This window comes from Adiantum capillus-veneris, chromosome 25 (assembly GCF_014529385.1).
Source record: "Adiantum capillus-veneris isolate H3 chromosome 25, ASM1452938v2, whole genome shotgun sequence".
Taxonomy (NCBI): Eukaryota; Viridiplantae; Streptophyta; class Polypodiopsida; order Polypodiales; family Pteridaceae; genus Adiantum; species Adiantum capillus-veneris.
Genome location: NC_140955.1, coordinates 105,506,026 through 105,650,204, shown reverse-complemented (window position 1 = coordinate 105,650,204; position 144,179 = coordinate 105,506,026). Strand labels below are relative to the sequence as shown.

Sequence of the window (144,179 nt, the reverse complement as noted above, 5' to 3'; positions counted from 1 at the left end):
GTTTGACTTGGTTATATCATGCAATGGATTTAGGAACATCCATGCTCTGGATTTGGTGTAGTTTGCTCTTCCAGCATTTACTTTTAAATTTGTAAGATTGGAAATCGATGATGGCATGTGTTGTCAATAATGTCTGACATTGTGTGCTTTCTCAAGATCTCTCTCTCTCTCTCTCTCTCTCTCTCTCTCTCTCTCTCTCTCTCTCTCTCTCTCTCTCTCTCTCTCTCATGATTGTGCCATAACTAAGAATGTGTTTCTATTAGGATATGTCTACAAAAATTGCCACATATATGAGCGTAATTGAAGACCTTGAAAAGGATCAATTGACCAATGGAAAGCTTGCAATTGCACACAATCAATGCCCCCACCATAAGCGCCATAGAGTGATAGCAAAACGTGATTTTCCAAAACATCCGAAACTTCCTCAGAAGAGCACAAGGGTCTTTCTTCCTCGAAAGGCAAAGGAGTTGCTTGAAGATATCTATGTTGGGTATAAATATACTTTGGGGCATTGTTAGCATAAAAGGTTAGCGATGTCTTTAAATTAGTGGTTCAAGAAGGAATAGTATAGCACTTTTAGACTAGATAGAGAGCATTCATAATTTTCAATGATACTTGCAAGTACGTTGCATTGTATATGTTTACATACCAAAAAACAAAGTGAAATGCTTCATATAAAAGTATCCACCCCCCCTCCCCCCCGCTCTCTCTTTATCTTTGTCCCTCCCTCAATGTGTATATGTGAAGTGTTTCAAATTTGTATTGGGTTTATACACTTTCTTAACTCTTTTGGGTATATAGAATCAATGCACATTTGTTCTTGCTCTCATATGTCTTCTATTATCTCCCTGTCTATCCTTAAGTGAAACTCTCTCTCTCTCTCTTATCTCTCTCTCTCTCTCTCTCCCCCCCCCCCCCCCCCCCCCCCAAGATCCTAATAACCAATTTGTAAATTTTTTCATCGTGCAGCAGTAATTGAGATTAACAATAGCACGTCTTTGGTTATTGGCAATGACCAGTCAGCCACTACCAACTTAGATAATAGCCCATCTCTTGTGCTACCAATGTTGGAAAGTGCAATAACACCTAAAAACGTTCGAGTGGCAAAGGGACTTGCGAGGAAGCTTCCTGCAACGCTTACTACATGTAGGGTGGAAAAGCATTGCAACAAAAATCCATCAAGCTCATCTCGAATAGTGAAGTCAACCAAGATAGGGACTACCATTGTAGGAACTTCTATGAATCATGTAACAATGACACGTAGACACACTGCTAAGCGTCGTGGAAAAATTCTTCCCTTCATGGCTCCAAGTAAACGCATCATTAAGTCCTTACAGGAAATATAGTCTTCTTGTATTAGATTTGAAGATAAGCATGATGCTTCTATGGACACTATTTCTGACTTGATAGGCTCCATGGAAGCCGAAGGCGGATATTTGTGCAAGGTCCGAGAAGAGATAAGTCAAATAAAGAGCAATGCAATGAGAAACCATAACCACTTGCAAGCACAGATAATTCGCGTACAGAAGACACAAGACCAAATTCTAAAACGTCTTGATGATCTTTATAGTAAAACAAATGAAGATCATGTGAATGTATTGGATAGCATTGTTCCTCAAATAAGGAGTACTACAAATAAGCTAAATGCTGTAGCAAATAGATATATCGCATGTGCAGGTGAGATAAGAGAAACCACAAACAAGCTGAATGCCATAATCAAGAGTAATATTGAGAAAACAAGTACCTCTTAGGTTGCTCTTAGAAGCTTTCAAGGCATACGTCTTGGATGTAATTGAGATCTTTCTTATTCAATAAACTATTTTGTGTGATCTTTTATTGTATTGATGTGAATTTACGTAAATAAATTGCTATGTTTGTTTTCTCTTATTATCGACATGTGTATTGCCATTGTATTACACAAATATTCAAGCTTTAAAGAATGACATGTGCATAGATTCCTTTTTACTTGTGCAGATATTGTGTTTGAACCACGAATATTATCTCCTAGACGTGCAAAACGCGTTCGAATGTTTGATGAGACACGTAGGGCTAGACCAGAGAATGCAAGAAGTAGGGTTCAACAGCCTTTGCAAGAAATTCAAAACACTTTGCAAAGTGACCGACCAATGCTTCCTACTACTCACCAATTTGACCGTAATAGTTTGGACCACGAGTGTCTTTTGAAACATGGAAATGATCATGCTACTTTAGAATGCATGGGAAATGAAATTGGTGATAGTGATGAGAAAATTGTAATGGTGAATGATGACAACGAAGATGATGTGGTGGTAGATACATTGTACATAATGTGACATTTACTGCATATAATTAAGGTAACTTTAACAAGGTTGAAAAGGGGTGCTTGTCCATATGCTATGTGTATCCTTAACAAGGGGCCAATACTATCTCCTCTTTGTTGCCTCTCCAATATGGCAAGTGCTTGCTACACAATCTTGGTGGACTTGTCTATTCCTGCAACAAATGCCAAGCAATGTGCTGGAAAAGCGAAGGGAAAACATTTCAAAATTTTGTTGGAAAGTACTGTTGTGGCGATGGTGAAGTGAAGCTTCTTCCATTATTGCCTCCACCAAATGAATTGGTGCATCTCATGCACGACAGGACATTAGCAAGTAGAGAATTTTTGCAAAACATACGTGCCTATAATAGTGTATTGGCTTTTGCATCTTTGGGTGCACATACAGATGATAGGTTTATGAGAGGTAGAGGAGTTTACACATTTAGAGTACATGGTCAAACATATCATAGCATTGGTCCCTTGATGCCCAATCAAGAAGCTAACATAGCACCATGCTTTGCACAACTTTACTTCTATGACACAGAGCACGAGCTGCAAAATAGATTACGCCAGGTAAAAGATCTAAATGAGTGCACCTTGCATATTCTGCAGAATATGATGCATTGTTACAATCCGTATGCACAAGCCTTTCGTTCTATCGGTGCAATGATGCAAACCCCACAAGCTTCTAATATCTCTATGGTGATAAAAAACCGAGCGAGCGGTTGGCAGTATGTAGCACCACGTGGTAGAGAGATTGCAGCTATTATGCCGGATCATGGGGACGAAATGATCGTCGACCATCGTGACATCTTAATCGACTTAGTACACGGAGGACTGAAAAGAGTGTCTAACACACACAGAGCATATATGTCATTGTTGTATGTACTCCTATTTCCACGGGGTGAAGATGGATGGCATATTTCTATGGGGCCAAGTCAAAAAGATTATTATGCGTATCGGCTTCAAGTAAGGGATGACAGTATACAGTGCCTCCTACGAGGGAGTAGACTCCTCCAACAATACATTGTAGATGCATATAGCTCAATGGAAGAGTCTAGGTTATTGTGGGTGAGAAATCACCAAGACACACTTCGGGCTGAATCATATGCAGGTTTGGTGTATATGGTTGGAACAAGAGATGGAGTCGAGGGAGTCATTGGTAGGCAAAGCGGCCGACGGATAGTCTTACCATCTTCATTCATAGGAGGGCCAAGATATATGCATCAATTATATCAGGACTCTATGGCTATAGTGCGAAAGAAAGGAAAACCTGATTTATTCATAACATTCACTTGTAATCCACACTGGGGAGAGATACAAGATGCGTTATTGCATGGACAAGATACTTCAGATCATCCAGATTTGGTGAGCAGAGTATTCTACCAAAAGTTTAGGGATATTATGTCTCTATTGATTAAGAGGTCAGTGTTTGGAGATGTAGTAGGTCACGTGTCCGTAATCGAGTTTCAAAAGAGAGGTCTACCACATGCACATATTTTGTTGATTCTTGCAAGCAGATTTAAGCCTGTGGAATTAGCTGACTATGATAGGTTGGTTTGTGCAGAACTTCCTGATAAGCAATCCTTCCCTGAGCTATATGAGATAATTTGTCGCTCTAATGTACATGGCCCTTGTGGTATTGAGTATCCCTAATGTCCATGTATGAGAGAAGGAAAGTGTAGGTTCAAGTACCCTCGAAAGTTTTGTGTTTCCACGACGCTTGATAGCAATGGGTATCCCACATACATGAGAAGGGATGATGGAAAGTATGTGATTGTAAAGGTGTGCTCTACAATTAGTGCTGTGAAGTATTTGTACAAGTACTTATATAAAGGGCATGATCGAGCAACCACTGTGATGCAAGGTGGGGAAGGTATTGTTGACAAGATAAAAAGCTACCTTGATGCACGCTATGTGTCCTCATCTGAAGCAATATGGAGAATCTTTGGTTTTGACATGCACTGTGAAAAGCCATCGGTACAAAGATTGCATGTCCACCTTCCCATGCAAAACACTGTGACCTTTCAAGACACGACCGACATAAGAGAACTTTTGAGGAATGATGGTAACAAAAGAACAACAGTAACAGAATGGTTTTCCATAAATCAAATTGAACCTACTGCACACAATCTTCGTTACATAGACTTCCCAGAAAGATGGGTTTAGAATAAAGATAAAAAATGTTGGACTGCACGTAAGAAAGGTGACTGCATTGGTCGAATATACAATGTAGTCCCATCTGTTGGAGACTTGTACTACTTACGAATGCTACTTACTGTATGCAAGGGTAGCACTTCATTTAAAGATCTCCAGACTGTTGATGGTTGCACTTATCCCACCTTCAAGGATGCTTGCAATGCTAGAGGGATGCTACAAAGTGATGAGGAATGGATGATGTGCTTGGAAGAGGCAAGTTTTATCCGAAGCGGACAACAGTTGTGTGAGCTTTTTGCAATCATACTTGTGTATTGTGCACCAGTCTCTCCCGAGCTATTATGGACAAAGTTCTCCGTACAATTTTCTGAGGACTATTTTCATGTGCTAACAACTCATGGTCATGATGATGATTTGTCCAATCAGGCAATGATACAGGCTTTGAAAATCTTGGATAATTTGTTGAGGGTACATGGAAAGATCTTGGGTGACTTTCCTAGCATGCCTCAAATTGATAGATCACAATTACAGATGCTTGAGAATAGTTTGCTTCGAGAGGAGAGAATGTTTGATGTACACAAGCAATCAAACTTAGCCTCAGAGATGGAGAGATTATTAAATGTAGGTCAATTCCATGCTTATCATACAGTTCTAGAAGGTGTTGAATAAAATAGGGGATGTACATTCTTCTTGGATGGGCCTGGGGGGTCAGGAAAACTTTTGTATATAATGCCTTGCTCTCTCGATTACGAGGCCAACAAAAAATTGCACTAGCTTGTGCATCGTCTGGAATTGTTGCATTGCTTCTCACTAATGGAAGAACCACTCATTCACGATTCAAAATACCTATAGAGCTTAATAGCCACTTTACATGTAATGTGAAGGTCACTAGCAATCTTGTAGAACTACTAAAGCAAACCGCTTTGATTGTATGGGACGAGGCCCCCATGATCCATAGACATTCTTTTGAGGCTTTTGATAGAACGTTGCGAGACATCATGCAGAAAGATGTTTTGTTTGGAGGCAAGACACTATTGTTGGGAGGTGACTTTAGACAAATTTTGCCACTTGTTCCAAAGGGGCGATGTGAGGACATAGTGGGGGCGTCGTTGTGCAATTCAAACATATGGAAACAAATAGAGGTTTTGAAATTGACAGAAAACATGCGTTTGGTGGACTCCGCCACAATTCAGACAGAAAGAGTCTTTGCAACATGGGTATTTGACATTGGCAATGGTGATGTGCATGCAGATGCTGACAATGATGATGTCATCATTCCCGCTAACATGCTTTTGGAAGGGAATTCTATTGAAAATTTGATTGATCACATATATGGGAGCATGTCTTATGTTGATAATTTTGCTAACTTCTTCAAAGAGCGAGACATTCTTGTGCCAAAAAATAAAGAAATTGTTATGATAAACAGTCTTGCTTTGAGATGGCTACCAGGTGTAAGCAAAGAGTACTTGAGTGCAGACTCCCTTTGTTCAAATGAGGACCAAATTCACCACTTATATACACTTGAGTTTCTAAATAACTTAGATCTTGGGGGTGGATATCCACCGCATGTACTAAAATTAAAAGAAAATTCCCCAATCATGTTGTTGCGTAATTTGGATGTGAGGCGTGGTTTGTGCAATGGTACAAGGCTTATATGTAGACAACTCTATGGTAGAGTTTTAGAAGCAAAGATAATCACAGGCAAGAATGCTGGGGATATTGTGCTGATACCACGGATTGATTTTGTCACCACAAGTTCTTTGGGTCTTCCTTTTGAAATGAGACGACGATAATCCCTGTCAAGCTTGCATTTGGAATGACTATCAACAAGGCACAGGGGCAAACACTTGGAATCTTGGGACTATATTTGGCATCACCTGTTTTTAGCCATGGACAGTTGTATGTGGCTATGTCTCGTGTAAGATCTTCAAATGCCATCAAGGTTGTGGTTGACAATAGAAAGTTACAAAGTAATGATTGGGTTTTATCAGCTTCTGCAAGGACTCCAAATATTGTTTAGAAAGAGGTGTTGCAATTGACAACCAGATGATCTTTGTATGTTGCTGTCTCCTTGGAATAGTGAATTGTTTGTATTCATTTCATAGATTAACAATTTCTCACAAATAATGACATTTCCATGATCTTATTGCCTTTTCTTTCTTGTGATGGCAGATGGATCCTCAACGTGCCATTTCATATGTTGTAGGTCGTGCACCTCAAATGGTTCAAAGTAAGTTTTTGCTTGTGTGCATATTTTGACATTGGTTCTTACTCTCATCATCGCCATATACATTTTGCTTTGTCATTTTTTAGATCCCCTTCGTTGGCGTGGACACGCATCTACAAATACAATGGTTCATGTTTTGGAGAACTCTGGTGTTTTAGGATAATATATAGTCTTTGTGACTGTAGCATTAGCCGTAGAATTGTTTCAATAAGTGTGCCAACTAACAATTTTTATTTTTAATGCACGCAATGTTGCACATTTTCACATGTACTTATTGGCCTTTACGAGTTATCATTATACCTTGGGCAATTGTCATCTTTTACACTTGGATATTACCATGTTGCATTCGAACACAATGAGAATGGTGACCAAATAGTTGCCACAATTTGGTTTGTTGGCTTCCAGCTTCCTATCAATGCAACTCTCCGCTTTATAGGCTTTGATGAGCAGTACCGACTTAGGGTTTTTACTCAAGTCGATACACCACGCCAAATACGTCATCATTTGGTAGAATTTGGACCTTGGATGTTTAGAGCACGTACTAGAATTTGTAGGAGACTACGATTTTGAGTTATTAATATAAGGTTATGGTATTTGAAGAATGTAGTAGCAAGGATGCTTGGTGCAAATGCTTCTATTGCACCTTCATTTTTAGTTGAAACAAATAATTGATATTTGATTGTCCGTGGTCATGCCGATTGTTGTTTGAAATAGATTTTGAGTCAAATTGTGTTTATTGATTGTAGTGATGAATCTCTCAAGTGTGATAGGTAGTCCCGAACTATACTGACTGTGAAGCGGCCCATAGAAAAATATGCAAACTTCTTCCATATTAAAAAGGCAGGTCAACCTTTATAAGGAGGCATTCAATTGGGAAATGAGTAAGATGTATATCGAAAAGCCATCTTGACTTCGCGATTAGTTTTTGATTCATCTTGCTCTCTCTCTCTCTCTCTCTCTCTCTCTCTCTCTCTCTCTCTCTCTCTCTCTCTCTCTCTCTCTCTCTCTCTCTCTCTCTCTCTACAATAAAGAGAGAGATAGAGGGGGGTTGCATAATGAAAAGAGGACATGTATTTTGTATTAAAACCAGGATTCTTCTATGGGCGTAAAGCACCCATGTGCCCATGAGAGAGTGAGAGAGAGTTGGATAATGAAAAGAGGACATATATTTTATATTAAAATCAAGATTCTTCTATGGATGTAACGGACCTATGTGTCCCTGAGAGAGAGAGAGAGAGAGAGAGAGAGAGAGAGAGAGAGAGAGAGAGAGAGAGAGAGAGAGAGAGAGAGAGAGAGAGAGAGCTACTATACCCCCAAGAAAAAGCTCGAGAGCAAGACATTACGATTCAAAATCGCAATGAAAGAGTCGCAATGAGTTGCAAATGAGGTCACAAACAACTATCATTTGAGAAATAATTCTTATTTTACCGCAAAGCGGCCAAAGAAAAGTGGGACAGACCGGCCGGGAGGCCGGTCTGTAACACTAGTGAGAAGAAAGGTGCTTGACTATAGACGAGAGAGAGAGAGAGAGAGAGAGAGAGAGAGAGAGAGAGAGAGAGATTACTTGCGGCCTTTATTGGTGTGACACGAAAATGAGAAGAAAGGTGCTTGACTATAGACGTGAGAGAGAGAGACAGAGAGAGAGCAAGTTGAAGTGGTTTTGGGACGCGCGATTGGGATGGGGAGAGTAAGCTGTGCTGCTAAATGCATAGCGAGCAGTGCATGCTAAGAAATGATGGGGATTGAGAGAGGAAAGAGGGGGGAAAAATAATCGATTGAAAGTGCAGTGTACATGGTCCGCCAAAAGGCTAGCCAAATGCAGACCATCTAAACTAAACCCAATAGACAAGACAGGAACATGCAAACAATAGTTGCTCTCATTCGGCGATAGGGAATTGCAGACGAAGTAGGTGATGGAAGTAGTGAATGTTAAGCCATGTAGCTGGTGGTCTCTTTTGGTTGCCGCCCCTCCTACCATGCACGGTGTTGAGTGTGTGTTGGCGGCTGGGCGATGGCATGTAAAGTGTGCTCTATCCAAAAAGGTGGCACCACTTAGCTCTCATTCGGCGATAGGGAATTGCAGACGAAGTAGGTGATGGAAGTAGTGAATGTTAAGCCATGTAGCTGGTGGTCTCTTTTGGTTGCCGCCCCTCCTACCATGCACGGTGTTGAGTGTGTGTTGGCGGCTGGGCGATGGCATGTAAAGTGTGCTCTATCCAAAAAGGTGGCACCACTTAGCTGGAAAGCATTCAAAAGGTTGGTTGTGTCTGAGGGAGCTAGAGAGAGAGACACACATAAATTGTGTCTGTGTGGCCGCCAATTCGCTAGAGAGAGAGAGAGAGAGAGAGTCTTTGGACAGCATCTGTATATATATATATAGATAGATAGAGAGAGAGAGAGAGAGTTGAACGACTGTGAGGTTGATAGACGATGGCAACTACAAGTTGAGAAGGGTGGTTGGTTGGTAGGTGTGCACGTTGGTGCAGCCAAACTTGGTCCGCCCACGGATACAAGCAGGTGCACGGAGGTTTGCAAGCAGATGGCACGATGCTTGAGCAGTTGCTTGATGCAGGGTTCAGCAAGTCCTAAGTTGATGTGTATGTCACATGTGGCATTTAGCATGGCAAGGAGTGGTGGCTTGAATCAATCGATGCTCGTGGCAATTGTGCTATTCTCGGCGAGGTTTTCTTCATCCAAAAAACGTTTTTTTGTGGAGGTAGACTATGATCATTTGTGGCCATGAGCCGTCAACACGAGGAAGGGTTCTTTTTTTATAAGGTTATGCGATGCGGATCACGACGCCATCCGCCAACGACCATGGCCATTTCTTCAATTCAAAAGGCAAGGGGAGGCCATAATTTTGCGGCTCAAAGACTATTGACATGAAGTGCCAGGGCAGCGCTTTTTTGGGCATCTGCAATTGGAGGTTGCAAGCGTGTGTGAAAGGGGGTTACGCCAAAGATTTTTTTAGTAAAGATAAAGGTTAACCTAAAAAAAGAAACCAAATATAGCTGGCAGCTTTTCTGCAGTTTGCATTGGAAAAGGGCCACGCCACCACATATGGGAAAGGGCGGGATAAGGAGCCATCTGGGACGTGAGCATACCAGGGGCTGCATGATGATATGGAGATAAGAAGGTTCCACGCCAAGCGGGAGCAGGAGAGGGACCTCGATGAGCAGGAGAAGGGCCACTGGGCTAAGAAGGTAAGGGGAGGCCGCCATCAGAGGGGAACTGCCTGTTGTACAAGGAAGCGCTGCTAAGGAGGGGCCCATGATCAGAAGGGCTTGATGGCACAGGACTAAGGGCCGGGACTGAGGGCCGGTAGTGGCGACGTGACACAGGGGCCAAGAAGCATAAGGAAAGGTGAGGATGCCAGCTGTAGGGGACGACTCCCTCATGGGCTAAGAGCCGTCAGAGGGTGTTGAGAGCCGTGACCTGAGGATCCACCTGCACTGAAGGGAGAAAATTGAGACCTTGTAGGTCGCCAAGGAACCAAGGATCGGACGCTATTGCAGGGTGAGAAGAGACCATGGGTAATTAAAGTAGCCAAGAGCCACCAATTAGGATTGGCCTTGGAGTAGAGTGACCACCTGCAAATCATAAGGGGAAGTATAGTAGAAGAAGCCGCCAGGCGGGAGCAAGGAAGAAAGGTTGGAGGCTGTTCGTGTTCGGGAGGAAGGAAGCAGTTATGCTCCAAAACACTTGTGTTATGGGCTCCATCATTGCCCAACTTTTTAACAGGACATTGCCATGATATGGGGTTCTTTCACTTGCAAACCAATGATTATCTTCGCTCCTCCTCATGTCTCGTCATGGATCAACCATATGTGTGTTTTCGGGGTGTGTCAAGTGCGTGAGTTTACCTTATGGAGAAACATTATAGGCTGCCAAGCGGGTTCTTTTTTGCATAGGAATTTGAGAATGTCAAAAGTTTTATAAGTGTTGAATGGTGTGAAATCTGGATGTCGAGGTTGTGTTGTTTGGTATAATTTGCTTTGAAAGGGGTAGAAGCTTAAGCTAAGATTGCTTGCTTTGTGGTCGGGTGTTTGCAGTTAGGGATGGTTGGGTACGGGCTTGGGCAGTAATTGTCAGTATAGAGTGGGTCTTTGTGTGTGTTTTAAATAGGGGATAGGGATATTGTGAAATCACTAGGCTATATAGAGGCATTCAGATTGTGTGCTTGTTGTTTTCTCATTTCCCCCTTTCCATCTTGTGGTGCCCCCACTGAAGATCACACTGATCGCTCAAGTGATGGCGTGGTGCAATAACATGGTGCAAGATTGTGAATTAGTGTTCTCAAATGAGCAAGATGTTGAAGATTGGATGTCAGATGTGGAGCTCTGGATGTTGTCAATGCGAATGGTGGCCGATGAAGCCAAGTCAAGGGCTATGCCTTTGGTGATGCAAGGGAAGGCCAAAGCTTGGTTCGAGGGGTTAGAAGATCCCGATCAGCAGTCATGGAAGGTGGTTCGAGCTTGGTTTATCCAAGACTTCAAGCAGAGAATTTTGCCTGCAGAATTGGACGCAAAATTGAAGGTTTTGAAGCAAGATGTAATTGGTGAGTTTGCAATTTTTATAAAGCAATTTGAAGATATTTGGCAGCAATAAGAAGCTGCTACCATCAGTCCCGAGGCAACGACTACTGGAAGTTAGAGAGGTTTTTGGAGTGCTTACATCCCAAGATTAGAGAGAAGGTTGAGCTTGCCGAAGTGGAAAGTTATACAAATGTTGTCTGCTTAGCCAAGGCAAAGAGCAAGAAAGCAAAAAAGAAGCTGGAAACGGGCTTGTTAAAGCCCACAGATTATGGTCTTGTTTCAACGGCAGCGGTGCAACATACAATGAAGCCACATGCTGCTTCAAGCATCCAAGAAGCATTCATTTTGCCATGGGTAAGCCATAATGATCCATTTATTCCTTTGGTTCCTCTTGTTTGTCATGCATTTATACAAGAAGCAGATAACCTCATCAACAAAGGTGAGAGATTTGTCAAACAGGATATACATGAAGAAAAGATGGTTGATGGACAAGCTTTTGTGGAGCAACATGAAGATGAAGATGAGCTTACAAAATCGGTTTATGGCGAGGAGGATCCAGATTCAAGCTTTTGGGAGTCGAGCATTGGTGACAACTGGAGGATGAGTCCACATCCATAGATAGGCAAGCCGACACAGGTCATGTGAACAAAGGTGCAAAGCAAAGCAAGGGAGTTGGGCAGCCTTGCCCTGTCAAGCATGCTGAAGAGTCTCATATTGTTCCAATTGTCGAGGTGGCTTGTGAAGTAGAAACTCTTGAATCATGCATTGCAGAGCCAGATGTTGAAGCTTGGACAACAGCAGGGATTGAAGAACAAGGCAATGGTATGTATGAAGAGCATGTAGGCTTGGCAATACAGCACGTAGACATAGGTGACAAGGTATTACAAGGTTATGCTATGATATTGGTTGATATGCTATTGAAGATTGCTTTGCAAGGCGTTATGCATTGGCTTTGTTACCGACATGAGGTGGATTGTGCTATGGAGTTCTCTTTAGCAAGTCGCAAAGCAAGTACCTATGATACAGGTGCTTCAAGTGATGCTATACTTGCTTATGATGTATATGAAATCTTATGGGTACATGATGCTAAAGATCTGTGCTATCAAAGGCACGGGTGGCCTACATATGGCTTTGTAGGTGGAAGCAAAGGATGGGATATGTCTTATTTACAGGTTAAGGGTTATGGCCAATGCCATCAGTTTGACCCAGGTGGTGATTGCCATGGTTTATGTGGGACAAGGTGCTTTGCTTTTTATCAAGGTGGAGTTCACATTTTGCTTGATGGAATTCTTCGCTTTCCATTTGACCCGGAGGGTTGTGCAGACGAAGTCTTCTTTCTATATCTCTACCTTAGATATGCCATTGCTATATATCCACTTTTTTTCTGTCATCTCATTATATAGATATTGTCTATACCATCTTATCTCATGCAATCATATTTTACCTAAATAATGTAAGGGTTGAGCATGAATGCGCAACTAGGGGGTAGGCAACCAAACTTGGTCCGCCCACGGATAAGTCAGAAGCAGTTGCACGGAGGTTTGCAAGCAAATGGTACAATGCTTGAGCAGTTGCTTGATGCGGGATTCAGCAAGTCCTAAGTTGATGTGTATGTCACATGGGGCATTTAGCATGGCAAGGAGTGGCGGCTTGAATTATTCGATGCTCGTGGCAGTTGTGCTATTCTCGGTGAGGTTTTCTTTATCCAAAAAACGTTTTTGTGGACGTTTTTGTGGAGGTGGACTATGATTATTTGTGGCCATGAGCGTCGACACGAGGAAGGGTTCTTTTTTTTTGAAGGTTATGCAATGCAAATCACGAGGCCTTCTGCCAATGACCATGTCCATTCTTTCAATTCAATGGGCAAGGGGAGGCCATAATTTTGCGGCTCAAAGACTATTGACATGAAGTGCCAGGGCAGCGTTTTTTTGGGCATCGGCAATTGGAGGCTGCAAGGGTGTGTGAAAGGGGTTACGCCAAATATTTTTTAGGAAAGACAAAGGTTAACCTAAAAAAGGAAACCAAAGATGGCTGGCAGTTTTTCTACAGTTTGCATTGGAAAAGGGCCGTGCCACCACAAATGGGAAAATCATCGGCTTGCATGGAGGTGGTGTAGCGCTACAGTTGCATGGCAAGCAAGGCCGTCAGTAAGGCAGGATAAGGAGCCATCTGGGACGTGAGCATACCAGGGGTTGCATGGCGATATGAATATAAGAAGGTTCCACGCCAGGCGGGAGCAGGAGAGGGACCTCGACGAGCAGGAGAAGGGCCACTGGGCTAAGAAGATAAGGGGAGGCCGCCATTAGAGGGGAGCTACTTGTTGTACAAGGAAGTGTTGTTAAGGAGGGGCCCATGATCAGAAGGAATTGATGGTGCAAGACGGAGGGCCACCAGCAGTGGCGACGTGACATAGGGGCCAAGAAGCATAAGGAAAGGTGAGGATGCCAGTTGTAGGGGATGACTCCCTCATGGGCTAAGAGCCATCAGAGGGTGTTGAGAGCCGTGACCTAAGGAGCCACCTGCACTAAAGGAAGAAAATTAAGATCTTGTAGGTCGCCAAGGAACCAAGGATCAAACGCTATTGCAGAGAAAGAAGAGACCATGGGTAATTAAAGTAGCCAAGAGCCACCAATTAGGATTGGCCTTGGAGTAGAGTGACCACCTGCAAATCATAAGGGGAAGTATAGTAGAAGAAGCCTTGGCTAAGATAAGACAAGTTTTGTAAGCTATTTTCAAGTTTTTGGATAATAGAACAGAGAATGAGCTAATGGCACTCACTTCTCTCCTTCTCGCCCTTCCTACTCCCTCCCCAGTTGTCACATTGCAGTGTCGTCTATTGCCTTGCAACCGCAGGTAAGAGCTCTACGTGTTGACGTAAAAATTTCATGGTAATCCGTAGCCTTTGGCGTCACCTACCAGTGGCCTAATTTCACCATAAGTAAGAATTTAAGCTAGAAAATCATAAAATAAGCATAGGTGCGGTATTGGGGCATCCTTGTTAAGCATTTAGATGCATTCTGGGTCAAAAATGACTAAGCCAAAAACTCACTGCTGTTACTAATCGTGATTTTTTCACTTGACCTAAAGTGAGATTTGAAACCATAAGCAAGAGAACTTTAAACATGTCCTAGAAGTTTCATAATGTTTGGATGTCGTTTGATGCTATAACGATTATGATTTTTTTGTCGATTAGTGACTAGCTTTTGGTGATTTTTGTCATTTGAATGTAGACTGAGTTAGATACGAGTTGTATGTTGTTTTCCACGAGATTGACAACCTCTTGTAGACTCTATGTACTAGTCGAGTCAGCTTCATCCCATGGTTTGACAATTATGTTCGTGGTTCTCGCTATGTCTGCAATAAGATAGGAGTGAGGTTAAAAACCCGACCCACATTTGGCACCGCTGCCGGGGATCGAAGAGACCTAAACTAGGGAAAACACAAGCATCTTGTATAGTTGTCCTTTAACTTTCTCTAGGATCACCTAGAGTCAAAATTTTCTCTTTAAAACCGCATAGCTTTCTTTTACTGTGTAGAGGTAGCTTGGAAGTAATTGTACTTGCTAAGTATCTTTTAGGATTGTAGGATTAGATTAGGATTTTGAGAATGATTGATGGACGAGAAAAGTCTTAACATCAAGGCTCAAAAAACCATAATAAAAAAAAACGAGTGTTTATGGACACTTTCCACAACCCCATTGCAATAGAACCTAGGATTAGGGTAAGTAGAATCTAAAATGGGATCTCAGAACATTGCTCTCTCAAGAAGAATCAATTGTGAGTTGTTTATGTGAAGTTGCAAAATTTTAGGTCTACGGTTTGAAACAGCACTAAAAGACTGTCAACCACTGAATCTGGTTGGAGATTATACTTTAAAAGTTGTATGAACTAGTGGGTAAGCTTAAGGACACATTTGAAGTAAATTTTCAAGAGTTTGCAAAAACTCAGATTATTTACGTTTTCTTGACATTTTAGGCCAAATTAAGTTTTGACTTGATTCAGAGGCTTAAAATAGATCATAAAAAGATTGTCCACTGAAAAAGTTAAAAAAATTTGTTCATTTTGGGCCAAAAGTAAACAATCACGATTATTTACTTTCAGCTCAAAATGAACCAAGGTTGATGTCAAAGACTCTATGCATGTGTACAAACATCTTTTGTAAAGGCCCATAGAATTTGGATCACCGAACTGACCAAAACCTTGATAAAAACTGGAATTTGTATTGATTGTCAAGAACTTAAATCTGACTTGGGAAAATCTTGTTCAAACTTAGTGAAACTTGACTCGGAGGCTTATATTGAAGTGTTAAACAAGTGTACATGCTCTGTTGACCAAAAAGATGCAAAACTTTGCCAGAAGTAAATAATCGTGATTATTTACTTTTGTCCCATTTCTCAACTTTTTTTACCAACCCAGCATACCACTAGTTTTAGCATGTTATATTAAGCCCACAAATCAAGTTTGGTAAGATTTGGATCATTGAAGTGAAAATTGTGGCCAAATTTGTAAAGTCAATCTAAAGGCACAAAACTGTTGATCAACTGAACAGGGATTATCCAAACTTGATGAAACTTGGCTAGGGGCCTTAAGTTGAGCTACTTAACCATTCTGCGTCAACATCGTGGCAAAAAGTTGCACAAAAATACGAGAAGTAAATTATTGCGATTATTTACATCTGCTATAAAATTCGACATTTTTGCATATTTGAGCATACCTCAAGGACAAGCATATCAAGTAGAGTCCACAAATCAAATTTGGTGAAATTTGAATCACAAAAGTGAGACTTAAGCCAGATCCTCAAAAACTGAGTCTACAGACACGAAACAGTTGATAACTTGGATAAATTTTGTTCAAACTCAGTGAAACTTGTCCAGAGACCATAACAAGTTGAATACCTGGCAAAACAAGAGTGCAAAAATTTGAGAAAAGTAAATAATCGCGATTATTTACTAATGAGACACAGAGAGAGAATTTTGAACCTTTGAGCTTGTACAGTATTAGAACAACATAATACAAGGCCACTGGTAAACTTTGGGTTCAATCGGATCCAAATTAATACATGTTCACTCAATTTCCAGGTTGCAGATTAGTCCTTTGGCTTTTTGCAAAAGTAGAATTTGAAAGTCTCAATTGCTGACTCACTTAGCTCAAATTGAAGTAATATACATAGACCAGTCACAATAGTTAGCAAAAAAAATTGTACAGTCTTTGTGAAAGAATAGCTAACTTGATTAAAATTGATACAAGAATCAGGTTGCAGACAAGGAATTTAAAGCTTGACAAGAGTTGCACTAGAGTCAAGTGGAAGAAACTGATAACAAGTCAATCCAATGGTAAGTACTCTATCCAGGGCTTCACAAGTCTATACGAACCTTAGATCTGGTCGTCTACTAGCAAACCAAGGCATATTTGGAGAGACTGCTAGTAGAGTATCTACCGAAGAGAGTGTGAATCAAGGCAATCACTTGGGACACTATCGAAGAAGTCAAACACTTTTTTAGAATCAACATCTGAAATGTTTTCCTATTCAACTCATTCAGGAACCTGAACGACAATGCGTTATAAGCACATACTCACATTTCATAAGACGAATGACCATGGACAGGTTTACCTGGATCCTAATGAAGAGTATGCCATTTGCATTGATGACCATGACATGGAGTTTGAAGAGGAAATAAGGGCAAATAACCAAGGAAAAATGTATATAGATAGAAACGGGACTCGATATTTAAAAGTTGAAAACCCTGATGTGATAGACAAACGGGGATTAAGGGTGAATATACTCATTCCAGATATGGAAACAAAAGAAGGACCACCGACTTTAGAATTCAAGGGAGACGATCAAGTTGATTTGAAGCCTTTGAAAGTAGGATCGGAGTCTACTGCTGGGAGGATAGAAACGTCAAGGATCTTCTATGGACTTCTCATGCCAAATCAGGACAGTTAACACCCATGAAGATCATCTATATCTTCAAAATCAAAGACAAGGGTTCAGCAGATCTACCAACATACCTATTTAAAAATTGTTATAACAATAACTTTGTAATGATGAGTCCTGAGGAGGTAGAACATACCAAATACCAAGGGTACTCTATAAGCGATAGGCCAATGACCAAAAACTATTCCAAAAGAGGAATTCCGTGAGAGATCTTTTGGGAGCAATGCTAAAAACCCAAACCTACCTCATCACAAAGAAACCCGCGTGACATAAAGCTAGTCCAGGGCTACATGAGTCACTATTCCAACAGATTGGTTTGAAGGACTCGGGACAGGACCAACTGCCAGGAGACCTGGAGTTGAACCAAATAGACGTGTCAGACCAGCTGATTTTCTAATATGGGTCAAAAAATACAGTGGATCTGGGGATCCATCTGACCATTTAGCAAGCTTTAAGCAAGTGCTAAGAGCAGAAAACATATTTGATATACTCAATTTGAGGGATTTGGAATGACATTAGAAGGAAAGCATTGACATGGTTCCAAAACATTCCACCGAGGTCAATCATGGATTTAAATACTTTAGCTCAAGGATTTGTAGCTGCATGCTCCAAAGTAGGGATCAAACATAATACGGTAGCTCAAGTCTATAGCTTCAAACAGAAACAAGGTGAGTCTGTTAGGGATTGTGCAACTGCAATGAAGGAATACATTGCGAGGTGCCTAGAACTAGAAATACCTGCAAAAGAAAGATTAGTATCATTATGTCTAGAGGTACTTCTAAACAAAGAATTTCATGCTATATTGTATAGCAAGAAACATATGGCCCTAGAAGAGTGTGTATCGGATGCCATTGACTTGGGCGACAATTGTGATATATTCAATAAAGAAGATGTCGCTAAGGATACTCAAAGTGATAAAACAGCATCCACCAAACCAACACAAGTGGGAACGGCTGCTACAACACCGCTTACAGCCATTGAAGACATGCTCAAAAGGATGAATGAAATGATGAATAACATGCAAAAAGCACCTATGAGGGGACCAGGGCAAGGGATACCTCAACAGGGACAACCAATTAGGCCACAACAATGGTGTGCAATCGAGGGTAAATGGACCAACCATGAGACCAACGAGTGCTATTACCGACCAAGGTATAATGAAAATGTTCAATATGTGGCCATGAGGCCACAAGAACAACCCATGTACAGGTATCAGCCTAATATGGCCCCAGCTCAAAGACCACCAATGGCTATGGAAAGACCTCAACCAATGTTGAGTCAAAAACCTCCATATCCTGGACATAATGCAATGGCTGTAAAGTACATGCATTCAGAGGGAGTCATAGATGAACAAGCACTAGTGCTTGTTACACCCTATGTTGAGCCTAGTCCATCTACAGTAATGGTAGAAGGAGAGTGGTATAATTCACATCCACCACCAATGGAAGAACCTGTGACTTATGCTACACCAGAGCTTGCACCGATGTATTATGTAGCTAATCAAGGTATTAGACCACCTATGGTAAGACCCATGATTAAGCCAAGAACTGAAAACTGCCATAACTATGGTGCAGATGATCACTGGAAAAATGAATGCCCAGAGCCAGACAAGAACATTAAGCCAGATGAATCTTTTTATATACAATGTTGCAAAAAGGGAGGACACTTCCCTGAAGATTGTCCAAAAAATCCTTTAAACAAGGGTAAAGCAGTAGTGAACGTAGTCCAAGTGATGCCTAGTAGCTCATTGGAGAGTGAACCTATTGTTCCAATCAAAGTAATCACTAGAGCCTAGGCTAAAAAAAAGAAACATAACTCCTCTTATGACTTGGAGAATACTAAAATTTTCTCTCAAAAGACCAAGAGAAGAAGAAGCCAGAGGTATGAAATAAGAAAACAAAAACAAAGGGCTGAAATCGAGGAGAAAGCCAAGAAACTATTCCAAGAAAAAGTGAAAGAAACTGGAAGTGAAATCAAGGAAACCACGGTGAAATCTACAGGATCAATTTTGCTAGACAAGATTTTTGAGCCAATCAATACATCCTTGGAAGCTTACCAAGCGGGACTTCAAGCAGGCCAAAACATGGAAAACAAATGGAAAAACTATCCTTCTCTAGATATGGAAGCAACTAAGCTTGAAGCTTATCAAAATCTGGTAAGAATTACTCAAGAGATGATAGAAAAACAAAAACCCAAGCTCGAGAGTATAGCAAAATCTGAGGATCTTGTGGTCGTAACCCGTAAAGAGAAATCCGAAGCGGTGGAATCACCACACCTTGAAACTAAAGAGCCAGAACTCATAGTGCCTGACAATAAAGACGCCTTAGATGGAATTCCGTTCATAGAAGAAGACTGGCCAAGACATTTATGGAAAAAAGTGAGAGAGATTAATGATGGGAGCCTAACTTTGAAGCCAGCTCCTATAGAGGAAGTTTGGTTAGACAATCTACCTCCTGATATGGACATGGATGTACAATTCTTGTAAGGGGATTGTGGCTCTGAAGCTTCAGGAATGTCTAAACCAATGACTCTGAAAACATTACCCTCTTACTTGGGAGATAACGAAGACGAATTCATAGTGTGTAAAACCACTCAGATAAAAAGAGCGGAACAGACCCTAAAGGTAGACAACATCCATTCAATCATGTCTACACTCATTCAATGCACTCTTACTTTAGAAGAACTGTTAAAAATCAAACCATATTTATGGAATGATCTATAGAAAACTCTAGAGAAGGTGGGGATAACATGGCTAATCGCAAAAAAATTGAGAAAATTGAAACACGCATTGGATAACAAAGAGATTAGATCCATCCCAATGAACAAAGTCGGAGAATACTACAAAGGGGAAGAAGGAAACACAACCCTTCCAATGAGATATAATGATATAGAAACCATGGCAATACTGGATAGTGGGGCAGGCATAGCCATAGCCACGAAAGTAGTATGGGAATCATGGGGAAACCAGCCATTAGACAAACTCAAATGAAATTGCAATTGGATTATGGACACATCAAAAGACCCTTAGGACTGCTTGAAAAAGTGATAGTGAGTTCCTGTGGAATTGATTATCAACATCCTTTTGCAATGGTGGACTTTGGAAAGAAACTCAATTATGAAATCATCTTGGGAAGACCTTTCATGCGACAAGTGCAACTTATTCAAGATTGGGAATACAATAACCTGAACTTGAAGCAAGTGGGATTAATCACAAGGGTTAAGCTAAAAGTCACACTTATAGAGATGTCATGAAAACGCCCATACAAGAATTTGACTCAGTCTCTTTGGCTAAAACAAAGCTTCCATCTTGGTTAAACAAAGACACACTTGTTTGGATGTGTGGAGCCTCAAAAAACGGGAGCTTAAAATGAGAAGAATGTATCTTAGAAAGGGATTGCACAGATGAAGCCTATATACCTGAACCCTTTCCGGAGCATTTGTTTGAGCCATTTGAGTGAACTCAAATTTTGGCAACAATGGATGTCTGTGTGAATACATCTGTGCCTACTCAATTTTGCAATGAGGATGGCTATGACATAATTCCCATACAAATGATTTCAACCCTTCACATTGAAGACGAAATTCAAGAACCCAAGGACTTAATGAAAGCTCAACAAGTCTTTTCAGACCTCTCTTATGATGCAACAGACGAGTTAGAAGAACATTCAGCTACCTCTGATGATTGGGGTCAGAAAAAGAACATGTGAGAGCTAAACTACTATGAAAGGAGGAGAGGAAAAGTTTTTTGATTTTCCAAACCAGAAACCGAGAAGACAGAAATGGTATAGAAGAAAAAGAGACACCATAAGCCTGAAATATAAACCCATGCCATCAGTCTCTAGTAGAACACAGTTTCTGATGCAGATAGATGCACATGATTTTGTCAAAGACAAAATCACGGGTAGATATCTTTTTCAGACGAAAAGCAAGAAATATCAAAAACATTGAGAAAAACGAGAAAGGGAACCCAAGAAAAACCTAATTACGAGGACAAGGATTCAACCATGACATGAGTTGAACGAAAAAAGAAGTATCAAAAGTTGAAGAAAGCTCTAAAGGAGATGTATAACATTGAAATGGAAATGACAGAAGAAGAAAGTAAAGATGTAATGAGTGTTCCATCCCATTACAAGAAATATACTCTCCAAGACAGAAAGATCATAGTCGAACAACCTGTCAGAGAACTAAGAAAACAGGGTGAGTCCTATGAAGGACCTGAAAATGCAAAGAAGATAGATCTAGCCGAACCAAGGGAAGAGCCTAGACATGCTTACATTGAAAATGACTTGACTATAGAAGAAGAAGAACTTTTGCTAAGCTTACTAAATGAATACCGAGATATCATTACTTGGTCTTATAAAGATCTCAAGGATGTTGATCCAAAAATCTGTCAACATACCATACCTATATGAGATGATGCAATCAGACAAAGGCCATATACTTATAATGAAACATTTTCCAGAAAGATCAAAGAAGAGATAGGAAAGCTAAAGGAAGCCGAATTCATTTATGAAATTGAACACATAGATTGGGTGTCTCCAATTGTGGTAGTACCCAAGAAAAATGGAAAATTAAGAGTGTGTGTCAATCTCAAGAAAGTGAATGCAGCTACCATTACAGACAACTTTCCTCTTCCAATCATTGAGCATGTTTTAGAACAAGTTGCAGAAAAAAGAGCTTACAACTTTTTAGATGGCTTTTCGGAATACAATCGACTTTTGGTTGACCCCAAAGATCAACATAAAACTGCCTTTGCACCTGAATGGGGTGTTTTTGCCTATCGGGTTATGCCTTTTGTGTTAACTAATGCTCTTGCCACCTTTCAAAGATTGATGAGCCATGCTTTTAAAGAATATATTTGAAATTTCTTTTGTAAGTATATATGGATGATCTATGTGTACATTCATCAATCTGAGCGAATCATTTTTAACACCTCAAAAAGGTATTCGAAAAATGTAGACTCTATAGAATTTGCTTAAATCCTGAAAAGTGCACATTTATGGGCAAACAAAGAAAAATTCTTGGACATATAGTGTCTAAAAATGACATAGCAATAGATATGGATAAAATTCATGTTATTGCTAAATTGCCTAGATCGACAACACCAAAAGGGGTTCAAGATTTCATGGGACATTGTGGATATTACAGACGATTCATTTACATGTATACTATAATTGCAAAACCCATGTACAGCTTGATTACACTCTTTGAATGGACTGACGAGTGTGAAGAATTCTTCATGAAGCTTAGGCAAGCTCTCACTTCAGTCCCAATATTAAAAGCACTAGATTGGAATAAGATGTTCCACATACATGTAGATGCTTCCAATTTTGCCATTGGGTGTATTCTAGCTCAACCAGGAGACGAAAAAATTGATTTTCCCATTTCTTATGCTAGTAGACAGTTGAATGTGGCAAAGAAAAAGTATATAATCATTAAAAGGGAAGGATTAGGAATGATCTATGCCGTAAAAAAGTATAGACGTTACCTATTAGCCAACAAATTTGTGTTCTTTGTGGACCACCAAGCCTTATTGTACTTGGTCAAGAAGCCATGCAACACAGGAAGAATAGTAAGATGGTTCATCATTCTTTTGGAATTTAATTTCACTGTAGTTGTAAAAATGGGCACCACACACCAAAGAACAGATCATTTATTGAGGATTATTTCAGGAGAACCACCAAAAGGAGTAGACGATGATCTATCAGATGCATATCTATTCTTCGTAGAGATGATACCCTGTTGGTCTGAAGATATGGTTTCATTGATGACCATAGCTCAAGTGGATTCGCAAATACCACTTCCTATTACATTCGGATTAATTGAGCAATCGTCTATGTATCAATTACTAGCTGGAAGGCTATACAAAATAAATCAAGATGGAATATTGCTTTTGTGTATTAATCATGAGGAGAAAACCCAAGACCTAAGTCAAGCACATATTACCATAGTAGGACTTCACTTTGCGGAAGACCAAACTATGCAGCGGATCTTGAGACTTGGAGTATTTTGGCCAACCATGAGGAGTGATGTTCACTCATTTATAAAAAAATGTCCTCAGTGCGAGAAACAAGCACCCATACCTCATGTGACATTGTTCCAAATATCACTCGTTCCTAAGTGGAGTAGCTATCTAGTTACTTACTTATCAAGCCGAACATTTCCTGAGGATATGAGTAAACGCCGCCAAAGAGCAATTGAAACTGAAGCAAGAGACTATGCTCTTATTGGAAACCAGTTGTATCGAAGAGGAAAGGATCAACATTTGTGTCTTTGTGAAAATGAAGATGAATATATACCCAATCTAGAACAAGCACATGCTAGATTAGTTGGAGGTCACTTTTCAAGTGAAACCACCACTAGAGCAATCTTAATGGCAGGCATATGGTGGCCAACACTTTTTGCAGATACCAAAGAATATGTTCGAAGGTGTGATGCATGTCAACAAGCAAAAATGCCAACCCATGTAGATAGCATGCCTTTAAGACGGACGCTAGACTTGTGCAAAATGGGATATAGATTTTGTCAAGCCAATACAACCACCGGCTTATAGAACTCAAGCTCAATATATCGTTGTAGCTATAGACTATTTGACCAAGTGGGCAGAGTCTAAGGCAACCCAAAGGAATGATTCTAGAACCACAGCTGGATTCTTGTATGAGAATGTATTCACAAGATATCGACTACCAATAGAAATTTTCAGCGATAGGGGAACTCATTTCCTCGATGAGGTAATTGAGTATCTACTGAATAAGTTTATGGTTATCCATAACAAATCGGCTCCCTATCACCCACAAGAAAATGGACAAGTTGAGTACACGAATAAAATTCTTAGCTCAGTATTGACTAAAGTGGTTAGTTCATGACGAACTGATTGGAAAATGAATCTACATGCCACTCTATGGGCTTATAGAGTTTCATTCAAGAGAGCTTTAAATGCTACACCCTTTAACCTTGTTTATGGTCTTGATACCATATTGCCGATAGAATTTCTATTGCCGACACTAAGGGTAGCTAAGGATCTTGCAATGGCCAATTGGATTAGTGGATGCCGCCTTGAAGAAATACAATTTGCAACCAATGATTTGCTAGAAAAGATGCATGCAGCAAAGCAAAGAAAGATGAAACGATAGCAGGTCATTGATGAAGCCCAAGAGGAAGCTCGGCTTCGAGTACTCAAAAGGAAAGCTGCTCTCAAAAATCAACAAATATTTATTCCCATAAACACTCTGGAACTAGATGAATGACTATGGGAATTACAGAAGGATGCAATGTCAACAGATGATAAATGGTTAGATGGAATGGACCTTTGCATCAAAGTACAACTGAGCAATTATAACACAAATGCATTGGTCGATACAGGAGCTCAAGTAAATACAGTCAGTTATTCCACGTACAAGAAAGCAACGAATCAGTCTTTAACATCTGAAATATCGGCTATCAAAGGATGCAACAAGAACCCAACACCGGCATTGGGAGTAGTCAACTTAAGTGTGATAGTACATGGATGTTCATGCCCTCATCAATTTTTATGCTTACCAGATGAACAAATGAATGAAACAATGATTCTTGGAATTTCATGGATGTGGACGTACAAGGCAGTACCAGATTGGGATACCAATCAACTCAAGCTATCACCTAAAGAGGACAACTCATCATTCCAATTGCACCAAGCAAAGAGGAATGGAAAAGAGGTTACCAACAAAGAAACCACGAAACAATCAGTCGTCTTCATCCTCTAGACAAGCAAATGCTACAAGTAGCATGCAAGGAGTCAGGCATATCTTGGTACCAAAAGCACAACTCAAAGACAAAAGCCATCTCAAATTTGGGTGCCCAAGACATCATATACCGCACCGAAGAAGGTTCCAAAGTTAAAGACACAAAGAGGGGCATCTTCGAGCAGGGAACCTAACACAAAATGGATTTGGAGGAAAAAGGAGCACTTATACAGTTCATCAATCAAAAACCAAGATACCAGTGGCGAGTTAAAGCTCAACAACCGTCATCATTGATACTGACAGCTCAGGAATTCAATGTACCAAAGCATCCTGACAGTACAATAAAGCAAAGATCACACAAGCTATAAGATTTGCTCTTTGGGAAACAACAACAGGAAATCTCGACCACAGAAACCCTTGAGTTAATTACTCAAGACCCAACTCTTGCACAACATAATGGTTTGAATTGCATTGATCTTAGAAGCATGGTAGAGCCAACCAAGGTTATGCTTAGACACGATTGTTCAACCCATGCACACAGTCGTCTCGGAGTACGCCATCTAGGAGGGGTGGAAGGGATCTAAGTAATTAAGGGTAATGTTTGAAGAGGGAGGAAAAAGTTGGATGTTAATGTGTGATTTTTTGCAAAATTACCTAATAATGCTCTTTAAAAAATCATCAACAAGAAAATTTAACTGATAGCATCTCCCCAATGAGTGTAAATAGTGTATATACTAACAAAATATACTAAAAAATAGCCTTTTTCTTATTTTTTATCATTTTTCTTGATATTGGGACTTATAAATGGAGAAATCCACCAAAAAACAATAAAGTTTCTCAATGGATTTTCTTAATTGTTGATTTTTCACTTTGCTTTTTTAGTGCATTTTATTATTTTCTTTGATTTTTTCAATAAACATATCAAAAATTAATAATAAATAGCAAATGAGCTCAGATGGAGAAACTGAAGATGCATTGAGATCAGAAGGATAAGGAAGATAGGCACAAAAATTTCAATCAAATCGACAGATGGAAGCGGGAAGCCTAAATTAGGCCGCCAAGGGCTACTTTTGCAAATTCTTGCAGAATGAGCTAACGGAATCCTATTGAAGAAATTTTTGAGTCTAGCATAGATTTCATGGCCTAGTAGGACTAACAGGGAATCTAGGGAAAAATAGTTTGGGAAGTCCGACTATAGATATCCAAGGTAGCCCAAAATCACCTCATTTCCACTAGTCACTCTGGAGGAGAGAGCTTTCTGCCTTCTTCCCGTGCGATTTTCGGAGTCTACAGTCGTCCATTTATAGTGCCATCTCACACGAGACATGAGGGGAGCAATGCAAGTGGCTGAGAAGGCAAGGGAAAGGGTGTCCCAGAAAGATAAGCTGCAAGATCTTCCACAGTACCAGTTAGATCCAAGTTTAGTAAAAACGGCAAAGGCAACCTACTTGTCTAAAGAGCAGCTCGAAGAACACAACACAACGGTCTTCACTGGCAGATTCAAGAGTGAACAAGGACACCAGGTAGAATTACAAATGCTACCCAAGGAGGTTTATGATGTAGCTACAAAGCCAGACACCAAACAAGCCAACAAAAGGAATGACAATGAGGGCCAGGGATAGAAAGACAGCAGGTACTTTTACCAAGGATACTGCTGCTGCCACATTTTTTTATCTCATCCAAAGGCAAGTGGAGGATCCAGCTCGCCTCTACCATCAACATTTCCACTTCCTCTCAAAGAGACCACCACGATACACAACTCCAAACCATGCAGTTGCGACTACTTTCACTTAAGTATTGAAGTCAACAACCAGGCAAGCAATAGATCACGTGCAATACGTGCTTACACATTGAAGGGCACAAAGAAATAAGCAAATATCACATATCTGGGCACTCCAAAAGTGCTAGCAAGAATAGCATATCATGCTATTGGAATGCCCGACAACTTGCCGCCAGCCCCAGATTAGAACAAATGGATCATTCTAGCTCAACCTTCTCCACAGACCACTAGATCAACAAAAAGAGTATATAAATCAGATGAGAAATTTGTAGAAAGTTCCCATGAAGCCCACATCAGTGAAAGCTCTGACAACAAAGAAACCAGGGCAAGGAGGGAAGCAATGAAAAAGAAAGCAATGGCAGCTCACAAAGAGGAACCGCAACAAAAAAGGGCTAGATTTGAAAGAGAAAAGAAAACATATGAAACACACCCCGAAAAATGGAGTCCAAGGGAGGTAAAGGGACCAAGAACCAAGAATCCTGCAAAGAAGGTTCCATAGTATCCCAAAGATTTACTCGAGTGGATGTATGCGGAAGTTGAAGCTTTAAAGATTAAAGAAGCTCTAGAAGCTCAAAGAAAAGCAACGGAAGAAGTGGCTGAGCAGCAAAGACAAGTGGAAGCTGCACAACAAAGCGATCACATCCTGATCAAGGAGAGATGTCTCCAAGACCCTATTCACCAACTACGAAACAAGAAGATCAGTCCATGCCAAGTCCAAGGCCTTCATCAACAGATAAATCTAAGAAGACGACGTAGCAAAGGAAAAAGAACCTCAGCAACAAGAAGAAGCTAGTTTTGCACAACCCAAGGAAGCCGAAACAACTGAAGAAGACCTTCCTCTACAACAGCTCAAGTAGAAACATTTGAGGCATCCATGAATCCTCAAGAAGAAGAAGCGGTTACAATTGCAAAGCCTCAAGAAGAAGTAGTAGAACCACCTCCACGGCCACAAGTAGAAACCGCTGCACCAATAAACGAGACACAACCAAAACGACAAAAACTTCTAAACAATCCCAGGTAGAACCTGAATACTGGGAAACCAATGATGAAGTCATCATGTAGGTAAATGAGTATGCAAAGCAAATGCAGCTGATGACAGACAAGATGAGAACAACAGCACTTAGCTGCAATGCCAAGGCTAAAGAGCTGGAACAAGTCATTGATGCTATACAAGGAGAGCTAGACAACCAAATGAACATCATTGAAAATCTTCAAAGGCAGATTAAAGAGCTGAAAAATGAAGCAAAACAACACCAGATTGTCAAGGAGAAAAGCAGAAAGAAATGGAAGAGCTCATGATAAAGTTATCTGATGCATGCAAAAGTAAAGATCAACAACTAACAGAAGTAACCAATGAACTTTTAACCACTACTATGTCAGTACGAAAGATCCAAGTGCAGCTAGATGTAGCTAATGCCTCCTTGTAGTTCTCCGAGCAATGAATCAATGATCAAGCGGCATTTCTAAGACAGAACCCCCATGTAGCCTCAATCAAGGGAACAGACGAAGTCTATAAGACTTTACAAAAGAGGAACAAAGACCTTGAACTTGAGCTAAAGCTAGAAAAAACACAAGACGAGACCTTGCATTGATGCGGGTACAAAGAGAAGAGAAATTGCTCAAGTAAATAGAAGAATTGAAGAGAGCCAATCAGCTGCTAAGAGAGAGACATACAGAAACTCTAGAGGAGGCAGGAACCTCTGAACAGCCAACCATAGACATACCATCAGTCTGTTTTGTTGATATGGAAACACAGTTGTCAAAAGGGCTAGTAGGAGAATCAGAGTTTCAAGTACCAATCACTAAAGCCAAGCAAATGCCAATAGTCCAGCTTTCTAAAGCTAAGGAAGATGCACTGAAAGAGCAGATTGTCCAAGAAGCCATACCATCAGTCTGTTTTGCTGATATGGAAACACAGTTGTCAAAAGGGCTAGCAGGAGAATCAGAGTTTCAAGTACCAATCACTAAAGCCAAGCAAATGCCAATAGTCCAGCTTTCTAAAGCTGAGGAAGATGCACTGAAAGAGCAGATTGTCCAAGAAGCAGATGCTGAATGCAAAGCAGAATGGATTGGGAGTTGAGAGTTCTTCACTCAGCAAATGTAACTTAGCTTACTCCCAACCAAATCAATGCTCAATGGCATCAGCAGTCGCTGCCCTACCCATTGATAAAGGTGGAGGTAATGTAGGTTAAGAAAAGACTTTACAAGGATATGCAGGTAGAAGGCTCAGATGATATCACCCCAAATGGAGAAAGAACTGGTTGAACAAGAACTCTAGATACCTAATTCTGCTCACAAGAGCACCTGCAGCCTTACAGAAGGACCCTACATTCTGTCATGTACCAAGGGTAAGGACATGGCAGGCACACAATGCATTGAAGAAGAAGAGGCCAACATGGCTAAATTACCCAAGACTACCAGCTCCAGAGCAGGGACCAGCAACTGAAAAATACATACATGGTGAAAACCCTACCGAGCGCCATGAACTTCTTGAAGAGGCTCCCTGACCTCTCATGTGCAATGCTTTGTAAAATCTGCAGAATGCTGCTTACATGCATTCAAACATTTCATGAGCCTGAACAAGCCGATGCACCATGGATGTCTTTCCTCGGAGTTAACAAAGGTCTATGCTACGATTTAAGTGGACAGCCTTCAGAAGAAGTCCTCTACGGCTTCTACGCCAGATGTATGTTTCTGCCATCAAGCAATATGTTGGCATTTGAAGAGGCATTCTATATAGGTTTCTTTACATGGAGGACGAAGATATTTGGGCCATTGATCAGCAATCTTATGTCAGGGTTTCTTAACAACAACGGTAAATTCAAACTCAAGTAGAATGGTGAACCATCTCGCAATTCTTCATGTGTTACAACGCTTGTTCATTGGATAAAGGAGGGCTTGGTGGTCCACAAAAAATGTGAATTTGTTTGTGAGAAGATAATGCCTAAATTTCTTTGTGGCATATATCATGCCCAATCCTTCCCTTTTTGTGGTCATATAATTCTTTTTTGTTGTATTGAGCTATCTACTAGCATAGTAAATAGAAAAATCCATGGTTCTCTCACCTTGTTATGCTAATATGCATCCAATGGCAAAATTTAAAGCATCTACATGAATCTGGAAGATTTTGTTTCAATTTTGTGCCTTCAAAATAGGTACAAAGACTAAATCATCCTCTAGTTTTTGAAATGATGATCTCACACTCATCCGTCAATTGAAATTGGTGATCAATGTATCAAGAGGTTTTGTAACAATTGCATACATGTATATGAATCAATGATAATACCCAAAATATCCCATGCTTGTACTTTCCTTACTGTAGTTGGTCAAGACAATCCTATAATGGCCTTGATTGTCTCCATATCCATGGATATCTCATCTTTTGACACTATATGCCCCAATATTTCCCCTTGTTGTACCATAAAGACACATTCTTCTAGATTTAAGTAGATCCTATACAAACGGCACTTCTTAAAGATTTTCCTGAGGTGATCAAGGATATTCGTAAATATTCTCTAAAGGAGTGACTCATCAATGTTTAGAAAGAGCCTAGGGCATTATTCAATTCAAATAGCATGACATAATAAGCAAAAATTCCCCATTCTATAGAAAATGTTGTCTTCTCATGATCATGAGGTTGTATAGTCAATTGATTATATCCTAAAAATCCATCCAGGAAACTATAAACCTCTTTTCCTACTACTCCCTCTATTACATGTTTTAATATAGGTAAGGAATAGTTGTCTCTTATGGTAGATGCATTTATTTTTTTTAGATTCACACACACTCTTAACTTTACATTCTTCTTGGGTACTACCAAATTCATTAATGCCCAATTTGTGTGTTCAGTTTCATAAATGAACCCGGCTTTCCCAAGTTTATTTATCTCTTCCTTAATATCTCTTAGAAAGGTTTGATTGTATGTGTATAGTCTTTGTTTCATCAGTTTTGCATCCTTTCTCATGGGTATAGTATGTTGGAAAATCTCAGGTTCTACCTCCTTCAAATGCTTGTATGACCAAGCAAACACATCTATGTATTGTTATGACAAGAATATCCTCTTCCTCTTGGGTTAGTTTAGTGGGTTGTATGCTAGTTTTGGTTCTTCTTCTAAAAGAAATAGGTCAATTTGCTTTGCATTTTTGGGTCCATCATAGGATTTTCCTAGCTCTTGTATCTTTTGCTTAGGCTATGGTATCATGATTCTCCTATCTTGGAGGGTGTAAGTTTTGTATTATAGTGGAACATTAACAACATCATTCCCTTTTTCATTTTCTGATTCCATCTTCATTCTCCAGACCTCTTGGAGCATTTGTTTTAGCTCGCTATACTTTTCTTTTCTCTCCGTTAATTTCATTTCCTCTTTTTCACATTTTGGTTTTGACTTTGGTTCACCTATTTGCTTTTTCTTTGGTTGTTTTGTGCTCACTATTCATGTCAGATAATAATTGGTTATCTTGTCCTTGATGCAATATGGCTACTACCAATGTAAGGTATTGATCCTTGTTTGCAAAGATTGGCATGGTTTGTTTTCCTACCTATTCTATCTTTCTTCACGTCCATCTGTGAATTGTAGTTTCATAAGAGTTTTCTTGATTGCTAGTTTTTCCCATGCTTCCCAGACTTGTTTTGTAGCAATGAAAAACATCACTTCATTGTCTAGTATAGCAAGAGATTTGACTCTAGCATATTTGACAGGCACCATAGTATTACCTTCTTCCCCTTCACAATAATCCCCTACTTTTTTTGCAAGTACAAGTTTGACTATCTTCCCTGTTTCATTTTCTTGTTCAAATTTTGAATATAATCCATTGCCAACCCTTTGACTCCCATTTTCTCAAGATTGTTTTGCAGATCAGTTCACGAGTGTGCTTTGATCGTGAGCAATTATCCCATAGTGGGTATACATTTAATGGGTGTGGACAAAACAGAATGCAAGTTGTTCATGTCCAAGGTCTTTTTTGTTGTGTGTAGTCTTGTAGTCTTGCATACTATTGACTTTCCTTCATGTTCTCCTAATTACGAGGGTAGGGTTATTAGTGTGTTTTCTTTGAAATCCTTTGAAGGTTTCATTCCCTGATCCCCATACAAATATTATATATCTACCTCTAATGGAAGTTTATTCGAGAAGGTCTCCTCACATGGATCTGATTTTTTATCCAAATTTCCATGATTTGCTCCCCTTACTCTTTCCCACACTTGTGCTAGCCAATCTTCATCTAGAAGTGGAATTCCTTCCATCTCTCTTAGAATCTAGCTCTATTTGAACAATTTTCTTTAATGGCTCAAGAGGTTTACAATGAATGATCTCCTTCGTGTTTGACTCCCTGGTTTCTTTCCCATCTATTTTTTTTTAAAGTTGTTCCTGAGGTTCCATGAGTTCTTGGATTATTTTGATCAATCTCTCAAAATCTTTAAATTTGGCAACTTCAAGCTTCAAGTATGGATAGTTTTTCCATCTATTTTTCAAGTTTTACCCCGCTTATAAGCTCACTTGATATGCTTCTTGGGCTATGTTTATGGGTTCATAGATCTTGTCTACCAAGATAGATCCTCTTGATTTATGTAAGGTCTCCATCACCCTTGGAGAGGGATCTCCATGTAAAATACAATTATTAGGGCAATTCAATCATATGTAGAAATTTTCTATTTATAGCAGCTTTTCCACCTTTGATGAGCTACTGATGTATATATTGATGTAGGCCTTTAAAAAATAAAATTTCAACTTCTTTGTTGCTTTTGTCCAAAAGCAGTAAGTTTTGAGGTGCTTGCTCCTATCTAGAGGCGATCGTATCATCTAAATTACCCTGCCCTAAATTTCCATAAAAATAGTTGTCTGCTACAAAAATTATAAAATATAACATGTGTCTGCATCTGATGCATTAGCTCGTTATCCTCAAGCTCTTCTTTTGAAAGAAATTTTTAGAATTGAATATTGATAAGCTAAGCTCACCCTAGTCAATTAATCCTTATCCTGAAGCTAATAGGTTTAATTCATAATTCAAAGGTATGTATGTGTATGCATGTGTATGCATGTCCATGGATGCCAATAGGATGACCCATAGCCATGGACCCATTTGTTTTGGAAAGAATGGCTCTAAGCATGGGGTTACATAAGGTGTAGTACCCAAAGTTGGCATGGAAGGCCTAGGGAATGGGCACTTTTGACCTTTCTTGGCAAGCATGTGAGTCTAGAACATCTCTACATTGTAGAATAGCAATAGTGGGTGCACTTGGAAGCTAGGGGCTAGCTTAGAAGCAAGGGGGAAGCTTAAGCTCAGCCCCAACTTGCTAGAAACTATAAAAACGACCCTTCTCTCACTCATTTTGGACACATTCTTGGGAGAAGGAGACTCTACTATTGTTGCTTGTAACCTTGGAGATTACATCTGTAAAGATTTGAGAGATCAATTTTCATAAAATCTAATATCTAACCAACCCAAATGATTTTATGATATTAAACTGATCATTTAATCTAGGAGAATAAACGAGAACAAGGGTTAGAATATAGACATGTGCTTATGGATCTATCTCAACACGGGGCCAAAGTTAAGGGTCCAAATGAGAGATGTCCTACAAAAGAGCAATGCTAGAATGGAGTTTAAAGACCTTAGGGTTAGCTTCATTAAAGACCTCCAAAGGTTAGTGTAAGGACATGGGTCCTACGAGCAAGGCCACCGGCACGGCCGGATAGTGTGTACGCTAGGGGAGGCTATAAGATAGCACAGTTGGGTGGAGACTAGCACACGCATTACCACCGCTCTTTCACTTGTATCTGAGCTGTTTTTGGAGGAAGGGAAAAGCGGGTTGCATGTACACACGACGCGCTGCTTCTCTCCCACGTTCCGCATAGCACGGTTGGGTGGAGACTAGCACATGCATTACCACCGCTCTTTCACTGGTATCCGATCTATTTTTTAAGGAGGGGAAAAGCGGGTTGCATGTGCATGCGACGTACTGCTTCTCTCCCACGTTCCGCATTGTAGACAACGACATCTCCGTTGTGCAGCAAAAAGGTGCGGACAGACAACAAGAACCGACCGCGGCCGCCCCACAGCGAGCGACCAAGGCAAACTAGACCGACAACTCTACGACACCGAGGCTCCGAAGACTTTCGTTGGTTGCACGCGTAGGAAGGCCTGCTTAACCCTTGCATGAAGGAGGGTTGAACCCACCCCATGAGGGTAAGAGGTCAACACTTTACCATCAAGTTATTGACCCTTATTGTGTATAACAAGGAAAGGTAGCATACTTGTGTTAAAATGAAAGCTTAAAGGAAAGGCAAAGCTTCTAACTTCAAGGAAGTAGTTTCACCCTTCCTTTTCACTTCTAGATGGAAGACAAGTTTTCCTCCAAAAATTCTTTTTTCCTCAAGGAGGTAGCTTCAAAGTGAACAAAAGCCTTCACAAAAACGACGATTTTTTGTGAAGATTCAACAAAGGTGTTCTTACGATGAACGACACATGAAGCGTTACAATTTCCACAAGGCAAGGTTCACATGCAACACAAATCACGGAGCATACAAAACACAAAGACTTCAATTTCACAAGGTACAAGTTGACGTTTTTTCTCTCTTTACATTAGTGTGTGTTTACCATGGCAACTGAGGATATCCCACCTACACACACTTTTGATTTTGAGCACGTAGATTAAAATTAAGGCACCACGGGTGCTACTGACACTAATATGCATGACAGTGATGATCTAGGAGATCATGGGCTTGTAGATATGGCTGCTTTCAAGACTTTGAAACATCGCCAAAGCGTACTTGAACGCAACCTCTCTGCACTCAATGCAAATGTTACCAATTTTATGGAGTTACTTGTGAAATTTATAAATTCACACATGGCTCAAGGAGCCACAAGTGGCACGGTTCAAGGGAACCAAGCTTGCACGACTCAAGGAGTCCAAGAGACAAGTGCTTCAGAAGATGCAGAAGGTAGCAATGCATTACTTAAAAATATCACCATTCTTGAGTTTCACAGGGAAGAGCGTGATCACAACAAGGAAGTGGTCATTACGTTCTTACACAAATGGAGTGATATTCATAGATTGAGACACACCTCGGATATAAAGACGGCTGTGGAAACAAGTCTATCTCTTAAAGGCAAGGCCTATAAGTGGTGGATGACATTTCCAATAGATCCTCGTCCTCCATCTTGGGCTACGTTTCAAGCTTCTTTCTTCAAAGAGTTTTTGGACTCCAATGAAGAAGATAAGAATTGGTTAGCATGGGATGCATGCCACATGTCTGGCCTCTCTCTCACATAGTACCTTTCAAAGTATCGAGAAATCATATTAAAACTAGAAGGTCTAGGTGAATTCCAAAAGATACGGGGTTTCAATAGGGGTCTTGACAAAGACTATCGTCTTCATGTCAAGACCAAACATCCAAAAAACTTTGGAAGAAGCCATCAGTCATGCCCAAAGATATGATGATGACCAAGAGAGGAAAGGAAATGTTTCCTACTCTAAGAATAATTTTCTTAAGAGCAATGTGGCTAAGATCCAACGGCGAGGTAGATCTCTCACATGTTCCAAGAGGAATAAGAGACAATCTACCTCTCCACGCCCACAAGAGGTCTAAGCAATCACGAGATACTCCATCTGGATCTCTCAGCACTGCTGATTTTGAGCGTGCAAAGAAACACAATTTGTGTTTTAAATGTCTTGCGGACCAACATAGCAAGAAAGATTGTCCTCTTTTGCAAGGCAAAGAAAAATCCATGCACATGGTGCAACACCTCACAGATAAAAACTCCAACATACAGAGCTCTACCCCTACTCAGGAAGAGCTTACGCGATGGAAGAATTTTTCCATTGATGATGGCTACTTACTCCACAAGGGTAGAGTATGTGTGCCAAAGGATGCAGACACTAGGCACCAAATCTTATTTGAATGTCACGATAGTCCAAGTGCTGGTCATCCAGGTATTCGTAAGATGTATGCCTTAGTTTGACGGCAATTTTATTGGTCGGGCTTACATCATGATGTTCAAGAGTACGTACTAAACTGCCAACAGTGCCAAGTTAATAAGGCAGAGCGCCTCAAGGTAGGTGGCCTTTTACATCCTTTAGATATTCCACAAGGTAAGTGGGAGAGTATCTCGATGGATTTTGTAGTAGGACTACCTACTCCAAATCGTGGTCATGATGTCATATGGGTAATTGTAGACCGTCTCACAAAGATGGGTCGATTCATTCCCACTAAGACTACGGTTAAGACACCGGAATTAGCATGGCTATTTGTAGAGCATATATATAAACTCTACGGTCTTCCAGCTAGTATCATTAGTGACAGAGATCAAAAGTTCGATAATCACTTCTGGAAAGCTATGTTTCAAAATTTGAAAACTAAACTTAATCTAAGTACAGCTGATCATCCAGAAACAGATGGTCAAACCGAAAGAGTTAATTAAGTGCTAGAGAATAAGCTACAAGCGTACGTTAGCAAGAAGCAAACCAATTGGGAAGACTGCTTACCTATATTGGAATTTGCTTATAATAGTTCAAAGCATTTGACTACAGGGTTCAGTCCATTTATGTTTTTATATGGACTTCAACCTAGATCACCCGTTTCGGTGGGGTTGGCTAAGGAGAAGATACAACAAGCGAAGGATTTTCTCCAAGACCATTTTGACATGCTTCGAGTTGCTCGACAAAATGTTAAGAAATCTCAAGATTGATATAAGAAGTACGCAGATGAGCATTGTCGTCTTGCTACTTTCGAAGAAGAAGACAAGGTTTTCCTCAAAGTTTTGGAGCATTCAGAAAGTCTGAAGACGGAAAAAGTTGCTAAACTTTCGCCACGCTATTGTGGATCGTTTACCATTCTCAAACGTATAGGTCATGTGGCCTATAAGTTAGCTCTTCTAGAGCACTCACGAGTTCATCCTATTTTTCATGTTAGCCGTTTGCGAAAACAGCTAGGATAGAATGATAATGTCATTGACACGCATATGTTAGTTGACCTTATCAAACCGCCAAGCATCCCTCATGAGCCAAAAAAGATTTTGGATTCTCATGAGCTTCGCACCAGACATCATGTCAAACGACAAGTGTTGGTAAAATGGCTAGATAGACCTGAAGAAGGTTCTACATGGGAGAATGTGTCCTCACGTAAAAAACGTTTTCCTATGTTCGTTTTCAAGGACGAAAATGATTCTCCAAAGGGGGGGGGGGGGGGTAATGTAAGGACATGGGTCCTACGGGCAAGGCCACCGGTATGGCCGAACAGTGTGTACGCTAGAGGGAGGCTATAAGATAGCACAGTTGGGTCAAGACTAGCACACCATTACCATCGCTCTTTTAGTTAGTGTTAAAAGTCCTTAAGCAAGAGCTTGGGGTGGGAATCTGACCCAAGCTTGAGGTGCTTGTCGTGCTTGCTGACTAAGGTGCTGAGGTGCTCCATGACTAAGGTGCTTGAGGGGCTTAAGGTGTTCCAAAAGTCAACAAGGATCCCTACTCATGGGAGGGCGAGCCCTAATTGTAGGGTCATGAGAGAGAACACACACACCCTCACACAAGGGAAGCCTAGTCTAAAGAAGCAACAAGGACACATGTCAAGTTCCTCTCCATGTTGCCCTCATAAGGGGGCCTGAAGCCTGTTGGTTGGCCTCTAAAGGGGTCGAATGCTAATTTAGCTAATTAAATTAGTTGTTTATGCATTTATCAAGTCCTCTCTATCAAAGGGGAAAGGGGGACACTTGTCCTAAGGCTAGCATGGTTGCTTGATATGCACTATGCATGTGATTGGCTAAGCTTGTAGGGGTCCAATCAAATTGTTGCTTGATATGCACTATGCATGTGATTGGCTAAGCTTGTAGGAGTCGACCAAGGAAGTTGGGGGTGTGCTTGGGGGGTATACTCTCTCACACACACACTCACACACTCACAAGATCATTCTGACTTGGTGAAAGTGCAAGAACTCCATCTCCTTCTCCAAGATTGTTGAGAAGTTGAGAGCTTACACCAACACTCTTGGTTATGAAATGCAAATCCAACCAAGAGCCATGATTCAATGCTTAAGCTTGCCATCTTGTCCATCTTCATTACTATGCTATTATGATATGCTAAGCAAGAAGAGTCATGATAAGTGAGGAACTATTTATTTCTCATATGAATGTTTCTTCTTCCTCTTCCCTGCCCTCACTCCCCGCTAACTCTCTCCACCTTTGAAGGTGTTTGAGGCCTTGGGACTGAGGCCGGGGATGGTTAATGCTTTTACAAAGGTTATGTTATGCTTGTGATGCATGAAGTTTTCCATCTTCATTGCATCACCTAGGTCTCAATGAAACCAACGATTGTATTGTATCAAGTCTCTCTTTATGGGAGAATCTATAATACAAAAGCCTATTGGAGGAGGGACCGGCTCCACATAAATCCGGTCCTCAACTATTGTCAAGTTCTCTAATTCTCTCTCTTGCAAAAATATTGTTCATGCCAAGTTGATTAAGTATAATGGTTATGTTGCTACCGCTAATTAAGTTCACCCTCTATGTTCTCAAAGTAGTCTCATAAAAATGCTCACTCTAATTCTCTTAATTCCGCTATTCTCAAATTTCATAGGCCATTTCCATTACATCAATAACTCCAAAGCACAATTTTCTTACATAAGTTCAACTTAACTAAGTAGTGGTGAAGATGGCCCCAAAAAGGACCCGTGTTAGCGAGACTCACTTTGATAAGGCTGACACTAGTTAGGAAGTTGATAAGGGAAAAAGAATTAGAACGGAATATGTGCCATCAAACTTGCCAGGCATCGGTCATGCAATAGATAAGGTTAGAAAAATTTGATTGAGTATTGCATGCATTTCATGACGATAGAGTAGGAAAGGAAAAGGAAAAACAATTCTCAAATGGGACTAAATCCATTCTTTTTTTTTTTTTGAAGGAAAGTATTGTTTGCAAAATAGACTCTTTGATTGTAGGAAAGATTTGTTTTCCTAGAAGGGAAACTCTCAAACCTTCTTCATTCAAAATCCTACACTAATGTAAGCAAAACTCCCTTTGATATCCACGGAGGAGGGCTTAGCGGAGTGAACACTACATCATTGCATATGGGTGCACATATCTTGCGGGTTTGTGCCCTGATTGCAAAACAATTTGGTTTTATAGGCAACCAAAGACATCGGGTGTAATAAAGTCTTGCCAAGAGGAGTGAACTGTTGGGGTTGGGAATTGGGATTTTTTAATGAAGAAGGATTGTATGTTGTTTTTCTTTTAGGAAAGAATGTTTTGGTGTCGATTTGATAATGTTTAAAAGACTGTTTTAACGAACCTGTGACATAAAATATAAGAAAGGAACTTTATGTTATGAACAACTATGTGGTAGTATTTAGGAAACAAAATTAAAGTGTGAGTGCGGGGGTGGAAAGTGGGGGGGATTGGCTCAGGTTGCCATGTCTATGGATGGGTGGTCTTGATTAGTCAAGAAACTCTCTGCTCCCTTTTGTTTAGGAAAAGAGAAATTAGAACCTCATTGCGCCAAGAGCCAAGAAAGTCTTAAATGTTTGTGCCTTTGAAAGCTATGGGGAAAATGGCATTTGAGTTTCTCTGTTTTGGAAGGTGAGATCTAGAACGTTTAGATGTTTGTGCTAGACGGGGCTAGGAAACCTATCTAATGGCTCAGACTCGAGTTACCATGTGACAAGAGCCCGTGCCTTCGAATCGAATCTATCTTGATTATGTTTTTTTCCCAACGATTAGGACCTAGTGATGTGTCAGATTCCCTCCTATTGCTGAGTAGTTACGGTGAAGGGTGGGGACCTCACAATTTAGATGAAGACTCCACTATCTTTTTGTACTCATATTTGGTTCATTTTTCTACAATCGTTTGGGCCTTAGCCGCTACATAAGCATTAAGTTTCCATTTTCTCTCTTCATACCGTCTTCTAGCATTTTGAATTTTTTATGAAGACTTGACACTAACACCCGAATGCTTCGTTCTTTCCTAGTCTTGCAATTTTGCTTTTGCTATTATGATATCTATATTTTCCTATGTCATAGATGTAAATCCATTGTTGTATTTGTTTCAAAACCTAAAAACGAGCATCATTTCATCGTCCTTCCTAAAGATATACAATATCTTGCTATCTATGAGGGTTGCTTGTCTAGCATTTTTCACCCATAACATTTCATTAGATTCCACATTTTCCTAATAGTAGACTCCCAAGCTTACATTCTCTGTTTTCAAGTGTCTCATAGTCCTCGTGTTAATTAGTTTATAATCTAACACCCCTATGGAAGGTGGTCCTTTCATAATATCTTCACTAGGAGCCTATGTTCCGGCTGTATCTCCCCATTTGTCCACAATATATGGGTTTTCTACTACGACATACATTGCTCCCTTAGTTTCCATGAAGGATCCTCTTTGCTTATTGGTTCGAGAATCCTATTCACACTCTATCTCATGGTCATCTATTCTCACACAAGGTTTATCTTTTGCATCCAAGTAGATATATGCTCTATGCTAATTTAGATTCAAAAAAATCAAGGTATAATGATACCTTAGGGGTGGGTTTGGGTCCCCAATCCCCAAAGCTATTCCCATAGACATCAAAGACATTTGTGAGCTAGTTACAACTCTCAAGGACCATCCACCATCTTTTCTCTAACTAATGGCTACCAAGGTCCTTGGCAAGTCTCCCCACTCCCAAGTACCCTACCGTCAGTAAGCTACCTTCTAACCATGTGAATAAAAAAGATGATTACTCTAGAGGATTCTACAAGACATGATAGATTTTACTCATGATTGCGTTCGGTTTTTCTCTAGTCTAGGTTGCCTTGTCCATAGAAATGGCACTGAAATGTCAGCCGTCTATCAAGCCTCACCATATCAATGGTAGCAAAGCGAGAACCACAAACACAAGTATGTCAATCCATGGGATGTAGCTAACTTGATTAGTGCATGGAGGGTACAAGGGGTAGCTAACCTCTCAAAAAATCCCAATCTACCTTGCTAATATGAAGTGCAAATCTCAAGTGTGCATTAAACACCAAACGCCAATCTATTTTTCTATAATCTCCAAGCGATGATTTGAGATAGCTACAATACTCCAAATGCACTCAAACGTACTACATGAATAGGTCATGCCATAATAGATATCCCTATGACGTCAAATCCTTGTTAACACCTTCATAAAATCACACCAATTTTTAGCATCTTATTTTTAGCAAGTCAGTCGAAACACTTGAAGCACTCAATAACATCCTTTAAGCAAGCTCTACCTACTCCTATGCTCAAAACTTGATTTGGATATGTGGTTTGTGCAATGTGAGGGGAAAAAAAATTGTAGACACATGTACTTGGAATCACAAAATATCACAAGAGGCTTACATCAAATGGAAGATACAAAATTGGCTTTTATACCTTAGCCAAGGTTTAAAGTGAAGACTTTGACTCAAACTCAGGGTAGGACTGAGGATCACATCTAAGAAAAAGATAACTACAATTTGGAAGCTCTGGGTCCCATTTACCTATCATATATTTCCAAATGAATAGATTCAATTGCAAAATGTTGGACTCAACGAGAATTTTGTTCAATTATCATGGTGATATTACAATGGTTTGGTGCAAGTGATAAAAATTGGTATGCCTAGTAGCTTGGCTGCTAACATCCTTATTAGACTTTGCCTCTACTTGAAGATTTGTGATAGAAAATAATATTATTCTAAAATATGTTCTGCTCATAATTCTTATGAATGGTAATCAAAGATCACAAAATGCATAATTAATGACATATATCCAAATGGCACCCCCTTCATCCTCATGGCGCCTTAGTGGCTTGCACCTACATCCCCTCCATGACCAATCGTAGCCCCCCATCCCCCATCCCATCTCCTTCCTCAAGGTGAAAGAGAGGGAGACCTCTCACTCTGATACCACTGTGAGGATCGGGACTGAGGCATGCTATTCTCCATCCAACCACCTCCACTTATAGGCCTTCTACCTATCTTTAGGAGTTTTTGAACCGTTCATGCCTAGCTAGCCGTCCCCCCACCCTTGGTCCTACTTTTGTTCTAACATGAGATTACATAACCTGAGCTTCTAACCTTTCACATTTTTAAATATTATCTCCGTCATGTAGGTGGTTGGAAGGCAACTTCCAACTAGTAGCCAGATTCTTCTATGTGCTCCTCGTCAACTTCAAGCTGCTAGGTTGCAATCTCCATCTTGTGTGTCCCCTTCTTGTTACTAGTTAATTACATGATGCCGGTCTTCACACGAATCAAGGAGGAAGATGAAGGAGATGGGAAGAGAGGGGTGAGCCTTTAAAAGAACTGCTATCTTGTCCTCTTCATCTACCGGTGACTCGATATAGACCAACTGAGGGAAAATGCTCTTTATAAAGCCTATTGATGAGGCAAGATAGATCCTCTCCTTCTTTCATCATTAAACCATATAATTGCATTTTGAGTGAGATTTTAGCGTGTTTTGCTTTGGCACCTAACATACATTCCAATGTTTGAGTGGAGTGCTAGATTCATCTAAGTAATGAACAAAATTATTATCAATTGCTGTGAGAATCACCCCAATTGCTTACTCATCCTTGCTTTGTAATTGTGTTGTGGATGCTCTAGTTTTTAAGGTTCTCTCCTTGCCCTAGAGGTTTCACTACACTCCGAAGCTATTTCTTCATGAGATATCCTTTCAACTTTACTTGCCATGTGTGAAAACCCATGCCATCAAACTTGCTAGGCTTTCTTTTCCCATTTTGTGCACCCCTGTGTGTGAGGAAGGTCTTACCCAAAACCGAGCAATGTCTAATCCTTGTTTCACGATAAGTATGCCAAAGTATGCGTGCCCTTTTGCAATTTTAAGATGCAAAATAAGGGAGCCTACTAGCCCAAATATGGTGACATATACATTATGTGGTTACAACCAATGAGAGTGTAGGAGTGTTGGTGCCTTTATGTGCTAGGGAAGTTTTTATCCCTTGCTGTTGCTGATATGCTATTGTGGGAACAGAGGCTATTGTAATCGATGGAGTTTGCAAGGACAAATGCCACAGGAAGAGGGGCTAAAGGCTAAATTCCGAACAAGGCAAACATTGGTAATGAGCCAAAAAAGCTTATAGTAGGTGGCAATGCACATGTAATGGCAAGCACATGTATCATGGTAGGAGCACTTGAGACCGGCAAGGCATGTACAAATGAGCACCAAGAGTGCGTGATATGAAGTTAAGAACATTTGATGATGATGGCGAGGGTAGCATAGGGCCACGTGGGTGGCTTCAACAAGGCAGGGCAATCAGCTGATGATGTGATACTACAACTTGCAAGGTAATGGGTGGCTACATACATATGAGATCTATGGCGAGCTCTGTTGGCATGGGCATGCAATGGCTATGGTGGGGCTAGGGTTGTACAACTAACTGATTACAAGGCAGCACACTGATGAGAATATCTTTAGGCAGGCTCGTTTGCAAAACAAGTCAAAAATAATAATTTGACAAGCTGTGGTTTCCACCTTAAAGGCACACACAAACACAAAAACTTACACACAATGCAAACAAAAACAAGGATTAAGAGTAACTTGGATTTTAGAACTTAAGAGCTCATAATGAAGCTGAAATCAAAGGGATTTTGAACAGTCAATTGATGTCTTGAACTTCTTGCAAATCACAACTTCTTGCAAATCACAGGCTTAAGGGCTCTATGAAAAGGTCTAAATAAGTACTTCACACATACACAATTTTCACAAAGCAATGCGGGCTATGATGAAAGCTATGTTGGTGTGAAATTGGCTAAAAATAAAACAAAATGGGGTGAAGAATATTGTACACATAGAAAATAATGGAATGCCGGTAATCATGATGCTATCAATCAAGAAGGGTAGTGGCTCATTGGTATTGCTAAGAGCACGCCCAAGCTTAATTAAAGACTCTAGTGATGAGAGAGAGAGAGAGAGAGAGAGAGAGAGAGAGAGAGAGAGAGAGAGAGAGAGAGAGAGAGAGAGAGAGAGAGAGAGAGACGATTAATGGAGAGCGTCACCTAGGCGCTAAAACCAATTGTTGAGTTATTGCAGAAATTCAAATGAACCTTTTATGGATAGGAAATAACATAGTAGATCTTGATTATTAAACTTGAAAATGGATACAAAAGTGCCTCTCATATAGGCATAGGCTAGAGCTTATTGCTAACATCATGGATGAGCTGTGAGAGAGCTCAACAATAGTCCAAATGGAGAGAGAGAGAGAGAGAGAGAGAGAGAGAGAGAGAGAGAGAGATTGCAATCAATCATCCATTGCCTTGGAAAATGCACAAATGCTTCTCCATGGTTTTCACTAGAGATGGGGGGAAGTCAGGTCCTTTAAATTATGAGAATTGCGTGGTTGACATACAAAAGGACCCGAAACGGCACACAACGACAAGCAATGGATTCTCCAAGTGCCTAATGTTTTGTTAGTGCTAATGGATCAAGTGGTGGAGACCTCCAGGAGGGTGGTCATGGGCCTCTTCATGAACCTATCAGCCAACAATGAGGAGTACGAGGTGCATGTGCGCACCTTAAGAGGGGGAGAGAGAGGTGGGGATAGTGAAGGAGGGCAATATGAAAGAGATAGAGAGAATGTGATGTGGGACTGGTGTGTATATGTATATGTATGTGTGTGTGTGTGTGTATATATATATATATATATATATATATATATACATACACACTTAGGTACATACACACATCCTCATGAGTAAACTTGAGAAACTATATAAGATTGGCCCATTGGTAAGAGCGAGCAAAACCCACTCTACGTGAGCTCGTGTTACTCTTCAAGAGGATATATTTACTTCTCCCAGCTTTTGGTATCTAGGGCTTGTTCCCACGCCCCACACCCCCCAAAAAAAACAAACAAACACAGCACACGCACACACACGCGCGCGCGCGCGCGCGTACACACGCAGTCTCTCTCTCTCTCTCTCTCTCTCTCTCTCTGTGGAGTTGTAATGGCGCGGAGGTTGGCTCAACGCGTCGTTCATTTGGTGAACCTTCCCCTGCGCTTAAACTTACCCTCCAGAAGGGAGAATATTACTGAGTTTTCTCTGCGGACTGTCCCAAACGCAACCAAGGTAGGTGTTGGGGAGAGAGAGAGAGAGAGAGAGAGAGAGAAAGAGAGAGAGAGAGAGATAATTGTCGCTAGGCTGAAATGAAGGCCTCCTCCTCTTGCATAGCAACACAGTAGCGGATGTCACTGTGTGCCACCATTTTCTTTTTCACAGTAGCTGAAATGAGAAACATCACAAATGTATTCTGAAATTCTATGTGCGTGTGTGATCTTTAGCTCATGCTGCATCACTCTCTTGTGATATATGTTGTTTTGGGCTCAGATTGAATTTGAATAGAGCTGAACTTTGCAAAAATATTAGTGAGTGTTTTGCTTGCGGGAGAAACTGACTACTGACTGGCTCAATGTTAGAGAAGGCTTTTGAGCTATCTATCGACTGAGGTCGCTTTGTGGGTAGCGGAGGTGTTTTACCATGGTTGAACTCAGTGGGATCATCATTGGCATCCATAACTGTATGATACCTCGTTGCCATCAAAGATAAAGTTTTGTTGTTCACAGTTCAGTCTCCAACATGTACAAACTGAAGATATTAGGGCAGCAAACTATTGTGATGGGTGAAAGCCGTATGTTTTTAAATGGAACTGGCTATGCTGTGATGGCTTGGTTAGAGTGTATATGCCCAGAAGAGGGTCACCTAGCGTGATCAAGGGAAACAAAGAGAGCACATGCCATATACAAGCTGACAGGGAAAGAGTGCTTTGAATCTGTCTATGAGAGGGGCCTACCTGTTAGAGTTCCACCTTCAAGATGCTTTTCCTCCTGTTTACAAGCTTCCCATCACTTGTGCACTGGCCCTTTGTTGTGGGTTGGCTAGCCGTACAATTCCTAAACAGGGATCTCAGGCACATTCAGGGTTTGCACCAGTATTTTTGGCCATTTTTCAGTTTTAGGATGAGGGTTTCATATTTGGTCGTGGTATGTGATAGAGATATTTGCGTAACCTTACCCTGATTCAATATATATGTGGCTTAGGGGGCTCTCTGTTCTTTGTCTTGTATTGCTCGCAGAGTTCGCCATTTGGGGACTTGCAAGCCTTTCGTCCACACCTCCCCCCCCCCCTCTCTCTCTCTCTCTCTCTCTCTCTCTCTCTCTCTCTCTCTCTCTCTCTCTCTCTCTCTCTCTTTCTCTTGGCGAGAAAAGGAGCCATATTTTGTGTAGAAAAGAGACCTCTGGAGATGCTCAATGGCCTATCACCCAGAGGAAGTACAAAAGCGAGGTAACCATTTGTAGACCATGCAAACTTCAAGGTGGACCGTCGCATGTATGATGAGTGTAAAATGAACCATTGGGGAGGTGCATAATGCCATGTGATGTGGGCATGATCTCGATTTAAAGGATATGCCGATCTCACCCATGTGTGAAGAAAGGCGCATCTACACTGCTCCTCGACCCTTGAGAAGCCGGCTGAAGTATCCCATTGACTGCAAAGAGTATGCAGTAGCTCAGTCTAAATGGCTGTTAAAATGGTGGATGTAGGGGAGGACTCTGAGCCCAAAATCTGAGCACATCAAGCCTTTCACATGGTCCAAAGCGTGATGATGCATATTGTAGTGAAAGCGCCAATTGGTGACGTGCTTTTGGGATCATCTGTAAAGTGCCTGGTCTATACCCTAAGGAAGTAAGCATGAAGACTGGATATGTCGGCAAGCCTTGAAAAAAGGGGTGTGACCTTGTAAATTGCAAAATCCATGCAATTGGCCCCATGTCCCATCATGGATGCCCACTCTAATCAACAAACAACAAATTGCCATCCACACTGGCTGTGCATATCCTGTGTGTGCTATCATCCACATGCAAAAACATATCGTGCGGCTGATCGAGAGGGTCCAAATGCATGACCAAAATTGTCGCTGCAAAGCTTAGGGGATGTGATGATCCTGCCATACCTCTGAATGCGTGGATGGTGAGGTGGATGCCGGGTCCGCAATAGAAGCCTCCTCCCAAGGGCTACGGTGTACTCAAAAAAGGATAGAGGGGCTCCATCATCTCACAACAAAGGCCACCACCACTCACCAGAATCCTAGTCCAATTGAACAAGGGGCTTTACTTGCCTCCTCAATAGTGAAAATAGGTTCCACATGATCTCTCGAAAGAGCCTACCACAACAGGCTACCAATGAGCAGCCATCTGTCGATCAGTTGGAACCTCACCTTGAAACTCCAGTCTGATGTGACGCCCATGATGGCCAGTTTCAACAATGCTATGTACTAGTCTCCCTTGCTGATCAATAATCGGGACTCTCGAGCGAGGATTGAAGTACACCCACCAATTTTAACCCCTTTGCAGATCTCGTAGGGCAGTACGAATAACTTGTGCATCAACCAAGGAAGCATGTGACAAACGGCGTAATGAGTCTATTGGCCCATCATTCCATCGAGCCCAATCAATGTGAGTTCACTTGCCTAGCTGACGCCCTTATGAATCGATCACATATGCATTCCATATAAGTGGCTCTCGCTACCTCCTCGACACAAGAAGGCGGTGTCGAATCAAAGCAAGAAGTATCTCCTTTCATATCCGCAGTAAGCAGCACATAAATTTTGACAAATGAGAGATATCCAAAGGTGAATCTGTGAAGATGAATCTGGTCGGACGCCATAAACTGGTAGTATCCATAGATTCAAAACAAGGAGAGACGTGTGACAAAGCATGGTGCAAAAGCAGATTTCAAGGCTTAGTCCCTGGAAACAGTTTGTGTACTATGGGTGTCACGTGCACATTCAAAAATGTGCATGTGGACAAGCTGTAACTCCTATTTCTAGGGTTTAAGTCAGCCTAGGAAGTGTTCTGGCAATTTTGTGAGCCTGTACGTAGGACATGCATGTCCAGGCACTTAAAGTAGCTGCATACCCTCTGATTGCACAACCCATTAGCATAGCATCGGTACCTAGCACCAAGCATAAGCATTTTCACCGTATGTGAACCATTTCCGAAACTGCACGTGAACCACCTCTTATCGGGCATTTTTATTATTGATTTACCCTCAGAATTCCAGAATCATGGGCTCTTGGGGAGCCTGCTCGACCCAGCATTATGCACCTATATAACCAGCCCCTTGGGTGCCTGAAGAGACCAAAGGAGCAGTGAAGGTGCCTCTCAGTATCAGCAGTACCAAGCACCTGGTGTACCAGTAACACCAGCGTTTTTGCATTAGCCCTTTGGCATTTTTGCATCAGCTCATTAGCGTTTTCAGCCTTGACCAGCGTTTTTAGCCTTGTCATCGCCGTCAGCACCCTGACCTGCAACAAATCCTCAGTGGCCAGTTTTCAGCCATCAGAAACTTCAGCGTTTTCGGTTTTCAGCCCTCAGAACTACTAGTATTTTTACCCATCATCGGCATCGGCGATAGCAGATCAGCCCTTAACCTCGCCGCATTCGAAGATCCCCATTAGTATCCATAGCGTTTTCAGATTTCAGCCCATTATTCTCGCAGTCTCAGCATCTACTGCAAGCATCTGTTAGACTTTACACCACTTTGGTGCTTCATAGGTGTTAGGCCATACATATACGGCTAGTGTGCCTCCGGGCTGGCCACCCTTTGCATATGCATTTTCTCTGCACTGTCTGGCCGCCCATTCTGCATTTATTTCTTGTTCGATTGTGGGGGATTTTTCCAAGCATTGCTCTACCTCCCCTTGGGCACCTATTTATGGCCATGCTCATGGCGTATGGGATTCCGACATTCCCAGAGACGACACCACCATCTTGGGTGGACAGACACTTACCACTTGACCTCGACACGTCAGATCACTTGCTTACACAGGAGCATCTACATGGACTTAGGGAGAGGATCGTCGATCTCTTCTTGGACAAGTTCATTGCTTGGATCTACAGTCTGGAGTAGGACTTGAGTGCTTTGGACTCTCTTGGAGAGTTTACCCGCAAGATGCAAGAGATCAGGCATCATTCCACGACGACATCCGGAGTCACCCGGAGCTTGGCTTGGATGGTAGTGCAGGTGCTCTTCTACACTCCTGATCATTTGGATTGCTACCTTTAGAGTTGCTTACACTCACCCTCGGTAACCTTACAACAGACTTATCCCTTGACCTGGGCAGTAGGCCACTCCCAGCTCATTCACATTAAGAGCCACACCAAGTTGCGGTTTGGTGGTGTTGTTGGCGCGGATTCTGTTTTTGGTTGACACCAAAGGATTGGAGACAGGAGATACAGGCAAGACGGTGCAGACATCTTGGTCTTGCCACTTCAGTCTTCACTGCTTAGCGTAGACTGCTCACTCCGGCTTCCCTTCTTCATATAGGATAATTACGGTGCAGACAGCTTGGTCTGACCACACCTCTTCTCAGAGGCCCTTCATAGCGCAGACTGTTGAGTTTGGCTTTCCACTCATCTTGGATTACCCTACCTACTGACAGGTCACCATCCGGTGGTGGTCCGTGCAGTTTATCAGTGACTACTGCAGCTTATGGTAGCTTCTACAGTTCAGACTGTTTAGTCTAGCTTTCCTTGTTTCAGAGGACGTTTACGACGTAGATTGCTACATCTGGCCTCACAGAGATCATACTGATTGTAGTCAGGGTCTTCTGCTCATGGTAGTCATGGGGGGTTGATCGTCGACTCTTCCTACACATAGCGTTTTGGTCTCTCTCTCTCTCTCTCTCTCTCTCTCTCTCTCTCTCTCTCTCTCTCTCTCTCTCTCTCTCTTCTCCAGCGTACTCTCACAGCATTGTCGCCGCCGCCGCCGTCGTATTGTCGTGTAAGGTGCAGCGGAAGTGAATGTTGAACTTTGCTCAAGATGAGTGCTCCGAACTGTGCTCAAGGGTTCCTTTTACTAACGGAAGAGAGAGCCTTCCGTTCCTTTAGTGAGAGAGTGCAAATGATCACAAACAAAGTGGATAAACACTGTGAATGAAGGTGCTGAGAGTGAGAGATAGAGAGAGAAGAATACGACACCAGAATGTTGTCAAACCCTCCTCCGAAGCCCCACGCTCTATGGCGAGAGCGGTCTACTATTGATTGCACAAATCTCTACAATGCTTCGACTTGCCGACGATGTCGACGACGATGAGGACGACGACGAGACGAGCTGAAATCTGAAAAATGCTAATGGCTGAAATCTGCAAATCTTTATCCGCTTAATTCTGACTCTATGTCGGTGATGATGTCGACGACGACGTGCTGAAAACGCAAATGCTGAAATCTGCGTCTTCCAGGCTGAAACTGCAAACTGTGGCTGACCTGACCGTGCGGCGAGGATGTGTTGCGGGAAGGTGAGATCTGCGAGGTTTGGGGTCTCTATAGCGATGTCTATGTGCTGAAAACTGAAAACGCTACTGTATATGCTGAAGCTGTCGCGAAGAATTTGCAAAACGCTAGGTCTGTTGCATGATCCAAAAACGCTAGGGTTGAATCTGTCCTGCTGTCGCCAGGGAATCTGCAAGTGCAAAAATGCTAAAAATGCTAATCTTTGCCTTGGCTGAAAACGCTAGGTTTTGGTCGCTTAGGGGGGGGGGAGGGGGGCCTTGTTGAGAAGGTGCCTGTTGAACACTTTGTTCCTGTTGCCTCTTCTGCCAGAAAGTGCTAGCGCTAGGTTTGCTTATATACTTGGCTACTGAATTTGCCCTATCTAGTTCCCAACAAAAGTCTCTTAAAAATAATAAGTGAAAAATGCCTAAAATAGGGAAAATTAGGTCTATGCACTGTAAAAATGCTGCTGATGGGTTTTGATTGAAAATCTGATGATCATGCTGCGTGCAGCCAGAGGATATGCATCTACTCTAAGTGTCTAGACATGCACGGTCTGCGTACAGACTCACAAAAGTGCCATATTACTTCCTAATCTAGGTTGACTGAATTGAACTGAACCCATGTCATGAAGTAGCTTGTCCACGTACACATAGGGTTAGATGTGCACGTGACGTCCCCTCCTTTTCAAAGTGAGGTACTGGTGCCAACAATGTTTGGAATCCTGTAAAGGACTCTTCCCCGGCCCACCCAGATGCGTGGATCGTCCGATACTTGTGAATTTCATAAAGGTTTGCACGCTTGCTTCTTTGGGCCGCGCCGAAAGCGACACAAAGTCATCCGTGGCTCCTTCAATGCTTCAACTTCGTCTATAGTCATGCGTCTACCTTCTTCAAGAATCTCCAAGTATGAAAATTCCTGAAATCACTTCTAACACAAAAACATGAACATACCCATTCCATGTAAAGTGACTGGAAAAATACTATTCCTTCGAAAAAACTGTGCATGCAATGCAGATGAACAAAGTGACGGAGTGCCAAACTGTTCATCGAACACACGCAAACAACGGGGTCGAATCTTGACTTTTTGATCTAAATCAATCAATTGTGGCAAAACACATTGGAAATGCCCATGCTTGATGCTCAATCCTTCTTGTGCTCTTTCGGAAATTGTGTCATGCCAAGGAAGAGACATGAAATGTGAATTCCTTGGGTGCAAACATTTCATCTTTTCATGAGTAATTCGCATACATCCGTGCTCATTCATGAGTGAATCGTGTTCATTGTACAATATGGAATGCCTATGAAAAGGGATCACATAAGGACGGTGACTAAAATACATGAAAGCATCACGAATGAAACACTCGAACAATGCGTGCTGACTAATCATTCGAACACATAATACTTCCTGTGGGGGTTCTTTGGACCTCGACTCGAGAGCCAAGATCGGTTCTTTGTGAGGGATCGAAACTTCCTATGGGGGTGCTGTGGACCTCGACTCGAAAGTCAAGATCGGTTCTTCGTGATTGATCAAGTCTGCAACGAGGCTAGCTTCGCTAGAAAAAGTATCAACTAAACCATCATCCTTGTGAACAATCACGTCATTATCCTGCAAATCATCATGCTCGTGAATAATTACATCTTGATCATGCAAATTATCATACTTATCATTATCATGCAATTCATCACGCTTGTCCTTATCATCCAGATCATGTGTGTCATGCTTTGGAGAAGACGAGACTGAGAGAGTCTCCTTCTCTTGATTCTCTTGCTTCTGTGCGTGCACATGAGAAAAGAGTCGCAATAACTCTTGCATGTGTCAGTCGCTCTATGGCGGCCATTCTTTCATCGCTTTCTAGCTTCCTGTCCATCATCATCTTGTCGAAAGCCTCCATAGGAGTTAGTGCAATCCTTGGCGTAGATGGACAAGGGGGAGGGTCGGAAAAACCTCCTGGTGGGGAAAATTCTTCTTCGCCTCTTCCATGCTCATCACCTCCATGCTAAGTATCCATTCCGCTTCGAGTAATGACCATACACTGAAGTCGTGGGTTCTTAAGTTCACGAGGAACTTGGGTTCTTGTGGGTCTTGGGTGCTTGGGTTCTTGAGTCTTGAGGTTCTTGAGGTTCTTCTTTAGCTTGCAATCTGTGTTAGAGAAGGATCTTCTCTCACCCAAGCTCCTCTTTCCTGCGGATGCACCCCTTGGCGGCCTTGCGCTCACACCAAGGTTGCTTTTTCCCACCTCATGTCGATTGGCCGGCCGCTAAGGGCACGGTCTGCTCTCAATGAGTGAAAAGAGAAACAAGGGGAGTCTGGACAAGCCCTTCTTTCTTGGGTTTCCTGTAACAGACTTGGACACTCCAAGTCAAGAATATACCATGACAGCACAAATAACCACTTCAAAACAGTTCACAGTTCACATTTCACAATTGATTCGACACTGGCCCGGCGGAGTTCCGTGCCTAGAGATATTGGCCCCAAAGATTGGCCGCCCTTTCGGTATTTCTTTTTGTATGAATCTGAGTTCAAAGTACAAGAGTGCGGGCAGGCACTCACACTCAGACTCTGCGTCCAGATGCTCTGAGTTGTGAGAGGCCTGCTCACATATTTCAAAGTACAAGGGATGCCAAAAGCAATGCCCCAAAAGCTGAAAATCAACAGCCCAAAGGCTTCCTGCTTTCCACAAGCTCTCTCTCTTGAGCCCATAGAAAAATAAAGCAAAAGCTCTCTCTCTCTCTCTCTCTCTCTCTCTCTCTCAATGAAATAAAACGAAGAGGCTTTCTCTCTCTCCCAATTGCATGGGAAAAGCAATGCCCAAAAACTGCCGCAAAAGCTGCTTTCTGGAAAATCCTCCGCAAATCATGGGCTGCCACGTCAGCAGGTGTACGGAATTTTCCTGCAGTTAGGGTTAGGGTTCTTGCATTAGGGTTAGGGTTTCCTGCAGCACTGGATAGCCACGTTGAAACCGGCCTGTTTAATCCAAAAAGGGCGGTAGACCTTAGACTTAAACCTTATTTGCTTTCACCCATTTAATTTGTCGCCCACTTTACCTGTACTTTCAAGACACAACAAAGGGGAAAGGGATACAGACTGCTAGAATGCACCTGTATGAGAAGACCGACACCGGATTGACCCCTAACTTAAGCGCTCCTTTTGGTATTTCTTTATTGTTTAAAAGAGGGAATAAACGCTGTGGTTCCCTACAAGCTGCCCCGCACAAGCTTGGCTGAATTTCAACTGTTCTGGCCCGATTTCGGTAGCATAACTATACTAGGACCCTTCACAGTCAGTATTCCCACGCATTGAATGACTTTCCCGATGCATACGGGCACTTTGCAAAACCTGGCGAGAATCTGCAGCACGCTGAATTCTCTGTTTTCAGCCCCGAAAATGCGCCAGATCACTTGTACAGCGGTCCCCTCGTGTCCCTGAACCTCCTGGGGGTATTAGGGTCCGTTTAGGGCCAAAACCCTAAACCTGCAAAAATACACAGCAGGCTGTAATTTACTGTTTCGGGCTCCGTTTCGTGTGCCGATCGCATCCGTAGCAAGTCCTCGAGCTCCCGCATCTGTAGGGCTACTTGCCCTTTGAATCGGACGAGATTTCTGGCGTGAAACCTCTCCGAATTCACCTGTACCTGTGGGGGATTAGCCGCTAGCTAATCCAGTACCTGTGTAAGAGGCTCTTGCCTCGGCAATCGCTGTAACAGACTTGGACACTCCAAGTCAAGAATCAACCGCGACAGCACCAAATAACCACTTCAAAACAATTCACAGATCACAATAGATTTGCACTGGCCCGACGGAGTTCCGTGCCTAGAGATATTGGCCCCAAAGACTGGCGCCCTTTCGGTATTTCTTTTTATATTAATCAATCATCAAAGTACAAGAGAGCGGTTAGGGTTTCACTCTCAGACTCTGCGTCTAGATGCTCTGAGAAGTGAGGCCCTCATCACTAATTTAAAGGTTACAAGGGATGCCCAAAACCAGAGCCCCAAAAGCTTCAAAGCAAAAGCAGATTCTCTCTCTCTCTCTCAATGAGAGTCAGTAAAAAGCAAGTTCTCTTTTTCTCTTTCTTTCTCCCAAATCAAAGCGAAAAGTTTTTTTTAATATATTCCGCTTCCGCGATTTTCGGAAATTAGGGTTTTTGGCAGAAATTAGGGTTTGCAGGAATTTTAGGGTTTCTGGCAGAAATTAGGGTTTTTGCTATCTGCCACATCATCACTTTGTGACATACCCCCCTCTTGAAAGCATTGTAATCGACCGCGATTACGCCTGCAAAACCGACAAAAGCCATAAACCGTCTTAGCAGACACTGACTGTTAGTACCTACGTACTAGGAACACACATCTAGCACATGTACAAAATCGACAGTCCCATCACACGACATCACAGGACATCACCCGACATCACAGGACATCAGATGACATTCAACATTCATTCAGATCTTAGACCATGATTTATCGGCAATGTAGCTAGCAATCACATCTAGGTCCAATCGGGACCTCATCGATGTCCGATTTACTAACCCCTATTGCAACCATGTCTATTCGAGATCAATCAGACCAAAATGCTGCAGTCATTTCGTCTATCAGTTGCTGCACTCACAAGAAGTCAAGAACAAATCAGTATCATAATCAGGAATTCCATTTCATAAAGTCATCCAGCAGAATACTGTCAGCTCTCAGTATCCCTGAAGCTCAAAGAGACATGAGTGACTTTAGTATCAAAATCGAGGCATCTATTGACAAAGGAGCGGAGTAACTCCCCTCTTGTGCATCCCACTGCACCAGATCTTCGGCCAAGCTGAGTTTCTGGGTTCCGTTTGGAGTAGACTATGCTAAACCAAAACATCGAGGTAAAGTTTCACAATCCGAGGAGTATCTGCTAGGTCCTCCTCCTCCATCCACTTCGCATCAAATGCAGGAAAGTTCTTGAACTTAACCAAGAACCGCCTTCGGACTTTACCTTTCTTCGTATCGTTATGTGCCAAAATCTGTTCAGGAACAAGGATCTTCTCCTTTTCTTCCACTTCGGGTTGCTCATCAGGCTCCCCATCATTAGGCACATCACCCTTAACAGGTTTCAAGAGACTCACATGCAATGCATTGTGAATCCTCCAAGTATCTGGCAGTTTCAATCGGAAGGAGACATCATTTATCTTGTCAGTGATCTGGAAAGGTCCGTAGTATCGCATACTAAGCTTTGGAAAAAGCCTCTCCTTCCCTTTTTCTTTCGTAGTCGTGCCTTCTCAAAAGTAAGAGCACCCAATCATCCTCCTTCAGTTTCAAGTCGCGACGATGGCGATCCGCTGCCTCTTTTTGTCGTTCTTGAGACTCCTGCAAAGTCTCGCGAACCTTGGCAAAAGCCGTATCCAAATCTCGCGAATATTCATCCGCTTCAAATATCTAATCTTTCGTGCTCAGGAAGGATGGAACCTTCGCAGCACTTTCAACAATCTCACATGGCGTCTTCCCCGTCGAAGAGTGTATCGTGTTATTGTAGGCAAATTCCACCAAAGGTAAGTTCTTTTCCCATTGAGTCTTCTGATCCGAGATACAAGACTTCAATAAATCTAAAATCACTGAATTGGCAACCTCAAATTGCTTGTCAGTTTGCAAGTGGAACGATGACGAGAACTGCAACTGCGTGCCAATGTTCTCCCAAATTGCCTTCCAAAACAAACTCATAAATCTGGGGTCTCTGTCGGAGACAATCGTCTCAGACGTGCCATGTAATCGGAAAATCATCGTGATCATTCTGTGTTCTTGGGAGATCAAAAATGAAATCCATTGCAATACTTTCCCAGGGGTGGGTGGGTATGGGTAAAGGCTGTAACAATCCCTGTGCGTTATGCCTGTCAAACTTGACCTTTTGGCATACCAAGCAACTGCGCACAAACTCTTCCACGTCCTTCTTGAGTCTCCGCCAAAAGAAATATCTCTCTACCCCTCAACGGTTGTGTAACGCACAACATAGTCTTTTTCATCAAGTAGCCTTCCCGAAGGGAGTATCCAGCTACTGTCTCCCCATCCCGTATCCGTGTGAAAATATCTGCAAAATCTGTATCTGTGGCATACTGATCGACCATATCCTCGAAGCTCCTATGATGTATCGTGGAAACAGCGAGAACCAAGTGTTTCCGAGACAAAGCATCTGCCACCACATTCTTCTGTCCCTACACATGGACAATCTTGAAGTGGAACTGTGACAAGATGTTCACCCACCGCATCTGCTTTTCCGAAAGCTGCTTCTGTGACAAGAAGTAGCGCAAACTCTGATGGTCTGTAAAGACAGTAAAATCCGCTCCGAGTAGGTAATGCCGCCACTGAGTAAGAGCATGGATAACTGCCAAAAGCTCTTTCTCATAGATCTGTGCTGTCATCTCTGGCCTAGAGAACAAACGGCTCTCGTAAGCTATGAAATGGCCTTCTTGCATCAAGACCGCACCTAGACTACGACCACAAGCATCACAATACACATCAAATGACTTCTGCAAGTCCGGCAAAGTCAAAACAGGTCCCGTAGTCAATTTCTCTTTCAATGTCTGAAAGGCAGTCACCTCTGTGGGTCCCCACGAAAAAGGTACTCCTTTCTGTGTCAAGACATGCAAAGGGGAAGCAACCTCTGCAAACTTTCGTATGAACCGCTTGTAGTACGAACACAATCCCACGAAGCTTCTAACTTCATGGACATTCCTCAAATCGGGCCAATCACGGATAGTCTCTATCTTGGCCGAGTCCATTTGCACTCCTGTTGCTGACACAATGTGTCCCAAAAAAGTGTATCTCTGGTAGGAAAAATTCACTTTTCTTTGCATTAATCACTAACATGTGATCTCGTAATGCCTGAAAGACTTGAAGCAGATGATCTTTGTGTTCTGCCTCATTCTTGGAGAAAACAATGATGTCGTCAAAGAAAGTGCCAACAAATAGCCTGTACTCTCGAAAAATCCTATCCATCATCCGGTTAAATGTCGTAGGAGCATTGGTTAAGCCAAAAGGCATCACCAAAAACTCAAATAACCCAAAAGTCGTCCGAAAAGTTGTCTTGTAGACATCTCCTGGCGCTATCCTGGTATGATGATATCCACTCTTCAAGTCAATCCTGCTAAAGCACGAGGATCCCTGTAACTTGTCGAGTATATCATCGATCCTAAGAATCGGAAATCTGTTCTAGATGGTGATTTCGTTGAGAGTGCTATAATCGATGCACATTCTCCAAGATCCGTCTTTCTTCAAAAACCAACAACACTGGAGAGCAATACGGTGAAGTACTAGGCTGGACAAGACCCTTTTCCAAGAGGTCTTTCACTTGGTTCATAGTCTTTTCATTCTGTACTCGGCTCACACGATAAGGTGGCCGATTCGGTGGCGTGCTTCCAGATATCAGATCAATGGTATGATCTTCAGGCCCTCTCAAAAGCAATCGGCATGAGCGTGGAGAAAAAATCTTGGCGTTCTTTTCTTCAGGTCAAAACATATTCAACCTTTATCCATCGTTCAGTTCTCCCAAAAGAATGAGTAAGAAAACTGAAGTTCATCAAGTACAATCTCTAAGCCCTTCATAAAGTCGCTTTCTCGGCCCGGTAGTCAACCACGGCGTAGTTCTTGTGGTACCAAGGGATCTTGAGTAGAACGTCACTCGCGTGCCCTGAACACCCCTGTCATTGCAAACAAAGTTTTCCAATGCTCGGTGTAATTTCAACATCCCATCCGGGTGCCAGTCGAACTACCTCCGCCTGTGGCGTCAGTCTGTCGGGCGTAGTTCCAAATCAAGCCGCCAATTCCAAGCGAAAAGAAGTTGGCCTTGGCTCCTTCAAAAGAGCTTCCTGATCCTTCACTTTGCCCCGAAAGCGGCAAAGTTTGTACTTTCATTCATTCGATTCGGTGCAGGTCCCACGCCATGTGGTACCAGTTCTGCTTTTCTATCTGCCTTTTCTGCCACATTCCTCAGCTGCTCTCGAACTCTCAGACCTGTCGTCGTCTTTATCATTTTGTTCTTTCTGTGCCTTATCAGGGCACTTCGCGGAGATATGTCCATGTTCCCCGCATCCAAAGCACTTCCCCTCTCTGATGAAGCGAGCTCTCTCCTCAGGAGTAAGCTTGGGTCGTGCATCCTTTTTTTTTCTCTGGGTTGCTCTTTTTCATTCTACTTTCATTCCCAGAAGTTTGTTCGGCTCGTTGTGTCATGGCCTCATCTGTGGGGTAGGTCAGACTGCCAGAGTGAATGGCAAAGCCCCGCTTCGCATGACTCATCAACTCCTGAATAGAAGCTGACTTTTGTTCCAACCAGTGATCTCGGATCTCTGTAGGTAGACCCAAGGTAAACTGCTCAATCTGTTCTCTGAACGAGATCTTCTTGAATGAAGAGGCGGGTAGAAAAGAGTTCCAGAATCTTTCACAATAAGCATTGATTGTATCTTTCTTGGTCATCCGAAGATGGTTCCAAGCAGCTCGTACATCTCGTTCATATTCTTGCGTCAACCAAGAAGAAATAAAAAGCTTCTTAAATTTCAGCCATTTAACTGGTGCACTCTTGTTAAAAGAAGCGTGGACCACCAAGTACGAGCATTCCCCTTAAGGTAAGAGGTAGCTCTCTGAATCTTGGAGTGCTCTGAATAGCGTCCTTCCGCGAAAGCAATGTCAAACTGCTGAATAAAAGACAAAGCCTTCGAAGCATCTGAGTATCCTGAAAAGTATCAAACTTGATCGAGTGGCCACCTTCCTTAAACTCTCGGACTTTCTTGTTTTTTTCTTCGAGAAAGTCATACTGGTTGGCTTTGTAAAAATTCTTCTTGTTCGCATAAAACTTTCCGTCATCGGAGTCTGAGCTGTCTGTAGACGAGTCCTCAGAAGAACTGTCAGTCTCTGGGCGAGATGTAGCCTTCTTCTTGCCCTTTCCGAAGCTTTGTTTCTTGCTTCGCTTTTTACCTTTTCTGTCTTCTTCGCTCGAATCTGAAGAGCTAGAAGAACTGTCAAAAGAAGAAGAAGAAGAAGAACTGGGTACTCCTTCGAATCGAACACGCTTCTTCTGTTTCTTTGCCTTGTCAAATGTCGACCGACGACCCAAATATCCCGGGAAGTCAGTACCTTTCTTCTGCTTTTTGCCGTGCTTTTTGTCTTTCTTTTGTACGTCGAAAAGCTGAGCAATCCGTGCATCAACCACGTTCTCCATTTCCTTCTCCGTATATTTGTTGGAGGCAAAAGGTTTCTTGAGAGCGGGTTTCGGGAGTGGTGTTGTGGTTCTCTGCCACTCCATCTGTACCTCTTCCAAAGAGGTCTGGTTCATATATTTTGCCATCTTCGGGTCCTTGGCAAAATTGAGCATCATCTTTGTTGCATCGCCGATCAACTGGCGACACTCCATCTCTCGCCGCTCCGCCTAAGTAGGCCAAGGCGGGCCGTACTCTCTGCCGGAATCTTCCTTGTGATCCTTGCCCGCATCTCCAAATGCAGAGGGAGTCGATTGATCATTGCCTGAAGCCATAGGTGCTGCGGAAAAAAAAATTCGGGGATCGGATTTCCCGTAGAAGAGAAATCGGCCGTGCTCTGATACCACTATAACAGACTTGGACACTCTAAGTCAAGAATCAACCGCGACAACACCAAATAACCACTTCAAAACAATTCACAGATCACAATAGATTTGCACTGGCCCAGCGGAGTTCCGTGCCTAGAGATATTGGCCCCAAAGACTGGCGCCCCTTTCGGTATTTCTTTTTATATTAACCAATCATCAAAGTACAAGAGAGCGGTTAGGGTTTCACTCTTAGACTCTGCGTCCAGATGCTCTGAGAAGTGAGGCCCTCACCACTAATTTAAAGGTTACAAGGGATGCCCAAAAGCAGAGCCCCAAAAGCTTCGAAGCAAAAGCAGATTCTCTCTCTCTCTCTCTCTCAATGAGAGTCAGTAAAAAGCAAGTTCTCTTTTTCTCTTTCTTTCTCCCAAATCAAAGCGAAAAGCTGAGATTTGCGTCGCTCAAAATTTCCCAATTTTTTAAAAAAAAAAATAAAAAAAGAAAAATATATATTCCGCCTCCACGATTTCCGAAAATTAGGGTTTTTGGCAGAAATTAGGGTTTGCAGGAATTTTAGGGTTTCTGGCAGAAATTAGGGTTTTTGCTATCCGCCACGTCATCACTTTGTGACAATCGCGCATGAACCCACACAACTGTACATTGGTCAATTGAAAAGCCCACTAGAGGGGCATAACATACTGCCATAGGGGAGAGAGAGGGCAATGGGTAGCGTGCAGGGGATCATTCCTGGCACCGCACTGTACATAAGAGGGAAAGGAAGCACTCCATAGCTCTCAACCTGTTGACAGGCTCTCAATGAAGCATCCCCCCAGCATAAATCGAGCGCCCCCTCTTCTGCCCCCTCTTCTGCCCTTGACCTGTAATGCATCTGTGAACAAATAGATGCAAAAAGGGGAAGATTTCTATGGCTGCCAAAACCTGCGTATCGTTGAAAACGCCGCAAAACAGCCCTGTAAACACGCATCTGATGCCTTCCAATGCTGAAAATGAGCTCCTTAGTCTTAGGTAAAGTCATGGGAAGCTCATAAATGGAGAGAAATGGCTGAAAATCACAATAATCAGCCTCCAGAACTGCTCCGGAAAGTCAGTTACGGATTCTCTTCTCCCAAACTTGGTAAATTGACCAAAAAGTGCCACTTGGCACTCATATATGCAATTTCCCCGCATTGGGCTTCCTGCTTAAAAATCTCTCAACTAGTGCATCAGTTGACTTTGCAGCAGAGTAATAAAATGTTCCCCTTGTCATTCCGGAGATAATGACGCGAACACATTTTCAGGTCCCAAAATAGCAGTTCCCTAAATTTTAGGAAATGCTGCCATTGTATCTTTCTAGGTCATCCGACCCTCTTTGTACACTGTAGCTACACCAAGAACTGAAATGTAGCCTCTGTAGCAAAGGATTCCACTTTGGCTAGTCAATGACCCCACTTTGGCTAACCATAGTTCTTGTCCAACCTTAGTGCTCCCTTGCCCTTAGGCTTGGACTCCCTCTTAACAGTTCCACGCTAGCTATGCAATGCACGGCAATTAGATTTCCCGAGGGGTGTTTCCAAAAAGGGAAGTAAAATAATAAGAAAGAAATCAACAAAAAGGATAGATAGTAGTCACATGCTGGTGACATACCCCCCTCTTGAAATCTCAAACGTCCTCGTTTGCATCTATGTCGTACATGCTCATAGTCAACACTGATGTATTCAACACCTGTCGACACATGTACGACACATACATGCTCATTGTCAACCCTAGTGTATTCAACACCTCGTCGACACATGTATTGCCTGCGTGTGAACCTTGTCCCAATGACATAGTGGTAGCTTCACACTCTGCCATTGCTTTGAGTCGTTCACTTTCCAATGACAAAATTGTAGCCACACATTTTGCCACTGTCTTATAGTACACGTTGGGCCCAGTAACACTTTCGAGCATACCCAAACCGACAGTTTAAGAATGCAGTTACACGTATCCTTTAATAGAAGCAATTACTGTATCCTTGACAAACTGACAAGAAATACTCACTTCTATAGCACTAACCACACTTTTGGACATTCCGTAAGAGCAATTGCCAAATTGACAATCTGTACAGCTCTAACATTCATGTAATATGTACTTGATTTGAGCTCACTTTAAATACCATGTACATCATTTCTTTCAGAAGCCATTGTCACACTGACAATCCATGTGGCTTTGAAACTCAAAGGGTCAAGGTAGGTTGCAAATCGAAGGCTTCAAGGTAAAGTGATAACACAGTTGGTGACTCTACAAGTTCACCTTCTTCCATCTACTTAGCATCCATTGGTGGATAGTTTCTGAACTTCACCAAGTAACGCCTAGCAACCTTGCCTTTCACTTTTCTTTCTTTATGTGCCAAAATCTGTTCCGGGACCAAGATCTCGTCAAGTTCCTCGACTTCCGGTTGATCTTCAGCTGACATATCCTCTGGCACATCACCCACATAGGGTCTGAGAAGACTCACATGAAACGTATTGTGAATCTTCCAACTCTCAGGCAATTTCTACCTACATGCAACATCATTGATTATGTCGCATACTTGAAAAGGCCCATAGTAACGCATGCTGAGCTTTGGAAACAGTCTTTCCTTGCTCTTCATCTTCTTTAACCTTGCCTTTTCAAAGCGTAGAAGCACCCAATCACCAAGTGAAAATACCACTTCACGACGGTGATGATCAGCTGCTTTCTTTTGCTTTGCCTAACTCTTTTCTAAGGCCACTTTGACCTTCTTGTACATTTCATCCATGTCCTGAATAAATCATCATCCGTCTGTGGTGGTCTTGAAGACTCACCCACTTCATGTGTCTGTTGACCCTGCGAAGAGAAAACCTCTTCAGTCACATTATCTGGTCTGTCAGCCATAATTGCAATTTCCTGTGTCTGATCTATGATCCCCTGTGTCTTCAAACCCAACCTGACTAAGGCTCACTGCTATGGAAAAAAGTGATTTAATCCCGGCGATGGAACCATGAAACCGGCCCGTTTAATCCAAAAAGGGCTGTAGACCTTAGACTTAAACCTTATTTGCTTTCACCCATTTAATTTGTCGCCCACTTTACCTGTACTTTCAAGACACAACAAAGGGGAAAGGGATATAGACTGCTAGAATGCACCTGAATGAGAAGACCGACACCAGATTGGCCCCTAACATATGCGCTCCTTTCGGTATTCTTTATTGTTTAAAAGAGGGGATAAACGCTGTGGTTCCCTACAAGCTGCTCCGCACAAGCTTCGCTGAATTCCAACTGTTCCGGCCCGATTTCGGCAGCATAACTATACTAGGACCCTTCACAGTCAGTATTCCCACGCATTGAATGACTTTCCCGACGCATACGGGCACTTTGCAAAACCTGGCGAGAATTTGCAGCACGCTGAATTCTCTGTTTTCAGCCCCGAAAATGTGCCAGATCACTTATACAGCGGTCCCCTCGTGTCCCCGAACCTCCTGGGGGTATTAGGGTCCGTTTAGTTCCAAAACCCTAAACCTGCAAAAATACACAACAGGCTGTAATTTACTGTTTTGGGCTCCGTTTCGTGTGCCAGTCGCATCCGTAGCAAGTCCTCGAGCTCCCGCACCTGTAGGGCTACTTGCCCTTTGAATTGGACGAGATTTCTGGTGTGAAACCTCTCCGAATTCACCTGTACCTGCGGGGGATTAGCCGCTAGCTAATCCAGTACTTGTGCAAGAGGCTCTTGCCTCGGCAATCGCGCATGAACCCACACAACTGTACATTGGTCAATTGAAAAGCCCACTAGAGGGGCATAACATACTGCCATAGGGGAGAGAGAGGGCAGTGCGTAGCGTGCAGGGGATCATTCCTGGCACTGCACTGTACATAAGAGGGAAAGGAAGCACTCCATAGCTCTTAACCTGTTGAGAGGCTCTCAATGAAGCATCCCCCCAGCATAAATCGAGCGCCCCCTCGTCTGCCCTTGACGTGTAATGCATCTGTGAACAAATAGATGCAAAAAGGGGAAGATTTCTATGGATGCCAAAACCTGCGTATCGTTGAAAACGCCGCAAAACAGCCCTGTAAAGAAGCATCTGATGTCTTCCAATGCTGAAAATGAGCTCCTTAGTCTTAGGTAAAGTCATGGGAAGCTCATAAATGGAGAGAAATGGCTGAAAATCACAATTATCAGCCTCCAAAACTACTCAAGAAAGTCAGTTACGGATTCTCTTCTCCGAAACTTGGTAAATTGACCAAAAAGTGCCACTTGGCACTCATATATGCAATTTCCCCGCATTGGGCTTCCTGCTTAAAAATCTCTCAACTAGTGCATCAGTTGACTTTGCAGCAGAGTAATAAAATGTTCCCCTTGTCATTCCGGAGATAATGACGCGAACACATTTTCAGGTCCCAAAATAGCAGCTCCCTAAATTTTAGGAAATGCTGCCATTGTATCTTTCTAGGTCATCCGACCCTCTTTGTACACTGTAGCCACACCAAGAACTGAAATGTAGCCTCTGTAGCAAAGGATTCCACTTTGGCTAGTCAATGACCCCACTTTGGCTAACCATAGTTCTTTCTGCTGGGCTGCACTAACCCTGTCCTTCCTGTTCACAAATGTAGCATTTCTTGGCCTCCCTAAGAGCTTTCCTTTCTTGAAAAGTTTTGCCAGAAAAATGCCTTTTTTGTCCTTGCCCTCGTTCCGAAGAAGACTTAGACTGCTTCTTGGACGTATCACCTTCTTCAGTGGAGGGCTTCTTTGTGGGAGGCTCAGAAGGCTTTGCTGCAACATTGCCCTTGGCTGAAAACTGTTTGCCCTGGGCCCCTTTCTTGTGGCTATTAAATCCATCGGAATCTCCCTTCGACAGATTGTTGGCCACTCTTGCATTCTCTATCAATTGAAACATATTCATGACAGTAGTCTTTGTGCAGTAGTCCCTGATTTTCTTGGGCAATCCGCAACAGTACTTCTCAATTTGTTCTGACAATGGCACAAACCTGTAAGAGGTGACTGGCAATAGTGCGGCCCAAAACTGTTTATTGTACTCTTCCAAATTCGCACACTGTTTAGCATTCAACTCGTGCCATTCAGTCATCACATCCACTTCAAAAGTGTTTGTCAACCATGCAGGCGCAAAAAGCTGTTTGAATTGGACCCACGTTGTTGGGGCTTGACCCTGGTTCAACAATGCGGTCCACCATTGGAGCGCATTCCCTTTCAAGAAAGTGGCAGCCTTGCGTATCTTTGAAGATTCCGTGAAGTTTCCTCCAGCATAAGCTGCATCAAACTGCTGTATAAAGGTCAAAGCCTTTAATTGGTCCTCAGTTCCTCTGAAAGTTTCAAACTTCACTCCCTACCCACCTTCCTTGTAATCCTTAGGCTGACTCAAAGGAGCCACATTATCATAAACAGGTGCTTGTAACAGTGGTGCTCCATGAGTGTTCATTCCAGCACTCGCATCAACTGTTTTCCCTATCATATCTGCATTTTGTACGTATGGCTGCGAAAAACCAGCCATACCAAATTGTGTTCCAAGCACTCGAAACTGGCCATAGGCACCCTGAAAACCTGGTTGGACACCCATGTTCGCGTACATAGGGTTACCCATGCCTGTTTGCATTGTCCTGAACACATTCCCTGGCATATAACCTGTGGAAGGTCCTGCCATAGCTTGAAACACTGAACCACCTCCAAAATAACCAGGATAAGTATTAGGTAATGGAAGGGTCTGACGCATAGCCTGTTCATTGCTCCCTTGACCATTCACAAACGGTTCCTGTCCAGCTAAAGCAAGTTGCTTTGGATCATTGGACACCGCTAGTTGCTCAACCACATGGGCTTTCCCTCGAGCATCATGAGTCCTCTGTGCATTGGAAATCTCCTTTTCCTGCAACGGCTCAGTCATGCCCTGTGTAGGAGGCTGAAAACCCTGTGTCGGAGCCTGTAAGAATTCCTGCATCCTTGGGTTGTTAGCCAATTGTTGAAACATGTCCATGCAACAACGCAGTTGAGTTCTAAACAACCTGTCCTCTTCTTGAAGAATTGAAGGAATTTTCTCTGTGCCATGTGAGGAAGATCCCTCTTCAAGTACTTGGTCTCTCTTCTCTGCCATATCGACAAGCTCTGTGTTGCTTTCACCCACAACAATCCACGCTGCACTTTTTGAAGAAAAAGTGACTATCCCGTCGATGGAACCATATAACCGGCTTGTACAACGTAGAGGGCGGTACTATTTCAATTACCTGCTAACTTTACTCAGAGCACTGAGAAGGGAAGAGAACACAGTTGCGTCCAGCGACTAGAATGTCACTGCGCAAACGAGACCGACACCCTGTAGGCCCCAAAGACTGGCGCCCCTTTTGGTATTTCTTTATTCAAATTAAGGTAGACGATCCGACCACTTAGCACAAGCTTTCACAAAGCTGTCCAAACCTGGCGAGGGCTGAAAACGCAGGTTTTCGACCGGATTTCGACAGCATAACGGCGCAAAAACCCCTGTAGGTCAAAAACCTTTGTCTAGGACGGATTCCCTCGATATCTGGAAGCTTTCTGGTGAGCTGTCACAGAAATTCAGCGGGCTGTAATTCTCTGTTTTTCACTGCCGGGAGCCCAAAAGCCTGTACACGCATCCCAAGGCTCTCATGAGGCTCCCCCGATGTTCCCTTGCAGTTTAGGTGCGAAACCCTAAACCTGCAGAAAAACACAGCAGGCTGTAATTCCCTGTTTCGGATCGTTTTTAGCGGAGCGAACACGCCTACGCGTGTCCCAAGGGCTCCCGCACGCAATGGGGCAATTTCGCTGTGAATTGGACGAGTTTTCACGCGAGAAAACTCTCCAAACTCGCAATCTTTCGTGATGGAACTGTGCGTACCTGTGGGGGATTAGCAATTAGCTAATCCGGTTCCTGTTCAAAAGGCTCTTGCCTTGGCAAACGCGCATAAACCCCAAGAACTGTACATAGGACAAATGAGAAGCCCACTAGTGGGGCATAACATACTGTATGTAGGGGAGAAAGAGAGTAGTATGTAGCGTGTGGGGCATCACTCCCGTCACCATACTGTGCATAGAGGGCAAGGTAAGCATTCCATAGCTTCTGTACCTGCTACAATCCACCTGAGGCTGAAAATGGCGCCCCCTTTGTTGATATGCAGCTCGTTTTTGCCTCCCGGAGTGGCAGAATCGCTCACAGGCTGACACGTCGCCCAGTTTCTGAGTTTGGGGTTTCCCTGCTAAAAATATCTCAACTGGTGCGTCAGTTGACTTGGCAGCAGAGCAATAAAATGTTCCCCTTGTCATTCTAGAGCTAATGACGCGAACACATTTTCCGGTCAAAAATAGCAGTTCCCTAAATTTTAGGAGATGCTTCCATGGCGTCCCTATCGGTCTCCTGACCATCATTGAAGACTACCATTTGACCAACATCTACAATGTGGGTTAATTTACTGGCCCCTTTCAACTTATAAAGTTGCAGTGACTTGACGAGTGGCCCAAATTCCAGTTTAGCGCACACGAGCTTCCATACTCATCAGAATTCAATGCTAACTGGCCCGGGCAGTCCCTGTCTGACCGACCTAGATCCCCGACGTGAGAAACCCATTTGGTTGCAGCCGTTTCACACTGGCCATGCAATGTCCACTTGCACCTTTTCAAGGGTTTCGGGGAAAACAAGTAAAAATAAAATAAATAAAAATATCTAGTACTTATTTACGGAAGGCAACAGAAAAAATACACCTCCTGGTGACAGTATCCTTGACAAACTGACAAGAAACACTCACTTCTATAGCACTAACCACACTTTTGGACATTCCGTAAGAGCAATTGCCAAACTGACAATCTGTACAGCTCTAACATTCATGTAATATGTACTTGATTTGAGCTCACTTTAAATACCATGTACATCATTTCTTTCAGAAGCCATTGCCACACTGACAATCCATGTGGCTTTGAAACTCAAAGGGTCAAGGTAGGTTGCAAATCGAAAGCTTCAAGGTAAAGTGATAACACAGTTGGTGACTCTGCAAGTTCACCTTCTTCCATCTACTTAGCATCCATTGGTGGATAGTTTCTGAACTTCACCAAGTAACGCCTAGCAACCTTGCCTTTCACTTTTCTTTCTTTATGTGCCAAAATCTGTTCCGGGACCAAGATCTCGTCAAGTTCCTTGACTTTCGGCTGAACTTCAGCTGACATATCCTCTGGCACATCACCCACATAGGGTCTGAGAAGACTCACATGAAACGTATTGTGAATCTTCCAACTCTCAGGCAATTTCATCCTATATGCAACATCATTGATTATGTCGCATACTTGACAAGGCCCATAGTAACGCATGCTGAGCTTTGGAAACAGTCTTTCCTTGCCCTTCATCTTCTTTAACCTTGCCTTTTCAAAGCGTAGAAGCACCCAATCACCAAGTGAAAATACCACTTCACGACGGTGATGATCAGCTGCTTTCTTTTGCTTTGCCTAACTCTTTTCTAAGGCCACTTTGACCTTCTTGTACATTTCATCCATGTCCTAAATAAATCATCATCCGTCTGTGGTGGTCTTGAAGACTCACCCACTTCATGTGTCTGTTGACCTTGCGAAGAGGAAACCTCTTCAGTCACATTATCTGGTCTATCATCCATAATTGCAATTTCTTTTGTCTGATCTATGATCTCCTGTGTCTTCAAACCCAACCTGACCAAGGCTCATTGCTATGGGAAAAAGTGATTTAATCCCGGCGATGGAACCATGAAACCGGCCTGTTTAATCCAAAAAGGGCTGTAGACCTTAGACTTAAACCTTATTTGCTTTCACCCATTTAATTTGTCGCCCACTTTACCTGTACTTTCAAGACACAACAAAGGGGAAAGGGATATAGACTGCTAGAATGCACCTGAATGAGAAGACCGACACCAGATTGGCCCCTAACATAAGCGCTCCTTTCGGTATTTCTTTATTGTTTAAAAGAGGGAATAAATGCTGTGGTTCCCTACAAGCTGCCCCGCACAAGCTTGGCTGAATTCCAACTGTTTTGGCCCGATTTCGGCAGCATAACTATACTAGGACCCTTCACAGTCAGTATTCCCACGCATTGAATGACTTTCCTGACGCATACGGGCACTTTGCAAAACCTGGCGAGAATCTGCAGCACGTTGAATTCTCTGTTTTCAGCCCCGAAAATGCGCCAAATCACTTGTACAGCAGTCCCCTCGCGTCCCTGAACCTCCTGGGGGTATTAGGGTCCGTTTAGGGTCAAAACCCTAAATGGCAAAAATACACAGCAGGCTGTAATTTACTGTTTCGGGCTCCGTTTCGTGTGCCGGTCGCATCCGTAGCAAGTCCTCGAGCTCCCTTATCTGTAGGGTACTTGCCCTATGAATCGGACGAGATTTCTGGCGTGAAACCTCTCCGAATTCACCTGTACCTGCGGGGGATTAGCCGCTAGCTAGTCCAGTACCTGTGCAAGAGGCTCTTGCCTCGGTAATAGCGCATGAACCCACACAACTGTACATTGGTCAATTGAAAAGCCCACTAGAGGGGCATAACATACTGCCATAGGGGAGAGAGAGGGTAGTGCGTAGCGTGGACGGCATGACTCCTGGCACCACACTGTACATAAGAGGGAAACGAAGCACTCCATAGCTTTCAACCTGTGACAGGCTCTCAATGAAGCATCCCCCCAACATAAATCGAGCGTCCCCTCTTCTGCCCTTGACCTGTAATGCATCTGTGAACAAATAAATGCAAAAAGGGGAAGATTTCTATGGCTACCAAAAGTTGCGTATTGTTGAAAACGCAAGAAAACAGCCCTGTAAACACGCATCTGATGCCTTCCAATGCTGAAAATGAGCTCCTTAGTCTTAGGTAAAGTCATGGGAAGCTCAAAAATGGAGAGAAATGGCTGAAAATCACAATTATCAGCCTCCAAAACTGCTCCAGAAAATCAGTTACGGATTCTCTTCTCCCAAACTTGGTAAATTGACCAAAAAGTGCCACTTTGGCACTCATACATGCAATTTCCCCGCATTGGGCTTCTTGCTTAAAAATCTCTCAACTAGTGCATCAGTTGACTTTGCAGCAGGGTAATAAAATGTTCCCCTTGTCATTTCGGAGATAATGACGTGAACACATTTTCAGGTCCCAAAATAGTAGTTCCCTAAATTTTAGGAAATGGTGCCATTGTATCTTTCTAGGTCATTCGACCCTCTTTGTACACTGCAGCGACAACAAGAAGTGAAATGTAGCCTCTGTAGCAAAGGATTCCACTTTGGCTAACCATAGTCCTTGTCCAACCTTAGTGCTCTCTTGCCCTCAGGCCTAGACTCTTTCACGATTGTGACTAGTTACACTCTTCTTGATTCATTACAGATGAGGATGCGAAGTGTGACTAACCGAGGAGGACTCCTGTTCTCGAATGGTCACACCCCTTCGCCCAAAAGACATACCTCTTCGCCAAAAGCCACACTCCTTCGACGACTGGTCACACCCCTTCACCTTACGGATGCGACTCTTCACCCAATGGTTGCAGCTCTTCGCCGAAAGGATGTGTCTTTTCGCCTAAAGTCATGTCTCTTCACAAAGAGACATGCCTCTTCACTGATGACTATTCAATTCCTATAAAAGGAACCCTTGTATCACACTTTCAATCAATCAATTACAGAGTCTTCTAAGTCTTGTTCTGAGTTCAGTTTCAGTTTCTTAAGTCTTAATCATGAGTTTAAGTACTTAATTAAGGATTAGCGACTAGAATCCTTACAGTGGTATCAGAGCAAATTTTTCCCGGGACCCGAAGGTTGTGAGCCTCTCACCCTCACTGCTACTCTCCCCCTTCCCGGAGTTGTATGGAAGCAGAAGAAAGATGGCCAGGACCCATGTCAACATGAGGTAAATTTTTTTTTTCTCAAACACATACAACAAAAGCTAAGCAGAAGATGGCAAAAAGCGTGGGTGTTGCGGCATACCCGTTGCAGCTTTTGGAGTAAGACTCCATAACAGTAGGTGACGCTTCGCGTGGATCTCCCTTGCGCATTAGCCGCAAGCCCATGCATCCAGGCCGCCCCTTAACCCGGCAACTCGCTCACGGCAGCCCAACAAGGCAGCGCTGGCTGTTTTTCGAAGAGGCAGCAGCTTACGCTTTTAAAAATCAGCAACGCAGCGTTTCACTTAAAATAAGCCAGCGCTGGAGTTTATTAATCAAGGCCACCCTTTCACTTTACAAGATTTTGGCCGGCCGCCCCACTTAATTTTAAGTGGGCACCCTTGGGCACCCCTTTGTGGAAAAAAAAAATAAAAAATGCCAAGAGGCCAGCGGCAGCCAGCGCAAATGGCAAGACAGCGCCATCAGGAGAAAAATTCAGCGCACCCTCTTCTGCTAACTTCCAGCGCCACCAATTCTGGCCATCAACAGACGTGCACGTGGGCTTGTTCAGAGTCATGGACGACGATGCCTTCGATGTTCCCGTCAATTTTCTCTCGTACATAGACGAAGTACCCGAAGAAATATTGCCAGAAAATCCTCCTTCGGCTCCCGAACTGATAATTATACCAGATACACCCGAAGTAGAACTCGTACCCGAACCGGAACCCGCATTCGAACCGGAACCCGCATTTCGGATTCCCCGTCTCCAGTTCCAGTTCCAGAGGAAAGACAGGTTCTCGACTTCCTTTCGGCACCCGAGCCTGCTCCTGTACCTGCATTACAGCCAACAGTGTTCCCCCAAAATTACCTGGTTTATGTCACTCATCGGCATGCCTCGCGCTCACAGGGCTGGGTGGTGTGGCATATCATCGTTACATGCGAGCCTCTTCATTTGCAACACTACGAGCACATACTGAGCCGGTATTCCCACTTGGCTTATTCTCTGACGGAGTGTCGCGTGGATTCAGTAAATGACATCATTTCCCAACAGCCTTTCGTTCGGGTTCACAGCGAGTTACAGCTTCTGGACTACACGTCTTTGACGCCAGACGACACACCTCCTATGGACGAGGTGGAAGATATCGAGGATTCGGATCTTGGACCAGATTTCTTAGAGGAGTGGGACGCAGCATCAGCAGCAGCTTCACCTTTTTACGGCAACCACACCTCTCCAGCTTCTCCGAGATATTCTCTCTGAGCCGTCAGAATGTTAGAGACAGGCAGTGCTGTACCAGACGATCCGATAGCCATCCTCAGAGAACAGATGTCCGTCCTCCAGGAGGCCCTCTCCACCGGTCTTGCATCGATGACCGCACGTTTGGATGTCCTGCAGGCCTTTTCTTCTTCGAGGACGCAGCCAACTACCCATTCAGTTTCTTCGGTAGCAGAGTCAATTCCTGAACAAGTCGACGCTCCGGAACCAGAGGTAGACAATCCTAAATTGAAATATCTTTTTAAGATAATAAACACAGCACAAAAAAAGAAGATAGATGCAAAGTTGCCCGAGCCATACAACGGTCGCCACGATAAGCGCGTGCTGGACCATTGGCTTTTCAAAATGGAGGTTTACTTTTCAAATACTGAGCTCATTGAAAGCAAGAAAGTTGCTTTGGCTAGCTCTCTACTGAAGGATACTGCATTCCTTTGGTGGCGTCGCCGCATCAAAGATGGAAAAATCACCGCTACTTGGGACAAATTCCGGCGCGTTCTTTGCAAGGCTTTTGAGCCTACAAATGCCGATTTCCACGCCCGGTCTTCTCTCCGCCGCCTGAGCCAAACTGGCTCCTTGGCCGCGTACATCTCAGAGTTTCAGAAATTAACTCTTGAGATAGAGACACTCAGTCCTTCCGACAAACTCCCCAGTTTGTTGACGGACTTAAGCCTTCCCTACGAGATGATGTCCATAAATTTAACCCTGCCACACTGGATGCTGCAATCGCTTATGTTGAGCGTCTTGGTGACAATCGGCGCCCACTCAGAAGTTTCCTTCTTGGTGATCGAGTTTCCAATTCTGGAAGCTCTTCACAACATAATTACCAAGGACAAGGTGGTCATAATCAACGTTCTTTCTCAGGAGCTCACTCTTCGAGACAATACTCTGCTGGACAAACTTCTTTCCGACCCCAATCTTCTGGCCAAGCAGCCATTTCCAGAGCCTCCTCTTCGGCAAATAATCAGAATCGACGAAACAATCGTCCCAATTATAGAAGGAATGGTCGTCGTGATTTTCGGCCGAACACGTCCTCTGGACAACAATCCTCTTCATCAGCTCCTTCAACCTCCAACTCCAACCGTACAGGATTATGTACAATTTGTCATGGAGATCACAGATGGTATGAATGCCCCAAGAAGCCAAATCCTTCAAATCCTCGCCAAAATTCTCACATGGAGACCACAATTGCAGAAACTGTCCACAGCCAACCTCTTGTCCCAGACAAAGGCAAACAAGCAGCACGGTGTGTTCGAGTTTCCAAGGTTGTAAGTGCCTTAATGATGAATGCTCGGAATCACGTTACTGCTCCAGTGGATCTTTCGAATCAGGTTCTCAGCCTCCTTGGCTTTGTTGGCAAGCAGCCAATCAACGTTCTGGTGGATAGTGGGTGTTCTACTAATTTCGTCAGCACATCTTTGATTACTAAATTGCGCCTTCCAACTCAACCTAGTGAGGCAGCTTACCAAGTAGAACTTGCTGATGGTTCCTTCCTCGAGTGCAACAAAAGGATTGAAAAGCTGGATTTTCAAATACAGGATTACCAAGATCAGCTTGGTTTTTCAATTATGCCCTTGTCACATTACGACTTGATCCTTGGCCAATCTTGGTTATTTCAGTATGATCCAATAATCAGTTTAAGAGATCACTCAATTCGGCTCTTTCACAAGCAACAGGAAATAGAGCTTCGTGGTCTTTTCAGTGCCAAACCCATTATATTGGTTTCTGCTTTACAAGTCAAACGGCTGGTTCGAAAACGTGATTGTGCTACTGCCTTAATCATGTTAAGAGATGTTAAACCCGGTGCAGAAGAAGCAGAAGTTAAATCCTCCTCAAAAATTGCCTATTTGCAGCAACCCTTCTTTCAACCACATTTGGACTTGTTTCCCGACGAGCTACCAACAACTTTGCCTCCTCGGCGTCCCGGGGATCATCCCATTGATTTGATCCCCGGCCAACCTCCACCAATTCGAGCCCCTTATCGAGTTCCATACTCAGAGTCTCAAGAGATACAGCGGCAGCTAGAAGATTTGTTGGATAAAGGTCATATTCGCCCAAGCAAAAGTCCCTTTGGAGCTCCTGTTCTGTTGGTCAAAAAGAAGGATGGGTCTATGCGTCTTTGCATCGACTATCATGCTTTGAATAAGTTGACGATCAAAAACAAGTTTCCCCTGCCTCGCATTGACGAGTTATTTGATCAGTTATTGGGAGCAAAAATCTACTCCAAAATTGATCTAAAATCAGGGTATCACCAAATTCGCATTCGCATTGGTGATGAGTACAAGACAGCTTTTCGCACAAAGTATGGTCACTATGAATTTCTGGTATTACCATTCGGGTTAACCAATGCCCCGGCCTCTTTCATGACGCTGATGAACGACATATTCGGACCATACTTGGACAAGTTCGTGATCGTATATTTGGATGACATTTTAGTTTTCAGTTGAACGATGGCTGATCACAAGGAACAATTGAAGCTTGTCTTCCAAGTTTTGCGAACCAATGTGCTATACATCAGTAAGAAGAAAAGTGATTTCTTCAAGAATCAAGTGGAATACCTTGGTCACATTATTTCTGTCAGTGGTGTTGCAGTCGATCCCAAGAAAATACAGGTCATAGTGGATTGGCCTTTACCGCTCACCATCTCAGATGTGCACTCCTTTTTGGGACTGGCAAACTTTTATCATACCAAGGTCCACAAATTCTCCGACATTGCAGCTCCTTTGATTGAGCTTACCAAGCAGGATAAACTTCAATGGACTGAAGAAGCAGAACAGTCGTTCAAAGCCCTTAAACATGCCTTGACGACAACTCCAGTTTTGGCTATTGCAGATCCTACTCAACCTTTTCAGGTCATGACCGATGCGTCAGATCGTGCTTTTGGAGGTGTTCTTATGCAGAATGAGCGTGTCATTGCTTTTGACAGCCACAAATTTTCAACCATACAAATGAGATACCCAGTTTATGACAAGGAATTTTTAGCCATTGTTCATGCTTACCGCACTTGGAAACATTATCTTCTTTGCGCAGATTCCGTGGTGCAGACAGATCATCAATCATTGACATACATTTTTACTCAACCGGTGATGAATCCTCGTCAAGGACGATGGGTTGAGTTCTTGGCAAATTTTCATATGATTATTCAATACGTGCCAGGCCTTGCAAATGCTGTTGCAGATGCCTTAAGCCGTCTTCCTCGAGCCATCAATTTTGCCATTTCCGGTGTGCAGATGGAGATACCTGCTTTTTTCAAGCATGAGTATTTGACAGATCGAGATTTTGGGGATGCATTTCAAGCCCTTAAATCCTCTACTCCGACTCCTGCATAGATGAATATGTTTGCAGCTTACACCATTGTCAATGCTTGTCATTCATGTCAAACAATGAAGGCCTCTCGACAACTTCCTCAAGGGTTACTTCATCCTTTGCCCGTACCTCAAGAAAGATGGGAAAGTGTCAGCATGGATTTTATCACTACATTGTCTCGTTCTCAAAAAGGCAATGCACAGATTCTCGTTGTGGTGGATCGGTTTTCAAAGACACTTTATTCCTTGCAAGAAAGCTGCCTCGGCACCAGACGTTGCGCAATTATTTGTGCAACACATTTTCAGATTACATGGATTACCAAAGTCTATTGTTTCAGACAGAGATCCAAAATTCACAGGGCATTTTTGGACATCCCTTTTCAAATCCCTTGGTACAAATTTGTTATTCAGCTCAGCATACCATTCTCAAACTGATGGACAGACAGAAAGAGTGAATTAAATTTTGGAAGAAATGCTTTGACATTACATACAAATTCGATTGGGATCATGGGAAGAGTATTTGCCACTTGTAGAGTTCGCATACAATAACTCTATCCATTCAGTAACTGGCATGACTCCATTCCAAGCAGCTTATGGGCATACTCCTCTTATACCGACAAACTTTGTTCTTCAACACAAAGTAGCTCTAGCAGATCAGTTGGTTCAAGAAATGCAAGATGTACTTATTCAAGTACGTGACAAGTTGGTTCATGTCCAACAAAAGTACCAGAAACAAGCCAATAAGCATCGACGACATGCAGATTTCCAAGAGGGAGACTTGGTTTTATTATATGTAGCACCTCATCGCTACAAAACGGTGAAATCGGTCTTTCCAAAGTTGCGCCCTCGCTTCTATGGACCTTTCAAAATAATCAAGAAGTACTCAGTTGTCAGTTACAAGTTGGAACTTCCACTCTCATGGGGAAAACTTCATCCAACTTTCCACATTTCTTGGCTCAAACAATACATACAAGGAGATTCGCCAATTCCAGACTTATCTTCTTATGTGCCAGAAATTGAAGATGAACACATAATTCTTGTTCCAGAAAAGATTCTTGATGTAAGACAAAAAGAAACAAAACAAAAGATCACAACAGAATTTCTTGCCAAGTGGATGGATCTTGATGAGTCAGACTCAACTTAGTAGACAGATGAAGATATGCAGCAGTACCCAAACCTCCTTCAAGAATTATTTGAAAAGCGGAAGACTTTCATCTGAACACGGGGTTTTAATGTAAATGGGAGGGAATGTCACGATTGTGACTAGTTACACTCTTCTTGATTCATTACAGATGTAGATGCGAAGTGTGACTAACCCAGGAGGACTCCTGTTCTCGAATGGTCACACCCCTTCGCCCAAAAGACCTACCTCTTCGCCAAAAGCCACACTCCTTCGACGACTGGTCACACCCCTTCACCTTACGGATGCGACTCTTCACCCAATGGTTGCAGCTCTTTGCCGAAAGGATGTGTCTTTTCGCCTAAAGTCATGTCTCTTCACAAAGAGACATGTCTCTTCACTGATGACTATTCAATTCCTATAAAAGGAACCCTTGTATCACACTTTCAATCAATCAATTACAGAGTCTTCTAAGTCTTGTTCTGAGTTCAGTTTCAGTTTCTTAAGTCTTAATCATGAGTTTAAGTACTTAATTAAGGATTAGCGACTAGAATCCTTACAGACTCCCTCTTAACAATTCCACACTAGCTATGCAATGCAGGGCAGTTAGATTTGCCGAGGGGTGTTTCCAAAAAGTGAAAGTAAATAAATAATAAGAAAGAAATCAACAAAAAGGATAGATAGTAGTCACACACTGGTGACACACGTCACAATTTGTGACATACCCTCCTCTTGAAAGCATTGTAATCGCCATCGATTACGCCTGCAAAATAGACAAAAGCCATAAACTGCCTCAGCAGACACTGACTGTTAGTACCTACTCACTAGGAACAAACATCTAGCACATGTACCAATCGATAGTCACATCACATGACATCACTTGACATCATATGACATTCAACATTCATTCGGATCTTAGACCATGATTTATCGGCAATGTAGCTAGCAATCGCATCTAGATCCAGTCGGGACCTCATACATGCTCGATTGACTAACCCTATTGCAACCATGTCTATTCGAGATCATTTAGACCAAAATGCTACAGTCATTTTGTCTATCAGTTCCTGCACTTAAAAACAAGTCAAGTACAAATCAGTTTCGTATTCCAGAATTCCATTTCACAAAGTCATACAACAGAATACTGTCAGCTCTCAGTATCCCTGAAGCTCAAAGAGACATCGGTGACTCTAGTATTCAAGATTTGAGGCATCTGTTGACAAAGGAGCGGAGTAACTCCCCTCTTGTGCATCCCACTGCACCAGATCTGTGGCCAAGTTGAATTCTGGGTTCCATTTGGAATAGACTATGCTAAACTAAAAGCTTCGAGGTAAAGTTTCACAATCTGAGGAGTATCTGCTAGGTCCTCCTCCTCCATCCACTTCGCATCCAATGCAGGATAGTTCTTGAATTTAACCAAGAACCGCCTTCTTACTTTACCCTTATTATTTGTATCCTTATGTGCCAAAATTTGTTCAGGAACAAGGATCTCCTCGTTTTCTTCCACTTCGGGTTGCTCATCAGGCTCCCCATCATCAGGCACATCACCTTTAAAAGGTTTCAAGTGACTCACATGAAGTGCATTGTGAATCCTCCAAGTATTAGGCAGTTTCAGTCGGAAGGAGACATCATTGATCTTTTCGGAGATCTGGAAAGGTCCGTAGTATCTCATACTAAGCTTTGGAAAAAGCCTCTCCTTACCCTTTTTCTTTCTCAGGCGTGCCTTCTCAAAACTTAAGAGCACCCAATCATCCTCCTTCAATTGCAAATCGCGTCGATGGCGATCCGTTGCCTTTTTTTGTCGTTCTTGGGATTTTTGCAAAGCCTCCCGGACCTTGGAAAAAGCCGTGCTATGTCGCGCGTATACTCATCAGCTTTAAAAATCTTATCTTTCGTGCTCAGGAAGGGTGGAACCATTGCAGCACCTTCAACAATCTCAAATGGCACCTTCCCCGTCGAAGAGTGTATCATGTTATTGTAGGCAAATTCCACTAAAGGTAGATACTTTTTCCATTGAGTCTTCTTATCCGAGATGTAAGACTTCAATAAATCTAAAACCATTGAATTGGCAATCTCAGATTGCCTGTCAGTCTGCGGGTGGAAAGATGACGAGAACTGCAACCGCGTGCCAATGTTCTCCCAAATTGCCTTCCAAAACAAACTCGTAAATCTGGGGTCCTTGTCGGAGACAATCATCTCGGGCATGCCATGTAATGTGAAAATCTGGGCCACAAACAGTCTCGCTAAGTGATTAGGCTTGACTGTTTTCTTCACTGGAACGAAATGAACCTGTTTGCTAAATCTGTCAATAACAGTCCAGATACCATCGTGACCACTCTGTGTTCTCGGGAGATAAAAAATGAAATCCATTGCAATACTTTCCCAGGGGCGGGTGGGTATGGGTAAAGGCTGTAACAATCCCTGTGCTTTATGCTTGTCAAACTTGACCTTCTGGCATACCAAGCGACTGTGCACAAACTCATCCTCATCCTTCTCGAGTCTCGGTGTCACGTGACACATCCAACCCTATGTGTCCGTTGACAAGCTACAGCATGACAAGCGTTCAGTTCAGTCAAGTCAATCTAGAATAGGAAGTGACCTGGCAATTTTGTGAGTGTGTTCGCAGACCGTGCATGCCCAGACACTTAGAATAGATGCATATCCTCTGGTTGCACACAACATGATCATCAGATTTCAGTTGGAACCCATCAGGAGCATTTTTACAATGCATAGACCTATTTTCCCTATTTTTGACATGTTTCACTTATTATTTTTAAGTGATTTTTGTTGGAAAGTAGGTAGGGCAAATTTACTAAGTTTGTATAAATAGAAACCTAGCACTAGCACTTTCTGGCAGAAGAGGCAGCAGGAGCACCTTGCTCAACAGGCAACTTTTCAGCAAGACCAACCCCCGCGACAGCTTTGGCATTTTCTCTCAACAGAAGGCCTAACGTTTTTGCACTGGATGAGCTAGCGTTTTTGCACTTGCAGATTCCTGGCGATAGCAGACAACAGATCAGCCCTAGCGTTAGCAGATTCCCAGCGTAGCAGATTTCCACTGTAGGAACCAAAATCAGCCCTAGTGTTTTTGGTTTGCAAATCAGCCTCGGCGTTTTGCAACTCCATCGTGATAGATTCAGCCCTAGAACCAGCGTTTTCAGTTTTCAGCCCTTAGACACCGCAGAGCAACCCCCGAACCTCGCAGATCTCACCTTCTCGCAGCAGATCCTCGCCGCAGGTCAGATCCCGCGAAGTTTGCAGTTTCAGCCCCGAAAACGCAGATTTCAGCATCTGCGTTTTCAGCGCGTCGTCGTCGTACCGTCGTCATCGACATAAAGTCAGAATTCAGCAGATAAAGATTTGCAGATTTCAGCCCGTCTCGTCGTTGTCCTCATCGTCGGCAAGTCCAAGCACTGTAGAGATTTGTGCAATCAATAGTAGACCGCTCTCGCCATAGAGAGTCTGGCCTTTGGAGGAGGGTTTGACAACTTCTTTGGTGTCGTATTCTCTTCTCTCTCTCTATCTCTCAGTCTCATGCACCGTCATTCACAATGTCCATTCACTTTGTTTGTGTCCATTGCACTCTCTCACTAAAGGAACGGAAGGTTCTTCCTTCCGTAAGTAAAAGGAACCCTTGAGCACAGTTTGGAGCACTCATCTTGAGCAAAGTTCAACATTCACTTCCGGTGCACCTTACATTGGTATCAGAGCTTTGGCAGTGTTCTGTATCACTCGAGGAAAGAACCACAAGAACCACATAGATTTGTTTGCTTGTTGAGGTCGCACGACCCAAGTTCACTTGGGCGGGTCGATTCCTAATCGTGTTTTTGAAGAGTGACAGGAAACCCAAGAAAGAAGGGCTTGTCCAGCCTTCCCTTGTGCCTCTTTTCACTCATTGAGAGCGGACCGTGCACTTAGCGGCCGGCCAATCGACGTGTCACATGAGGTGGGAAAAAGCAACCTTGGTGTGAGTGCAAGGCCGCCAAGGGGTGCGCCCACGGAAAAGAGCAGAACTCAGGTGAAGAGAAGATCCTTCTCTAGCACAGATTGCAAGCGAAAGAAGAACCTCAAGCCCCTCAAGAACCCCAAGAACCCGAGAACCCAAGATCCACAAGAACCCAAGTTACTCGTGAACTTAAGAACCAAAGAACACAATGTATGGTCATCACCCGAAGCGGAATGGATACTTCGCATGGAGGTGATGGACATGAAAGTAGTGAAGAAGAATTTCCTCACCATGGAGGTTTTCTTGACCCTCCCCCTTCGCCATCTACGCCAGGGATTGCACCAAATCCTATGGAGGCTTTGGTGAAATCGATGATGGACATGATGGCATGACAAGAAGCGACTCGCATTGACAGGGAACGCGAGTGCGATGAACGCAAAGAAAGAAAAGCAGACAGAAAAGCGGCTATTGAGCGTGAGCGTGAGCAAATGCGCTTGGAAGCCGAAGCAAGACGAGTGGCCTTCGAGGCCGATTGAGAGGTTCAACATGCAATGTCCACTTGCACCTTTTCAAGGGTTCCGGGGAAAACAAGTAAAAATAAAAATATCTAGTACTTATTTACGGAAGGCAATAGGAAAAATACACCTCCCGGTGACAGGAACCATTGAAGGAGACTCAGAAGACTTTGTGTCGCTTTCGGCGCGGCCCAAAGAAGCAAGCGTTGCAGACCTTTATGAAGTTCAAGTATCGCATGACCCACACATCGGAGTGGGCGTCCTTTCCAAGAGTCCTGATGTTATTGGCGATCTCCCTCGACGCCATACAGTTCGGTGCTAGTACCTCACTTTGAAAAGGAGGGGAGTACCTCACTTTGAAAAGGAGGGGATGTCACGTGACACATCCAACCCTATGTGTCTGTGGACAAGCTACAACATGACAAGGGTTCAGTTCAGTCAAGTCAGTCTAGAATAGGAAGTGAATCTGGTAATTTTGTGAGTCTATTCGCAGACCGTGCATGCCCAGACACTTAGAATAGATGCATATCCTTTGGTTGCACACAGCATGATCATCAGATTTCAATCAGAACCCATCAGGAGCATTTTTACAGTGCATAGACCTATTTTCCCTATTTGACATTTTTCACTTATTATTTTTAAGTGACTTTTGTTGGAAAGTAGGTAGGGCAAATTTACTAAGTTTGTATAAATAGAAACCTAGCGCTAGCACTTTCTGGCAGAAGAGGCAGCAAGAGCACCTTGCTCAACAGGCAACTTCTTAGCAAGACCAACCCCCCCGACAACTTTGGCATTTTCTCTCAACAGAAGGCCTAGCGGTTTTGCACCAGATGAGCCAGCGTTTTTGCACTTGTAGATTCCTGGCGATAGCAAACAACAGATCAGCCCTAGCGTTAGCAGATTCCCCCACAGAAGACAATAGATTCCCAGCGTAGCAGATTTCCACCTGCAGAACCAAAATCAGCCCTAGCGTTTTGGGCTTGCAGATCAGCCTCGGCATTTTGCAATTCCATCGCGACAGATTCAGCCCTAGAACCAGCGTTTTCAGTTTTCAGCCCTTAGACACTGCAGAACAACCCCCGAACCTCGCAGATCTCACCTTCCCGCAGCAGATCCTCGCCGCACGGTCAGATCCCGCGAAGTTTGCAGTTTCAGCCCGGAAAACACAGATTTCAGCATCTGCGTTTTCAGCGCGTCGTCGTTGTACCGTCGTCATCGACATCGTCACCGACATAAAGTCAGAATTCAGCAGATAAAGATTTGCAGATTTCAGCCCTTAGCATTTTCAGATTTCAGCCCGTCTCGTCGTCGGCCTCATTGTTGTCGACATCGTCGGCAAGTCCAAGCATTATAGACATTTGTGCAGTCAATAGTAGACTGCTCTCGCCATGGAGAGTGGGGCCTTCGGAGGAGGGTTTGACAATATCTCTGGTGTCGTATTCTCTTCTCTCTCTCTATCTCTCAGTCTCATGCACCGTCATTCACAGTGTCCATTCACTTTGTTTGTGTCCATTGCACTCTCTCACTAAAGGAACGGAAGGCTCTCCCTTTCGTAAGTAAAAGGAACCCTTAAGCACAGTTCAGAGCACTCATCTTGAGCAAAGTTCAACATTCACTTTCGCTGCACCTTACACTCGGCCAAAAGAAATATCTCTCTACCCCTTGCATGGTAGTAGCAACGCCGCGCTGACCCGTAAAAGGTGGACAATGGCATTCGGTCATAACCTTTTCCCTCAACGGCTGTGTAATGCACAACATGGTTTTTCTCATAAAGTAGCCATCCCGAATGGAATATCTTGCTACTGTCTCCCCATCTCATATCCGTGTGAAAACGTCTGCAAAATCCAGATCTGTGGCATACTGGTCGACCATATCCTCGAAGCTCCTATGATGTATCGCGGAAATAGCGAGAACCAACGGCTTCCGAGACAAAGCATTTGCCACCACATTCTTCTGTCCCTGAATATGGACAATCTGGAAGTGAAACTGTGACAAGATGTTCGCCCACCACTTTTGCTTTTCCAATAGCTGCTTTTGTGACAAGAAGTAGCGCAAACTTTGATGGTCTATAAAGACAGTAAAATCCGCTCCGAGTAGGTAATGCCGCCACTGAGTAAGAGCATGGATAACCGCCAAAAGCTCTTTCTCATAAATTTGTGCTGTCATTTCCGGCCTTGAGAACATCTTGCATTAAGACTGCACCCAGACTACGACCACAAGCATCACAATATACTTCAAATGACTTCTGCAAGTCCGACAAAGTCAAAACTGGTCCCGTAGTCAATTTCTCTTTCAAATGTCTGAAAGGCAGTCACCTTTGTGGGTCCCCACGAGAAAGGGACTCCTTTCTGTGTCAAGATATGCAAAGGGAAAGCAACCTCTGCAAACTTTCGAATGAACCGCATGTAGTACGAACACAGTCCCAAGAAGCTTCTAACTTTATGGACATTCTTCAAATCGGGCCAATCACGGATAGTCTCTATCTTGGCCGGATCCATTTGCACTCCTGTTGCCGACACAATGTGTCCCAAAAAGTGTATCTTTGGTAGGAAAAATTCACTTTTCTTTGCATTAATCACTAACTTGTGATCTCGTAATGCGTGAAAGACCTGAAGTAGGTGATCTCTATGTTTGCCTCATTCTTGGAGAAAACAATGATATCGTCAAAGAAAGTGCCAACAAATAGCCTGTACTCTCGAAAATCCTGTCCATCATCCGGTTAAATGTGGCAGGAGCATTGGTTAAGCCAAAGGGCATCACCAAAAACTCAAATAACCCAAAAGTCGTTCGAAAAGCTGTCTTGTAGATGTCTCCCCGCACGATTCTGATATGATGATATCCACTCTTCAAATCAATCCTGCTAAAACACGAAGATCCCTGTAATCTGTGGAGTATATCATCGATCCTAGGAATCGGAAATCTGTTCTTGATGGTGATTTTGTTGAGAGCTCTATAATCGATGCACATTCTCCAAGATCCGTCTTTCTTCAAAATCAACAACACTGGAGAGCAATACGGTGAAGTACTAGGCTGGACAAGACCCTTTTCCAAGAGGTCTTTCACTTGGTTCATAATCTCTTCGTTTTGTGCTCGGCTCACGCGGTAAGGTGGCCGGTTCGGCGTGCTTCCAGGTATCAGATCAATGGTATGATCTTCAGGATGAGTAGGTGGTAACTCGCCTGGCAGGCCCTTTGAGAAGCAATCGGCATGAGAGTGGAGAAAATCTTGGCGTTCTTTATCAAGTTCAGACATTTTTGTCCTATCTTCATCACTCAACTCTTTCATAAAGATCGAGTAAACAAACAGATTGGATTTCATTAACTTTGAAATGGCCGAAGCCGATACAATAGGGACAGACTTGCCCTTAAGTTTACTATCAAGTACAATTGTTCTGCCCTGCTCTGTAGTCAATGTCGCTTTCCTCGCTCGATAGTCGACCACGACATTGTTCTTGTGGTACTAGGGAATTCCCAAGAGGACATCACAACCTTCCAAAGGCATAATGTAAAAGTCCTCATGCCTCAATTACCCTGACAATGCAACCAAAGTTTGCCAATGACAGGTGTAATGGCTACGTCCCTGTCGGGTGCCGTTAGAACAGCCTCCGCAAGTGGTCCCATCCGATCAGGAGTGATCTTGAGCCGCTCCGCCAATTCCGGTGAAATGAAGTTGGCCTTGGCTCCTCCATCAAAGAAGATCAGGGCTTCTTGGTCTTTCACTTTGCCCCAAGCTCGACAAAGTTCTGTACTCTCGCCCATCGTGCTAGGATCGGTACCCACGCATCTGGAACCAGTCCTGTTTTCATCTTGCCTTTTCTTCCACGTTCCTCAGTTGCTCTCGAACTGTCAGGCCTTTCGTCGTCCTTGTCATTCTGTTCTTTCTGTGCCTTTGTAGGCACTTCGCGGAGATATATCCACTTCCCCTCCCTGATGAAGCGAGCTCGCTCTTGAGGAGTAAGCTTGGGTCGTGCATCTTTCTTTTTTGAGTTGCTCTTTCTCTTTCTACTTTCATTTGTCGAAGTCTGTTCAGGTCTTGTATCATGATCTCATCGGTGGGGTAGGTCAGACTGCCAAGAGTGAATGGCAAAACCCAGTTTCTCATGACTCATCAGCTCCTGAATAGAAGCTGACTTCTGTTCCAAGCAGTGATCTCGGATCTCTGTAGGAAGACCTAAGGTAAACCGCTCAATTTGCTCCTTGAACGAGTTCTTCTTAAATGAAGAGGTGTGTAGAAAAGAGCTCTAGAATCTCTCGCAATAAGCGTCCACTGTATCTTTCTTGGTCATCCGAAGATGGTTCCAAGCAGTAAGTATATCACGTTCATACTCTTGAGTCAACCAAGAAGAAATAAAAAGCCTTTTGAATTTCAGCCATTTAACTGGCGCAGTCTTGCTTAATAGAAGCGTAGACACCAAGTTCGAGCATTCCCCTTAAAGTAAGCGGCAGCTCTCCGAATCTTAGAGTGCTTTGAGTAACGCCCTCCCGCAAAAGCGATGTCAAACTGCTGTACAAAAGACAAAGCCTTCGAAGCATCTCTATAACCAGAAAACGTGTCAAATTTAATTGACTGTCCACCTTCCTTAAACTCTCGGACTTTCTTGCTTTTGTCTTCCAGAAAGTCATACTAGTTGGCTTTAAAAATTCTTCTTCTTTTCATAAAAGTTGCTGTCATCAGAGTCTGAACTGTTGGTAGACGAGTCCTCCGTAGAACTGTCACTCACGGGGCGAGATTTTGGCTTCTTTGCCTTTTTCTTGCCCTTTCTGAAGCGTTGCTTCGTACTTCGCTTTTTGCCTTTTCGGTCTTCTTCTCTCGAGTCAGATGAGCTAGAAGAACTATCAGAAGAAGAAGAAGAAGAAGAAGAAGAAGAATTGGGTACTCCTTCAAATCGAACACGCTTCTTCTGTTTCTTTGCCTTTTCAAATGTTGATTGACGACCCAAATAGCCCGAGAAGTCAGTGCCTTTCTTCTGCTTTTTGCCGTGCTTTTCAGCTTTGTTTTGCGCGTCAAAAAGCTGAGCAATTCGTGCATCAACCACCTCTTCTAATTCCTTCTCTGTATACTTCTTGGGAGTAGGAGGTTTGTTGAGAGCGGGTTTTGGTTTTCTGCCACTGCGTGTGCAGCGTCACCATGAAATGCGTTTCGACAGGTCGGGGGAGGTGAAACGTTTTGGGCCTTGAAACGTTTCACTCACCAAGTGAAACACGAGCTGTTTCACTAACAACAAGTTACCATACTTTTAGTTTCAAAGTGGCTAAACTCACGTTTCGGCCTCACGTTTCACGGTCCTATAATTTTGGACTGAAATGTTTCGTAGTGAAACGCCACGTTTTAGGGTGAAACATTTCGACCTTGAAACGTTTTGCGGTTACGTTGTGCGTGTGCATCTCCTCCAAAGAGCTCTTGCTCATATATTTTGCCATTTTCGTATCCTTGGCAAAATTAAGCATCATCTTTGTTGCGTCGCCGATCAATCGTTGACGCTCCATCTCTCGACGCTCCGTCGAAGTAGGCCGAGGCGTGCCATACTCCTTGCGTGAATCTTCGTTGTGATCCCTTCCCGCATCTTCGGATGCAGGGGGGAGTCGATTGGTCCTTGCCTGAAGCCATAGGTGTCACGGAAAAAAATTTGGGATCGCATTTCTCGTAGAAGAGAAATCAACCGTGCTTTGATAACACTGTAACAGACTTGGACACTCCAAGTCAAAAATCTACCACGACAGCACAAATAACCACTTCAAAACAGTTCACAATTCACAATTGATTCGACACTGGCCTGGGGAAGTTCCGTGCTTAGAGATATTGGCCGCAAAGATTGGCGCCCCTTTCGGTATTTCTTTTTGTATTAATCTGAGTTCAAAGTACAAGAGTGCGGGCAGGCGCTCACACTCAGACTCTGCGTCCAGATGCTTTGAGTTGTGACAGGCCTTCTCACATATTTAAAAGTACAAGGGATGCCAAAAGCAGTGCCCCAAAAGTTGAAAATCAAAAGCCCAAAGGTTTCTTGCTTTCCACAAGCTCTCTCTCTCTCGTCTATAGAAAAATAAAGCAAAAGCTTTTCTCTCTCTCTCTCTCTCTCTCTCTCTCTCTCTCTCTCTCTCTCTCTCTCGCTTAATAATATAAAGCAAAGAGGCTTTCTCTCTCTCCCAATTACGTGGGGAAAGCAATGCCAAAAAGCTATGCCCAAAAACTGCCGCAAAAGCTGCTTTTTGAAAAATACGCCGCAAATCACAGGTTGCCACGTCAGCAGTTGTACGGTGGGCTGCCACGTCAACAGGTGTACGGAATTTTCCTGTAGTTAGGGTTAGGGTTTCTTGCAGCACTAGACAGCCACGTCACAATTTGTGACATTTCCTGTCACTCTTCAAAAACAAGATTAGGAATCGACACGACCAAGAGACTTGGGTTACGTACGACCGCAACAAGCAAAAAAAATTCTTGTGGTTCATGGTTTTTCCTTGAGTGATATAGAACACTGCCAAAGCTCTGATACCAATGTAAGGTGCAGCGGAAGTGAATGTTGAACTTTGCTCAAGATGAGTGCTCCGAACTGTGCTCAAGGGTTCCTTTTACTTACGGAAGGGAGAGCCTTCCGTTCTTTAGTGAGAGAGTGCAAATGATCACAAACAAAGTGGATAAACACTGTGAATAAAGGTGCTGAGACTGAGAGATAGAGAGAGAAGAATTCGACACCAAAATGTTGTCAAACCCTTCTCCGAAGGCCCCACTCTCTATGGCGAGAGCGGTCTACTATTGATTGCACAAATCTCTACAATGCTTGGACTTGCTGGCGATGTCGACGACGACGAGACGGGCTGAAATCTGAAAATGCTAACGGCTAAAAGCTGCAAATCTTTATCTGTTGAATTCTGACTCTATGTCGATGACAACAATGCGACGACGACGCGCCGCTGAAAATTCATATGCTGAAATCTGTGTTTTCCAGGTTGAAACGGCAAACTGTGGCTGATCCGACTGTGCGGCGAGGATTTGCTGCGGGAAGGTGAGATCTGCGAGGTTTGGGGTCTCTACTGTGCAGCGTAACCGCGAAACGCGTTTCAGCATGCCTGAAACGTGAAACGGGTGAAACGGCCGAAACGTTTCACCTGCAAGGTGAAACGCCTGCAGTGAAACGCCTGAAATGAAAAATTGCCTTTAGAGAATTTAGCCATTAAATAGTTATTTATTTATTATGTATATGCTATTTCAAGGTTAACATAGCACGTGTCTCTACTCACTGCACTGTGAACACCTATTTTGTCGATACATAACTCTATATATACACAAAATTGGCGTTTCGGTCAGACGTTTCACTGAAGCCTTAGCCTAGGGTGAAACGTTTCGGGGTGAAACGTTTCGGGTCTGAAACGTTTCGCGGTTACGCTGCTACTGTGATGTCTGTGCTGAAAACTGAAAACGCTACTGCATATGCTGAAGCCGTCATGAAGAATCTGCAAAACGCTAGGTCTGCTGCATGATCCAAAACGCTAGGGCTGAATCTGTCTTGCTGTCGCCAGGGAATCTGCAAGTGCAAAAACGCTGGTTGTTCTGAAATGCTGAAAACGCTAATCTTCGCCTTGGCTGAAAACGCTAGGTTTTGGTCGTCGGTGGGGGGGTCTTGCTGAGAAGGTGCCTCCTGAACACTTGGTTCCTGTTGCCTCTTCTGCCAGAAAGTGCTAGCGCTAGGTTTGCTTATATACTTGGCTACTGATTTTGCCCTATCTAGTTCCCAACAAAAGTCACTTGAAAATATTAAGTGAAAAATGTCAAAACTAGGGAAAATAGGTCTATGCACTGTAAAAATGCCGCTGATGGGTTCTGATTGAAAATTTGACGATCATGCTGTGTGCAACTAGAGGATATGCATCTACTCTAAGTGTCTGGACATGTACGGTCTATGAACAGACTAACAAAAGTGCTAGATCACTTCCTAATCTAGACTGACTGAAGTGAAAGGAACTGAACCCATGTCATGAAGTAGCTTGTCCACGTACACATAGGGTTAGATGTGCACGTGACAGGTCTTCATCAAGCATCTCAGCATTTAGAACCATTGTACCAGACTTTGTGCAATCTAAAGAAAGTACCTCTCTAGCAATAGAGGGGGGGCCCTTGGAGGGGGGTTTGGGATCCCATTTGGTGTCGATCTCTCTCTCTCTCTCTCTCTCTCTCTCTCTCTCTCTCTCTCTCATAGCACTTTCTCTCACAGTAAGTATGACGGTAAGATGGATGCTTTTGAGATTCATTCTTGGTTGCATCAATTTAATACTTACTTTGTGACTAACAAGAAAGCCAACAACAGTAAAGTTTTGATTGTTGCCATGTATCGAGTGGGTGATGCCATTACTTGGTATCAAGCTTGGTAGGAGTCACAATAGGCTGAGCATCTTGAGCATGCTGTGGATGGCGTACCCCTCTCTCAGTTAGAATGACTTCCAAGACAAGCTCAAGCCTCGCTTTATACCACCGCAGTACCTTGATCGGTTAAAAGAAGATTAGCGTGGCCTTAAGCAAATTAGCACTCCTGTTATGCCTTTTTCTAACCATATTTTGCAGATTGGTGTTCAATTGCGTAAGTCGGATGAGGAATCGCAAGGAGGGTTTCCTTTTTGGGTTGGACGAGTACATCAAGTTCGATGTGCAAGTCTACAATCCTACGGTCGACAATGATGCCGTCAGAATCGCTCTAGTGCAAGAAATGAAGCACAACAAAGGTAAGCCTAAGGAGAACAAGTGAAGTAGCCTTCAGACACAACCGAATGGTAAGAGTAATGGTAAGAACAACGGTAATTCTTTCTCTTCTCAATTTTCCTATACACCTAAAGCACAAAACTCTCACAATGATAATAAAGGACAAGTTGAAACTCAGGAAACCCCTAAGTTGACACCTGATGAAAAATTTGCTCAAGGAATCATAGGACGGTTAAGTCTTGAAGAACGAACCAAGTATGGAAAGGAAGGAAGATGTTTTGAATGTCACACTAAAGGTCACATAAAAAGAGATTGTTCAAAGAAAAGTACCCAAAGAACCCATAGAATCCACATCTTCTGTTAATGCAATGAGTGAGAACACTAATGTGTCCTAAATTTCTAATGATCATGTAGATGAGTCTCTCATGCAGTGTTATGGTCATGTGAATAGTCAACGTATTGTGATCATTCTCGTAGTATGCATGATGTGATTGGTGACTCTCTTGTGAAGAGCGCACATTTAGAAGCTCTTCCAATAGGTCCCATTGTGATATCTGGATTTGCTTCTGGCATGCACTCCTCCTTCACGCATGAATGTCCTAATGTGTAAGGTGCAGTGGATGTGAATGTTGAACTTTGCTCAAGATGAGTGCTCCGAAGTGTGCTCAAGGTTCCTTTTACGGAAGGGAGAGCCTTCCGTTCCTTTAGTGAGAGAGTGTAAATGATCACAAACAAAGTGAAAGACACTGTGAATGAAGGTGCTGAGATTGAGTGATAGAGAGAGAAGAATACGACACGAGAATGTTGTCAAACCCTCCTCCGAAGGCCCCACACTCGATGGCGAGAGTGGTCTACTATTGATTGCACAAATCTCTACAATGCAATGGACTTGCCGATGATGTCGACGAGGATGACAACAAGACGGGCTGAAAGCTGAAAACGTTAAGGGCTGAAATCTGCAAACCCTGTATCTTCTGAATTCTGACTCTACGTCAATGACAACGGCGATGGCGACGATGCGGCGCTGAAAATGTAGATGCTGAAATCTGCAAATAGCGGGCTGAATCTGCAAACGCTTGCTGGTCTGACCGTGCGGTGAGCATCTGCTGCGGGAAGGTGAGATCTGCAAGGTTTAGGACTTGTTCTGCGGTGTCTATACGCCGAAAACTGAAAATGCTGATGCAAAAAACTGAACTGTCGCTGAAAATTGCAAAAACGCTAGGATGACTTGCTGGTGCAAAAACGCTAGGGCTGATCTGTCGCGGGGGAAACCGATGCGGTAAAGATCTGCTACCGCAAGGATCATGTCGCGATGTCGTACGGCTGAAATCGTCAAAACGCTAGAGCTTGAGGCTGATCCAAAAACGCTAGGGCAGATTTGAGGTATGTTGCAAAAACGCTAAGGGATCTGTTGGGGTCTGCTGTCGCTAGATTGATCTGCAACTGCAAAACGCTAGGGCTGATCTGCACTTGAAGAAAACGCTGGCTCTTGGTGGCTGAAAACGCTAGGTTTGCTGTCGGGGGAGTCTTGCTGAGAAGGTGCTCTGTTGGCCACTTAAGCGGTCCTTGTTGCCTCTTCTGCTAGAAAGTGCTAGCACTAGGTTTCCTTATATATTAGCTTGTCAAAATTGCCCTACCCAGTTTGCCAACAAAGCCACTTAATAATAATAAGTGAAAAATGGCTAAAATAGGGAAAATGGGTTCTATGCACTGTAAAATGCTCCTGATGGGTTCTGATGGTAATCTGATGATCATGCTGTGTGCAACCAGAGGATATGCATCTACTCTAAGTGTGTGGACATGCACGGTCTGCGAACAGACTCACAAAGGTGCCAGAACACTTACTAAGCTAACTGAATTGAATTGAACCCTAGTCATGAAGTAGCTTGTCTACGTACACATAGGGTTAGATGTGCACGTGACATCCCCTTCTTTTCAAAGTGAGGTACTGGTGCCGAACTGTATGGCGTCGAGGGAGATCGCCAACAGCGTCTGGAATCCTGGAAAGAACTCTTTGCCGGCCCACTCTGATGCGTGGGTCATGCGATACTTGAAGTTCATAAAGGTCTGCAACGCTTGCTTCTTTGGGCCGCGCCGAAAGCGAGACAAAGTCATTTGTGGCTCCTTCAATGCTTCAACTTCGTCTATAGTCATGCGTCTACCTTCTTCAAGAATCTCCGAGGATGAAAATTCCTGAAACCACTTCCAACACAAAAACATGAACATATTCCATGTAAAGTGATTGGAAAAATTCTAGTCTTCTCTAAAGACTGTGCATGCAATGTAGATGAACATATAGACGGAGTGCCAAACCATTCATGAAACACACGCAAACAATGAAATTGAAACTTGTCTTTCTGATCTAAATCTATCAATTGTGGCAAATCACAATGGAAATGCCAATGCTTGATGCTCAATCCTTCTTGTGCTCTTTCGGATACTATGTCAAGCCAAGGAAGAGACATGGAATGTGAATTCCTTGAATGCAAACATTTCATGTTTTCATGAGTAATCCGCATACATCCTTGCTCATTCATGAGTGAATCGTGTTCATCGTGCAATATGTCATGCCTATGAAAAGGGATCACATAAGGACGGTGACTAAAATACAAGAAAGCATCACGAATGAAACACTCGAACAATGCATGCTGACTAATCATTCGAACACATAGTACTTCCTGTGGGGGTTCTTTGGACCTCGACTCGAGAGCCAAGACCGGTCTTCGTGATCTATCGAATGTGTAATGAGGTTAGCTTCACTAGACAAAGTATCAACTAAACCATCATCCTTGTGAACAATCACATCTTTATCATGCAAATCATCATGCTCATGAATAATCACATATTGATCATGCAAATCATGTGTGTCGTGCTTTAAAGAAGACAAGCCTGAGAGAGTCTCCTTCTCTTGATGCTTTTCAATCTTCGCCTACACATTAATAATGAGAGATGAAGAATGAACAAGTTGCTCGCGATCCAATTCTATTTTTCTTTCTGCGGCCGCCAAGCGTATTTGCTCGCGCTCACGCTCTATGGCTACCATTCTTTTTTCGTACCACGCTATGTGTTGTCTATGTTGTCGTATTATCATGTCCATCATTGATTTGACCAAAGCCTTCATAGGATTTGGTGCAATCCTTGGCGTAGCTGGGGAAGGGGGAGGGTCAGAAAAACCTCTTGGTGGGGAAAATTGTTCTTCGCCATTGCCATGCTCATCACCTCCATGCGATGTATCCATTCCGCTTCGGGTATGACCATACACCAAAGTCTTGGGTTCTGAAGTTCACAAGGAACTTGGGTTCTTGGGTTTGTGGGTTCTTGAGTTCTTGAGGTTCTTGAGGTGCTTCTTGCAATCTGTGTTAGAGAAGGATCTTCTCTTACCGAGCTCTACTCTTTTCCACGGGCGCACCCCTTGGCGGCCTTGCGCTCACACCAAGGTTGCTTCATGTCGATTGGCCGGCCGCTAAGTGCACGGCCCGCTCTCAATGAGTGAAAAGAGGCACAAGGGGAGGCTGGACAAGCCATTCTTTCTTGGGTTTCCTGTCACTCTTCAAAAACACGATTAGGAATCGACAGGCCCAAGAGGACTTCGGTTACGTGCGACCGCAACAAGCAAAAAAATAAATCTTGTGGCTCTTTCCTTGAGTGATACAAAACACTGCCAAAGCTCTGATACCAATGTAAGGTGCAGCGGATGTGAATGTCGAACTTTGCTCAAGATGAGTGCTCCGAACTGTGCTCAAGGTTCCTTCTACTTACGGAAGGGAGAGCCTTCCGTTCCTTTAGTGAGAGAGTGCAAATGATCACAAACAAAGTGAAAGACACTGTGAATGAAGGTGCTGAGAATGAGAGATAGAGAGAGAAGAATACGACACCAGAATGTTGTCAAACCCCTCCGAAGGCCCCACTCTCGATGGCGAGAGCGGTCTACTATTGATTGCACAAATCTCTACAATGCAGTGGACTTGCCGATGATGTCGACGAGGACAAGGATGACGACGAGACGGGCTGAAAACTGAAAACGTTAAGGGCTGAAATCTGCAAATCTTGTATCTGCTGAATTGACTCTATGTCGATGACGACGACGATGGCGATGATGCGACGACGATGCACTGAAAATGCAGATGCTGAAATCTGCGAATAGCGGGTTGAATCTGCAAATGCTTGCTGATCTGACCGTGCGGCGAGGATCTACTGCGGGAAGGTGAGATCTGCAAGGTTCGGGACTTGTTCTGCGGTGTCTATACGCTGCAAAAAACTGAACTGTCACCGGAAACTGCAAAAACGCTAGGTTGACTTGTTGGTGTAAAAACGCTAGGGCTGGTCTGTTATTTCTACTAACGCTAGGGCTGATCTGTTGTTGGGGGAACCGATGCGGTGAAGATCTGCTACCGCAAGGATTATGTCGCGATGTCGTACGACTGAAATCTGTAAAACGCTAGAGCTTGAGGCTGATCCAAAAATGCCAGGACAGATTTGAGGTTTGTTGCAAAAACGCCAAGGGATCTCTGGGGTCTACTGTCGCCAGGCTGATCTGCACTGCAAAACGCTGGGGCTGATCTGCACTTGAAGAAAACGCTGGCTCTTGGTGGCTGAAAACGCTAGGTTTGCTGTCAGGGGAGTCTTGCTGAGAAGGTGCTCTGTTGGACACTTGGTCCCTGCTGCCTCTTCTGCTAGAAAGTGCTAGCGCTAGGTTTCCTTATATATTAGCTTGTCAAAATTGCCCTACCTAGTTTCCCAACAAAGTCACTTAATAATAATAAGTGAAAAATGGCTAAAATAGGGAAAATGGGTTCTATAGACTGAAAAATGCTCCTGATGGGTTTTGATGGTAATCTGATGATCATGCTGTGTGCAACCAGAGGATATGCATCTACTCTAAGTGTGTGGACATGCACGGCCTGTGAACAGACTCACAAAGGTGCCAGAATAGTAAATACTCCCTAAGCTAATTGAACTGAACTGAACCCTAGTCGTGAAGTAGCTTGTCCAGGTACATATAGGGTTAGATGTGCATGTGACATAATGTGACAGTCTTAGTTCAAAATGTCAGTTTTCATCGTTCGTTTGTGGTTTCTCCTCTCAAAGGATTTTTGGCATCAAATGCTTAAAGATTATGATCCACAAGTTAGTTGGAAAGTAAACACACTCTCTCTCATGCATGGTCATCACCCGAAGCAGAATGGATACTTTGCGTAAAGGTGATGAGAGTGGAGTTGGAGACGACGAAGTTTCTACACCACGAGGATTGTTCCCCGACCCTCCTCCATCCCCATCTACACCACGGATTGCACCAAACCCTATGGAGTCTTTGGTCAAGTCGATGATGGACATGATGCTACAACAAGAGGCGCAACGCGCCGCCATGGAAGAAAGAAGGGCAGCCATGGAGCTTGAGCGTGAGCAAGCATGGATTTAGAGCAGGAGGCGCAGAGGGATCAATGCATGCAAGAGTTGATCCTACATGTACTCACCTCAAAGACTATCTCCCAAGAAATGAAGCACAACAAAGGCAAGCCAAAGGAGGCCAAGTCGTCTCAAAGTACCTCTCAGAACCCTCAGAACCCACCGAATGGTAAGAACGGTAAGACCAATGGTAAGCATAACGGTAACTCTTCTTCTCAATCTTCTTCCACACCTAGAGCACAGAACTCTCCAATGAAACTAAGGGAAAGAACAAATCTCAAGTTAAACCTAAGTTGACACCTGATGAAAAATCTGCTCAAGGAATCTTAGGAAGATGGTTAACTTTAGAAGAAAGAGCCGCTTATGGAAGATGCTATTAATGCCACACCTAAGGGTCATGTTAAGAAAGATTGTCCTAAGAAAGCACCACCGAAATCAACCACAGAATCCACGTCTTGTGTCAGCACCTTGATTTGTGGGGGAGCAGGAGAGAGAGCCCACTTGCTGTCCTATGCAATGAGAGTGAAGGAGAAGAGAAGAGAGGCGCTGAAGAAGCTCACGCAGAGAAAACGTGAGAGAGAGAGAGAGAGCTCGTTGAATTTTTGGGAAAAAGCCACGCTATTTCATTTGGGCTTCACCTTTGAGTATATGAGTAAGTGACTAGGGGGCCATTCACACTTGGGCCCCCTCACTTATAAGTCTTTTTAACTTATAAGTTATAAGTACAAGGCACTTAGGCCTTTATTCCCTAACAACCTCCCACCTAAAGGCAATGTACCTTGGGAGATCAAAGAATCAGCTAACTATGATACAACAGCTGATCATGCACTTACTCATCCAACACCCATCATCTGACGGCAATATGCAAACCGCTCTGCTGGAAGACTCTTGGTCAAAAGATCTGCAGGGTTGTCATCTGTGTGCACCTTGACAAGTGTAATGCTCTTGTCATCAAGCACACTTCTGATAAAATGATACTTCACCTCTATGTGCTTTGTCTTGGCATGAAAAACAGGATTCCTTGCAAGCATAATAGCACTCTGACTATCACAGTGTAGCACAGGAACCGGTGACTTAATGCCAAGCTCTTCTACCAAACGCATGAGCCACAAAGCTTCTTTGCATGCCTCAGTGGCAGCCACATACTCAGCCTCAGTGGTAGACAAAGCAACACATTTTTGCAGTCTGGAAATCCAAGAAACTGCACCTCCTGTGAAAGTAAACACATATCCAGAGGTAGACTTCCTGCAATCTGGATGTCCAGCAAAATCTGCATCTGTAAAGCCATGCACAGATGTCTCACTCTTCCCAAAACAAATGCACAAGTCTTTAGTGCCTTTCAAGTATCTCAAGATACACTTCACTGCTTCCCAATGCTTTTTGCCAAGATTGCTCATGTACCTGCTTACTACTCCCACCGCAAATGCAATGTCCAGACGTGTAGCAACCATAGCATACATCAAACTGCCAACGGCTGATGCATAAGGAATCTTGGCCATTTCAGCCCGCATATCATCTGTGTTTGGGCAGTCATGTGCAGTCAGTTTTACATATGGAGGCAGCGGAGTACCAAGTGCCTTTCCCCCATCCATATGAAAACGATGTAGCACCTTATTAACATAATCTCGTTGAGATAGATACAGACGCCTGTTAGGTCTATCTCGAGAGATACGCATGCCCAAAATATGATTAGCATCACCAAGATCCTTCATGTCAAAGCGATTCTTTAAGCTTTGTTGTAATGCATCCAACTCCGTGACATTGTTACCCGCAATAAGCACGTCATCAACATACAAAATCAGCAATAGAAGAGATCCATCACTTGCCGTTTTTATATACAAACAGTGATCAGAATTACTTCTTTTGTATCCTTGAGACCTCATGAATGTATCAAACTTGTGATACCATGCACGGGGAGACTGTTTCAAACCATACAAGCTCTTCAAGAGTCTACATACTTTCTTCTCCTGCCCCTTTGACACAAAACCTTCTGGCTGCATCATATAGATCATCTCAAGCAAATCGCCATGCAAAAACGCTGTTTTGACATCCATTTGCTTTAACTCCATATCTTCAGAAGCAACCAGGCCTAAAACAAGACGTAATGTGGCAAGCTTTACAACAGGAGAAAAAATCTCATCAAAATCCACACCATGCTTTTGCTTGTACCCTTTAGCAACCAAACGTGCCTTGTACTTAGAAGAAGCATCAGATGTGACCTTGGTCTTGTAAACCCATTTACATGGCAGAGCCTTATGCCAATCAACCAAGTTCCATGTATGGTTTTTCTCCAAAGATTGCATTTCCGAAACCATTGCTTTGAACCATTTCTTACTGTCTTCCCGTTGCATAGCCTCTTTATAGCAAGACGGCTCACCACAATCAGTAAGCATGACATAGTCCAAAGACGGTTCATATCTATCGGGGGGCCTTGTCACCCGAGTAGACCTACGCACCCAATGCCCTTTAGGCAAATCAACCAAGTCCCATGTATGGTTTTTCTCCAAAGACTGCATTTCCGAAACCATTGCTTTGAACCATTTCTTAACGTCTTCCCGTTGCATAGCCTCTTTATAGCAAGACGGCTCACCACAATCAGTAAGCATGACATAGTCCAAAGACGGTTCATATCTATCGGGGGGCCTTGTCACCCGAGTAGACCTACGCACCCAATGATCCATAACAGGTGGATTTTCAGCCTGTAAACCATCAAAAACAGCAGGCTGTTCAGCCGGTTGCATCGCAACAACGGGCGGTCTAGGAGCATCAACCTGTTCCTCTACCTGTGGTGCATCAATGGCAACTTGTTGGGGCTGATTTTCAGCAGCTAATGGCTGATTTTCAGCACCATTTTCAGCATGTAAAGGCTGCTGAACATTGGGCCTTCTTGGCTGTCCATATGTAACATCTTCACGAAAAACAACCCGGCGCACTTCCTCGACCTTTGTGGGCTGTTTGTGCATGCAATTCTCATTGAAGATGACATCATTGCTGCGTATGATTTTCCGTAATGCGGGATCCCATAATCTATACTCCATTTCACCATCCTCACCATATCCTAGGAAAATGCATTTATGAGACTTTGGTTCTAGTTTGGTGCGCAGTTCACTCCGGATGTGAACATAGGCCTCACAACCAAACACTCTTAAATGTGCATATGAGGGTGGCTTGCCAGACCACACCTCCTCAGGCACCTTTCCACCCAAAGCCTTGCTAGGTGAGCGATTAATCAAGTGAATAGCTGTTTGCACAGCTTCTGCCCAAAAACCATGAGGTAATGCAGCATGTGACAGCATACTCCGAACTTTCTCTTGGATAGTCCGGTTCAATCTCTCTGCAACTCCATTCTGAGAGGGAATAAAAGGAGCCGTGAGCTCTCTTTTAATACCTTTAGTAGCACAAAAGTCAATAAATGCTTTTGATACATACTCCCCCCCATTGTCTGAGCGCAAAGACCTAAGCTTCTTGTCAGTTTGATTCTCAACAAACGCAAGAAACTTCTTGAAAGTATCCAAAACATCGCTTTTAGCACGTATTGGATACACCCACACCTTACGTGTAGCATCATCGATAAACGAGACAAAATATTTCTTTCCCCCTAAAGACAACTGTGGCATTTCACATACATCGGAATGCACTAAGTCTAACCTGTCAGACTTCAAAGAAAGTGACCTTTTGTGCGGTGTTTGACTGTGCTTTCCGTAAATACAGTGCTCACAATGAGAAAAATCAGCATACCTCAAACACGGCAAATAACCACAACGAGACAGAGTTTCCATTCCTCTTTTACTCATGTGTCCCAACCGGCCATGCCACAAAGAAACACTTGGCTGCTCGGTTACGGCGACAACATGGTCACACACACTAGATACATGCAAAGGATACAAAGTGTCCGATTTACAACCCTTGGCTACAATCCGGGCCCCTTTACAAATTTTCCACTTACTATCACCAAAAGTGGTGTGATAGCTTGCATCATCTAGCTGCCCTGTACTAATCAAACTCTTCTTGAGTTGTGGCACATGACGCACTTTGTGCAAAACAAAAGTCATACCATCAGCAAAAGAAAACTGGACACTGCCAATACCTGCAATGTCACATGCATAGTTATCTCCCAAATAAACAGTGCCCTGCACCTCACCTGAGTACTGTGTAAACCAATCCCTATGATGTGTTACATGAAAGGAGGCACCTGAATCAAGAATCCAAGTATGCATGTCCACATCAGAACCCATAGCAAGGGTATGTGCATCCACAGAAGAGGCATTGAGTACGTCAGTGCTGCTGTCAGTGTCACAACTACTAGCAACATTGATTTCCTCAATCAACACAGTGCTCTTCTTGGCATTTCCCTTGTCCTTTGCATCAGTTTCAGCACCCTTGTTCTTCTCTTTCTTCCACTCATAGCATTCCCGTTTATAATGCCCTTTCTTTCCACAATGATGACACACAACATCTTTCCTACGAGATTTGCTGCGTGCCCTGTCCTTACTGTCAGATTTCTCCCTCTGTTGAGACCTGCCTCTCAAGTGCAATGCATTAGAAGACCCGCCTGTGGTGTTCTTCCTGTTCATCTCTTCCATCAAGAGAGAACTCTCTACATCTGCATACTTAAGTGACGCACTTGAGTTACTAAGAGCTGTCCGGAATACATCCCAACTCTCGGGCAATGTGCATAGCAGAAAAGTAGCTTTGAACTCCTCATCAATCGTGAATTTCAGCTCTGTCAGTTGGCTGAAAATAGAATTGAATTCATTGAGGTGCACTGACATGTGCGTACCCTCCTTCATGCGGAGATCCATAAGCTTCTTAAGCCAATACACTTTACTGGCAGCACTCTGCTGTGCATACAACTCGTCTAAACACTTCCACATGCCCCATGCTGTCTGCTCATTCTCTACATTGAAGAGTAAATTGTCAGACACCGAAAGCATGATCGTAGAGCGAGCCAACTCGTCCACTTCTTCCCATTCTTCAACCTCCATATCAACCGGTTTCACACCCTGTAACTTAATAGGTTTCGCCTGTTTCTTCTGCAACATCACATTATAACATTGCTTCTTCCATATAGCAAAGTTATGGGCACCTTCAAGCTTGCGAATGTGCAACAAATTGCCACTCACTGCTAGAAGCCATTCTGAGTGATTGCAAACACTGAAACCCTGTTTTGCCGACCTAAACACGCCCAAATGTGCGCAATCGGGCAAAAAACAGCTTGCTGTTACAGAAAAACAGCGAGCAAATTTCACGCGAAATCACCCCCAAACGGCGTACATTCACTGCCAAACCCTTACCAAAGGTTTCCACAAGGTGTATACATCATTTGCTTACTGAAATTCCCTGTTTTAGGGCAAAAATCAGACCTGTAAACACCTGTTTTACTGAATTTTCAGAACCTCGTTGGTGGAAACACCTGTAAGATTGACCTGTGAGCCTTGCCCTAATGAAATTGCATCAAATTGACCCCGAAATTGGTCAATTTCAGCAGAAATAGGCTGCTGTTCGCCAATTTTTGAAACCCTAATTTTGGGGAAACTGTCACCGGAGGTCGATTCTACACGGTGAGAGGATCCCTTCGCGACAGAGTCGATCGAAAACGGTTGAATATCCTTCCCGCAGCGAGCAAAAACAGAATTCTGATCTGTGTTGTGAAGATGGCTCTCTTGGAAACCCTAAAGCTCTGATACCATGTGTGGGGGAGCAGGAGAGAGAGCCCACTTGCTGTCCTATGCAATGAGAGTGAAGGAGAAGAGAAGAGAGGCGCTGAAGAAGCTCACGCAGAGAAAACGTGAGAGAGAGAGAGAGAGCTCGTTGAATTTTTGGGAAAAAGCCACGCTACTTCATTTGGGCTTCACCTTTGAGTATATGAGTAAGTGACTAGGGGGCCATTCACACTTGGGCCCCCTCACTTATAAGTCTTTTTAACTTATAAGTTATAAGTACAAGGCACTTAGGCCTTTATTCCCTAACATGATTAACCCAAAAAGTACACCACACGTTTTTGATGAGCACCTTGATGAGTCTCTCTTTAAATGTTATGATCATGTTAATGGTCAATGTGTTGTGGTCTTGTTTGACTCTGACAGTATGCATAATGTGGTTAGTGATTCTCTTGTAAAGAGAGCTCGCCTAGACGCTATTCTAGCGGCTCCTATCGAGGTGTCTGGTTTCGCTCCCGGCATGCAATCATGCATGCATGTCCTAGTGTGTTAGTCTCTATTCAGTAGGCATCTTTCCGTCGCAAATTTGTTGTTTCTCCTCTCTCAGGATGTGATATGATTTTTAACATTAAATGGTTTTGTGAGCATGCTCCATTGTAACAAACTTGGGCACCCGGTCTAGATTCTGTCACGACACAGCAGAGATTGCTTAAAAACAATTCACAATTTAAGAGAGAGAGTCGACACGGCCTGGCGTAGCTCTGTGCCAAGAGAAATTGGCCCCAAAGACTGGCGTCCCTTTCGGTATTTCTTTTAAATTCATCTGTGAGAAAAGTACAGCTTCCTGCGAGTGCTCGCTCTCAGACTTTGCGTCCAGATGCTTTGAGAAGTGAGCCCCCTTAGGTCACTTATAAATATTACAAGGGCTGCTAAAAGCAGAGCCCCAAAAGCATTAAACTTAAAAGCAATAGGGTCCCAAAAGCAAATGGTCCCAATAAAAGCAGTAGCGTAAATTGCAGAAATCCATACAACCAGGCCATGTCAGCAGCCAGCATAACGCGGAAGTCCGTACATTTTGCCATGTCAGCATTGTCAGTGTGAAAAGCGGAGTTCCATACTGCTCCCACGTGGGACTTTGCCACGTAAGCTTGTCCGTACAGCTTTGTCCATGTCAGTAGAGACTGACACATCATCAGTTTGTGACATACCCCCCTCTTGAAAGAATTGTAATCACCCTCGATTACGCCTGCAAAACAGATAGAGGCCATAAACTGTTTTAGTAGACACTGACTCTAAGTACCGATGCACTAGACCTGACACATCTAGCACTTGTACAAAGATGACAATCACATCACAGGACATCACGGGACATCACACAACATCACAGGACATCACATGACAAATCATAGAAAAATTCATTGCAAACGCATACACTTACTTGGGAGTGGTCTTCAATGGTCCATTGTTTTCCTTGAGGAGAGCAGCCGAGACTGGACTATGAGAGCAAATACAGCTTTCGGGAGGATGGAGAGGATGTGTTCGTAGATTCAGTTTTAGGAACCTCGAACAAAGTTCTGGCTATTTGACACATTGGTTACTTCAGCTATGCTTTATGGGGTGCGGGACCAATCGATAGACCATTATAGCCGAACTGGCAGTATTGATGGATGGAGATGTATGGAGAGGCCTCTAGTCTCTATGGTTTCCCAGATGACCAGGGCCAAGGCCTCTGTACCACATGAGATTATTCGTGCAGAGCTTGCTACTTTCCGCTTGGTCATAGAGGCATGTACCAAATCCGTCTCTTTTATAAATAGTTTTTGGGATCTTCCCAAAGATAGATAAGCTCTCCTAGCTTTGGAGTCTTCTCGACAGCTTGCCTCACAGGGAGACACATTTTGTTGGTATGCACAGATGACATCCTGGTTTCAGCTACGTGGTTTTAGTATGGACAAACTACCTTCCTTCTATTACTAGCCGGATGTACCCTCCTTGTCCCTCATAGGGACCGAGATTACATGCCTCATCAGACAGGATTTGATTCAACTAGACACTAGGAGGACATGAATAGTGCCGACACGAGAGCTTGGCACAAAGATGGCTTTATACATAGAGCATCTTCTTTAGCTCAGAGAGGATGGATTTATGATCAGACCCGCCTATATGGACACTCATTTCTCCCATGGAATACGATGTGCTATTGGTTAGATGCGCACATCATGGCACCAGCTAGAGATTGAAACTGGGAGATTTATGAGAGTACCAGCAAGAGCTAGGATTTTCCAGTTGTGTCATATAGAGCCAGAGGCAGAGTTACATCACATATGTCATTGCCCAGTGTACTATGATATACGATGTCACTTTGTCTGTCGATTCAGAGAGGCTTTGGACCAATGGCTAGAGTCATGAGATACATCAGGATCAGAGCTGTTTTTGCTAGAGCTGCGCAGACACAGGAGAGTCCCTTCAGAAGATTAGATAGTGGGAGACATTTACAGGCAGTCAGATGAGCAAGCTTTACAACAAGACTTCAAATTCCACCTATACCAAAGGTATATTGACCGACAAAGCCATTGAGCCCCGGAGAGCTAGACGCTGACCTCTACGAGGGCCACCACGACATCGACGGAGGCTCCATCAGAGGATCAGGACTATTCTAGCACGGCATGGGAGATGTCCAGTACGACTATTTACCAACGTAGACATTGACGATATTCTTCAGCAATCGATGGAGTACATCCTCGGACAGCGTCCGATGCCGGACATTCTCGGACACTGATGTTCATTTTAGCTTTTAGCTTTTATTTTACTTCATTTTATTTTGTACCAAGACATTGTATTAGATCCACCAGGATTGTATTAGTTTGGTCTTATAGGTCATTTTGGCCTTTTGAAGACGTTTAATATAACATTTCATTTCATTTCATCTCTCTCTCTCTCTCTCTCTCTCTCTCTCTCTCTCTCTCTCTCTCTCTCTGCCCATGTATGTAGAACTCAGAACTAAATAAAAAGAATATCTGAGGTGTTGTAAGCCTGTGGAAGAGTAAAGTAGATAGCATAACAGCATGGTTCTCAAAACAGAGGCTTCTAGTTGCAAGCTCTAGTTGTGTGTCTTATTGGAACCATTTGTCTTAGGCCATGGAAATGAGTCCATCCACACTTGTCTGCTGCTCTTTTAAAATTTTGTATTATTTGTTTGTATTGGTAAGGTAATGGCTCCTTGTTTGGTTTGCTCATGCTTTAAAATACACTGGAAGCAAAGCAGTCTTCATGTCAGTTTTCACATCGAGTTTAACTCCTTTGCACCTGCAGCGTTCAGGCTAAACGTTTTTCCCCTTGTTGAAACAGATAGAGATAAAGAGAGTCTTGCAGTCAGTTTATGGGTTGAAAGTTTCTAAAGTCAACACTCTGAATTATGATGGGAAGCGCAAAAGACGGGCAGGAGGATGGATGGCAACAACAGCGCCTTATAAGAAAGCTTATGTGATCCTACAAGAGCCAGTGTCTTTACCTGAGAATTTATTCCCGTTCAATATGTTCGATAAGCTAAAACAAGCACAGGACAAAGACAAGGTGGAGATAGCTGAGAAACGCAAAGAAATGAGGCCTCGCAGAAACTCTTCTAATGCTAACGCCGTTGCCAGAAGACGGTGACAAGTTTTTTGTTTTGGTGGTGGGGGGGGGGGTGGGGGCGGACAACAGATTGTTCTATAAAGATTAAAGTGCATCCCAATGTCAGGTGAAGATTTTAGTGTTTTTCACAACTTGTTGACAGTATGTATGTAGGCCTTACACTCTCACTATAGACTTCCTCATAAGATGCTGATTTAAGCAGAGTTTTACTTGCACAGGCTGTCCATCGCAACTCAGGATTGACTTGAAAATTTAGTGATGTGAGGAATTTTCTCTAATTGTTGCGCATATGAATTACTCTTTTGAACTCAATTTACTTTTTTAAATTTGTTTAATTTTCTTTTTTCTTTGTTCACATGAGCTTGAATGCCAGCATGTCCTCTTTGAAACCCCATGTGTGTTGTGTGCTTGCTGTACAATGAATGACCATGTGAATCTGTATATGCATTATGAGCTGCGATGAATGCTTGGGTCAAGACTACGCTGCATCGTTCGTTGTCCTCAACTGGGTCGATCGGGTCACCACGGGCCATGCGCCACACGGAGCCACGATCGGGCGGGCATCCCATTTGTAGCCAATTGAACTACTACATAGGCTATCGAAGCGCATGCACATGCCTAGAACTTCAGCTTTTAACAAGGCTGCATCTCCTATCCTTTCCATCGACCCCCCAACGAAACTTATATGAAAGCATATATTGGGTCAAAATGATCATCAATGTGGAGTGGTGCCACCTCTTGAATAGAGAAGGTTAGTTCTTTCGCCTTAGTAAAATTGCACATATCTTGAAATGCTGTACATACAAACATATATGGCTAAATTAACCTTTTTATTCAAGGACGAAACATGTTGGTTTCACAGACACGATCTGTTTTTGGTACTGGTCGTGAGGATCTGCAGTGTATATGCAATGCATTTTTTGTGGCTTTCCATTAGTTTTTCCAACATAAGTATGGGGAGAAAATTCTTGGCAGGGGTGAGTTTGGATGAGCAAATTCTTGCAGGGGTCAGTTTGGGTGTACGATTTTTTGTGAAGTTTTTTTCCATTACCGTCACAGTCGGGTGTTGGGGGGACTGCAGATCTCAGCCCTCCATTTAGTCGCCATTACTGAGCGGAATGAAGGGGTAGACATGTTGGATGAGAGATAACTCAGCAGCTGCAATATGGCGGGCTGCATCCAATCAACGCCGAACAACTCAGCAGCCAGAATGAGCTCGAGGTCGACAACTCAGCATGCGTAATCTTCCCCTCTGTTGCTCAGCAGCCGCCACATCAGCCCCTGGAATTCATACAGGCTCTGCAAGCTCAAACTGTCAAGCATCGCTGCCCTGCAGTGATTCATTTTAATGCTACTGTACCCACTGTATGGGCTGCCCTACTCGAGCACTGTAATGCTCCACTGTAGCTCTAATGGCTCCCCTCTGCCCGACAGTGATGGCCGGGAATGGTCATCCACTGACCATTCCCTTCAGAAAGTGCTCCCACCATGGGTCCCGGCATCCGTTGGTCGCCATGTGGTCGCCCTTTCTTTCAGGGAATGGTCAGTGGCTGACCATTCCCTACACCGGACTGGTTATAAAAGTACCGTTCAAAAATGCTGGTGATATCAGTGGGCTAAAAATTACGAGATCTAGTTTGGTGTTGAAGGTTGCAATTAGGGTTGATTTTTGACGGGCATCCTTGCCCTTCCAACTTTTTTCCCGGAATGTAGGCTTTTCAGTAATTGAATGTATTTTTTGCAGGGTAACTCACATTTTCACCTGCTAACAATGGGCAAAATGCCCTTGCAATTCTAAGTGCTAGATGTAGAATAATCTGTTTCTTCAGAAGGTGCAATTGTTGACAAGTGCCTAGTTATTGAAGCGTCCCACGTGGCTGTGCATTATAGAAGTCAAAAGAGTGGCCCAAAAGTCCATTCTGACAAACAGCAAAACTTAGCTTCTTTCCCTGCCATGAAAGTTGAATTTTACTTTTAAGGATGCGCATAGCATAATCGCAGATTCCATGTGTCCTAAGAATTGTGCCTAGGAAAAGTGTTACGACGCTTGAAGTTGAAGATGGACTGCCTTGTTCTTGATTTTGTATTTTGGCCTAGTGCTCGAAATAAACTTTTTTCTAAATGGTGTTGGAAATCTGCACATCAATAATTAAGAAGTTATATGACTATATTTGGAGCTTCTCTCTCTTGTCTGGAGCAATGATTCTTGGTGTTATGAAGTGTTTGATTCTTCCCACCACCTGCTGGATACTTGTATACATTCAGAATCTTGGATTCTTGGCTAGTGGAAAATGTAGTCATTATGTAGTGCTATTTTGGTGAGTTTCTTTAAGCACTTTGGAATTTTGCACAACTTTAACAAGAAAGGTTCATCACTTTGTTGAGAAATCAACAAAAAAGTTGTGGTCTACATCTGAACTAAAAAGATATGCATGTGTGCCTGAATAATTTCGTGCTATTTCCCTACAAGCATGTGTATGCCTCTATTTGTATCGAGCTCATGCTATGAGAAATTAACCAAGATAGCAAAAAAATAAAATAAATGTAGATCATAGAAAAGCAATCTTGCAAGTAATCAAGTCAGTGCATCAAAGACATTTCTAATAGTGAGTGCTTCATTGGTGGGATTTTTACTAAACATGGGATAAATGGTTATTAAATGGTATGATGCTAGTTCTTGCGAGTCACCATCTTTCCAACACACAAAAATCAAGTGGCAATCAAGAATCTTCAAAGAAATGCAATCTCTCATCTAGGTGATCATGGATCTATGACTTTCATTTACGTTGTCTTTAAGAAGTCACAAGTTTAATGTTTGTAGTATGAAGGATGGCTATTCTAGACAAGAAGAGGTTTCTTATTATCATGCATGGACACAAATGTTGTCATGCATTTAAGCCACCAAGTCTATCTAGAAAAGAATAGGCAAAATTGCAATGTTAGTTTCCAATGTGCTCAACTTTGCTCCAATTTAAAAAAAGGTGATTAGTTATAAGGATACTCATGATCTATGCCATCCGATCGCCACGGTGAACTAGGGGCAAAAATGGTGCCATGAGTTCACCCCTAGTTTACCCCACCCCAAGTTCACACTTAGCTCACCGGTCTCGCGGGGCCCGGGTCAAACGTGAGAGCTCCTGTTTGCCACACGAAAGCCCTACGTGTGCTCATGTTGGCATGATAGACTGTGACCATGTTGATTCACCCTAGTTTACCAGGTGATTGGATGGCAAAGATTAAAGCACCTCCATGCCCCCAAATTTGGGCCCTAGATCCAATCTGGCCCGACTCCGTGTGATATAACGACGAGCTTGCTTCAACATGCTCGCATGAGAGTGATGGTTAGGCCATTAGCCTCGTGAAGGGCATGTCTATGTTGATACACGGGAGGAGTCAGACCCTCTATCCACCTCGAGATCCTTATTGTGCTACCTCCATAGATGCCACCATCGTTAAGGCCCTCTAGGAGATAGTGTCAAAAGTGCCATTCATGGTTGTGTGTGTGTGTGTGTGTGTATGCGCGTGCGTACGTGCGTGCGTGTGTGTGTGTGTGTGTGTGTGTGTGTGTGTGTGTGTGTGTGTGAGAGAGAGAGAGAGAGAGAGAGAGAGAGAGAGAGAGAGAGAGAGAGAGAGTGTCAATGCTAAAAAGTAACAAAGAAATGCTCTGTATTAACATGATGTAAAATGGGGCTTTCTTAAATAGAGGCTCAAGAGGTAAACATGGGTGATATCATGGATAAGGTAGGTTGAAATTCCTCTAAGTCTAGGTTCATTCCTCCTCTTAGTATGCGGATATGGCCTTGACCCAAGGCTACCTTTTACCATATTACATTTTATGACTTTAAAAGAGTGGTTTCCCTTGAGCAAGTAATGGCTCACTCCAACATTCTAGATATAAAATCCTCATGCTTGAATATGGTTGATTAGATCCTCATATTTGGATATGGTTGATTAAATCCTCGTACTTGGATTGGGCTACTAACCACATACATTTCAAAAGGGTACGTTTTGAAAGGGTAGCATCAGTCGTAGTGTGCAATTTGCATGGTTCACCTTGGATTGATTATAAGATAATCAATCTCCCATATGGTAGTTTAGGTTCCACATGCTTGACCATTATGCTCATGTTGTGCACAATATTTTTCAAGAATATGTATACCATTTGCTAAGAATCAAGTTTATGAACTTTCTCTTTTAATATTTACAAGATTGTACATTTCCATGACTATAAAAGCTCAAGACAAGCGTCCTTAGCTGGTGGTTTAGGCTGAGATTGGGTTATACACCATTCTTGTTCAAGACTTTAGCTACACTCATACCTTGAATTTGAGAGCTATAGTTCATGGATCCCAAATATATAGCGTACTCCTCCTATGCTCAAGATTCAATTTCCTTCACAATAAGCATGGCTATTTGTGACTATTTCATAGTTATGTCATTAAAGGGTTAGCTCTAAATTTGTTCTTTACATCCTTTCTAATTCCCAGAAAAGTCAATTGGAATAAGTAGAATTTAGTCTTTTATACTTTAAGGCAAGCACATGTACATGATCAACTAGAAAAGCAATAATACATGTCAAATCCTATAAGCATGGATTCTTTATCTGTTGATTCTTCGATTTTCTATGATAGTTCTTCATGTTGTGACTCTATATGGGTGCTTAATTTAGTTTCTTGAAGGAACAAGACAATGGGACATTCAAACTTTCCAAAATATTCATTGGATTATGGTTGCCTATGGATGTGATCTTGTGATTGTGACATCATGATTGTCATCATGCTTAGCAATTGGTAAGAATCCGCTAATTCAAACATTACTATGTTATGAGATTTCCACTATGGATGTGATCTTATGATTGTGACATCATGATTGTCATCATGCTTAGCAATCGGTAAGAATCCGCTTATTGAAACATTAGTATATTATGAGATTTCCACTAATGTTTTTGAGTACAAAACTTCTTTTCAAGGGGAGAGAAATGTCAATAAAAGGGTATTGAGGGCCAGGGTGGGAAAATCTCTAGGGCAAGACCTTGCCATGTGTCAGGCATGCAATTCAATTGAAGTGGAAGAAGATCAGGTGTGTGATGGAGACAATCAAGAAGAAAAGAAAGAACAGCTAATCATTACAAAAACAAAAGAAGAAAAGAAAAGAGCAACAAAAGGAAATTAGAGAGTGGATGAGAGGATGAGCAAAAGGAGGACATTAAGGACCCAAAAACACAAAGTCCAAAGAAAGTGGTTCCAGTCCAAAGATGATGAAAAAAGCAAAGTAGAATTGAGTAGGTAGAATCTCAAAGGGAGGCCTGTTTTCCACTGCAAGGCATGTGGCTCCTTTGAAAGAGATAAAGACTATGCAGACACATTCATTCTATGGTGGATCTGCTAAAAATGGAAGCAAGCACTCACCAACAAAGCATTCAGACTTTGAAGAATAGAGAGCATATGGAGCCAGCAAAGTCGAGATTATAGACACATTTCTCAACGAGTACGGTAATCTGCACGATCAGCCACAAGCACCGATCAAGAACCTACAAGAACTGATCAAGAACCTACAAGCTTAAGAGCGGAAACACAGAAAAGAGTTGCAGACAATGGCCATAATTAAGGAGCAGCTATTGCCACTACCAAAAGGAAAGGAATGGAAGTTGCAAGAGGCCAATAAAAATATTTTGGATACAAATGCGTATGCACAATGGTTACAAACATAATTAGAAGTGGCTAGAGTGAAAGACTAGAATGAGCTCCTTGCCAAACTCAAAGCAAATCCCATAGACCTCGCACCACAAGGGTCAGACCTAGCTTACCAAGAATTGGAAAAGAGAAATCAGGACTTGGAGATGGAATTAAAGATTGATTAGATGACATCGTACAAAAGCTAGCAATCAATTTGATGCAGAAAGAGCAGGCCTATCAAGCAGAGATAGAGAATTTAAAGGATTCACTCAAAGCTACATTGATAAAAAAAAGAAAATCAAAAGATTGATAAAGATGAAGATGCACTAGAGCACGATCTTTAAGCTACATACTAACAAATGAGAATTCATAATAGTCTCCAATGAATTTTTCAATTTTTTGAGCAATCTAGATGCCTCTAGCTATACAGTTTTGCAATTTATTGATTCTCAAGCCAAGCATGTAAAGGATTATGTAATTATGAGCTAAATTGAGCGGGACTAAATGATTCCAAATTGTATCAATGAATCCCTAAACTGGCATTGAGTTAGTAGGTTATCCATTTTTTAAAACCAAAAACCTTATGGATAAGGTATAAAAACAAATTTCTGTAAACCTTTTGTAAGTCTATTCTGGATAATAAGCATACAATGATCTACAAAGAACTGTATACTCTCCTTCTTTCCTCTTGAGCTCATAACTTTCTCATGAATGGTCCGTTTGGAGCACCCTTAGCTTCATGACTTTTGCAAGTGAAAGCTCTTTGCAACATTAAAATTGTGTTTTTAATGTGACTAACCTCCTTCTAAATGTGCTCATAACTCAATATTTCCATAACAAAATTGCATTTTATGCATAGGAGGGGTGTCAAGGAAACATTACTAAGCTCTAGGGTGCATTTAAGGCAAAAAAAATTAGGTCAAATTTGCCTTGTAGATAATAAACACAATTTTGGCAAGTCGTCAAAAGGGGAATTTCAAGATTTCGAAAACTAAATTGCATTTTATGCAAAGGAGGGGTGTTAAAGCAACAGTGCTAAGCTCTAGGATGCATTTGGGGCCAAAAATAGTTAGGTCAAATTTGCCTTGTAGGATAATAAGCGCAATTTTGGCAAGCGGTCAAAATGGGGATTTGAGGCCATATGTATATGTCTTCAATCATTGCCTAGCTGTCCTACAAGTTTGATCACAATTGTAATTTGTTTACTTGGTGAATCGACAAGATTTTCTTGCGGACATCATTATTAGTTTTTGTTACATGACATGCAATGAAGGCGTCAAAGTAGTTGGTCTTTCCCAAGAGCTTTGGTGAAGATATCTGCACAATTATCTTTAGTAAGCAAATACTCTAGCTCCATAATTTCATCATCAATAAACATGATGATATTGAACCTCAATATGCTTTGGGATGTATCACTTTCTAAAAGTCACAAATACATCAAAAACATATTTTTCTTTGTATACAATGATATGCTTGAAATGTCCATATCAAATGTAGAACTTTGTATTGTTTTATATACTCTAGTGATTTTTTTTGCACATGAAATCAAATTACCTATAGCACAATGGTGGAAAAGTCACGTAAAATTTTATATAAGGCCGCTTTGTTTTTTCTCAGCTTATAAAGTCGATTTCTTCAAAGAATCAATCTTAGTCTTACGAGAGTCAACTTGATAAGTATAGTTCTTGATCATGGTAGATTATAAAATGCAAGGTTAAATTAATTTAAATGTGTAAAAAAAGGACACTCAAGTGTCTTGTTTTGGTACTAAACTAGTGTTTATAAAAAAGGTTGGTATCAATGAAATTGAAACACATGAGAATTAGTACTCCTTCTGAAGAAATTTTTTGATGAAGTATATAGAAATTTTTCATTGAAGACCTATCTCTAATATAATCTCCTTCTAGGGTAGACACCCATAAAATTACTCCTAGATGACACACCATTGTGTAGAGCAATGAAACAAAAGAAGATTCGGTCGTCATTTTACGATTTTGTACATGCAACCCAATTCATTGAGCTAGTCAAACAACCAATCAATCTTATCATCCAACCTTGAACCAGCTGCTTAATGAATCAAACATAACCGTATCAGTCCAAAGTCCAAATTGTTTAGAGAAATCAACCAATTACACAAATAACTACTATCTTGGGACAAGCAAAGCATTAAGTACCCAAATAGATACTAGCTCTTTTTATGAGTGAAAGCCTAATGTTCGATCCAACTCAAGGAACAAGTTAACTAAAAATGCCACGCAATCGAAACGTTAAAAAAATCCAAGAGCCCATCTGATCCGATTGTTTATGAGCTACCAATGTAAATAAGGATAAATATTTATCTTAACCTGTTACAAACCTAGCACTAGCCGTGGTATCTCTAAAGTAGGCTCAAACCCCACAGTTGAAGTCATCAATTAAAAGGTTTATCAACAGGAAATCCAACCATCCAAGTACTATCCCCGATGGGAATAAGTGTCCAAACCTAAACAACCTCAAGGTAGAGCATATCAAACATTTATAGACATACTCCAATAGTATATGGAAAAATTATCTCTAAAATGTAAAATGGCAGAATGTAAAATGCCATATGAAGAATTCAGTCATCAAAATATAGTATTATATCTCAGCATCAATTTGTAGAGACCAAAAAAGTTCAAGGTTAGCCAATGCATATCCAACCAGCAATTAGCAAGCTCATCAATTGGTTGTTTTGGAGATTCATTAAAAATAATTATTACACTTTAGATGATATTATATGTACCCCATCAAATTGGGGATGTATAAGCAACATTAACAAAGATTTTAGAATCAGAAAAACCAACAAAGGTCTAGTATAATACATGAGAACCCTGCCCTCAAGGATCAATTGGACCAACAAAATGCTAGTACCATTAATGAGAAATTCATCAAAAATAAATCGGTAACCAAATGGTATCAAAATAATATTAGAAAAATTTCCACAGAGCTAATGTTGATCTACAACAACCCATCAGATAAGTGAGAGTCATCCATCATAATCATAACCAAGAAGATACCTTATTAGAAGAGATACAAGAGAGGTAATCTAATATCAATAATCCAAACATCAGGCAATCAGACATTGCCCCTTTCTTTTTATTACAAAAAACCCGGTTTAAGTAATTTTCCATAGTAAGTATCACACAAAGATAGATTCAAACACCGAAGTGACAAGCCTTGTGCAAATGTTAACTTCTATGTAGAGTCACTCCACTCATTTGAAAGCTGAAAATAAGACACATCCATCATGCCACCCCCCCTTTTTTTAAAAAATTAGTCAATAATCCAATTTTTTGCTCAATGTATTAACCAAGTAACAATCGACAAGCAATTAGATACCCACTCAAGAGGCAATAGGTTTTTTTAGGTTAGTTAATCTCTCGATCATCAAAAAGTAATTATAAAAGAGTATTGCCAATATATACCAACCATAGGCATAATTAAATAGATTCAAAGCCACAACAAAAGAGCACCTCATAAAAAGTAGGTTGAATCATAATATCCATGATGCACAAATCAACAGGTGGTATCATCACCTCCCTCAAATCTCTTTCAAACAAACACAACTATGCTAAGTGAGGGACTAAAACCGTCACCTGGTTAAATAGGAGGTGAGACTGTAGATGAAATGATAACATCCCTCCTCATTCTATGCACATCATTCAACAATGTACAACTACAAAATCCCCACCAGATCTTGGTATGAAGTCTTCACATGTTTGCTCAATAGGCAAGGACCCATGTCGATACATGTATTCACAATAGGCCTTAGAGGAACAATGTTGAATATCCTTCAAAGTGTAGCACGCTAGGCCAAGCCTCAGGTTGGTAGAGGGATGAAGTGAGAGGGGAGGAGAGTCATGGTATGTAAAACACCAACACGAGGCAAATCAGAGGGGATGATACCTGCATCAGAAGCAGCTACATCCATTTCAACGCAGTCGAGGGAGAAAAAAGGAAAAAAAGTTATGGCATCAAATGGTGAGCAGAGACTATAAGCATTAGAGGTGCAAAGAGAAACATCAAGAAAGGGGATGATATGGGCTTGTCAGAGCATTTAGAGAATGAGGTCAAAGGTAACTAATGCAAGCATGAAAACCCACAAAGAAGCCCACTTATGTTAGGTGGTGAGGGATATTCCCACCAGGAATGAGAATAAGGTAGATTCCCATATAACTAGCTAAAAAAAGTTATTGAAATGCCCGGGATTATATTTGAGAGCCTGATTAGGCACTAAATTTGGAATACCACTAATTTTTAGCAAAAAGATTTTATTAGTAAGCTATAACAAATCAAGGCTATATTGACCGTATACTCACTTATTGCCATGTTTATTCAATCAGGGTAGAAGGAGTAAGTGTGTGTATATTAAATTGACAAAATGCCAAGGGGTGAGGACCCACCAAACACCCAAACCATAACACCCACTACTACTAGTGTTTTAGTTTTGAGAGTAAAGGGTCAATAAGGATATTTAGCCAAGGGGTATCAACACACTCCTCTCCTCCCAACCTGTCTTTTAAACAACCCTTATCCTAGAAGTGCGAGTGGAAGGTTGTCGATCATTCCCACCATATGGTATGCTATTCTGGTGAGTACTTATGGAGCCCCTATGTAAGAAACACCATGACTCTTCTTGGTTCTCTTTAGAGTGTTGATCACATATTGAGCATGATCAATAGCCATAGGATGTTTTGACTTGAGCACCATTGTGAATGTAAAGGCTAAAACATGGTTGGACGTGGTATATCTTGCGGCCCCCTTTGGTGTGAAGTGAAAATGCTGGTGACACAACTTGGTGGGATCTTCAGCCTATTTGTGGATCATATCTACGAATGTAGGCGTAGTTGAATTCCTTCTGAAGATGCCTATGCATTTCTTTTCTTTAGAGCTCATGACACTCCTTTGATTGGAAACTTCAAAGCCTGTACCACAATGATGCTATGCTCCCCAGATGACAATAGAACAACAAATTTCCCATTTTTGGTCAAGGCCAACAAACCATTGAGCATGCACTTGGAAGCTATGAGGCCAACATCAATTCAACATCCCCTCCTGAAAGCCGAACCTCTTGAAACAAAAGGAAACACCCCTACAAGGAAGTATAAAAACTTTAACAACTTTAGGGGAAGGGCTAGGGAAACTTTCAACCAAGCAGATCAACAACATGTAGTAACATCTGAAGCAACCTTGAAGCCGACTTTCTCAAATGTTAGATGCTATGGGTGTAATCAAATGGGACACTATAGAAGTAGCTCTCCACAAGAGGAAAATCCTAGACCTACCACCAGACCCACCCCTCAACATCAAGAAAACATTCAAAGAAGAGCCTAGAAATGGAGGACATGGCAGACGACAAGAAAGAGGATATGCAACAGTAGGAGAAACAACCTTAATGAATGAGGAAGATGAACGAGCTAGGTTTTTTGCCGCAATTGAGAATCTTGGAGCTCAGCAACAATATGTGTGCATCCAAACCACTACAAAAAAACAAGGTGAAAAGTTTGGGTTACTTATAGATTGTGGTAATACATATTCTTTTCTGTCTGCAAAATGCTTAAGGGAGCTTAAGGTAAGCCAATAACCAGTCAAAACATTGGTAGTAGAACTAGAAAATGGAAAGGAGTTTCTCTTTCAATAATGTGACAAGAAGTAGAATTTGAATTAGGAGGAACCCCCATCTCATCCTACTTGGCATCTTGGGAATGGATTGGTTATCCAAAAATCAAGCACACATCCATTGTGCACAAGTTATTCTTTCCTTTAAACATTAACCAGGGGAAGAGATATAGCTATAAGGGACGAATGGGAAACCAAGGGTTCATTAACCTACATCTAGCGCAGCTTAAGGAGTTTTTAGATGTGTTCTCTTAGGCCCTCCCCAAAGCCATAGAGCTAAAAGAATAGCTTTGCAAACTTATCAAACAAGGGCTCATTTGACCAAGTACTTCCCCATGGGGATCATTTGTCTTATTTCAAACAAACAAGGATGGATCCCTATGCCTCTGCATCGACTATCGAGGTCTTGATTAGGCATATGTAAAGAATAAGTACCTTATTCCCCGCATTGACAAACTACTGGATAGATTACACAGGGCCAAAATGTTTACAAAGATTGATCTTAGGTCAGGATACCATCAAATCTAGATCAATGAAGTAGACATTTATAAACCTGCATTCAACACTTGATATGGACACTATGAATTCATAGTAATGTCCTTTGGTCTTACAAATGCTTCGACAACTTTTAATCAATTTTTTGTTGTTTCTTGCTATGACGACCTTTACAAAAGTTGTCCCAAATGATGTCAGCTACACACTACCTAAATCTCAGCCTCAGATGCTTCAGGGGGGTCATGGATTGCGATCCATGTTCCACCTCATGTGGTCAAGAAATTTGGTCAGCTGTATGCCTAGGCCCCTCAGAGGTCAGGTTTTCACTTATTTTGGAATTGAAACACCAAAACTCAACAAGCCCTAATTTTTGTCTATTTCCAAGTTTTTTTGTGTCTTCTCCCCAATTTCTTGATTTGAGTGAGTTTTGAGTGTCAATTTATCACCAAAAGTGTCTATTCAATGACCTAGAACCACTCTGAATCCAATGGCATCAATTTCTATCCAAATTGTCTCAGGGGGTCATGGATCGCAATCCATGTTCCACCTCACCTGGTCATGAAATTTTCTAGCTCAACTCTCTTTAGATTGGTTTACCCATTTTTCCACTTATTTTTGGGTTTCTATTTGCTTTTGAGCTCCAACCATCAGATTTTAAAAATTTCGGAGTTTCAGGTCTTGGAAACCAAAATAAGGTTTTGGCAGTTTTTTTTCTTGATCCCTTTTGCTCAATTTGATGGTTATAGATGTTACTTAACCTACTCCTAATTGTAGAATTGAATCCTATTACTAATCAACAACAAATGGTGCAAAACTGGAAGGAAAATGGAATATGGAACAATACTTTCAAAGCATCAAAGAATATGAAAAATGAAATGCTTTTGTATCTCAATCACAACTCCTAATACCTCTCAAGAGTAGACCTAGCAAGTCTCGGACTTCTAGTCTCTACCAAGCACTAAACCTCGTGTCTAGCTACCTCACTACTAAAATGTAAATGAATTGGAAACCAAAATAAAAAATCTATAAGTAAAAAGCTACAACTAGGTCACTCACCACCTAAGGATTGCTATCCCCGCCAACAACGCCAATGCTAGCAGGTCACCACAACAGACGTCTATAGCATAGCTTTGTGGAACTAACACAATGTCAATACTTAGGGAAGCGACTCAGGTGGGGCACCGAGACTCTTTGAGGGTGTCAAAATGAAGAAGTGAACCTATGGAATGATGATATCTCTAACACTAGAAAATCTATCACTCTTGGATCTGGAAACCTATCTATGTCCTATGTCACCACACTTAATAATCACAACACATTTTGGCACTCAAACAAAGTCCAAATGCTACAAAACTTTGGGAGGTCTACGACAATACCAAGTTTGGTTACAATCCAGTGAGGTACCAAAATCACGATCCATCATGATCAAGGTCCTAGAAATTGCAATAAAACATACCAAAAACATTTCCCTAGGGTCTAGCAACACTCTCCTAAGGTCGAAATGTCAAAAAACACTCATTAACGCACTCAAATAGCATATTCAACCTACTAAAATGTAGTAAACTATAGTAGAATTGACAATGAATATACTTGAATGAAAGAGAAATAAACAAGAACAGATTGCAAGAGTTTTGGAATTGAAATGTGATTACCAGAGCTCAAGATATGAAGATATTAAGTGAATTTTGGTTGGGCTCTTCCAACAACAGCCTTGTTGGAGAGAAAGGAATTTTGTTCTAATATATAAGCTATATTTTATTATGGCAAGATCTCATGGCCCGTGCCTTTTTAGGCGGGAGGAGTGATAAGGGAGTCGTTGAACATCTCATATTTTGTTCATGTAGGCATTCCTTTGAAGGATGTTGTGAAAAAATTAGTGGAAAGATTCTTAAATTTTGTGAGGATCACCAAATACAATGTTACCTCTAGAACTTTCAAAGAACATGGTATTGCATATTTGTTTTATCTATACTCTTTTAGAGACTATTTCTTATAGTTTTTGTGGCATACAAGAAACTATGTAGAGTCTAAGCACACAGTCTATGTTAGAAACAACTAACACATGTAACAAACATAGGAGGACATGCTACAACTTTTCTTGCTAGTTTTGTATAGTTTTCGACTTACATTTGTATTGAGGCGGTCCGAGGCGGGCAACAAGAGAGGCAACCTCTAAACACCCCTTAAGGCTCCCGTGCTGCTCAATTGGGACTGGGGCAACCACAAGCACAAAAAAACAACAAACCCACAACAAAACCCAACTTCGCAAGGGGCACCACCTAGTTTAAAAGCGAACTAGGACGCAAAAAGGGAGAATCGTTAGAGCAACCCAAAATCAAGTAAGGACTTTACACTAACCCTAACACCAATGGAACACTCTCATGCACTAAAACACGAGAGAGAGAGAGAGACAGATGGTGTACAACTTAGCTTCAACCTTATGGTTTGCACAAGAAGGCACCTAGAGCTTGCGGATTCAAGTGACAAGATTTGGTTATAGCATCACTAGCACATTGTCTTAGGGTTATGGGAGCCCTCTCACCATCCACCCTTTTACAATGGTAGCCAACCAAAAATAGCCAATGAATCACAAGGAAAGGCAACAAAACAACAACCTTTAATGAAACAAGTCACCTTATGAAGCTGAATGAGTTTGTCAAGCCAAATTCGAGGAGAAGCGTGAGCCTTTGGACATGAAATTGCACCCAAAACTACCAATTCATTGATGTTGGGGTAGGTACAACAATGGTAGAAAGAATATCTTCTACTCGTACTCACTCAACTAGCTCAAGCTTTTCTATGCACCAAAGTGATGGTGTATAGAAAGATTTCTCTCTCCTTACAACCAAGAGAGAACTGGCATGTGCTACGCTCAATCTAGTGTGCAATGGTGTAGAGATGCCTTTACAAGGAGAGATGGGTTCTATTTATAGGTTTTTAGAAGCTTTTATTAGGATTAGTTCTAATCAATTTTATTGACAAAACAAGAGGTTAGGAAATATTTTTATTTTTTCAATGGGAGTGGGTCTTTCTTATCAGAGACACCTGAAATCAAAGTGAAGATGGCAAACAATAGCAAGGCTAGGTGCGTAGGCATTTGTAAAAATGTTTTTGTGGAGGCCTTTGGCATTAAGAAGGCAGTGGATTTCTATGTCACGTCTACCAAAGGAAATGGTTACCCATTTATCCTAGGAAGACCATGGCTAATGAAAATGCAAGCTTTGCAGGATTGGGAGAGTGGAAAGCTAATTTGCAGGAATGACAATCATAAGAAGGTTTTCTTTGACATGAAGGAGCAACGCCAAGAGGAACTCCATGAAGAATCATCTCAAAGTGAGGCGGAACAAGATTGGACCGATAACACTTTAGAATAAGAAAGTAGCGGCAGCATTACTGAAGAGGAGTCTTCCATTGAAGTCATGGGGTTAAGGTTTAAGCCAAACAACCATGAGACCTCTTGTCGAGGTTTGGAAGAGAACCAAAATGTGAAAGATGAAGGAATGTTAGAAGGTATGTTATCTACAACACTTACAAAGGACGAAAGAGAGGAGTTCAAATGTGTGCTAAGGAAATTTCCTAGGCTTTTTGCTAAAGACTACACCGATGTGCGTGGAGTAGATGTTGTGCAGCACAAGATTGAGTTGAAGCTAGAGGCCACACCTAAGGCTCAAAAGCTACGAAGGCTAGGAGTCATCAAGGAGCAGGCTCTACTCAAGGAGGTAAGAAAGCTTCTAGCAGCAGGTTTCATTTATCCAGTGGAGAATTCAGAGTGGGTCTCTCCAGTTGTTGTCACTCCTAAGAAAAACGGCAAGTGGAGGGTGTGTGTGGATTATTGTCCACTCAATGAGGCAACAAAAAGAGATCACTTTTCCCTCTCATTTCTGGATGAGATACTAAATGAGGTAGCTGGTCATGAGAAGTACACTGTGTGTGATGGCTACTCTGGTTACTTTCAAATAGGTATCGCATTGGAAGATTAGTTGAAAACAACCTTCATCACTCCTTGGGGTTGTTATGCTTTTAGAGTCATGCCATTTGGCCTGACAAATGCTCCTGCAACTTTCCAACGCTTCATGAACATGGCGTTTCAAGCATTCTTTGGAAAGTCAATCAGGGTGTTCATTGAAGATTTCTGCATTTATAACTTAAAATCATTGCATCTACAAAAGGTAGAAGAAGGTTTAAAAAAACTTTACAACATGGGAGGTCAACTCAACCACGACAAGTGCCACATAGGTGAGGATGAAGTGATCTTGCTTGGTCACAAGGTTTCCTATAAAGGTATTGAGGTGGATCCAGCAAAGGCAAAAGCTCTCATTGAGCTACCATCACCAAAGAGTCTTAAGGAGGTCATCTCATTCATTCAAAAGGTGAAGCATATGTCACGCTTCATTCACTTAGCCTCGGAGTTACTTCACCCTTTGCAAAAGTTGACACAACAAGTAGAATTTGCATGGTCTGATGATCTTGAAGAGTATTTTTGTAATATTAAAGTCATTCTGGCAAAGCTACCAACACTCATGCCTCCTTGTTGGGAGTACACATTCTTTGTTAGCTCTAGTGTTGGGAAGGAAACGATTGGTGCAGTTTTATTACAACAAGATCCCCATAGTACCAGGCGGCGACCCATCTACTTTGCTAGTAGGGTCATGAATGCTTTAGAGAGAGGCTACACGGAGGCAGAACTCATGATGCTTTCTCTCATGTTTACAGTGAGAAAGTTTAGATCCTACTTGCTACCAAAACCTTTTGTAATTCTCACTACAGAAAATTTGTTCCCTTGGGTGTCATCTCAAATGAATCTTAGTACTAGGATCTCAAAGTGGATTATGGAGTTGCAAGGGTTTCAATACTCTTTCAAGGTAGAAGATAGTGTGCGTGCACAATTGGCAGGGATTCTCACTTATAAGGTACATGAGAAGGAAATAAAGGTGCCTGAAGTAAAGACCCTACCATTGCCACCACCTAAAAGTATTCCTAATGCTTTTACCTTGTTCTTTGATGGAGCTTTTTGACGAGTCACAGGAAAAGCAGGGGGAGGGCTAGTATTCTCAACCCAAGGGGAGAGGTGGTCATGAAAGAGAAGGTCAATCTACCAGGTTCAACTAGAAAAAATGAAGCAGAATACGACACACTACTTCATGGGTTGAAGATGTGCCTTGGCCAAGGTATACAACGTCTCATGGTAAAAGGGGATGCACTTCTCATTGTGAAGAAAATTCTAGGTATTTGGGTTTGTAAGAATGAAAGGCTAAGGCAAAAGGTTCATGCCATCCGTAAACTCTTCAATCAATTTGAAGAAGTACAATTGTATCATATTCCTAGGAAACAAAATGAAGATGCTGATTTGCTTGCCCAAAAAGCAGTTACATGTGTTGAAGGTGAAGTGCACGTCATCATGGTAGCAACAGTGATTAAACAACCAAGGTATCAGGGGATGGAGTCATTGGCTCCCATTGTGAGCTACATTTTAGAGGGCGAGTTTCTAGAAGGCTTCACAAAGGCTCAAATAAGGAGGCTCATTAAGAAGGCGAGTTCGTATTTGTTTTTGGAAGGTGCCCTCTACCAAAGAGGAAAAGATCAAGTTTGCAGGAGAATACCAACAACCAAGGAGATTCCAGCCATTCTTGAAGGTTTGCATGAGGAAACGTGTGGTGGTCATTTTGCACAGGAACTCACTGCGAAAAAGATTTTGCTTGCCGGGTATGTTTGGCCAAGCTTGCACATTGATGTTCAACATTGGTGTAAAAGCTTCCACAATTGTCAGATTAATGGAAACAAGCGTTTGTTACATGATCCACGTCAGTTAGTCCTTGCAAATTGTCCGTTTGAAAAATGGGGCATTGATGCTATGGGTCCATTGCTCAGGACTAAAAATGGAAAATTGTATATCTTGGTGGCCATAGACTACATGACTAGGTGGGTAGAAGCTCAAAGTGTGGCAAGAGTAAATGAGAGGATAGTTAGAAAGTTTGTCTACACTCACATTTGTTGCAGATTTGGCCCATCCGTTTCAACATGGTCTACAACTTTGCAGAAGAAATGTTTTGCAAATTCCTCACCGTTTTGCTGATATTCAGCTCAGACTGACTGTATATAGAAATTGCAAATTTTTTGTTTTAGCATAGTGTGCGAGTTTGATGCACTTTTGGAAGCACGACAGGTGGTTGAAGTTAGGTGTATCAATTCTGAGCTGAAGATGCAATTTGAACTTGTGTAAAGCTTGTGGTTTGAGGGTTTTTGGTAGGTTTGGGCAACGAAGTACGGAGGCGTTTACACACCATCGAAGCGGTCTCTTGAGAGACATTGTTTTTTGGAGCACACAGGTGGAGCTTCTTTCACTGATTTTCATAGGATACTTTGGCAGTGATTTTGTGCTTGGATTCATGGTCTTTGTGAATGGGTTTGCATATGGTTATGGCGCATGGTTGATGCCCATTATACATGCATTTTGGCGAGCACTTTCAAGTGTCGGTGAGCTCTCTTGAGAGTATTGTTTTCGCATTGATCAAGTTTCCGGATTGCAACTTTTTTGGCGCTTGCTTATGCGCGGTCACTGCGTTGATATACTTTGAGTGCGGATTGCCATTGTATGTGAAAATGTGGAGCCATTTTGGCATTTCTGCTCATTGGCATTGAGTAGTGTTATGGTTTATGGTAGAGATTGTACTTGAGTTTTTGCTCACTTTTCAAGGGAAACTCTGTCGGATTTTTCCCAGATTCTCGCCATAGTTTGTGATCGAGTGTTTACTCTCACTTTGACGGGTTTTGTCAGTTTGGACACAGTTTTGTGTTTTTGTATCCACTCTCGCAAGAGTGAGGAGTTGTGTATCCTTCTTTGCTTGAGACAGTGGTTTGCTCTCGGGTAGGAGAGTCTTGTGATCTCAAGCATTGTTTGCCATAGTTTTGGCATGGAGACGCTTTAGGTTAGAGGTGGTTCTCATTCACGATCGCGACTGACATGTTGACACTGTTGCCGTGATGGGCATATTAGGCGTCGTTGCTTCAGGCGTATGAGGCAACGGAAGAGGCAGATGCATGGTGCTACTATGAGGACACATGCTAGAGTGTGTGCATGTGATGGACATATCACTTTTGAGTCTAGCTTGCCTTCAGACTACTTTGTGTCTTGGGATAGCACATTGTCTACGCGTTTTCTACTAGACGGGCATGCAGTTTTTCACGTGACGCCACGTCATGATTTGTTTTGCTCTTTCTCTAGTGGGAGACTTCGTTGTGTGAAATTTGCTGATGGTTCAGCATATGACATAGAGGGTGCTGGAGATGTATGCATGTCTTTACCTAGCGGTGCATTGCTTACGCTACGAGATGTATGTTATGTACCAGGACTGTTGGATGGATACGTCACGACGGACGTCAGCACATCGAGAACTCACCTAACATCTAATGTCAGCTAAGGACGAAGCTCGACCCACAGGCGTGTTGAAGCAAGCATAAGGTGTCAACCTACACTCGACCGACTCCTAACTAATTCCTACAGAGGTCTCTACCAATTGTCTAAGTTAGAGTCTTCAAGAGTGCATAAGAGGAAACTTCCTACAACGCTGTCTAGAGCCGAACACCCATCAAACAATCTCGAAACACCATAGAACTTGAAGTAGACCCTACTAACACCAATAGGTCACTCTCCCTAAGGTCTATGAACCAAAACCCCAACCCAAAACACCCGGTGCAAAATCATGTAGGATGTCTGGACGAAATTTGCAGGTCTTCGTTTCCAAAATCTAAAGTGCCTAATGTGTAGCTCTACTCAATGTGAACGCGTGGATATGCTGCAATGCAAAATTGGACAACGTATGCTCACCCAATCACCAGATGAATCTCGTAGAAGGAGCTCGCAAAACCGGACCGTACGCGTGCAATGTAGGTATCGGCGCATAGCTGTCGTCGGGGAAAACATGCTGCACTTCTCCGCACTCGATTCCGACCACCGGTGCACACGTAGCATTAAGATGAATCTCACTCTCTCTCTCGTACACAGTACGCTCACTCACAGACTTCAAAACCTGTTTTGAAAATGACAAAAGGGTTTTTTTCATTAAGGTCAAAAAGTGGTATAAATACCTTACAATTCTCAAACCCTAAAGTTCCAAAATCAACCATCTACTCAATCTAACTATCAAAACTGGGATACAATTTGGAAACTTCTGTAAGCCCCAATATTTACAAGGTGAAAAATCAGGTTTCCTCAATAAATGAATAATTACAAAAAATGATAATCTTCCGAGTAGTTAGTTTCCGTGGGGTGTGCCCAGCTTCTAACACTCCCCCCCTCCTTGCTCATGTCGTCCCCGACATGGCCGCTGAGATGCTTCTTCATCATATGGTTTCACACATCGTGATCAGTGATTTGTATCTTGCATGTAGATTCATCATTGTTGGGCCGAAAATATCAATGTTTATTGTGAAGAAGCCGGTGTAGAACGCTTCTTCAAAGGCCTGGAGGTGATAGGATGGTAGAAACATTATTCGTTGATGCAACGCATGTATCACCTCCTTGGAAGGCTGACTAGACAGATCATAGGCACATATGTAAGTATCTTGGAAGAAGAAGATACTGTCTGTCACCTGGCCTGGCTTGAATGTCTCAAATACTGCTATAAGAGTTTTGCAGATTTTCTTCATCATGATGCACGTAAGGTCATGTGAGCCAGTGGACAATTTGATGGCGCACGTGAGGGTTTTCACCATGTATTGGACACTTATTCTCTCACCTGCCTTCAAGCACGACAGCTTAGGATAATTCAGCCAAGTGGGTTGGCTCCTTTGTAATATCTCCTGGGCTTTCCACGTCCTGATCCTTGGTAGAGGACAAAAGCTGAGGTTGTCTCTGATGTTTTTCGGTGCCTCTACCAAATGGATTAGGTATTGTGGGTACTTTGTGAGCCAAGCCTTCCTCCATTTGGGCTGAGAGTCAACTATTAGCCGGATCCCTTCTGGTTGAGAGATATCTGCATTGTAGAGTGGCACGGTCGGCTGTTCTCTAATCCTCTTATTGATGGTGGCGGATTCATATTTCAGCAAAGGATATGGGAGAGAGGGTTGAAGCCATTCGCGCCTGAGGTTGCTATCGTTGATCTTCTGGATAGTCATGGATTTGAAAACCCTCTCCTCCCACTCCAAGGCTTCCTTTGTTGTCTCTCTAATCTCCACCTCTATTGCCTTACGCAGCTTTTCTTCCTCCTCTTGTGTCAGATCTTGTGGCTCTTGAGAGGATCCTTCTAGGATTTCCTCTTGCATAGGTGTGTCCACCGGATCTGCCACATCTTCTAAATCTATGCTTTCATTGGCTGCTGGCCCTGTGCCCTCTTGCTCTCCGGCTTGCTGTCCTCTCAGCTCCTCAATCTACTTTATGAGTTTCCGTTTTTCTGTTTTGAACAGCTTCTTCACCCATATTTACGAGGAGGTCGTTCAATTCTGCTTTTATCTTTTTCGCCTCCTCGAGCTTTCTTTTGATACTTTCTAACTCCTCTTGCATGGATTTTTGTTCTTCTTCCATTCGTGTTTGCAGAACAATAGACCCTTCTGCCATCATCAATCTTTGATTTTTCTCTAGAGTCAGCTCCTTCTGAAGTTCTTGCATCTGTTCTTCATGAAGTTGGCTTTCAGTAGTGATGTGAGTCGAGCTAGTAGCTCAGACTCTGGCAGTAGATGTCTGCAGCCTCTGGATGGTTTGATCTTTCACTTTGAGCTGGTCCTTGAGCTCAATGACCTCATTCTGGATGGCTTCTTGATCTATCTCCACCTTTTCTTTGGTGTTTCACATGGCTTCAACTTCTTTAGATTCCTCAGCCAGCTGTAGGGTCAGGTTATCCCTTTCCCTCTCGGCATCTATCATTGAATTGCTGAGTTTCTTACATTCCTCTTCAACTCCTTGCATTCTTTGTGCTGCTGCCTGATTTTCTTTCTCCATTTCCTGGCATCTTTGCAATGCCCTTGCTAGGCTGGCCTGTAGCTCCGCTTCTCTCTCTTTCTTCCTTTGACTTTGTCCTTGCAAAGAGTCTACTTCCAGCTTTATCTTCACTTTAGTGGCCTTGAGAGCTGCCATCTCACTTTCTGAGGCCATGGACTACGCTCTTAACCCAGTTAACTTTGTCATCACCACATCCCAATCGTTGGAGGGCGGGTGCAGGTCCACTGTATCTGTTGCCATCTCTTTTAGTTCTACTAACCTGATGCTTTGCATTTTTTTCTTAGGCCCTGTGCTTGCCAAGTCGAATGCGACTGTGGCAGCCTCTTCTTTCATGTATCCTACTGCTAGCAGGTCCAAAAATGTGTTATATGAATCATTTGGCTCTTGTTGCCCACTTTAAGGCTTAGCCTCTTCTTTTGGTTTCGCCTCCTGGCTCTGCTCTTGCTTGGCCTCTTCTCGTTCTTCTGGTTTGTCTTCAGCCTCTTTACCTTCTTGTGGAGGGCTGCTAGGAGGTGGTGAAAGCGGTGGTAAGGGCTGTGGGCTGGCCGGTAGAGATGTAGGCTTTTTCTTTAAATCTCTGTCTGCCTTAGTTTTTCTTTCTCTCTCTTGGCTGTCTTGCTCATCTAGCAGTTTCTGTCGTACTTGCTCCACTTCCTCTTCTGTAAAAGGTACATGCTGGATATTCTCTCATGCGGCATCAAGAATCTCAAAATTTTTAATGTAATCTTCGAATCTATCCCTTTGCACCCTTCGGGATGATCTCGACATTGATTCTAGAGACGGCTTCCAGAGTTCACTCAAATCGCCTTTAAGGGCTCTTTCTGCTCTGAAGCTCTCCATCAGCCGCTCTAGTCTAGCCACTTTTTGTGACTTTGTCTCTTTAGCCGGCACTTGGGAAAATTCTTTCTTTCCTTTCTTTTGTTCTGGCTGCTCTTCTTGAACAGGCTCTAGCCGTCTTTTCAGTATTTTGGCAACCCTTGGTGCTCTTTGTGGCTCGTCTTCTTTGTCTTCTTTTAGCCTCAGCCAGTCGTTCTGTGACGGGGGGTCAGGCCATCTTCCTTTTGCGTGCAATGCCCCATAAATCACCTTAGTGATTAGTTCTCCTAGCATAATATATGTTGGCTTCTTGTTGCCCATATTCACTAGGTTGTCATGTATATATGCTGCATAATTGATTATCTTTGGAGTGCTCTTCATCATTGCCCAAGTGAATGTCGTGGCAATTGCACCTGGCGGCATTCTGTACTTTTGTGGCCTCTTCGTGCACATATGGAAGTATTGGTTGTACAACTGACTCATGATTGCCACTCTTGGGTTGGCAATATCTTCAAAAGTGTAGTTTCCTTTCTTCTCATTGTACACCTTGACATCATCCCTTCTTTTAGTTACACTATCCCCCTTGTTGGAGAGGTCTAGTGCATCTGCTACAACTTGCTCAGTGACGATTATTTCTATTTCTGGCCTGCCTTGTAGATCGATTATTCTGGCCACTCCATCTTCTTTGATGGTCTCCACAAACTCCCAGACTCTCTTTATGTCAACCCCTGCCGGCACTGCTTCAAAGTAGTTGTGGAGATCAATCTTCTCCAAGTATCCGGCCATCTTGCTTCTTACGAACTCATTGAGTTCTTGCGGCAGCATTAGTAGCTCGATCACATTCCCTTCAGTGTCCTTGAATACTCCTTGGTAGATATTTAGGTCGTTGGACTCTAATAGATCTTCTTGGATCCATGTGCTGGTGGGCTTTAGTGTTTCTTCTGGTGTGACGAAGGGCTCCACTTCTTCTAGGTAATCCTTAATGGTCATTCTTTTCTTCTTTGTCGGTGACTTCGCGGCTGGCATAGATCCTGTTGCACTCAGTAGTCCGAAGTTAGCGTTTTTTTTCATATTAGCTGAGAAACTGAGTTTTAACTATCCAAATGACTTGAAAATTGAAAATAAAGCTTAAAAGGAACTTGTGAAACTGTGCATGTGCTCACAGTGCAAATCTGGCCAAAAATTTTCATTTAGACATCCTACGTGTAGGATGTCTTTTTCATTAGAATTAGTTGATACTTGACATGCTGGTAGTGCATGGCTTATGGAACATGGCTATGCTCTTGGATTTGGATTTGGACAAGGATTGATGCTTGTAAGAGCCTGTGTAGTGTTTTTGGGCTCAAAAAGTGTATCTTGAAGGTGTTGGGGGTAAAAAATGATTAGAATGGCTTCAAAATTGATATATGAGCTCTTGATGATGAGGTGATTGGATCTGGAATGAACGAACATCCTTTGTAGGCCAAAAAATGTCAAACAGACATCCTACGCGTAGAATGTCTACTTCATCAATTTTTGCTTATATCCACACACATTGGTTGGTGAGGTGCTTGTGAATGTGTTGTTCAAGTTTCATGTGATTTGGACAAGATTTGGTAGGTCCATGGCCCATTTTTGCATCTATGCCCTAACTTTGCGTTTTTCATGCATATGAGGTCAATTTTGGTCCAAATGTGATGAAACTTGGTGGATAGCATGTAAAGCTCATTCAGAAAATGTGTATGATGAAAAATGTTGGGATTTGTGCCCAAAAATGACCTTGAGAGCCTCCAAGCCGTTTTCTGCCTTTTGGAGTGCTTTTTGGCGATGAAATTTCTTGATGTTGGTCTCCATAGCTTTCCGATCCCTTGGGGATCCTTGCCGTATGGTTTTTGTCGACTTTGGCTTTACTGGAGCTTCATTTGGCAATTTGTCGCTCTAGAAGCACCCGTGGTTGCGTTTACATGTCTTCGATGATTTGTGGCGGTCTACCACCATAGGACTTGGTTGTTGATGGTCTAGGAAAGCCGCTCGTGAAGTTTGGTGGCAAACAGGCATGCGGTTTGGCCGCAAGAGCAATTTGACGCTTTGTGTGTCTGATGCCGTTTCTGAAGTTTAGTGCTGCTTTGGGTCACTTTTTGGTCATGTGGTCGCATAGACTTGTCGAGCATGTCGAGATGCTCCTACCCATGAATTTTGGTAGCATTTGGGCGCCTTTTCGCCGATTTCCTATTTGGTGGCCTCTTGCTGGATTCTAGGAATTAGGGTTTTTCCCGATGGTTTTCTACTGCCTTTGGACATCCAAGACTGGTATCCTATGCTAGAGTAAGTTGCCGATGAAGTCTCGTTGCTTTTGGGTTAGCCATTAGGTCGCCGCCTCTACTTGTAGGTCTCTACCGTCCGCTTTGTGTGTTAACCCTATGCTAGTTTTCGCGACAAAACGACAAACATGCGCGAAAAGCTCAAGGTGGTGAGCCTACCTCTCATGTCTGAAGCTCGTCGGGTAGTCGTGCGCGTCGTAGAAGCTGCTGGAAGGTCCATTCGCTCTAGGTGGCAGAAGCTCTCTCCACAAGGTCAATAGTGAAAATGAGCTAAAAATGAGGTGAAAATTTCTTATAATGGAGGTCCCCGAACCACTTTTCATGAAATTTGACATGTACTCCCAACTTCTTGCGAGATGCGGTTTAGGCTCAAAAATTTCTTGATTTGGACTCCATTTGCTCTGTTTACCAGAAATTTGGCATTTCGGACAAAACCTGGCCAAAACACGCTTTCCGCTCCTATCTCATAATTACACCCCCACTGTACCATAGGTTGTCCTATAGTCACTGATCATCCCCATATTTTTTGTTTTTCATTACGATCGTTTTTCACTTGCTTTTTGTATTTTTGAAGTTTTTCAGCCGAAATTTAGCAAAATTAAAAGGAAAATAGCAAATTAAACCCAAAAAATCTCCAAAAATCATAATAATCACAAACATCTCCGCAAAACATTATATACACTCGCAATGCAATTTTTATGGCCGGATTTCTCCGCTTTACCAATCTTTTGCCCGGAAAATGGCTATTTCTACTTATATACACACACACCTAGGGGCTTGATTTGGCGTTTGGCCCCATATATCTATAGATATATGTTGTATAAGGGCATATGTACTTGGGTTAGTCTAGAAAATTTCGCAATCAAACAACAACCCTCAAAATAGTCGAAATTATGCCCTTTTTGCTCTTCTATTGGTTCTGCATTTGAGAATGCCTCCCCCCCTCCTAGCCGGAGTCCTCCCGCACGACAAGGTATCACCTCGGAGTATGTGCTGTGCATAGGTTTAAAAATTTGTGCTAATGCTTGGCCGATTAATGTGGCCCTAATTTATGCATACTCGGTCAATGCATGGAAAAATTAATGCTGTGCAAGAGAAGGGAATAAGCAAGATGCTTATTGGCATTCGCCATCGAGGTTTCCTGTTTTCTTTGCAAGTAACAGCTGTAACTCTACTGCTCTCTGTTTAATTGTCTTTTTTGTAAAAGGTAGTCGCTTTGCTGCTATTGTTGATATAACCATAGTTGTTTCTATGGAGAGGAGTGGCTTGGCCGTAATGGCCGTGGACCGTATTTCTTTTGCTGTCCATTGGTAGCTTGTCTTTGCCAGTTTTTGTATATTCTTTGCGACTTCCTTGTTTGCCACTGATTTGTTGCTGATTGGCATCCACATAAGTCGATGGTCCTTTTTCAAATGCAGCTGTCTGCCTTCCGTTGTTGCTTGTACTGAAGGGAGTTCCTGTTGCTTTTGTTTCGGTATCCAAATGCGAGTAACCTTTGGGTTATTGCTGAGCAATTTCTTTGCAATCCATATTTGTTTTATGCTCTTGTTTTTTGGTTGAACTACTTGCTTCGGTTGAATTCTTTCGTTGCATTGTTGTTTGTCTGCCATGTCATTTCTATCCTTCCGCATCCATACTTGTTTCCCTTGTTTTGGTAATCTAGATCTTTGTATTGCGGTCGGTGACTTCGTATGTATGTAGTTAGCATGGTTGACTTTTACCTGTTTGTTGGCCTTGGGTAGCATGTTATTCTTTGGTGGCATTCTTGCTTTTGGCTCTTTTTCCAGTGATTGCATTTCTTGCAATTGATTATTCCGATATTGCTGAGCTAAGGCTATTACCTAATGTTCGTGTGCATACTGAATTTTGACTGCATTCGCATTCCAATCGATCTGCACATTGTACTCTTTTTGCCAAGGTTGTCCCAACATCATCGGGTGTTGTGTGCTTTCATCCTCCACGACATAAATTTGTGTGGGTAAATATATTGATGTACTTGTACCTGCAATATAGTCCATCCCAATGTTTTCATCGAGTGTGATGTACTACTTTCCAGCACTTGAGGAGTAGGATGAAGTTGGCCTGTGGTTTTGAGCTGTTGGTATAATCCGTAAGAGATCAAATTTGCTTGAGCTCCAGAATCATGCAATGCCGTCGATTCAACTTGATTGTACCCACTTTGACTGCAATTATTGGCTCTTCTGTGTCTTCATCCAACTTTGTAAATCGAATGGCATTGATTCGCACTGGTGATCCACTTTGTTGTTGTTGTCGCAGAAGTCTTCTTTTGCAATGCGTTCTTGTGCTTCTGCTTGAGCTTCCTCTCGTACTCTCTGTTTTTCCTTCATTCGTTGTTTTCCTTGATGAATTTGTTGGAGCATATCCTGTGTGAGTGGTAGATGATATTTTTTTAGTTGACATCCACTAATGTAGTGCGGCATTTCTTCACCTACTAATGTAGCAAGCTTGACAGCTCCGCTTTGTAAGTTTCGTGGCATGTTGCTTCAAAGTATAAACAAGTACATAATCACCTGTTTTGAACTCCTTGGTGCACACAACTCTTTTTGTCTTCTCTTTTTAGCATAGATTGAAGCTACAGCTCTCAAGAGGAGTTCATCTAGCTTTTCAAGATCATCTATTCTTGAAAAGAGCTCATGCCCTGTCCATTCTAAGTTTTTCGCTACTCGTAGAGTTGGAATTAAAAACTCTATGGGTAGTATAGAATTCAAGCCAAACACCATGCTGTACGGTGTTGTTCCTATAGATGTTTTGTAAGCTACCCTGTATGCCCATAGTGTTGAGTGTAGCTGTTGATCCCAATCTATTCTTGACTTTGACACTATTTTAGTGAGAACCGTACATAGTGTTTTATTTGTGGCCTCAGCTTTTCCATTGGCCTGTGGATGGTATGGAGCAGATTTCCTATGTATGACCATGAACTCCTCTAGCAGATATTCAATGAATTCATTAAGAAAATGTGTCCCATGATCACTGAAAATTTCTATTGGTAAACCGTATCGTACAAAAACATTCTCATACAAAATTTGTGCAGTGGTGCGTGCATCTGCTTTTTGCGTTGCCTTGGCTTCGACCCATTTTGTGAGATAGTTCGTAGCCACAATGATATATTGGGTATGGGTGCGATATACAGGTGGTGAGATAGGTCCCACAAAATCAATGCCCCATTTTGCAAATGCTCTTGCTCCCATCATTGGCCGTAGTGGCATCTCATCTCTCTTTATCGGCACCTTGGTGCGCTGACATGCGTCACAACGCTTTACAAACTCTTCAGCATCCATATGCAATGTAGGCCACCATATACCTGCGGTTAAGACAAATTTTTCCGTCTTATTGCCTGAAAAATGGCCTCCACTTACTCCGCTATGTGCATGTTCTAGAATCAACAGGTATTCGCTTTCACTTGCAGAGATTCTAAGTTGATTGTCCTTTCCTCGCTTATAGAGTTGGTTCCCAATTAACTGAAAGTCATGAGCTTCCAGCTCTATAGCCCTTTTTCGTGCTCTTGTGATGCCCTCAGGAAAAATTCTGGCGGTTAAGAAATTAATGATATATTGACTCCATGCAGGTGCAATGTTTACCTGAAACAATGTCGCGTGATCCATTGGTCGTTTGGCACTACATATAGTACAATTGGTAACATAAGAATGTGTGTCCGCATATATAGTTGGCCAATAAACTCCTAATTGTTTCAGTCTCTGGTGTGTTTTCACTATTGAACAATGAAATGCACAATCTTGGATATGTGCTTCTTCAAGGTATCACTCGAATTGTTTCGGATTTATACATAATCGTAGGATTTGGTCCGATCCTAGATGATACAGCCTTCCTACTATCAACTGGAAGTTTTTTGTTTGTCGAATTGTTTGTTGTTTGGATCTGTACTCTGTATTATCAAATCTACTTCCAAACAAAAGAATGCTAACAATTTCCTGTGACCATTTGGGTATCATTTCAACATTGAAAAGTAAGCATCTGGTATGTTATCATCTACTCCTTCAGGAGCCTCCCTGTTGTGTATTCTTGAAAGATGATCCGCTCGTAGATGGGTTTTACCCTTTTTGACCACCACTGTGAAATCAAACTCTAGCAATATAATAAACCAGCGTACAATTCTCCCTGTATTGCATGGTTTATTTACCAGGTACAAAAGAGCTTGATGATCTGTAAAGAACACAAATTTGTTTGCGAGCAAATAATGCCGGAATTTCTTTACAACATAAATCATTCCTAACCCTTCTCATTCGGTGGTTGTGTAGTTCTTTTCCTCATTGTTTCACTGTCGGCTTGCATAACACACTGGAAAATCCATTGTTTCGTCTCTAGGTTGAGCCAGAATACTCCCGATTGCATATGCAGAAGCGTCAATGTGAACATGGAATATCTTTTCCCAATCCGGTGCTTTAAGTACAGGTGCTGATATAAGGTTTTCCTTCAGCTTTTAGAATGAAGTTTCACACTCCTCGGTCCAATCGAAATTGACTAGCAAACGATATAGAGGTTGTGCGATAACCGCATACATGTATATGAATCTTTGATAATATCCGCAGTGTCCCATGAAGTATTGCACTTGTTTTGCATTAGTAGGCCTGGGTAGGTCTACTATGACTTTGACTTTGTCTAGGTCAGTGGTTATGCCATTTCTTGAGACAATGTGTCCTAAGATGCGGCCTTGCTTAACCATAAATATACACTTTTCCGGGTTAAGGCAGATTCGATATGTCCTGCATTTTTCAAATACCTTTTGTAAATGGTCAATATGTTCCTCTCGTAGAAGAGAGTGTACACAAAGATCATCCATGTATATTTCTAAGAATATTCTCAGGTATTCTTTGAACGCGTGCATCATTAACCTTTGGACGGTGGCTGAGACATTAGTTAAGCCAAACAGCATAACTCGATACACATAAATTCCCCATTCTATGGCAAACGCTGTTTTGTGTTGATCCTCCCTTGCAATTGCCAGTTGGTTGTATCCTGAAAATCCATCCAGAAAGGAATAACCCCGTTTTCCAGCCACCCGCTCAAGTACATGTTCTGTGATTAGCAAGGGATAATTATCCCTTATGGTGGCTGCATTTACCTTTTTGAGGTTTACACACACTCGCAGTTTTCCGTTCTTTTTGGGAACTACCACAATGGGTGACACCCAATTTGTATGTTCAATTTCATAGATGAACTCAGCTTCCATCAGTTTATCAATCTCTTCTTTGATTCGTTTAGCAAATGTGTCATTATACGTATAAGGACGTTGTTTGCTAGGTTTCGCATCTGATTTCAAAGGAATTGTATGTTGGCATATCGATGGATCAAATCCTTTGAGGTCTTTATAGGACCATGCAAACACATCTTTATACTTCTTGAGAAGTTGTGTTAGCCGTTCTTCTTCTTCAGGCTCTAAATTGTTTGCTATATGGACCGGTTGAGGCTTTTCACTTGGTTCTGCGAGGTCTATCCGTTTTGCATTTTCTGACCCATCGTAAGATTCTTGGTTGGTTCTTTCCCTGACTGGTGGCGTCATGATGATTTTTCTGTTCTGCATGGTAAATTTCCGATAGTGTGATGGTACGTTCATGTTTCCTTTCTCTGACTCCCCTTTACCATCACTATCTTCTTCAGTAGTCCATATCTCACGTAAAGACCGTTTCAGTTCTTGGTATTTCTGTTTACGCTCCAGTTTGGTCCACTCTTGGTCCTTTGTGTTTCTTTTTTTGATTTTTGAGATTTTTGTGATTTTGTTTCTGTTTTAGCTTTTTGTTCCTGTTTTATTTCCTCCCGCATTCTTTCTCTTTGATCTTTTGTGAATCTTCCTAATATTTGATCTTTTACACAATCCTCTGCTTTTACAAGCATCAAATATTGAGTTTTACCTTTTATCCTGGGCATCATGTTCTTTCTCACTTTGTTTCCTGCTCGTTTCCTCCTATAGCATTCCTGGCGTCTAGGGTGCTGATTAGCAAAATCATAAAACTTGATATTCTCTGTTTCCCTTCCACGCTCACTTGAGGTGTCTAAACACTCATTATCTGCATCATCATTTACTTCCAGATGTTCAGAGGAGTTATAAAACTCTTCTTTTCCTGGTGGTTCTATCGTCTCATCTTCTCCTGGTATAATGATTACCATGTAGTAGGGTAGCACATCATAGCCATCCTTATCATAAAATTTTGTTGTTGGACTATCTGTAATGATAAAGACATCCAATGTTGCTAGTATGTGTTCCCATTCTAGAGGTTCCAAGGCATCTTCAGGGAAAGGTTCTCGAATATACTCCTTGTCCTCTATCGCTCTTTCTAAGATGCATTCCTCTCTTCTTAAGCTTCCACAATGTGAAGCTCCGCACATCCATAGCTCTTTTTGTTGCCCTAGCCATGCTGAGAGTTCCGATCCTGCTACTGTAGCTGAATCAAACTCTTCCACAGGTGTTTGGTTCACATCTTTGTAACTATGGTCTTTCAGGTGTATTTTAGTTGTTGTCTCGCCATGTCTGAGGTATATGTGGTCATAACCCCAATCTTGGATCATTTTCAATTGTCGCATGAATAGTCTTCCCAAGATGATCTCATAATTGTTCTTTTTGTCAAAATCGACTATTGCAAATGTATGCTCATACTCGATCCCGCACGAAGTGACAATCACTTTTTCTAAGAGTCCTAGAGGCTTCTCCATGAACCCATATGCCAATTACAATTTCATTCTGGTAGCTCTTAAAGCTGGTTTTTCCCATTTTTTCCAGATTTCCTTGGTGGCGATAGCAACTCCCGCTCCACTGTCAAGAATAGCTTTGGAAACTACTCCTTAGAATTCTACTGGTAGCGTGGTGTTTCCATCTTCCCCCTCGCAATACTCTCCAACCTTGTTTAATGGTACTGGCCTAGTGTTTAGTTGAGGCCTATCCAACTCTCTGATCCCTTCCTGTAGCCTCAAGGTGGGGTCTTTCACTCCAAATTTTTCTAGGCATTTACCTACTGTGGTCCACATATTTGGTCGTAACCTGAGGAGTTTTGCTAATGTGATTGTGCATGCCACCGGGGTGGACAATAACTCAATCAACCCTTGTGAATCCATAACTTTGTTAGAAGAAAGTCTTTGAGATGGGATTGCTCTCACTTCAGATTTAAATTCATACTCTCCGAGTTAAGAGGGTAAAGTTTTCAGCGAGTCTGGTTGGCTGTGCCCTGAACTAATTGATCCTTGGTCTCCCCCTTGTGAATGTATCTCAAAGTTCATTTGTGACCTTGCCTCAAATTCTTCAATAGGAGGTAAGATTACATTCTTTGTTTTCTTGTGCTATTCATGTGGTTACTCATCCTATTAGCCTCGTTGGCCTCACGGATTTGCTTCCATAGATCGTCTAGACCGTTACAGTCCTTACCCATTTTTGTCAATGTTTTAGGCTGGAACCCGTCACTTGCCTCATCTGTTGTATTTGGCACTATGATAGGCTCTCCTCTGGACTCATAGGCATTAGTGAGTCTTTCCTTTGTTTCTACTTGTTCCTCTAAATTTGGTTGGATAGGGGTTGGAGCTGGTGCCTCATGCCAATTTGTAGGTTTACCCACCGGGTCTAATGATTGAGCTGTTTCGATCATCTTTTTACACATTTTCAACCTTTCTTTTTCTATTTTAGCATATGGATAAGTCATCCACCTTTGCTCCTGGGTTTGGTTCTTTTTGAGTCTGGCTTCATAAGATTTTAGAAGCGCATCCAACTGCTCATTTACCTTGTCTGCCAGTACAGATTCTCCTGATCCTGCACTTTTGGGCTCTGCTATTTCCTTGGGTGCTATGGTGGCCGTGGTGTGTGAGCTTAAGCTAGCTAGATCCTCTAACCGTTCTAATCTATCCTTTGTATGTTTCAACTCCTCGGATAGAGCAGTTTGCTCTCATTCTTTCTTGGCTTTCATACGCGCCTTTCTAGCTTTCCAAGTGCTTCTCTGATTTTTCCTTTCTGAACTTTGGGCATCGGTTTTTGGCTCTTCAACTATGGGTTCGTTCGTCATTCTTCGAGCTTGGGCTCGTGTCACTGCCTGAATAGGTATGATTGTTTCATTTTCCGACCCTCCACTGGAAGGTACTATTTCTAGCATGTTCAAGGTGGTTTTTGCTCCTTTGCTCGGGTTTTTAGGACAATCGGGAATCAAATGAGTAACTCCACACTCGGTGCAATAAGCGTTGACTCTAATGATTTCATCATGAGGACAATATCTTAGCCAATGGTCTCCACCACACTTGTAGCAGGGTCCCTTGGGTTGTTGAGGTGCTCCTTGATCTCCTCTTTGTTGGTATGCATGTCTCTGTCTGCCCATGCCTCCGTTGGCTATGAATAACAATGTTCGTTCATCTAAGCTATATCTTCCTTCTCCTGCTGCCTGTGTAGCTGTTGATGGTCCTGTACTTCCTATCATGCTTCATGGTTCTAGTGTCGAGGGTTCTTTCGGTGGATAGACAGGGTTTGCCGCATATCCATTGGGATCTTCATAATATGCATGCATAGGCACCAAAGCCTTATCCTCTCATTTGGTTATGGTTGGTGTGTATCTTATACCGACTGGTCGTAATCCTGGTAGGGGTGGTTGCTGCCCCAACACCGGTTGTGGTATTTCTATACCTACAGGTCCGATTCCTAGGCATCGGTGGAACTTGAGGAGAAGCTACCGGAGCTTGGGGAGCGTAAGGTCTCTCTCTCACATATCCCTTGTTATAATAACATTCCTCGGTCCCATGGTTTGTCCATTTTTGTTCAATAGCACACCACTTGGGCTGTTTAGCCTGGGGTTTGGTGTACAAGTTAATCTTTTTTAGCACTTCATCTACAAGATGCTCTTGGTTTACCGCTACTTCTCCTTTCGGTGCTATCTTAGAAGACTTGCTTCCACTTTGTTGTGAAGATGAATCGTCGTCAAGGTCCTTGAACTCCCCCTCTTTGTAGACCGCACAATTTTCCACAAGGTAAAGAGCCTCCTTGGTCAACTCATTCAACGTCGTGCTCCTCTTCATATGTAAGTTTTTCTGGAGATCCGCATTCCTTAGTCCTTGGATGAATATAAGCATAAGTCTGGACTGAGTTGGCAGTTCTTCCACAGGATAGAACTTAACATATCTTTTTAGTCTTAGGGCTGACTTTCATACAGATTCCCCATCTTTCTGTTTGAATTTATGGATTTGTGAGACAGTATTATGAGCTATCCCCCTTTGTGAGAATTCCTCAATAAATTCGTCAAACACTTCCTCCATAGACTCAAAGTCTCTACGCTCTATAGAGTCAAACCAAGTGGCAACGTCATCCTCTAGGGTTAGTCCAAACCCTGCAAATTGGGTTGGGAAGTCTAACACCTCTTCAGCTCTAATTACATACACAAAGGCTGCTACATGATCTCTTGGGTCTCTTCTTCCTGTGTATTTCTTGTTTACCGATTTTTGCACTTGAGAAGGTCTAATTCTACGATGGTCTACAAACCTCATCATTGGATCTCCACGTCCTAATTGATATACCTCCTCAGGTCTTCTGTAGTAGGCTGGTTCCTCTCCCAGTGGTGCTCCTAAGCCATAATTTCTAACAGTTCTCGCCAGAGATGGTTCATCTCTTCGAACTTGTTCTATGGGTGGCCGAACTTGCTCTATGGGTGGCCCTCCAGGTTCTGTTGACCCTTGAGTCTTTGGCTTACTCTCTCCTTGATACCTTGAATAGAGTGGTGGTTCTTGCAAATCCCTTAGCCCTCGTGCGGCTTGATAACCATCTCGGTTTTGGTCTTGTTCCAATGTTGCACTCTGTCGAAGCCATGTCTGCAATGATGGCTGGTTTGCTGGTTGGTTTTGGTTGTTGAATGCCTGCGGTCGGGTGGAATGTGAGGTAGCATCATACTCTTCAGAAAAGAGATTTGTCGACTTGCTCGGGGTGTAGGTGGCTCTTGACACTTCCTCGAGGGCGTATGTTGATGCTCATGGACCTGTTGCCCTTTCTACCTCCTCTGGGAGAATACGTTGGTATTCTCGCCCGTATCTATCAACAAAAATTATACCCTTCCCCATAGCAGTTTCATAAGAGAATAAGTAAAGAACCTTGTCTTTGATCAATTCGTTTACGTATGGTTCTTTGCTACAAAAGTAAGCAACTATACCCCCACTCTCATGCTTGTAGATTCCCACGTTCTCATTATAAGTTGGAACCCTGCTTGTTTTCTTATCATACATAAAAATAGCTCCGGGCCGATCAATGTTTGGTGGCGGTTCTTGAGCTTCTGAAACCATTTTCCCTTTCGCCACATTATCTTCATATCTATTGTAATCTTCAGGGTTACTCACTATTAGATAGTGGTTCCCCTTTTCATCTCAGAATTTATCTCCATCATCATAGACTCGAATTATCTCCAATCTCTGTGCTGGCCTCTCTTCAATACAAATGCACTTAGACTAGGGATCCCCTCGAGTTTGTTCCCTCTAAGAAGATCACAGTGAGTTTGGAATCTTCCTCCTGGCATTCGTCCTTCATAGGTGAAACCCCCTGGCTGTTGACTACCCGTCATGAAGAAAGATTTGTTTGACGAAGTGTCAGTATCACTACCCTCCTCAATAATCGGTGCTAGTGGATCTAGCCTTGCCTGAGTTACACTCTCCTCGGTGGACACTAAGCTACCTTGGTCACCTGCCACTTTCTGGTCTCTAACAATGTATCTTCCTGATGTTAAATTCATCAAACTTCTCAATGCAATTAATCACAAATCCAACCACTCACCTGGCAAAGGATCAGTCTCCACACAACTTCTTGCTTTGTTTTTTAATATACCTGTACACAAGAGTTTAATTTCGGCAATCGAATCAAAGCATTTATCTTCTAGAGGTTATCTTAGTAATGATTGGTATAACTGGAGAGTTAATCTCAACCACTACTGTATTTTATACACTGCTGATGTTCTGGATTAGGTCTGCTATTCTGGAACTGTACTTCCCTTGGATGTGGCTCGATTTACGTGCAAAAGTCTGAATTCCAATCTTTGCTCCGTCAAATAGACAAACAAGGTCAAATTTCACTTCTGAAAGAAGTTCTGGAACCCTTAAGCCAAATGGAATCTCACTGTCTAAGCCTAGTCAAATTTTCTCTTCAGTAGGCCCCTATAGACATCCTACGCGTAGGATGTCTCCTCCTTTGTTTTGCCTGGATTTTTGCACTATGGATTCCCCTTGATGTGCTGAGCCCACAGCTATTTTTACTTTTTGATTTGGACACTTATAAGCTGGTCAATGGATCAGAAATCTGTTCCGACAGCCTGTTGCTGATCTTGATCAGTCTAATCAACTCCAATTTGGACCAAAATTGACCAGGAGGCTTGCCTTAGGCTATAAAACACCTTGCTATGCCCTCAGTCAGTATATGGCTTCAATTTCTTGCTTTAGACATCCTACGCGTAGGATGTATTTTTCATCAGAATGGCTTCAAATTCAAAACACAGGCTCTTCTTGGGTTGCTAATCACTTTGGTATGCTCAAAATTTGGTTTGGAGTGCAAAATCACACAGAAGACATCCTACGCGTAGGATGTCTTTTTGGCCTGTTTGACCCCAGACTTGACCCACAGCTTCCCCTTGATGTCAGCAACCCAGTGGTATGCTTAGATTTTGGTTTGGATTTCAAAAGTCCCCAATTTTAGCTATTCTTGCCTTTTTCAGTCAAAAGTGCTAAAGTCTGCTTTGAACCCAATTTTCTCACCCAAATGAGATGAAACCCCTCTCAGTCACTCAATATATCATGCAAGTCATGCTCATGCAGCCATCTTATGGTTTTGGTCTTAAAATAATTTCTTGGCACAATTTGGGTAGGATGTCTCGCAATTTCAGTCTACCTAGCCTTATCCTGTCGAGATATGGTCAAATTTCCACTTTCCAGTTGAAGATAGGGTAAACCCCACCTTCTGAACACACTGGTCAACTCAAAATCCCAAAATTCCCACCAGATTAGCCTGTAGACATCCTACGCGTAGGATGTCTCCTCGCTTGAAATAATTTTTTTTTCCTGACAGAAATGCTTCTGATGTTTTGTAGCTCTATCAGAAACACTCACAGTAACTTTTGGACTTCACTTAGGCTTTCAAACACACTTTTGCGTCTTTTTGTGCCTTTTACAAACTTGTGATGACTTTACCAAGCAAGTATGCATGCATAAAGTGCTCTAGATCCTGAATCATGATGTCCTACTTACTCTACTCCTACTTACCATGTGAAATGGTGATAATGGTGCTTTGGTTGCTTTTTGGCCTTTCCGGACTCTCAAGCTCTCCTCTCACCGCTTCTACCACTCCAACTCCTACTCAAGAACACAACTAATACCTAAAACTATCTTGGTCTACCTAAATCTACCTAAGTCGATGGATCTAGGCCAGACACACGCTTCCTAGACTCCCTCTAAGACCTAGAGAGTCCTCCACCCTCTAATCCTATCTAAATGTAAAACGAGACTCTTGGCAAGCCAAAAATCCCTATCCTCAAGGATTAGTCTCGGTCCCCCACCTAAGGTTTTCGTCCCCAGCAGCGGCGCCAATGTTGGATGGATACGCCGCGACGGACGTCAGCACAGCGAGAACTCACCTAACATATAATGTCAGCTAAGGACGAATCTCACCCGCAGGCACGGGGAAGCAAGCATAAGGTGTCAACCTACACTCGACCGAATCCTAACTAATTCCTACAGAGGTCTCTACCAATTGTCTAAGTCACAGTCTTCAAGAGTGCATAAGAGGAAACTTCCTACAACGTTGTTTAGAGCCGAACACCCATCAAACAATCTCAAAACACCATAGAACTTGAAGGAGACCCTACTAACACCAATAGGTCGCTCTCCCTAAGGTCTATGAACCAAAACCCCAACCCAAAACACCCAGTGCAAAATCACGTAGGATGTCTGGCCGAAATTTGCAGGTCTTTGTTTCCAAAATCTAAAGTGCCTAATGTGTAGCTCTACTCAATGTGAACGCGTGGATATGCTGCAATGCAAAATTGGACAACGTATGCTCACCCAATCACCAGATGAATCTCGTAGAAGGAGCTCGCAATACCAGACCGTACGCGTGCAATGTAGGTATCGGTGCATAGCTGTCGTCGGGGGAAACATGCTGCACTTCTTCGCACTCGATTCCGACCACCGGTGCACATGTAGCATTAAGATGAATCTCTCTCTCTCTCTCTCTCGTACACAGTACGCTCACTCACTGACTTCAAAACCTGTTTTTAAAATGACAAAAGGGTTTTTTTCATTAAGGTCAAAAAGTGGTATAAATACCTTACAATTCTCAAACCCTAAAGTTCCAAAATCAACCATCTACTCAATCTAACTATCAAAACTGGGATACAATCTGGAAACTTCTGTAAGCCCCAATATTTACAAGGTGAAAAATCGGGTTTCCTCAATAAATGAATAATTACAAAAAATGATAATCTTCCGAGTAGTTAGTTTCCGTGGGGTGTGTCCAGCTTCTAACAAGGACTTAGTCAGAGTCTCATTTCAGTGCGTCAAGAGTAGTGGACATTGTGTACTACTTGGAGAGCGGTCGTTTCAGATTCATAGGGGATCACTGGTGATAGCGAGGTGCTAGGAGTGGTCTGGTATACCCTTTGTACATTTCTGACACACGAGGCGGTGTAGTCTCTGTATATTTGCAGCCATGTTTGGAGCGAGAGACGAGATGTGTCTCTTTTGAGGATGTGCTGCATGGAGAGCAGGTTGTGTATTTGTCTTGTGGTGATATTCACACACACAGTGGTATCTCTGGGAATGCACAGCTTTGTCAGTCATAAGTTGAGATGACATCAATTGAGCGAGAGACCGATGCATTGTTCTATGATGCGTCTGATACGTTTGAGGGCGACATTGTCCTTCAGACAGCTGTGTGTGATTGCAGTGGTACTGATTTTTCAGTTTTGCAATTGTTCTCAATAGATATGCCTTTGCCAGATGATGCTGACATGGTGATGCATAGTCAGGTGGTTCCTGATGAGGATGCATATGGCACTAAGGTTGCTGACACGGATAGGCTGGCACATATAGTGCATGTTTTGTCGGCTTTTGGGTCTCTCATGTCTGACCTTTTGGTTTCAAGACCTGATCTTGCTTATGCGGTTGGTGCATTTGCAGTGGGAGTTGTCAGTCGTGCGATGACTGACACTGGCATTGTGCATTGTGGATCCATGCAGATCGTCACTCGATACCTGCATCATGAGTGTCATCGTAGCTCTAGCCCTAGTGGTATGCATGTTGCATCTACACTAGAGCATGTTTGGAGTGAGCCAGTGGGTATAGGTTGAGAGTCGTCTTCTCTCACCTCTTGTATATACTAGTTGTAGGCTAGGCTTCTTGCCACTTATCGGCACACAGCCTTTAGTGGGAGAATGTTAGGTAAAGGCGGTGTGCCTCACCATGCTTTGCCCGTGTCTGCCGGCCAGTGTCCGGCTGGCCACATTTATTTCCTTATTCTTTATACATACAAAGAATAAGGAGCTCTCACTCACATTCTCACATGATGCTCACACAGTGAGATTTGGGAGGTCCACCCCACATCCCGTGTCCTGCTCTTTGTCTCCATCTCTCTCCTTCTCACTCTCCGCACACGTACTGCATCCGCACACTCACACTTTAAGAACTCTGCACCATCACTAGGGTTAGCAACATTTCTCACCCATACAGCTCATCCTCTCCAGGCTCTCCAAAGAAAAGAGGATATCCAGACATTTGGCGTTGGCTCTCCATTGAATTGATTTCAAAGTGATGCATGTTTTTGTTTTTTCTTTCTTTGAAGGATTTACACAATAATATTTTCTAAATTGCAATCTATTCTACAACAAAATAAAAATATTCACATCAAACGACCTATGATAATCAATAAGAGGTAGGATGGTCCAGGGTTTGGTGATGCGAGAATTTCTCCTACTCTTTGGGCACCAAACATGAACACCATACGTTGTGGAAAATGGATTTTTCTACTAATTCCAATGTTTACTCTAATGTGTGGAGTAAAATGGAAGGGGAAAACCTCTATTCCTGGGCCATTATCCATGGTCTATGCATGCCCTAATTCTTAAAACAAAACAAAAATATAGACGTCCAGACTAAGGTCGTACCTAATGAGAGGCAAAATAAAAGGATTTACTGAAGCGTTTATCTCGGCCAACCTAAGGGGACCTAAAATTCTATGAATTACACGTTGAAATTGAAACTTAGTACTAACAATTATGTGTACCTTTTGCCTTGCAATGGGAATGAAGGGATCATACAAATTCTCGTGATTCATGCAAACTTCTTGACTATGCTAAAGGTTGATCCTACACAAAAATACACAAGCCATCCTCCGTGGGGGCACCAAAATTGAGGCGGTCCGGGGCGGGCAACAAGAGAGGCAACCTCTAAACACCCCTTAAGGCTCCCGTGCTGCTCAATTGGGATTGGGGCAACCACAAGCACAACAAAACAACAAACCCACAACCAAAAACCAACTTCACAAGGGGCACCACCTAG

At 42.6% G+C, this 144,179-nt stretch overlaps 5 protein-coding genes across 5 annotated transcripts; all 5 read left to right on the top strand.

The window, feature by feature from the left end:
* The first annotated feature begins 2,491 nt into the window (after positions 1 to 2,491).
* On the top strand, positions 2,492 to 3,952 carry LOC147425431 (uncharacterized). Its single transcript, XM_086500062.1, has one exon. It carries the CDS (start codon positions 2,492 to 2,494, stop codon positions 3,950 to 3,952), a length of 1,461 nt encoding a protein of 486 aa, XP_086356188.1.
* Positions 3,953 to 5,130: 1,178 nt separating this feature from the next.
* Positions 5,131 to 6,246, top strand: LOC147425430 (uncharacterized). The gene has a single exon (XM_086500061.1). The coding sequence runs from the start codon at positions 5,131 to 5,133 to the stop codon at positions 6,244 to 6,246; it is 1,116 nt and encodes a 371-aa protein (XP_086356187.1).
* A 3,507-nt stretch (positions 6,247 to 9,753) lies between these two features.
* On the top strand, positions 9,754 to 11,849 carry LOC147425429 (uncharacterized). The gene has a single exon (XM_086499778.1). The coding sequence runs from the start codon at positions 10,932 to 10,934 to the stop codon at positions 11,286 to 11,288; it is 357 nt and encodes a 118-aa protein (XP_086355904.1). The 5' UTR covers positions 9,754 to 10,931; the 3' UTR covers positions 11,289 to 11,849.
* A 177-nt stretch (positions 11,850 to 12,026) lies between these two features.
* On the top strand, positions 12,027 to 14,174 carry LOC147425428 (uncharacterized). Its single transcript, XM_086499777.1, has one exon. It carries the CDS (start codon positions 12,040 to 12,042, stop codon positions 12,616 to 12,618), a length of 579 nt encoding a protein of 192 aa, XP_086355903.1. The 5' UTR covers positions 12,027 to 12,039; the 3' UTR covers positions 12,619 to 14,174.
* A 30,286-nt stretch (positions 14,175 to 44,460) lies between these two features.
* LOC147425427 (Ribosomal protein L23/L15e family protein) lies at positions 44,461 to 104,115 on the top strand. Its single transcript, XM_086500664.1, has 2 exons — positions 44,461 to 44,719; positions 103,519 to 104,115. Exons 1-2 carry the CDS (start codon positions 44,597 to 44,599, stop codon positions 103,822 to 103,824), a joined length of 429 nt encoding a protein of 142 aa, XP_086356790.1. The 5' UTR covers positions 44,461 to 44,596; the 3' UTR covers positions 103,825 to 104,115.
* The last annotated feature ends 40,064 nt before the right edge of the window (positions 104,116 to 144,179 follow it).

What these genes read in the sequence shown, in the direction of transcription:
- LOC147425431 (XM_086500062.1), top strand. Translation starts at nt 2,492, where the DNA reads ATGTGCTGGAAAAGCGAAGGGAAAACATTTCAAAATTTTGTTGGAAAG.
- LOC147425430 (XM_086500061.1), top strand. Translation starts at nt 5,131, where the DNA reads ATGTACATTCTTCTTGGATGGGCCTGGGGGGTCAGGAAAACTTTTGTA.
- LOC147425429 (XM_086499778.1), top strand. Translation starts at nt 10,932, where the DNA reads ATGGCGTGGTGCAATAACATGGTGCAAGATTGTGAATTAGTGTTCTCA.
- LOC147425428 (XM_086499777.1), top strand. Translation starts at nt 12,040, where the DNA reads ATGTATGAAGAGCATGTAGGCTTGGCAATACAGCACGTAGACATAGGT.
- LOC147425427 (XM_086500664.1), top strand. Translation starts at nt 44,597, where the DNA reads ATGGCGCGGAGGTTGGCTCAACGCGTCGTTCATTTGGTGAACCTTCCC. An exon ending in CTGTCCCAAACGCAACCAAG is followed by an intron (nt 44,720 to 103,518) that starts GTAGGTGTTGGG and finishes TTGTTGAAACAG; the next exon opens with ATAGAGATAAAGAGAGTCTT.